This window comes from Aythya marila (genome assembly GCF_965140915.1).
Source record: "Aythya marila genome assembly, chromosome: 5".
NCBI lineage: Eukaryota > Metazoa > Chordata > Aves > Anseriformes > Anatidae > Aythya > Aythya marila.
This window is the reverse complement of record NC_139046.1, coordinates 57,847,287-57,991,465: the sequence shown is the minus strand read 5'-3', so window position 1 is coordinate 57,991,465 and position 144,179 is coordinate 57,847,287. Positions and strand designations below refer to the sequence as shown.

The following is a 144,179-nucleotide window of genomic DNA, read 5'->3' as shown; positions in this document are numbered from 1 at the left end:
GTAATTTAACATTGAGACAGAAATAGGTCTCTCTAAAATATACTCTCAACTCCCAGTTTCCTGCTTTGTAATGTCTGCATTCAGGCAGCTCCTCTTTTGTACTCAACTGTTCAAGTGCAGTCTGACTTTAAAAAATGGCAATGTAAAAATATTTCAAGAAACCTGTTCCTTTAGTTCCTTTAGTTGTATGTGGCACATTTGGCACATTTACTTACAAACAATGCATTCCCCCCCTCCCCCCCCTTTTTTTTTTAATTCCTAGAACACTTAACCCTGAGAAAATTGAATACAATTCTTTTTCGTGCTGCATGATAATAAGTATTTAATAGGTTCCAGGTGTATGATCTATAAGAAAACATTCCCATTCAGAAAACATTTGAATATCTGTGTAGTCTACACACTGCTCAGAAATGATGGATTTGCTGAAGTGCATTCCTGAATTAGAACCTGAGAGACTGAAATGAAGGTGGTGAGCTCTCACAGATGTACCAGAGCAATTATTGTCTGCTATAATGTCAAAAGTATGAAAAGTTTATCTTGCAAATATTAAGACCCAAATAAGCTTGAAAAGCTGGCAGTAGAGAAAGACAAGAACTTTCTGACACAGAGCAAGAGGCAGTCAGCATATGAATCCACAGTGGTTTTTTGTATGCCCAAATTATCCACAGTAACTAGAAACTTTGAATACTTCCATTTTTAAGTAGCCAAGCAGGGGCAACTTGAAGATGAATTGTTTTCTGAAAGGCATATGTGTAATGTTTTCTGAAAGTACTTATCTCTCCTATGAAAAAATGACAACATTTTCAAAGTATTTCATATTGAGAACCAAAATCAATGTTTCCAAATTCATAACCAGGAGCAGGAATTTTGGAGAAACCAAGTTTTACAGAGGAAATACATTTTAGATTATTCACAAGTGCTCTGAAATACCTTTACCTTAACAACATTTTAACAAGTAATTTCTTCAGAAAACTATGAATTTCTAAATATTTAGGATGTATACTAGGAACTTAATGGTCAGCATGGATCCTAAAATTCACAGTGCTTGTCAATCCAGGAAATGGGACACATATCAAAGTATTGGTATTCTAGAGACAGCAGAAGCATTAAACCCACAGGGGTTTATGAATTTTGCAGATTCCTTAGCTTCTCAGAGTTTGTAAAACATCTGTCCCCACTTGCAAAGGCATTATCTGCCAACACTTTCCCAGCTTTGTCATTTTAGAGTGTCCCCAAAGCCAAGAATACCAGTTCCAGATCTCAGTAGGTTAACAATGAGTCTAATATCTTTTGTAGAGAAAAAACATCTGTAAAAACATTATGGTCTGGGAGCAAGATTGACCAAAACACTGTCCCAAACCAAAAAGGAAAATAAAACCTTAAATGCAGTATAACATGAGATCTATCCTACTGAACACATGATAGGGTAACAACTGATGACCAGGTCATTTTCTGTGAAATAAAGGAGAATTTGTTGTTAAGGATTTACAAGAAGTCCTGAAATGATTTTTGATGCTCCAGTTAGTATTATCAAATAAATAAATAAATACATACATTTAAAAAAATCCTATCTTTTCCTTTACCTGTATCACCTAGATACTTCATACAGGTTTTCAACGTTAAAGTAAGATTTTGATTTTGATTTCAAACAAACATGAATTTTTACTGCAAGATGCTGGACACAACCCATTTCCATTCATCATTTCCCATAAGTGCTTGGGCCCTCTCAAGTTTTGCTGCTTTCGTGTGGGAATAGTATTTGCATGCAAGAAACCTTAGGATCTGCTGTTACTGTCTTTTGTATGAGCAGCAATACATGCTGACGAGGTACTTCTAAGAGATGCTCTTTACTTTTTAGTTACCCTATACCAGGACTCATTCCGAAAACTTCTTTGCTTATGAGAAATCTTTACTCACATGCATAAAGATGTCATGTCCCTGAAGACCTCACAGTGTGCATCCATGCCTGTGCTGATGTTAGGTCAGAGGGTGTACGCACAGGGGAGGGCTCAGCATGCTACAGATAATGAAAATGACTGTTACTCATCACCATACTCCTCCTGCAAGGTAAGCGTTATCTTTTCTGCTTTACGGAACCTAAACCAATAGTCTGAGCAAGTGAAACTTCTGTCTTTCCATGTGAACCATGTAAGTGTTACAGTAGTTGGGAACCTGGCAAGGATGGATGAACTATTTGTACACAGATCACCTTCCACATCTTCTCCAACATACTGCTATGTGACAAAATGGTTTATATCTTAATTTGTGAAATTTATTTTTTACTGTAAAACAAATGATAATGAGTAGCTCTTTAAGCTAATGTTTTATTTCCAGTGAGTCAAAGTTTTGGCATTAGTTTAAATGGAAAAAAACATTAATCCTCCCAATTGAAAAAGAGAGCTGTTGACTAGCTATGACCTGACAGAATTCATTTTCGAAATTGTTCACAGATTTTTCTCATCAAATTTTAAGTAATTAATTTCTCGTTATTGACGGCTAAGGACTAACAATTATGTTTTCTATTAAGGTTCAGATACTGTGTCATTTGAAACATTTACTTCCAGAACCAAGAAGAAAGGCATATTTTAGTATCTACTACAATGTTTGTATATACATATATATAAGAAACTGTCACGTGTAATAGGAACAAACATTTGTTAGTTATATTTAACCTTTGGTTAACTAATAATATCATGAGTTGTAGTTCAGAGGAGGAAGAAATGTTTGTTCCCAGCTGTGTAATACAGACAAGCCTTGAGGGCTGTTGTGAAGCTCTTTGAATTATTTTTTTCTCCTCTGTCCTGCTGGGAAATGTACAGAAATTGATACAAGACCCCGCTATCATTCATGTGGCAGCAGACTAGGAATGACTGCTAGAATGTCCGGGACATGCTTTATGTTTAGCGCTGACAATCTAAGCAAGACAAATATGATTTATGGTACAATAGTTCAGATGGGGAATGAATGGAGATGTCGTGGTGAAAATATCAGCATAAGTAGGTTATGTGAAGGAAGTAGGCTTTAAGGAGGGATATGAAGGAAATTTGGCATGTGGCAGATGGGAAGTTATTCAAATATAAGAGACAACATGGAAAAAGAAGTGAAGTTGAGAGTGGGAGAAAAATATGAAAGGGACAGTAGGACAAGAGGGACAGTGGAAAATTCTGCTGTTCCTTTCCACATATAACTAACCAAAAACATGTTCATAGCCTGAAAAGGTGACTAATGAATTTCTGGTGAATTCCGGTTTATAAGAAACTTAATAAAGTTTCACCAATTTCTCCACAAAAATTTACTTCAGCAGCTTTCTTTCCCTAGCTCATGTACAGCTTTGCTTGTCCCTTCCCAACTAATATTGCTCCTTGTCTTTTTTTCCCTGCTTCGCTCTGCCAGTAATTGAAGCTTTCTCAAATTATTTGTTTGCTTCTTCTCCGGTTAATTTTGCAGGTTATTCCATGATGATCAGAAACTGAGGAACCCTTTCCTTCAGCTGAGTGAGCCCTGTTATCCAGCCCCTCTCCCCTTGCAAGTTCTTTTTCTCCAACTTGTCAGCTAATGCTCATCCTTAGGCCAAGATGCACAGGGATAGAAATTATATATATCTGTAATGAAAAAAAAAGTTAAAATCAATTGTATGTAAGGGACTATTTACACTGTTACCACCCTTTTCGTGGTTATTTGCTTTTCTTGAGGGAGAGCTAATAACTGAATGACAGAGGTAAAGTACACAAAAGAATGACTTAATTTAACATCCACATAGATAAAATCAGAGGTGGAAACATAAAAATACAAAAGCTGAATCTACCAGAACTCCAGAAGAATAAAGTCTAACAGAATCGCCAGAAGTGTAAGCTTACCAGGATTTACATCCCACAGCAGCACACTTTGCATACAGTAAGCGCTGAGATTTAGTTTACCCTATTACTTAAATAACTCATTAAGGAATCATCTGTTTTGGGGCTAGTGTAGCCATAAAATCTTTCTCTGCACTATTCTGAGAATGAACTTTAATCCATATCTTATCTTCTGCTTGAAAATGAACATCCTTTCTATTCTTATCATGTTTCTGCCTTTCTTTTTTTTTTTTTTTTTTTTTGAATTTTTGAGCATTAGCCATATTCTTCTTGGCAGTTACATGAAGTTGTTCCTGCTCGGCTGTTTGTTGTGCTGAGTTACCTTTGAAATTCTTCCCTCTTTTTATGACTACACTCCAGAGGCCCCTTTTAATAACCTGCCCAGTGCTAATACTTCCATGAAAGCCAGGCTTGCTCTGATACACTGCTTTCTCCTCAGCTTGTACAAATCTTTCACCATGATACAACACAGTTTATAGAGAAGAAATACTCAGATAATCATGTTCTACAGATCTGCTTCATGCTGTCAGCTAAACTGGCCTTGGATCAGGGGACAGCACGGAGACTATGATGTGCCTCCTTGCCATCCACAGTGGATAACACAAGTGTCATTTTTCCTTGTAGGCTCATCTGGGATGTCAGTGCCATTTTACAAACTGGCTTCATCAAGTTGTCTCTGTTGTGGTTCGATGTAAAGTGGAGTGAAGTGTATCTGGAAACATTTTATTTTATTTACCTACCCGCCCATCACCTAGTTAGAATTTCGGCAGCCCTGAGGGCTGTGGCGGGCGTCGCCTTGCGGCTGCCAGGCCGCATGCGCGGGCAGTTGGGGGCAGGCGGTTTGCAGGCGCTTCACGGGGCGTTCCCCCGCGTGTTTGCGTTGGGCAACGAGCGCGAGGAGTCCTCAGATAAGAAAATATATTTCAATGGAATTGTAGGTGTCTTTTTTAATTTTTTTGTTTCTTTAAAAAAAAAAAAAAAAAAAGTTGGATAGATTTCTTAGCTTACTGGTGGAAAGTGGAGTTCTTGGCAAGCTGGCCCCTGTCAAGGCTTTACTTGGAACTTCCAGCAGATACTTTGGTTAAAAACCCTTAAATCTTCCCTTCTCTTAACAGCATAGTGCAGTAAGTAAAAGGGAAGAGTGTGGGTTTAAATGAGATTTTTTATTATTATTATTTTTTTTTCCCAGATGAAAATCTTCAAGTAACCTACGGAAGTAAAATAACACAGTCAGCGCTCACTTTTTATTCTGAGGGAAGAATGTAACTAATTGACCTATCTGTAATGCTTTTGGAGTGATGCCACTGAAAATACGTTCTTTTTAATTAAGCTAACCGGCTGATTTATTGGACCCGTAGCTCAGACTATGTTGTGCTGAAGGGATTTTCTTGTGTTTCCTTTAATGATGAGCGTGGTAGTCTCAGCTGGCCGAAGTAACCGCAGCGATTCTGTGGAGCCAAAAGTTGCATATAGGTGGTGTGGAGTGATTTAAAGATTGACTCTGGTGATCCTTTCAGTTTATGGAAAAAAAAATAAAATTAAAAAGGTTTTTGTTTGTTTGTTTGTTTGTTTCTCTATTGTATCTCACTTGAGTGTGAAATTTTACTGTTTTGGTGATTTTAAAAATCCATCTGGGTGGATGGTGCTCTGCTGTGTGGTGAAGAGTAAAACGAACTCCATCAAGCTTTCAGCGGATCCCATGGAAGGATTTACGCTGGCTTCTGTGGAATTTGGGTGGGGCTTTGAGCATGTGAATTTCTTTTAGAAAGTTGTCTTAAAAATGGAGGACTGTACTTGTAAGAATAAGTGCTGGATGGAGAATTTTTCTCTCTGGCATTTTTGCTTTTTAGTAGTTAAAAACAAGACTTAGATATGTTAGTAGTGGAAATTATTTTGTGAAATATATCTGTCATGTTAAAAAATTATTGATTGAAGATCTGGTTTTCAAAAGAGCTCTTACACTGCTTCATGTCTGTTGGTCTGTGTGCTAATTGTTATTTTTTATCAGGCTGTATTTGGCGCTTAAGTATGAAAGGCTATCTATTTTATCATGATAATTATTTCTGAAGTTTTTATTTGAAAGCGTTTAACTGTGGCAACAGTGATTCCTAGTCACATACAGAAGGTGTTTGTTTTTAACTGTGTTTAGTAAACATGAAACTAAAAGGATTCCCTGCCCTAAGAAGCATAATGTCTCGGGTCTTGGAGAAGGTGGTTTCCAGACAGCAGGACGGCTGTAATTGCACAGGAAGTGCTACAGCTGTATTAATCTGGGAGAACATCACAGTAAGCTGTGACAATGAACTTCAGCTGAAGATCTTTATCCAGATTTCTTCATAAAGACTGATTTTGTCACTGAAACAGCAAAGCTCATAAGGGTCAGTGATTTACAAATGCATTTTAGTGTATTTCAATGTGTACTGCAACTTACTAGTTCCCTCAAGATGGAGGAAAAGTTGATATTTGGTATGGTTTTGTACAACATTTGAAATGAGTTGATATGCAGGAGTGCATGGGGACTTCAGTGATACTCTCTGATGACTTGTAATTCACTTAATTTGCAGTGCTTCTATGTTACCAAAATTTTTAAAAATGTATAGAAGTTCCCTCCACCCACAAACGCTTGAATTTTGCAGCTGTGGTTAAAATAGTGACCAGATAGCGAATGCAATTGCTCTTGTTTTTTAGAAAAAAAAGTTGCAAACATTTCATGGGGCTGCACGGCTGCTTTCTGAAGCGTGCATGCATAGAAAGTGGTTTTAAGGAAGCCAGCTTTCATTTCGCAGTAGATGCTTGCCTGTGGGTATGTCAGTTCCTGAAGAGCAGCTGTCTGTCTGTGCAGTTGGCTAAGGCAGCCGGCGAGCAGGTTCTGTGAACTTGCATCTTAAACCTTCAGAGGTAGGGGTCGCAAGCCTCGTTAGCGTTACCCAACTGCTCCCCCTTGTGCTAGCTGCTGGGCGCTTCGTTTCCACACCTTCCTGTTCCTAGGCTTGGTCTGGAGGTATCCCTTTGTACTTCTAAAGAAGTCTGAGTAGTTGATTCAAGCAATATACTTAACTGGTTTATTTTCAGCCTCGTTGCTTTCAGGAATTTCACACGGAGGGGATGCTTAAATAAAGTTAAATGACCACGTGCATTCCTACGTACCACAAGTGTTCTTGGTGCACTTGTACATACTGAAAAAATGGTACTGAGATTACTCAGGTTAAAATGTCTGGAAAAAAAAAAAACATTTAAATTCATATTTAAAAAGAATTAAATTCATATTTAAAAGAATATGAGGGAGGATGATCTGTTATGAAAAAAATATGTAATTCAGTTAATTTTTCCCTAATTGTAGGCATTAGATGCATGCCTCTCTCTTTTACAAATATTTGATTATAATGCCTTTTAGGAGATTGGATGCTTCTTAATCCTGCATAAAATACTTATCTGTATTTTACCACAGGTTTTTGAGCTGCATGAGTTTTTTATAACATGTAACTCACAGAGCAAAATTGATTCAGACTTGGTCCTCCTGTATTTGATCTCACTAACGTTATGTTTGGATTAACATTTTTTGTGAATGTGTCAAACCATTCTAATGTGTCTGGGACTGTGTTGATCTTTTTAAAGATTAATGGTTTCTGTTATATTTAATTTGCATTATATAGGTACGAGTTCTCAATGATTGTGTTAAGTCTGCATTTGCTACTGTTAATGGGATACATGTGTATTACACTAAAACCTACGCTCTCAGTCCCTAAGTAGTTCTCTGAAAACTAGCATGTTTTTATGTAAAGCAGCAGCATTTTTGTCTATGTAAGCAGCTTTAAATATAAACATTTTCCAGCATAATTTATTATGTTCCTCTAATTCTTTGTCAATACATATTTTTTCATTAATGGTGTTCACAGTATTTGTACTTTCTGATTGAAAGTAATAAAATGTATTGCCAGTGGTTTGTTTTTTTTTTTTTCCTTACAGAAATAAGTGAAGTTTTGGGGAAATACATAAATTCATGAAATCAGATAGCATTGATAGCACTTTGCAGATAGTAGAGATGAGGAGAGATGCAAATGCAAAGGGAACAGAGCCAGTGATGCTATCAAGGGAAGGAGTATGTTTTTAGAAGTGTAGAAAAAGTATTCAAAATTATATGGCTTATCAAACATTTCTCAACTAATGATTAGTTAAAACCAAACAGAAATGGTTAACTAAATCAGCATTATATTCTCTGGATGTTCTTTATTTAAGACAGTGTGTTCATGCGGGCTACAGGCACGGCGTTGCTAAATGCTTTATGTCAGTTAACGCAAATAGTTGTACCCATTAAGCAGTAATGTTAAACAGGCAGCAGCCCAGAGGAGCACAGGTGTATCGGAACCTTTGTACAGTAGCCTTCCACAAACCAAAGCAGGTTTTCATTAATACAGTGTGGTCTGCTATCTGATGGTGTGCTGTTAAGTTTTGGGGCACGGTTTCTCACAGCTAAAGTAATTTAGTAAATGACAAGTAGAATTCTTAAATGCTTTCAATGGATTAATGCAATGGGCTTTTTTATTATTTTTTTTTTTTAAGATAAAGGGGATATTGCATCCATTTGGTGTCTTTACTGCTGGAAAAATAATGATGAGCAGAAGTTTTTTGTGTTACCTTGGTAAGAGATCCTCTGGAAGTCAAACACTATTAACTTTAACGAAGTAGCTTTGATGGCAGGGAAGAGACAGCTGATACTACACTTCCCTAACAATAAACCACTCTGACAGATAAAAACAAACACGTGTGCAATAGCATATAGCGTTTCAGAGAACGGAGCCAGAAACAAATGTAGACTGATGTGATCTTTGCATTCTTTTATGGCTTGTTACTACTTTTGAGATGGTTACTTCTGAAAAGAAGAAAAAAATAATTCTGCTTTTATGACAAATTTATATCATCTTGCTAAAGTAGGCAAAAGCGAATAGCTGGAGGTCCCTGATATATTTTTGAACTGTAATCCTTGGAAATCAGTTCTGATCTTTTGCGATCATTTTGCTTAAAATTCTACACTGCTGTGCTACTGCTGCTAACTTAGTCAGAAGGAAAATATTATTTTGTTGTGGTGATGTGCTTATTTCCTCCTATCTATATTCTGCTTTCTTTCCATGAGCTTGTTTTCTTCTTGCACTCAACTCTGGACATGCTAGAACTGGTTTTCATTATTTTCACCCAAGATACAGGAACATTTTATTTTTCACTTAAATCTCTATACTGAGGACAAACAGACATGGCACACTTGCTGAAAGTAAATAATCCAAAAAAAGGAGGAGGGAAATACTTTTTTTTTTTTTTTTTTTTAACAATAGCTTGCCGAGTGTAAGTTATCTCAGTTACAGCAAAATGTGTGTTAGTCAGATCCCAGGAGCAAAAATGCCAATTAAAGTTTGTCTTCCCAGTACAACAATTTGATACAAAACTTTTCTAAAGGCCTCAGTAAATACATATCAGTAGTAATTGCTGTTTATTTTCCCAGCTGAAGGGTTGACTTTTTTTGTTGTTTTTAAGTTTTTGTGGATCAATGGAACTAGAAAAAGACAAGCGCTTTATCAACACGGACACAGCCTTGGCTGTAGATAATGACCCCAGACATTCATGTCATGCACTGCATGGATGCTTTCTTTCATTCATGCTGCATATAAAAAGACTCGTTTCCTTTTCACCCTTGAGTTCATGGTAATTGCTCTTCTTTTATCCTGCTCTAAAAGAAGGCCAGGTAGAAGGTGCACATAAGCCAGGAACCCACTCCTGCTGTTTTGGTGAGCAGCCCTTGTGTGTGCTGGGCAGCCTGGTGTTAGGGCAGTGCAGCCTGGTGTTAGGGCACTTCCATGGAAGGTGAAAGGTGATTTGAACTTCTTCCCCTGAGGAGGTTGTACTCACAAGCTTCTTGCATTTTTGCCACTTCGATCGCTTAAAAAAAGAGTGCTTACTTGTTTTTACTGGGCTTGCTTTCAAAGAAAAGTGAGCTGGTCATCTACGTCTAACCGGATGACATGGGCATCTGAGGGGCAGCACAGGGTTTTGGGGTGTGATGCCAAGAGTGGAATTTCAGGCATGTCAGAGCCCCTACAGCCAAGCATCTTGATGCTGAATGCTGCTGTGTTTAAGTTCTGTTGTGATCTGAGCCATGCTGCCTGATGCGTCACTGATGGTAGTGACATGACGGGAATGTCTGCCCAGTCCAGTTGCTGCTTTTAAAATTTAATAGCAAAAGCAAAGTATTTATTCAGGACAAGCAGGGTTCGAAGATCAAGGATTAATAAATAAAATAAATAAATTTAAAATCTTCTAGCCAAAGCTGTTTTTAGGACTTGATGTACCCTAGTAATTAAATCTATGCTGTAACCATGGCCATGTACTCTAGTCCTCTTTAGAGCAGATTTCTGCTGCAGAGTTGGTGTCAGTCGCTATTTTCATTTGCATGTATCTCGTGAGCTGCTTTTCAGGTTACATCTTTCTCATCCAGGCATCAGAGTCAATTTCTGTAGGCTGTACCTTTCTCATGAAGACAGGCTCTTTTAAACCAAGAAGATGGAGCAATTTGCTCATATAAATTGTCAATATGCCTGAAAAGCAGAATTTGCTTGCTTTTACTGGTAACGTTACCACGTCTCGTGGAAACACTGTTCTTTGGGCAGGTGAATTCATGGACTTGGCTTCCTCTGAAGGCAGGCGTGGTGCTGTAAGGCAACTGATTCAGCGAGAGGTGCACTGCCTTGTTCAGTAAAAGGGCACAGCCTGCCTGCCGAGCACTGCTGCTCAGCGGTCATGAGCAAGGCGTTTTGCTGACAGAGACGCAGGCTGTGGTGGTACCGCACCAGCAGGGCTCTGTTGGTCTGGGCCAGGAGATGCTTGACTGAAAGATCTTCCATGCCTTGTGTGCACAGTGGTCCTGTGCAGCCAGAGGCAGGGCTTTTCAGCAGTGCAGTGGGTGGGAAGATGGCCCAACACCAAATGCTTTCAGCCTGCCTACTTCTGCACTGGGAGAAAGGCTTTGTGAAAGGTTCTGGAGCTGCGGGTGGAGGCTGCCACAGAAGTGTTAAAACCAAACTGTACTTCGTGCCACCCCCTGCCTTCTGCTGAGCTTTTTGGTGCTTGTATGTGCCTTCTGAATATGTGGGTTGCTTGCATGCAACTACACAGTTTTTTTTTTTTTTGTTTTTTTGTTGTTTTTTTTTTTTATTTAACTTAGCAAGGGCTACTTTTGTTATTGAGAATTACCTATTTTTGTAACTAATTTAAAAAAAAAATGTTTTGGATAATTGTAGAACACATAGTAATAGATTTAAGTGGAATACCCGATTTATGGTTGTAAAGCACAGAAACTAGGAAGTCTTCCTAACTCTGCCATTTTTCAGTGTTAAAAATAGACTGATAAGCTTGGCCTCAAAGATTTGATGCAGGGAAGACTCCTATATTCTCGCTTTGTTCCCTCCACTTATCAGGATGATCCTTTTCCTGAGTCGCTCTGTACTTCCCTTTCCAGGATGCTTTATATACAGGAGGTCCAGATGTTAGTTAAGTCGGTATCTGATTTCCTGAAATAGATAATTTAATGTCTATACACTACATGTTTCTTTTCAAGGCTCAGAATTACCTTTATCACATGGTAATCTTGTGTTATTTCACTTACAGTATTTTAGTTTTCACATAGTAGCTGAAGTTACATGCACTCAAGACTTTTGATCTATTGCTTTGCCTTATTTTGACTGCAAACTTTCTGGAGGGGTACGGTTTATAAGAGGGACAAACTGATTTTAGTTTGGCACATGGAGAATGCAAATACAGTTGGAGATTGCACAAGAGCTGTGCCCTCTTGTGTTCACTTAGAAAAGCAACTAGGGTAAGAAAAAGCAAGCCTTCTGAAATGAAGTTGGTAGGAGCTGTTATCACACATCTTCAGTCTGATCATACAACAGGTCTCAATCTACAGAAGTACGTGCATTCTACGTTTCCAAAATATGATGATTTCTCCTCTTCTCTGCCTCGGGCAGTACATGTTAGATCATTTTAATTTAATTTCAAAATAAAAGAAGCCAGAGTGTAAAAACACAAAATAATTGACTGCAATAATATGTAAAAAGAGTAAATATTTGCAAAATCATAATTGGGTCAATATCACTCCTCAGAAAGGTATCATACAATATGTATGATGATATGACAGTAGTAGAAGGTTTACAGATTAAACCTTACTGATATCACTTTCTAAAAAAACTGACACAATGTTTTGTTATGCTTCGTGCTTGGCTAGTGAAATTGTTTGATGATAGGAAAGCATTCTGTTAATTAAATCCACATTGTGTTGTGAGTTAACAAATATGAGCACAAAACAAAGTTGCAGTGAATTATGAGCTTGGCTTGTTTCTAGTGGGGCTCTAGGTAGTTGTAACTTGTCTCCAATAAGCTAAAATCATCAGCAAAATCTGTGATTAGGTTGTTTTCATGTTTGTCAAAATATTCAAATTCCAGTGTAGTTTATTCACAGATGTATTGGAATACAGTAATGCATGGTTTATTTGTTGTTGGTTTTCTTTCTTTCTTTTTTTTTTTTTTTTTTAATTCATTTTAAAATACTAACTTTAAATTGATTTGTCTGCTGTGCACCTCCTGCCATAGGCTTTAATTTTTTCCTGAAGAGAACTGCGATATATGTAAGTCAGGTCTTAAGCTTACCTCTTGTTTCATGAGGATAATATTTTGGTTTGTGTGAAGTACCATTATCTTTAAAACAGTACTATTATTGTTGAGTATGAAGCTCTTCACTTGCGTTTTTTTGTTTTGTTTTGTTTTGTTTTTTTTTGGTGAGAATTACCATTACAGTGGATTTTTTTTTGGTTTTGTTTTGTTTACATTCTGACATTGCTGAATATCTATGTATCAGTGCCATGTTATTTGTAATACTTAAAACTTCTCAGTAAGGATTCATTTAATGTAGATCAGACCCTTGCTTTAATGGTTATTGGTGCTGTGGGAGGGAATCAGTCTGGAAAATAAATAGTTTGCTTTCTTGGGATTATGATATGTAAAACTGGAGCGGCTCAAATGTGATTTTGGGTGTCATTAGAAATCAGAAACAGCCAATTTGGCTAGGTCTCTGTGAACCTTTTGCCAAGTCTAATCTGAGTTTCTTGTCAGTCTGACTAATTTCAGAGGTTTTCTTTTGCAGGAAATTGTATTGTTTACTCGCCGTGTGGGGACTTCGACCCAGATAGAGCATGTGCGTATGAAATGAGATCATTTGCTGGCTTGGAATGAATATTGTTTAATAGCTTAGGTTGGTACTCTGGTTTAAAAACAACAGCAACAAAAAACTGAGATGTAGGTTATGTAAAGGACAGATAAATCTTGAAGTCTGAATGAACTGTCAGATACTATGGCTTTTTAGTTTGAGTGGCAATGATTGTGAAGAACTTTCACATGTTCTTACAAGAAGTAAAAGATATATACCTACTTGAGAGGCTTAAAAGTCATGTCCAGATTGATAGTGTATTTATTTGAGCAGTCTTATATGAAAGCATTTTCCTGTTTGGAGCATAACTGATGGATCAAGGTGTAAAAAAAAAAAAAAAATTCAGAAGAATAGAAACCCAGATGGCATAAATCTGATAATTCACTTTACTAAAGATACCTGAGATAAATGGAATGGCTGGACCAAGAAAAAAATAGTTTCTTAATAAGGTTACCCATATCCCTCATCTCTGTTGGTGCTGCGTGCATGGCCAGGTCAAAACAAAGCTAACTCTTAGCTTGCTGTTTATTTTCTTTAATTGTAGGACAGCTTTGCTGTATTTCATTAAGTGAGAGTCCAGCTCTGGGAAAATCACTGTGTCTACTAGAATACTGCTCAGACTGAATCCTTACAGATGATACTTGTAGATCACGTGTGCTGTAGCAAAAACAAAAACCGAAAACTTGATGTTATTGGTGGAAACATTCACCATAGTTTAGTGCTAAGGATATGCCAAGTATAAATCATTTGTGATCTTTGCTTTTGTAACAGAAAGCAAAAGCTACTTTTAGGCATTTGTTTCCTACCAGAACCTAGCAGCAATGAGGTTTGGGCCTCATGGTATAAATGTAAGGCTTGTTATACTTTGTGTGTAACCAATGGAGTTAAATTAATCACCATTCTGAGCACTGGTCTGGGCTTTCTGTTTATATCATGGTTTGTATTATTGTTTTGTGGCCAGTTGCCTTGGAGACTCATGTGATTAGAGGCTCCAGCTTACAATTGCACTTATTTACGTACAACCTGTCTGTAAATTGTATCTCTTCAGAGAGTTCAAGGCATCCCCACTAGCTCACACTGTGGGAAGCCACATACCTCCTACAACCATCTGGGACAAGATTTCTTGGGGAGGAAGCCTGGTTCACATAGATCTGAGTATTTATGTCCTCTCCTTCCAGAGCTTAGTATTTTCTGTGGAAGCCTGGCTTACCTGTAAGGCAAGGATTTGCAGTCCATTTCAGTGTTACTGTTTTTTTAGCTTTGGGAGTATTGGACCTTAATTGTCCTACTGTGCTGGATCCACTGTAGCCACCTCCTGGGGAAATTATGGCCACCTGGCCTACTTTTGACTATATTCCTCTTCTGGGCTGCTGTTTTGAGCTGTTCAAGGCCTGCAGCTGAACAGAAGGCTATGGTACCTGCCAGAGTGAATGGTGAGTTTTTCATCTGTGCTGCCAAGATGTTTCTGTCTGAGATGCTTTCCGTAAGGAAAGACAATAAATTGCTGTAAACATGAATTCAGAAAAAAGGTGGGATAGGAGTGCCACATCGTATGAGTATGGCATGAGTATGGAATTGGAGAACTTACAGAGAAAATGTAATTTTCTGTATAAATCTGCTTCTTTGGCTGTTTGAAAGCAGTTAGATTTAGATAAGCTATTTCTCCAGATATTCCACACAATCTCTTTCAGTTACCCACGTGTAGTTAATCTGATCATATAACCCTTTGCTCTGATCCTCCTGATCCAGTAAAGTTAGAGTATTTGACATTGCTCTGTAGTTAGATGAGCATCTAAAACTTTTGAGCTTTCAAAGGACAAAAAATATTGCTGCTGAGTCCCCAAACTGTTGTTCAGTTCTAGTGCTTCTGATGAAGAACTGTTAGTCTGCAAAATGAAAGTCACTGACACTGTGGTAAGTTTAAAAAAAAAAAAAAAAAAAAAAGTTTAAAAAATTATTTCAAAGCCACCTTGTGGGACTTGAAATGTGACAAAGTTGTAAGACCTTGAGAAAGGATACAGTGGGAATGGTAGATGCGGCAGCCCATTGTTTAGTGTAGATTTTCCTGAACAGAGAAGTTTGGAGTTTTTGTGAAATCCAGAAGTAATTGAAACCAGTTCCTTATTACCTGAAAAAAACATTGAAAAATCGGTATCAATCGCCTATGGAGTATAGCCACTCAGTTAATAAGAGTATAAACAACTATTTCTAAATTAAAGTGAAAAGAAATAGTCTTATTTCTGAAATACTACTAAAGGTATGGGAAAACACTTTGTTGTTTTGGTGTCTTGAGACTGGACTAGGTGATCTATGAGTCTGTACGATTCTTAAACAATATGCATGCTTTGTGTATATAGATCACTTCAGAACTGATACTCAACATTGTTAGATGCTTTCAGTAGAAACCCCAAGGGTCCTTTTAATCTTTATCCTCTGAAACAACTTGTTCTGTGCTTTAGAATTTAGGGTTGGCTTGTTTGTTTATTGTTTTATAGAAAGAAAATTATATACTGCAACGTTGTTTTCTTCATGTTTTGAGCTTTCTCAGTATTTTGTGATATTCTCAATCTGGTCAGACTTCTTGGTCCATTTAAGCATAATTATAGCAAGTAGAAGGAGCTACAGTAAAATAATATTGTACTATACTACAGTCATTTTCAAATCAGCATTAACTATGATAGGCTTTCTTTGGTGACACAGACATGATCACTTGGAGTAAATAGAAAAAAATGCATAAAAAGAATGTTAGATGTGATCAGATGCATATCCTTGTTGCCTTCAAGTGTTTAAATGCAGGGATATAGCTGAGTAGAATCCATGTTCTCAACAATATAACTGTGATCCTGAAATGTGATATCTGCTGCTTTGAGTTCAGCTCTGTCCAGACTGCATACTCCATTTGATTTTGGAGCTCTGTAGATACTAGAATTGTGTACTTCTGCATGCTCCCCCCAAAAAATAAACAAACAAACAAAAAACAAAAACAAAAACAAACAAACAAACAAAAAAACCCTGCCCCCGACTTTTTTAGTCAGGGGCATGTTTAGGGCAAACCAGATGCAAGAGCTTTAGGTGGAGGGTCTGACAGGCTTGCTCAGGGAGCTCCTGGTCAGTGGTTGGAGGATCAGGCTCCCCACAGCATATAGGAGTTACTACTACTGTCCTTTGAAATGTGCCAGAGGAAAAGGAAAACGACAACTGTTTATCTCAGTCTGACTAGCTGGAACCAATGTCATAAAAGTGGGAGACCCTGCTTCAGTTCCCTCTGCAGCTTGGCAGGAGTGTGAGGTTTTACCCCCTGCTTTTGGGGCCAAGTGTTCTCAAGGTCAGTGCTTTAGTACGTAGCTTTTACGCCTATCTTTTATAGGACATAATTGCAATTCTGCTCCCACTGTGCTACTAGTTCGTACTCTTCTTTCATATGTAGGTCTGTAAGAAATCAAAACATGTACATTGGTGTTAGAAGCAGCTTTCCTTTTGCCTACATACCCAGATTTGATTTATAATCTGGATGTTGTCAGCATCTGACTCTAATTAACTGGATAAATGAAGTTGAGAAGATCTTGACTGAATTAGCAGTTAAGAATGCATCTTACCAGAAGCAGATGGAGAGAAAAACCAGTGTGTTTAGTTTATGGCCATTCCCCTGGTTTATGGCCATTTCCTATTTTAAGGGAAAAAGTTCTGCCAAATCAATTCTTGTCAAATGCTAATTAAATTATAGTGATGATTAATCCTGATATAAATACATTATTTCAATGTTTAGGAGAGTTATAAATAGTTTGAAGACTTAAGAGCAGTTGTGAGTACATACTTAATCTGGTGTGCATTTGGGAGAGAGAAAATGCCCATTAGATAATTCAGTGACAGTTTATATAGTTTAATTTATCCTTAGTAAATAATGTTTGTTGTTCTTAGCCTCTGTTGTAGATAGAACTCAGCTAAATCTTTTTGTTGCTGAAAAATTCCTAATAGTGACGTTTATACTGTTCTCTTTAACATGTTACTTTTCTTTCTGGAGATCTTAGAGTTGTATAAAAAACCAGCAAGCGTTGCCATTTCCAGGCTGTGTAAAAAGAAAGTGAAGCAGGAAGGTACTCCTGAGGGTCACTAAACAGGCTCAGAATAAATTTGGTGTCTGCTAGCTAGCTCCTCCATCCAGTGCCTTAAATGCTGGGAAAGGAGTATCCTTTCATTGCATTTTCTGCTATTAATACTGCATATGCTAGAAAAGCCAGCAAGTAACCCAAGTGGCTGTACTACCCAGCATATAGTCTTATTCTTACCTTTGATTAGTACATGAACAATGTGGGGGGAAAAACACTGCTGTGCATTGATTTAAAAAATAAAATCCCCAACCTTACTTTCAGAATGTTTTACCCACTGCAGGGAGAGCTTAGCCCCTTACTCATTACTAGTGAAAAGACTTCCTCAAAGAGGTAGCGTGCCTTGCTTAAGAGCTGTTAACACTGTTACTATGCTGCACAACTTGTTTTTTCCAGCCAGCCGCTCTGGTCACCAGTCAGTGCTCCTCAGGAATGTGTTTGGAGGCAACCTTTAGGGAAAGCTCCATTCGGGTTCCAGATTGATGAGGTAAAGCAACAGACCTTAGCATTTCCTTAGTCCATCACAATGGCGCCTGCAACACCTCAGTTCACCACTGTGCTGGCAGATATAGAAAACAAAGTTTAAGGTTAATTTATTGATAGTGGAGAAGAGAGATCTCTGCTCATTCATCTGCAGCATTCTATGAATTATATGCTTATGTAAGGTGAAATGTTGAATTTTTGTATGCACTGTAATTTATTATGCATTTATTGCTAATAGATGAGAAAGGTTTGCCACTTTCTAGTGGTACACACTATATGTACAATCTGGAAATAAATATTTTTGGCTTTGTAAAACAATTTTATACATTGCCAGTATCTGTAATCTTTAAAAAAAAAAAAAAAAAAAAAAAAATCTTTCTTGACAGCATAAATAAATAGTTTAACGTTAAAAGTAGAGATGTTTTCAATAAACAAAAAAACCTTGTGGTAGACTATTGCATCTGCCATAGTATGGAGACAAATAGTATGTGTGTGAAAGTGACAGCTAGTGAAAAGAACATAACAGTATCCTGTTACACATTTGCATCAATTATACGGGGCAAAACACTGTGTCACTGAGGGAGCGTTCTGTGGTGGCCACCAGTGTTTTCCTAGGTGAAAGGGTAATTATTTTGCTGTTAGTTCTTAATTTATTAATAGTCAGCACCAAATGTTAGGGTAAAGGATTATTCCAAACACAGTGACAGATCAACTGTGTGGAAGATGTAGTGATTTTGCTGCTGATAAGAAAAGCTATTAGTGTAAAGATAAAGGTCAGTTTGGAATCTGAATGCCATTGACTGGCATTTAAGAGAAAATGAAGAGTGAAATGAAACTCTGTACTGGTATAACCTGGTACAAGTATATAGAGGTAAGTGAAGCTGAAGTAGCCATTTCTGCTAGCTATTTTGGTTGTACTAGTAGTATACAAGAAACACTCAAGATCCCAGTTCAACTTGCATTTAAATTAAAGACTGAGTTTTTCAAGACACACATGTACCCAGACTATAGCAGATGTTACTAAAGAAATTATGTTCAATCTGTACTGAATGTTTTTAGTAACCTTTTTTTTTTTAATGTTGAGTTTTGAATGTGAAATGATTTTAAAACAAAAAAAATAAGCCTGGTATTTTTGTGATAAGCCTGGTATTTTTGTGTTTTGAATTCTTTGCACTGATAGTGATGTGCTGTAGATCTATGTTTCTGTAAGTAACACTCATGTATGTCCATCAGATTTTCCAAACCGCAAACTAATCAGTGGTGCTTGAGGGGAGATGGAAAGACTTAAAATACAAGTTTGTTTTTTGATGATATGTCTGAAAAACCAAATGAACTTCTGATGACTTTTTCAGCTCATATACCTCAAAATTACTAGGAAACCAAATGCTCTTAATCTTCTACTAAACTTAAACATGTCTGTGTAAAGCACACAAGTGTGTTGAGACTTGTCCAGAAGGAACACAGATTCATTGTGTTCTTGCAGAGGTGACATTTAAAAAGCGAGATTGCCCCTGAAGAACACTTAACCACTAGCTTGTTCTCATTTGAACCAAGAGTGCTCCAATGATGCAGCCTTGTCTACTGGAGTAAGTCCTTGTTATATGAACTGTTTTTGACTTTACAGATAAAGAAACCTGAAAAATTTGTTTCACATTTAGCCAAATGTCTGCAGCAATAGTTGTAGATGACTGGCATGCTGTCTAGCTGTATGCAATACGGCATTCACAGCTCATACGTACACAGTACACAGCTCTTTAAACGCTTTGGTGCATGTAGAAACAGAAAGACATCCAAGAGATTTCTTGGATGTTTTTGAACTGTAACATCTATAAAATTAACTGGGTGAAGCACAAGGAGAATTGCTTGCCTGTTTCACAAAAGCAAACTTCAGTTTTTCTTGAATGTTTGCCTTTATTACGTTGGGTGAGTTTAAGAATCTCTCCTTCATATACTATGTTTTTTGCTCAATGACAGATTTATTATTAAGGAGAGAAGCTATATGGGAGATAGTGGGAGAGGAGTGAAAGATATATAGAAATACATTATTTGATTTTTGAAACCGTGGAATTACTTCCTTGTCTAATGAAGAATGTAATGAAATGCATTAAGAAACCATTGCCTCTCCCTGTCTCCTCAAGGCCTGTGGAAGAGAGTGAAGGGGTTTTGCCTTCTTGTAAACACTCAGAGACGATCACCAGGGCAGGGGGGGTCGTTCCGCACAGGCACCACCGAATAATGGAGGAATGGGATGGGTCAGAGGGGATGGGATTAGCTGTCTGGGAGGAGGGCAGCACAGAACCAGGAATCCTGTAGGCTATGACTAAGTTTAAACACAGTTCAGTAGGTGCAACTCAAGTACACCAAAAGTCATTTCTGTTCTTTCACTGCTTTAGTGGCTTCGTTCTTCACAATAGCTCTGCAAAATAGGCAACCTTGGGAAACCTGGGTTAGATTTTAAGCATAATTTCTAGAATTTTTACATTTCTTAATTTTGAATAGATCTTAAATACCCAAATACTGTGTAGTAGGACAGGAAAAAGCATGGTTTTCTGGCTAAGTTGCATTCTGCAGAATTTGAATTGACTGAAAAAGGTGAGTTATTGGTGAGATGCTACCTTTCTTGCTATGGACTGATCTTTCTTTTGGGATCTTCTTTTGCATAAAATTGACACAGTGTTAGGTTGTTCATGGTTCTTATTTTAGTTTACTTTTATTTCAAGATGTCTGATAAGTGCTCAGCATGTTTCTGTGCTGAGGTTTGATCATGCTTAGCCATTTGCTAGCTCTGCCAATGAGAAAACCACAGGGGGTTGGCAAAGCTATTGACAATGCCTTTTGCAGTGTCTGAGCACAGTAATAATAAACTGGGCATTGCCCTTCATTCTGTCTGGTTGGAAAAATCACCTGTGTATTTACATGAAACAACAAACCAGCTGCTGTGGAATTTGAGTCCAACCTACGACCTCGCTTACCTGAAATGCTTCTGATGCTCCTAAAACAGCTGGATAAATACAGTGTTGGTGACAGCTTGAGAGGTTAAAGGAAAGAGGGTATTTTGCATATGATGAGACAATCACATAACTTTTTGTTGCAGCTACTGAAACTGATTACATGGAAAAAAAGAGTATTTAACTCGTGTTTTGCTTCATTTAGTGAGTTAAAGAGAAAATAATCACAATGTAATACCCTGTGGCCAGCAAGTCAGGGTCATCTTGATAGCTACTCGGTTCAAGGCAAAAACACAACTGAGGATTAGATGAATTGGAAATTTTTCAGTTGTGTTTTAAGTGCTGGATAAAAGCAGTAATTTATTATGTGACACTTATGCACATTGATGCAGTTCAAGAATTCCACAGAATTGATACTGCCTTCCAGACAAATATTACTGTGAGTAACAGTATATTTTGTGATAACAACTTGGCCTTCACTAAAGTTTCACTTCAGTGCAGTTGATAGCACCTCAAGGACCTTAGCTGAGATGTGGCTGACTAGTAAGAATCCTTGCAGTAGGTAGTTTTTCATTTACCAGCAAACATAAACTGCATGAACCATTAATGGTCAGAAATTATTTTTATTAGGCTGAAACAAAGTGTCAGTGGTCACAAAAAACTTGTTTTAAAACTTTGAACCCCACTAAGTATTTTTATTTTGAATGTAACAGCTGCATTTTCCTCAAAATCCATTGTTTGACCATAGTGCTGATTCATGATCATAGCATTCTCTTCCCATGAAACAAAATAGAGGGCTTTCCCACAAAACAGGTTATAATGCTTGAAAAAATATTCCTTGCTGGTAAGCAGAAATGATTTTGATGGCTCCAGGTAAGTGAGAGGAATAACAGAAACCTGCTTCAACACTACAGATACACGACCATTATTCTGATCGCTCAGCCTGATGCTTTTGCTCTTCACTTTGAGTGCATCAATGAGCATAAATAAACCACATTTTTACTGGCATTTCAATTATCAGCCTAGTGAAATGTATCAGAAGTGCCGTATTGCTAATGTTTACAGCACAAGGTGTGTTTAAATAGTGAGAAATTCAATTCTTAACTAGGGTGCCGTCATAGACGTGTGGATTTTTAAATACCAGTGGGACCCTTCTGTTCAAATGGTTTGACCTATGTTATTTGGAGCAAGCATTTCTGGCTAATAAATCATCATGGAGCTTGTAATTCCTGCTTGAGCTATTTGGGAAAAGACCTATTCTATTTCTGTTTGGGAAAAAGTCTTTCTGAAAGAAAAATTTCAAGATTTCAAGTGATGGAGAATGCTGGGTATATTGTTCCAATAAATCACCATCACTGTTAAAGTATTCTTCTCTTTTAGTCTGCTTTGGCTTCCAGCAACTGCATCTTTTTTTTTTTTTTTTTTTTTTTTTTTTTTTTTTTTTTCCTGGATTAAAGATCCGTTGCTTATCAGAAGCCTATTATACAAGTATCTGGTAGTCTTTGATGACTTCTCTTCCTCAGTGTCTGATGATAAAGCACGCTGATCAGAGCATCTTTAGTCCTTTATGGGCAGACGTCATTTGCCCAAAGTGGCTAGCTCTTTGTGAGCTGCTTCTGGACTGCTTATTTTTTAATTTTACAGTAAGCTACACTTTAGTTGGGACAGCACTGTACCAGGTTGCAGTGCTTAGCATTGATTCACTCTCATCACTGTATCTCCTCAGTATTCCTGCTATTTGTATAAAACCAGGTTTTGCTCTAGCTTTTTTTTTTTTTTTTTTTTTTTTAATTATTATTACTATTCATTGCCTCCAAGTTTCCAAGTTACATAATTATTCCAGCTTTTTAGGGTTTGGGTGAGATTGCCATCTTGAAAGTAGCATCTTTTCCTAAGCATTACCTTGTAATTGGTTACATTAGAATTCAGCTGAGATTATCTTGTGTAACTGATGTAGCCCAGCTCACTGTTAAGGATAGTGGCACTGGCTGAAAGCCAGGTCTCTGACACCACTAAAAACACGCCTCTTAAAAGATTCCACATTTATGTATTTTTTGCTCTCTCTTCTCTGGTTTTCAGTCTTTATGTAGTGAAGCTCATTATTTTTTATATAGTGACACATGTCATGTTTGCAAGTAAATGTCATGCAGTTGCATGTGTTATAGACTGTGGTTAGAGTTAACCAGTTACCTTACCAGTTGGTTTTGTAATATACGTATTTTTTAAAAGGTTGTCAAGCTCTACTTTCCATATAACTATATTGATTGTTGTTAATTATACTGCTATCCTCTAGTCCTGTTTGCATACACTGATGTGTCATAAATTATCTTGAAATTGATGTTAATTTGACTGCCTGTAGTTAATTGGGTCATCTGCTACTAAACTTCACATAATGATAAAACAGTAGGATTTTGCCAGCTCTACAATTTATTCTAAGAAGAAACACTTAGTTCTGAAAAAAAAAAAAAAAAAATCATTCAAAGAGCTGCCTGTCTGGTCCTGCATGTTTAAAAATCTTTCCTTTCAGTGTTTAGTGTTTCACGTAGTACCTAGTGAGTCGTAGTGTAGGAGGCATTTCCTTTTCACAGTGAAACAGTAATACTTCATTCTGCCTCTTTATGATGCAAAGCAGAAATCTACTATAATCTTCTAGCCTTTTGATGTCATGGTTTAAAATATTTTTATTTTGTCAAGTATCTGACCTATATTGTGTCTATTTTTTATTGTTATTTTTATTTTTTAATACCTAATAGCAAAAGCTCAGATAGTTTGATGCATACTCATTTTGGAAAGCACATCTTGTATTTCTCAAGAGTATTTTAAAAAGAATCTGCAATTGTTTTCCAATAGTTTCATAAAATGAAGGCAGAGAGTCCAAGTGCGTGATTTTGGGAACCTAAGAGTTGGGGGGGAGGTAAATGCAAAAACAGGAGCTACGGGTTTGAGATAACAACTCAGGCTATGTTTATGTTAGCAAATGTGGTGGCATGGTTTAAACGTCTCTATAGATTAGAGAAATCAGTGCTGAGGACTTGATGTCTATACTATACATGTTTTGGGGTTCTTTGAACAAGCTCTAGTTTGGTATTGCAGATGAAATGCCTGTTAGGATTTGGAGTGTAGCACGGTAGGTGAGAGTAAGCTGAAATCCACTTTGAAAGCTGATGTGTGATTCTGAACAAAATGTAAACATAGATAGACTCCAGGCTGATGCTGTTTGGGTTTTACAAGTGAGGCTGCCTGTCATGGATTCTCTTCTGTGCAAAATTGGATCACATTTCCATGCTGATAACTTTCTGTAGCGTTATCTGAATGCAGGCAGTGACCCACATTGCACTAGACCAAGAGTTCCCTAGCATTTGCCAAGGGTCTGCACAGGTTTGTTGGGATTGTTAATCCATACAGAAGGGAAGCTTTCATCTCAGAATAATGGGCAGGATAATGGGCAAAAGACATTGCATTATCAAATGTACCAAATTAAAATAAATAATTCTCTGCATTAAAGTCAAGTTCAATTTTTCTGAAAACAAAATTTGGCTTTTATCTTACTGCTAATTCTGTTCCTACATGAGAATAGCTGTGGCATGTTTTGCAGCACCCACACCAAAACAAATTCTTATGGAAGTTGAGGTACACTATGAATACTTCATGAGATGATTATTTATTTATGATAGTTATGGTTTCATTAAAAATGGCACTACCTGCTGGGCAGCACAGCTATGCTTTTAACAGTTTTTATCAGGTTGTTAAAATTACACAGATAATGAATATTTCAACAGCGAGAAAGAGCAAACCATTTAACGTTCAGTACCTCTTGCTACCAAAAATGGCAATGCCTGTTAATTTCTGTAAATAATCAAAGCTGCATGTTAAGAAAGGGAACTTCAGATTGCCCACAGCAATGTCAGTAAGTCAGAAGGGTGATTTTTCTGAAGTAGCAAATTAATATCTAGAGATAATTTTAGTCCATGCATATTACTGATTTTTAAATTACAATTTTAATTCCCCCTCCTCCCCCCAGTCAATAAAGTGATTAATATACGCTGGTAAAAAATGATAGGTTTTAGGTATGGGTAGACATTTTTGCTATTCACTATTTATAATTAGAATTGTGAGTATTATAACATGATTTTTTGTTAGTGAATTAGCTTAGTGTAGTTATAAGAATTTCCACTTGGTGGAGCTTTATGATTGAATTTTTAATACATAAAATTTTAAATATTTGTGATTCACACTTAGTAACTTGTCCACTGCGGTGAAACAAAATAATTCTAAGAAAGTAAAATGAAGAGTAAATTTCAGGCATTTAGTACTTCTTTTCACTTGATTCTTGGATCAAACAATGATTTTTCATAAGGTGTGACTATATCACTTAAATTCCTTGATTTGATTAATTTTAATCTTTTGAAATTAGGGTAGTTTAATAGCTACGATCATATGATAATGATAATGTGTAGTAGATTGATAAATGTTTATGAGTGTATATATTTATATGCATATGTATTTTAAAAAAATCCCAATTTTTTAAAGTACTTTTTAACTAAGGTAGTATATTAGTAGTGTAAAATAAACTTTTATTCTTACTGTATGGCTTTTTATTAAGTCATGTAACTTCCTAAATAATTCTGGAAATTACTTTCTCAAAATGCCGTGCCTGAAATGCTATGACTTTGTCATGGGAGAGAGTCAAAAGTAGACTGGATGAGGCCATGAGCAACAGGATTTAATGTCAAAATTAGCCCTGCTATGAGCAGAGGGCTGCACCAGGTAACTTCTTTCAATCTAAATTATTCTGATTCTGTAAGGGAAATTTTTAGCTATGGATCATGATGACAGACAGGCACATAGCCCCTAACTTGACAGTTTCGGGTTTTGGTTTGACTGATTTGTAAAGTGGAAGATTTTGGAAGAAGTAACATTTTGATAAGATTGTGGAAGAATGGAAAATTCAGTATATAAATAAGGAGAGGGCTCTCTTGAGAGCAATTGATGTGCAATATAATAGAATTGCTTTACCCATCATCAAAATACATCTACATAAGATGTAGCAACATTTCAGCACTAATAGCCGGCAATGAACATGCTCCTTCACACATTTTTGTAGCCTAGATGAGTATTGCTGTGGGAGACCTCAGTTCCCTCTTATGTATGTTACATGTAGTTTAAAGAGATTACACCACTGAAGGCTTTCCACTCTGGTGTTTCCATCAATTTTTCCTATTTTCTGAGGGATTCTGCTATCCCCCATGTCCACAGTTCAGGCTGGTCTCATTTTCCAGACTTTTGAATTGTTACATTAATTTTTCTCTGAAATTAACATTTATTTCTCAGTGTTTATTATTTATTATTATTTTCATTATTATTATTATTTTAGTAAATGATATAATATCAATTGTAAATAGCAAAAACAAAAAGTGGAGGCTCTGTAATACCTATGTATAGATGTTCTCTTTGTCTGGTTTTCTTTGCCTTGTCCGTCTCTGAGGTGGGCAGAATTTATGTATATATATCCAAAAATTTAAATTAATTAAAAAAAAAAATAGTCTGGGGTATTCTTGTCTTAGGCTTTAAAAATTAAGAAATACAATTTCTGAATATTGTTGGCTGTGGAATCTGAAGTAACACATGGGGAAAGAAGGAGGAGGGATAATCATAATAAAAAGATCGATTTTGAAAATAATAATTTCCAAATATGAGATACAAAATATCAGCTCTAAGTGTGGGAAATCCATACAGCAAGTAGTGGACCTCCCCTGAACTGGCTGAATGGAAAAATGTCTTGGAGTTTGAGAATACCTGAATGTACTTCTGACAGCAGTTGTCTGAATGCTGCACCGCGCTCGAGCACGCCAAAATAAAGGAAACCAGGGCACCTGGTGTGGGGCTGCGCTTAGTGCCACGCACAGGTGATCTGGCAGCCTTTAGAAGGAAAAGGGTTCGGATCCCTCTGGTGGAGCAGTCGTGCCGGTGTGCCAGCCTCGCCACTCTCCCTGCGTGGCACCACACCGCCCGCTCGGTCCCACACCTGAAGCTGCCTACCTTGGTAAAGTGCTCCTACTCTGCCTTTAGCTCCTGAATCAACTGGAGTGTGGTTTTTTAGTAAGGATGGATTTTAAAAATGTATAGAATGTCCTTGATGAATCTTTAATGTTTTTACTGTTACTCGGCCACCCAACTTTGCCAGACTAGGAAGCAGGAGAAGAAAAAAGCCTAAGTGGGGGAGCTGACAACAGGGATCCTGAGGAAAAACATCTGAGAAGGGAACAGCTATCCAGGCCAAACTTCTGTTTATAAAAAATACGTCTAAAGGAACCTTGTATGTGCATTTATCCAGTGCTACATATTTCCATAGATAGGCATGTAATGAAGGCAGTTCAAATACTATTAATATTGTAATTGAAAACCATTGTTAGGGCGATTTGTGGGTGATAAATTGGAGCAGACTGAGGAGTGTTTCCTTCTCTCCCCTCCTCACACCTGCCAATGTGCTTTGGAGATGTACAAGTATCGTTCTTCTTCAAGCACTGTTGACATCATTGAAGGGTGCAATGTTTTGTTGGCTGCAAAAATAGGGGCCATTCTGTCCTAAATGTCTAATATTTCAGAATTAATTTAAGTTAGTAAGTCCTGTCCAAGGGAAAAATCTAATAGGAATCCATGTATCATAGTTGCCCTAGGGCTCTTTTAAAAATGCCTTCAGTTGTTAAGTTGCAGAAGGGGAGGAGGGAACTTTGAATAACTGAAGAAAGGTGGTGTTTGTGGGGAGAGGTTTCATCTGGCTTTTCTTCATGTTTGTGTCGAGCAACTTTTTCCTGTGAAGGTGGAGTGGAATCACTGTGTCCTGGAGCCCCACCTTCTCTGCTGCCCAGAGGTGCAGCTTGCTTTTCCAGTCAAGACAGGAAAAATAGTTCAGGCAGAGCCCAGGGACCTGGGTGACCCTCACAGAGCTGGAGCCACGATCAGAGAACTTATGGCATGTGGGTTGTCCTGAACATCTTCATACACCATGCACATCTTGCCTTTCAGGGACAGTGTCTGTGGAGTTACTGCCTCCTGCTGGTTTCCCTGGCTCCGAACTTGAACCCTGAAATTGTCTTAGATGGTATTACTGTGGGGTTTGCATCTTTGTTGTTGTGTATAACAGCTTCAAAAACTGCTCAGAGTACCTGTTACAGTAGCATCTAGACTCAGATCCTGGCTTTAATACCTAGCGCTCAAATGGGATTGTGGCAGAAGGAACTCCATAGATGAGAAGTGCGCTGTGAGGTAGGTTTTGTCTGTACTTTAATGCAGGCTTATGACTCCAGTGCATAGTACACTGCAATTTGCACCAGTACTGTCTTTAAACTGAGGTTGCCTTTGCTGAAGAACTGTTGCAGGAATGGTTTTAGGTGGTTACCCAAGTAGTCTGTGTCAGAAGTAAAGCTGAAGCTGAAACCAAGTTAAATCAGAGATTGGCTGACCCATCACAGCTCTGTGAATGTGTGTGTGAGGGATGACTGCATGGAAGATTTTTTTAATTAAAAAAAAAAAGGGGGGGGGTTGGGTAAGATAGTATTAAAGGTGAGTACGTTTGCTTTGCTGCATCCAGCCTAATTCAGAGTTTCCTTAAAGGCACAGAGTAGATATACAACTCTGAGTAACGTAGCTGATATGTATGTTGGTAACTTTGGCCACTACAGAAATTGCAAAAGCGATTCCAGGATTCCAGCTAAATAAGATTTTTCAAACTCAGAAGTGTGTTTGAAAGCTTCAGAATTTAATAAATGCTATAGCTTGCTGGTTCACATATAATGTATGTGGAAGATTAACAATACTTCTAATAGTTTATTTTAAGGTGCAACCCATAGAGGGAGATGTGGGAGAAACTATCTGATGCTAATGGTCTATTAAAACCCTTCTACGTATGCGTGAGCTTTACATTTTGAAATTTGTCTAAATCTTTTTTCACTCAGCTATAGATTAGCAGAGAATGCAGTCTAGAAACATTACTATCACTTTTAAAATGGTTTTCTCTCATTTGATAAATTTTGCTTCTTAATAGTTGACTCATGTGCTGAGATTTCACCGTCTCTCTGTTGGAGATCTCATAAAATGCCTGAGCCTCGTACGCTCCATGAATAAACAGTAAAAGAGGACAGAATGATTGAAACCCATCCAGGCTGTCTGTCAGAAGGGCTTGTCTGGTCTTTTCTCCTGGGCAAAGTGTTGCCTTTAGCTGGCAGGGGGGTTGGAGAAGACAGAAGCTGGATGGTGGAGTAGAGGCAGAGCTGGGCAGCAGTGCTGGAGCCAGGGAAAGGTGTTTCATGTGTAACTTCCAGTTCTGATAGTCCGGTGCTTAGCAGAAATGTTTTCCAATATCCAGTGTAGTATTAATGCTTTCTGTAACATTTCTTCAGCATTCAACAGTGTCAGCTCAAGGCACTGCTAGACCTGTGATGTTTATGTGGTGGTTATGTTTAGAACTTAGTCTCTGCATATTATTTTTTTTAATGATAGGTACTATATAAGTGGAAGAAAATGGTTAAATGCCTGTTTAGAATATCTGTAGTGTCAGGATATAGAGACTATCCCATCTGTCTTGGTGGGTGCAGACAGGAATGTTTGTCCGTGTTAACAAATGAAGCATCGTAACATCTCTGTGAGTTCAGGAAGAGGCATTACCTGTTTTATAGGTACGAAAAGACAGACTAGTTTCTTATTTGCAGTATTATAGCCAATCTGTAACAGAATTGGGAAATTTTTATCTGCTGTTTTGCAATTCTTGCTTTTAGTGAGAGAATGCTTTCTCATTTGATTTTTTTAATTCTTTTTTCCTTTCATTCATGCCTTTCTCACATACATACAGAACATTGCAAGGCTGTATTGCAGTTGCATAGCTATGTTTGAGCAAATAACATATACCAGCATCTTATAAAAATGAGTAGGTCATTCTATTTTTTAAGTGTCAATTTTAACCTACCCATTTAAAAAGAGTAAATTTGTCTCCAAAGGACAAATAGTTTAGAGATCTCTTGCATGCTGCTGCTTTTTTTTTTTTTTTTTTTTTTTTTTCCAGCCACAGTAGCTGTGCATTAAATAACCAAAGAAGTAAAATATCTCGTGTATAAAAGGTAGCATTTCTAACTACATGAATGAACTAATGCTTACCCAGCAGAACTGCAAGGCATTTGGAAACATAGGAAGACGATTTAATGATGTAGAAATTGTATAGATGCACTGTCTGAAAAAAAAACAACAACAACAAAAAAAACCTCACTAAATAAGACACATGGCATTGGGTCTTTTTTTTGGTTTTGTTTTCTTCTTTTTTTTTTTTTTTTTTTTTTTTTTTCTTTTCACTGAAATGGAAAGAATATTAGTTTGATTTACAGATTTTGGGGCATCTGTAAGGTATTTTGTTCACTAGTTACTACTGTAGTGTTTACTTCTCAGAAAGCATCGTAAAAGTATTAGATATAATGAAAATCCTTCTTGTTCTATTAATGAAACGTTTGGTTGCATGCTGAAGGGATACCTTTAAGTGCTCCACTAAGCGCTGTGTATAATTTGTTCTTCATATGTAATTTTTTGGCTTCAAGTGAGAAGTTGTATAAGGGTAAAGGCAAACCTGTGAAACAGCTAGCACATGAACTGTTGGTGCTGTAAAAAGCCATATTATTAGCTATATAGAACGTGTTACTTTAATTTAGAATATGTAATGCAAAACTAATGTGAAAACTTAGAATAAAATGTGACATGCTGTGTCCTTGCTAGTTATGTTTTGCCTCTAGTCAATTTTTAGGCAAATGATCCTTCATTTCTATGGCTTTTAATCTTCAGATGTGAGCAGCGGAAGTTTTTTCACTTCAGCTTTTAGCTGCTATTTAATGAAACATTGATCTGATGTTTTGGTAGAAGAACAGATCTATTACTATTATTGGTGACTTATTTTCTTGTTTCCATTTTACATATTTTGGAGAAAACACTGTAACGTATCTCTCAAAGCTAACGAGAGATTGTTTATTATGGTATGAAAATCCAAAAAAGGGAAGTGTGTTTTGTTTAGAATGGAACTGCAATTTCTCAGATTGCAAGGCAGCTCACCTATGAATGTTTATTTCTTTACTGGTGTGTTCCAGCCTTTGAGTAGCTTAGATTTTCTTTATCCTGTCTAGATTCATTAATCCTATGTAAAAATGTTTTAAGAATAGTGATCTTCCTGGGACTAGGTGTGTGGGGAACATGTGTGCATCTCTTGGTAAGAGAAGAGAGATGCTTGTTTGAGGTTTTCTTCTGTTACCAAATCTGGGGAAGATTCATATCCTCCTGTGATGGACTTTGCATGCTCAGGCTGTTAGCCCGGAATGAAATCAGCTCACAGGATGATAAAACACAAGAATATTTTATTACTGAATATTACAGATGCTCAGATGAGGGAGCTATTGGTCTAGAGACATGCTAGTGCCTGAGAAAACTGGAAAAAAATATTCTATTTAGAGACTACTCTGCTTATATGTCATTTTCTGTATTTATCTGACCTTTTGCTCATTCTTTATTACTGGGGCAATTTACATAAAATAGGATCTATGCCATTTATGAGTTCATGTGCTCCTGCTGCTTATTCTTCCCTTGAAGTTCTAATCCTTTGTGGCATTTCACCCCAAAGCACTTTACAGTAATTGCTAATTGATATAAAAGGATCACTTCATCCACCCTTGACATGTAGCACCTCGGTGGTGAAACTCAGAAGCTGTTTAACAGTGAGCAGTAGGACTACATAACATTTTAGGACAGGAAGCAAAAAGCCAACCAAACAACAACAGCAACAAAACAAACAAAAAAATAGATCAACTGTAAATGGATAGGCTATTTACATAGCCAGAAATTAGCTGCAATATCCATTTCAAGATTGGGCACGGACATCGGGGTTAATATGCCCAGTCTTCAGAAAAGAGACCCATGGTCACAATAAGGGGACAGAATGACTGCCTTACATTTTATTCAGAAACCAGCATCTCCAGCAGTACATTACTCCTGAAATTCAGGATGGTTTCACAAAATTTATGAATTGGATCAGTGGAGACGTGGAGGAAAGTTTTGCTTCTAGAATCACAGTCTGTGTCCTTCTGCTTCCAGTGTGGCTTCAAGATGTAAGATAGCTTGGCTGTCTTAGCGTGTAAATAGGAACACTGTAGAGTGAGCTGAACGCCTGTTGGGATGGGTTATTTTGCATGTGAAAAGCAGCATCAAAAGGGGAATAAGCTGCAGCAAAAACCCTTCTAAAGCCCTCAGACAGTAAGGTGTTGTTCCCAAAACGCAACCTTGAAATATGGTATTCTTCAAGGCTGCAACAAGAGGTGCATCTGTCCACTAGGTACCAAGAGGATGATTTTTAATTTATAAAAAAGAGAGAGTGTAAAACTGCCTGAAAAACTAGGAGGAAAGTGCCCCAGCAAGTGCAGCATTGTTGCTAAGACATGGGTTAACACCTGAGGCTTGGGTGTATGCAGCTACCTCAAATAGGCAGGTCGCTGTCTTTCAAGGTGTTCCCAGTAGCTTCACTTATGGCTGCACGACAAGTTTCATAGAGCATTTGCCCCACTTGTTGGATTCAGTATTGTTTGTGCCTATATTCCTGCGTATCCCTGAGTGATTTCATTAATTTGCCGTATAACTATGTAGCAGTCAGTGGCACTTAATTTATTTTACTGATTTATGTCTACCATTAAAAACGAAAGCCCATACAAAGCTTTGAGTGACATGACTGTAATTAAATTTTAAATAACTATAAATTAAAATATAACTGTAAGTTAAAGTTAACTATCAGTTAAAAATAAACTTCACAAGCCAGCAAGCAGTCTTTGCTCTTCAGAGAGAGGTGGCAATTTATCAGCAGACACACTGCAAAAGCCAATTGGTTCCCAGATTGCGGGTGGACGTATGACTCCAGACTTCCTTGCAGAATGAGTGACTAAGGCAGTGTTTAAAGGTTTGCTGCTACTTTGACAACTGTGGACCCAAAGGATGCCCAAGTTCAGGGTCCTAGGCATATCCGGGATCCCCAGTTCTTAAGTAAGGATGAGTAAAGATGCATTCCAGTAAGTGCAGAAGTGGCAGTTAATTACAAGAAGAAAGGCTTTCTTTCACTTAAGGTAATTGATTTTTATAATGAATATATTGAGTTCCACCAGTAAGCAGCTCCTGCAGGTTCTAGAGCATGTGTCATATACTTGCAGTGTTTATAATGTGGAAGAGCCTTGGCAAAATCTGGACCATCCTGTAAGCTGTTTCTTATGAATGTGGAAATCTTAATCTATGCTTGGACATAAAATTAACTTCTGTGAGACTGCTAGAAAAGTTTTAATTTAGAAATACCACGTTTCTGTAGCATTTTCTAAAGAAGCTGAAGACCTGTTCATTTTGCATTTCTCAAGGACATAAAAGTCTAATAAAGACATTTTGACCTGCTCTTTAAATGAAATTTGGTTATTTAAATACTTCCAAGTTAATTCTGAATTCTTCTATCCAAAATCTAAGAGAATAGTTCCAGAGAGGAAAAAAATGTATTCAGACAGACATAGTTTCAAGAATGGCTGGGTCTGTGAAGGCAAAATGTGCTATGCTATCTTTTTCAGGGACTTCAGGATTTCTCTGCCTGATTTACCTATTGGAGATGTGCATTGTGGTACTTTTTTCTGGTTTGACTTAGACAGTACAGTAGGGCCTGTGCTCCTGTGTTAGGTGTCCAAGTGCAGTAAGGAGGATGGGACTTGGAGGAAAGAAGAGTCAGTTGGGTGGAAGTGGAGAAACCCACCAAGAAAAATCAAGAGGCTGCTCTAGTTTAATGAGAAAAGAGCAGAGGAGTAAATGCACCCTGTTATTTATGGCACTTCCACAAACAGTTAAGTTCCTTGTAAAACATCAGGCTACAAAGTCAGGCTGAATTTGAGAAGGTTTGTGAGCTTGCCATTTCATGGCTGTTTGTCCAGGACTGGGGAAACACTGCTGAAACTAGTAACCTTATCAAATATGCACAAGATTTATTTAGCCATGAGGCTAACATTGCATAAAACTACCAGGTGTTTCACTGGAATCAAGCTGCTCAGAGCTGGAGCAGAGATGATGGCATGTGGGACAGGGTGGTGGGGGCACAAAAAAGCGACAGCTGGGAGTAAGAGTAGTTTTAAGCTTATTTCTCTGCCTTGTGCCAGCATAATGCTCTGCTCAGAGCAGTGCCTCTGTGGAATCCACTGTTTGCTTTTCATCCAATATTTAGAAGGTATCTGCCTGCTTCGTTCTTTCCAAATAAAGCACTTAATGGTTACCCAGTGATGATGTGTAAGTATGTTAAATGGGAAATCTTATGTTAAAGTGGAAAAAAAATCCCTGAAACTTTTAGTAAAGTGGTATAAATCAGATAGTGTCTTTTGCAAAGATTAGTTTTTGATGTGAAAAATTTAGTCAGACTATTCAGTATGAAATTAATTTTGAGCAATGTGAAACAGTTTACCCAGTGCTGTCACTTAACGAATAGCACTGAACTTTTATTATATTTTGTCGTGGAAATATTTATTCTCTTACTGTTGTTAGTTAGTTTGTTTGTTTTTAACTTTGCTGGCAGATTGAGTTTCAGGTTACTGTTTGGCCCAAAATACCACAGGAATGCTGTGGAGTCCATATAGCATCTAGCCTCCACAGTTTCGTAAAATAATACTATCCAAAAGAAAAGAAATTCAGACTAGAAAGATGCTAATTTGCCGAAGAGCTTGGTAGTGGATCTTCCTCTTTTAGAAGGTATATCAGTTCGTAGTGTGGCTGAAGAGTCTCACTTGTTGACATTTTGAAGGCACGCACAAAATGTTGGAGCTCTTAGTTCCTTCTGAGCATATGGATGTTTCTGAATCATAAAAACTATTGCTGTGCATTCACTTTTCACCCAATGGGATAAAACAAGCTTCTCCTATTTTTTCAATCCCTACTTACGTAGGGAGTCTGGAAATGGGGTGAAGGGAGAGCTGAGCATGTTTGACTACAGCAGAGTCTGAGTTGAGACACGTTGACTTGTAGTCTGTAATAATACCCGATGGGCAGCTTCCACGTTCTCTGGCAGTGCTGCTACTTTTGCTATATTTCTTGTTTGAGCTGTACTAAACTGAATAAAAAAGGGGTCCTTGCAAGAAATCTTGGCATTTAAAAAACAAGCAAAAAAAGTGATGCAATAAACTGATGCTTAGTGTCTTTTATTCTTACAAAAGGACTGTTTTTTTCAGTATTTAACAGCAAGTGTATAGGTGGCTTTATGAGGCTTTTCTCCAAGTTCTTGAATGTATGCAGAATGCATACACACCCTCACTTTCCACTGAGTTCAGAAATCATCCAAGTTAAGTAGGAACTTGAAATGCTCCAGACTGAAAATCTTGCACTTTAGAATTAAATTTTCTGTGTAGTGTTAACTCATCCCATATATTGTGGGGTAGGTTACGTGAACAAAACTTCCCAAACAAGTTTTTGCTGTGGTGGCATTTTAGAGCTTCTTTTTTCATTCTCTCCCATCTGTATAATACGCACTGCAAACACATACACATATGAGGGATGGTTCCTCCATTCCCTTCCTTGAATGATTGACTCATTGAGGTATGTGCATTTTACTTCCAAGCTTTCAGTATCAATGGCTTACTACACCTCCAGCTGGATCCAGATAGCTACAGCTCACAAATTTTCTGTTACATACCTTCATAAAATTTAGGTTTAGCTGTAAAGCATTTTGATTTCCAAGTGTCTGAATTGCACTGCCATTGAAGTTGTTTTCGGATGTCATGTGCATGTTCAAAATGTGGAGCACTGTTTTGATTGTCATGTTGACTATGTTTTCTACTTTATATGTTTAACTTGAGGCATTCTAGAGGTGGAACTGTTAAAATAATCTGTAAATGGATTAATGAAAATAATATTAGACAACCACATTTATCATTAATGTTACTTGTTTACTTCTGGCTGAGTGATGGGAACAGAGATTGGAAATCTTGCATCCTAATTGGGCAGTGGCAACTTTATGATGTTACCTTGTCTTCCCCGAAGTTGTAAACCAGCATACTTTCACACAAAGTTTTTCCTCAGAGCATCTGCTTTCTGAATTTTCTGCTAGATTTTGATTGCTTACAGTGATTGAGATAATTTAGGTACAGTAGTAGTTGAAATCTGTTTGTGGTAGTGGTTTAGTACTCAATACGTTACTAAGGTTATGGAGAAAAAGCAGTTATATAAAAAGGCTCTGAGTGACCTCAAAAATCAGTAACAGGGAATGTCAGCCTGTCAGATTGCATTCTTACCATATGCTCATCCTTATTAAGGACATTTGAGTTCTGTAAACGATGATTCACCTCCCAGGTGGTGTAATGTCCACTCACTAGACCTCAGTAAGAGTTTTCGTTGTTATCAATTCTAGAAACTGTCACTGACTATTGCCGGAGCTCCCCATTATCCACTTCTAGTTACGGCCTCTGTGTGGAGCTTTTGGAACATGGGATTGACTTTTCTTTCTCACTTTTTCTTTCTTCCCTGTATTTGTAACTTTAATCTGGAGTGAATCCCAGAGTAAAATAAATAAATAAATGAAAACCCAAATGGGGTCAACAATGTCTGGGAAAAGTAATATTGTCCTTGCCAGCTCCTTTCCTCATACTTCTTGTATGGTGAAGGCACTTACGCTAACCTTATGTTCCCTTCCAAATGTGTAAGTGTCCACTGCTGCTTAGCAGAGCTCCAAGTGAATAAGTTATAAGTCAGCCTTAGATGCCTCATTGTTTGAGCATGTCCAAATTGAAAAGGCTTTCTTCAGCATCGTAAGACCTTTGGTTTCAGCTAGTTTGCATTTGTGTTTGGTAGCATTAAACAGCTGGACTCTGGAACTCCACAGTTAGGAATTTTGTTCATTTCTCAGTGATTTTCCAACTCTGAAAAGTCCATTTGACACTTAAATACTGGAGAAGAACTAGCTGATATTTTTATAGCAGTCAATGCATATATTTGTCATATGTTAAAGCATATTGGTGTTTGTCAGTTATATTGTTCTGTCTGGGCATTAAAATGTCTCTTTTATCTTTTAATGTAAATAAATTAATTTTCTAGCTTTGATAATGTGATGAGAGATTAGCTTGAAGCTCCACTTGCTCTCTTGAGCTGACATTTCACTTACCTTTCATGTCGGTGCTACCTCCCTGCCCTAAGGACAGACAGAGCTTCCTTTTCATGGTAAATTCTTCCATTAGCTGTTTTATTTGAATTGGTGGTTGACCTTAGATTAGCAGTATTATGTGAGCCTGTGGAAAATCTCTCTGGTCCAGCAGTGTTGTCTGAAATGGAAACTAAAGAAAAGATACTCAGATGTTACTGGTAGGATCCTGTGTTTCTCTAGCAGTTGGTAGCATCAGCTGGATAAGGTGAGACAGCTCTAACAAACTTTCCAAGTGATCTGCTCAGAATGAGATGAGAGGAAAAGAAAGGGGGACTGGGTCAAGTGTTGCATTTTCCCTCCCTTACATCTCCCAGTCTAACCCCCAGATTTCTGCTTGCTTCTGTTTAAGTGCACAATGACCTTTTTGATTGCTCCTCTTATGATCTTTTGTGCTGATCACATCCACAGAGTAATGTGTAGGGGAATATCACAGCTTTGCTTTAGTGTATACGATCGTTTAATTAATCACTAAGCAGGGATAGTGTTTCAATACCTGAGTGAAGTTAATCATTGAACTGCGATTTTTCCAGTAACAGATGAACTGGATCGCAGTTAATTTTAAATCCTCTATTTACAATAAACAATTTTCAGTTTAAAAAATAAATAAAAAGCCAACAAACACACAGACACACACACAAAAACAAACAAACAAACAAAAAAGAAATCATGAGTATATTGAAAGAATAGGCTTTTTTCATGGTTGTGGAAGCTGCGTTATCAATTCAATCTGTAATCGATTATTATTTTTTTGGGGGGGGGAGGCAAGGGAAGGTTGTGTTATTCATTTACTATTACAAAGAACTTTTTCTCTCTCCATTGCATTTGAAGAAAGTAGTATTTCTGAAAATTTCGTCACCTCATTATCAGTCCACACAGCTCACAGAAGGCAAAATTTCCATAAGAGAAAAAAGCAGAAAATATTGACGTAAGTTAAAAAGTAGAATTATCGCTTCCATGTTTTCACTGCATGAAGCAGTCCTTCTCTACATTTCTTTTAATTTTCCAGCATTTGGTCTTTTTTTTTTCTTTTTTTCTTCCTTTTTTTTTTTTTTTTTAGTAGCAACCCTACCTTTCCTTGTTCCTTAGTGTTTTGAGATTTGCAAAATTTAAATCCCACTTGGAAAGGACTACACATTCCTGAATGTAAAAACACATTGAATATATGCTGGGGGAAGAAAAAAGGTCACATGTAAATCTGTTAAAGAGAGATTTAGGCTTAATGTCTTATAAGTGTAGCTTGTGTGGGTTTTACAATATATCTGTTATATAGATGACTGCTTTTCTGTGCTTTCTTCAATATTTTGCATGCATATAACTTCACAGGGGAATATGGATAATGTTATTGTGTCTCTTAATGGCTGTCAGGTGAATTAGTCTTCCAATTAATAACATATCATTGAGAACTTGAAAATAAATTTAGGCAGCTGTAGTCTGATTAACTCATATACCATTACGAGTATGTGGTGTATTGTAGAAAATTAGTACTGCTATGAATGCAGACAGATTTTTGGTCCAAGAAATCTGCTTGTCATGAATATAACTGCATGAATCTCATTTAGACAATATTGATCTTAAAGTTTATGTTGCATTAAAATTTAATTTCCTTTTCAGATGTCTGAGTATAAACTTGATGCCTGGAACTTCTGACTTTTTTTTTTTCTTTTAAGTAGATCCTTAAACTGATGTTGTTATCGTTATCAGGGAGAAGTTGACAAAGCAAAAAATGTAAGCTACCTCTTCCAAGAATCCTTAAATCTCCCTACAAAGCAAAATCATTTGTTCACAATGAGAATTTTCCATCAAATAGAAAGTTTTCTTCCCCCTTCTTTTCCCTGCAGTGTTCTAAATCTTATTTTCATTTTATTTTGGGAAATGAAATATAGGAGTCACACAAGACATTTTTCATTTCAGGTTTAGAGGATGATAAATAGCAATTTACAAAAATGTTATGGAGGAAGAAATGAGGCTTAAAAAAAAAGAACTTAATCATATTGAGGCAGCTCAGTATGATGAGACAACGAATGACCTGCCTCCCTTTGGAAAACAAAACTGAATCATAGTAAGGAAATGAGGTTGCCAAGGCAGTGAAAAACAGAGCTCGAAACTTCTCCTCTACGTCAAGTCGCGAGTTACAAGGCATTCATAGCCTATGGGAAATGGCGAGTCCATTGCATCTTGCTCTTAATAGACAGGGTCTGTGGCCTCCCATAATTTCCTGGCAGAGAAGTCAGTGATGTCTTCTGCACAAAGGATGAAGTGTGCTCACACCCCATAGGCTTTCACTATCATGACTGAGGGGCATTTTTAATAGTTTGGAATTTTTGATCAGCACTGGGCAATGGCTGTTCTGGGGTTATAGGCAGGATTTTTATTTCTTGGGTTATAGAATCTGCTCAGTTTAAGAGTGGCACAGTTACTTTGAGGGATGTAATCCTGTATATGCAAAGTACCTGCTTTTGAAGCTCTTGGAATTAATGGGATATACTACGTCAATCACTGCTTCAACAGTACTTTCTTCTTTCCATCACTCTTAAGTGCTAATCCTGTTTAAATAAATAATAATAAAAAAATAATAAATCCTACATTATTCTTGATGTTCATTATATTCAAAAGTCCAGCTAAGTAGTCTGGTCTTTCTAGACCCTGCCAAGGAAGAGTTTCAGTACAAGAGGCAGTGAAAGAGGGCTCTGCTCTTGGGTGTGCTGCTGACCTTGCAGGGTGACAGTGGCAAGTTGCTGTCCCTTTGCATCTCAACTTCCCTGCTCACAGGACAGGAATAGTAACTAATACTTGTGTGAAAATCACAATAAGACTAGTGAATAAAAACTACTATGGATATATTTGGTAGCCAGTCATTTTTTGGCTTGTTATTTGATTTCAGAAATATTTTAGAAACTTAGGGGTACAACAGAAAAGATTATTGTTTTAGGCATCTTTCTCAAGGTGAATAGTAAAGAAAACACCATAATGCCCCAGACCTGCAAAAATAAAAAATAAAAAATAAGAACTGTTGATGCATGTGCCAACCTTTCTTGAGACATAAAAGTTAGTTCCTTTTGCACTGAACACCTCTTTGAAACCGCCTCTTCAGTGAGTGATGTGTTTAGCAATACTTGAGATCTGGAAGGCAGCAAATTCCAAAGAGTGATCCATGCGGCAGCTCTAGTTCTTGGGTCCCTCGCTTTGCCACAACTCCCATTTTTGTGACTGGGGATGCTGCCAGGCTCTGTGTCCTGGGGCTGGTCCTGTCCCACTTCTCCAGGAGCTGCAGCTAGAAAGCATGCAGCCAGAATACACAGAGGGGTGTTTGACTGCTTTATATAGGTCTTTTCACTTGTTCCCCTTTCCGTGTAGGGCTACCTTCTCCGGTCTTCTATCAGCAAGTGAACTTCATTCTCTAACTAGAAGGTAATTGGGTTTTAGACACCACTGAAGTGTGCTAACCCTTGTTTTCCTGACTCATATTGCTGCTGTCTCTGGTGGTAGAATGCCCATGGTCAGTGGTATTTTTACTATTTTGCCTTCTGATGGTAAGGTTAGGCATCCACTATGGAAATGACAGCAGCAGTGGAAAAGGTTAATGTGTACAGATAGATGAGCAGCAAGGAGAGTTAACTGAAGGGCAGTTAACTGAAAGCAGCTATATACCTCTTCAGACTTGTTTGCGGAATTATCTTTTTTTTTTTTTTCTTTTTTTCTTTTTTTTTTTTCTTCATTCATGGTCACCTAAGTTAGCCAAGGCCTCATGGTTAAACTGTCTGAATAAATACAGCTGACTCCAGGTGAATTGGGCTTAAGCTTTGGCCCCAGGAGCAGCTGTGCTGGCTGACCTTAGGGATGGGTGCCTCTCACCCTTCCCAGAGGCAGAGGGAAATACATAAGTGTGCTTAACCTTTCCTGCCACAGTTACTTCTGGAAAAAGGAGTCCGGTTAGATGCTGAAGATAACATTGGCAAGCCTGCACTGTCCTCTAGGACACCTGCTGCTGGAGTTGAACTAATAATCTCAAGTGTGAAATATCCCGAATATAAGGTGAATTAACAAGGAAATGGGGGCCCAAACAGAAGCGTGTCCATTTAGCACAACTGTAGGAGCTAAATAGGCTTGACTGAAATTATTCTTTTATTTATGCCTCAATGTAATTTTTAAGATGAAAAATGGAACATTTTAAATGAAGCAAGTACGAGATGCTGATATTGGAGACCAATAATACTTTTGTTCTCAGCACTTGTGCACGTTTTATGTTTCCTCTTTCGACTGGGATATCTTAGCATGTGTTGTTTCATTATGTTTTTCACTGTAAAAAATTGCTAGTAGTTTTGTTTTCCTTTATCCTTCACGCTTTTAAAATTTGTTTCATGTGGGCTGAGTATGTCTTTATTGGTTAAAATAAGTATGTTCTCAAGCATTAAAGTATTGCATGTCCAACATGACCCTGAATGCCTGTAACTTGTTGGCAGAAACTGTGACAATATATATTGCCTGAGGAGACAGCCTCATTAACAATTTGTTTCTTTCTTGCAAATAGATAAAATATTTTGAAATCCAATTAGATTTGATGCTTTTTTCTTTCCAACTAATTTTGTAACTGATATAAACCAGAATGAGTTATGACTTTTTGAAAATCCCATACTTTCGTAAAGTTAAAATAGGCTTTGAGAACAAATTAGTGCACTGCAAAAATTAATACATGCAAAGTAATGTAAGCACATGGCACTTTTAATTTTTCAATGGCCTGGGGGTACTGTTATCTGGTCTTTTCTGGGAAATCACTCATCATGTTGCTATCGGGGAAAGAGAGAGCTGCAGCCCCCTTTCTGGGAGCAATCCAATGCAGTATGGATATTAATTAAATTTATTAAACAAATAACACAGCGACTCAGGGAAGCAGGGGTCCATCTGCCAGCTCTGTAGATTGATCTCTGCAGAGACGCGAGCTGAATGGTAGTTAAAGCTAAGTTGCAGAGCTCAGCAGATGGGCTCTTGTCTCTAGTGGGGGGAGATTTGGTGGCGGTCCAACAGCTTTTTTCCCCCTCCAGGTTTTTGTTCCTTGCAACTGTGATTGAAGAAGCACTCCTCTGCCTTTTCTCAGCCTTGCCCCCCCTTTTGTTTATCTGAGCAATGTTTAAGTCTGAGTGATTTGTTAGAGAGGCAAGTCCCGGCTGATCTCATTTTGTGTATGTGATGTAAACCTCAAGCAGAAAATAATTAGGAAAATGTAATCCCATTGACTTTACACCCCACTTGTGTACACTGCTACATCTCTGCCTGGTGCCTTGGAAAAGGAAAAGTCTAGTAGCAGTACTTTACTTACTATTCAAAAATCGCTGCCCTTTATGCATATATTTTGGAGAAAACCTTTGTTGGAAGCATGTGTACGCAGTGTGAAATTATTTCTGTCTGTAGGTCTGGATTGTGGTGGTATTCTTTTGATTTCACGTTATTTTATTGCTTCCTGTTGTCCTCTCTGATTCTTGAGGAAAGAGAGTCCCCCTGCAATCTTGCTGTAAACTGATGTCAAGCAAATATTGATCTAATGAATTGTTTGGTCTGTGTGGGCTACCTAAAACCTATGGCGCTGTCTATTGCGGATTAAAAGCCCTTATAATTAATTACGCAATTAAGCCCTTTATTTATTATATATTTGCAGGTGGGGAAGTCTTTAATCAAGTCTGGAGTGCGATGGGTAATATCTGCTGGTGGAGACCCGTCATAATGCCACTTACATCCTTGGCACAACTCCCACAGACTGTGGTGGGAGCAAGGCTGGCCCTTAGTGCTGCAGGGAATCCCGCTGGCTGCAGTTCAGAAAGCCCTCCGAGAAGGTTTTGTAATATCTAATCAGACTTTGACTATTCCTCATCGCATGCTTGTAATGCAAAAACCGTAACCATACAAAAGTCGCCGCGCTATGACAGCAAACAATAATAAAGAGATGATGAGCTACATAAGAGGGTTCTGCTGTGTGTCAGGGAAAGATTGGATTTGTTTCTCCCGACTGAGGAAGAACTAGGCAAAATGGCTTCTGAAGTCAGTGGGAAACTTGACAAAAACAAGGCCTGTGGGATGTGGCTCTAATAGTGTGTGGTTTACAGAGTAAACAAGGGAGAAATCTTTTCTGGATAATAGTTTATGCTTTTGTAGGTCTTGTTCTTTCCTCTGCAGTGATTTTTTTTTTTTTTTTTTTTCTTGCTTGGATCAGCCTTGGTTGGAAGAACAAGATCAAAGTTTAACATGAATATTCGGTAGGCTTTATCTGGGTGGGGGGATTTGCTTTCATAAGTTTACTATTTTGCTATAGGTATGTTTTCCTTTTTAGACCATGCTGACATTAATAACATGAATGTTTCAGTTACTATGGTAAAGTATAATAATCAGTTGTTCTTTCATTAGTGCCCTACCAAGGAGTATTCTGAATTATAGAAGAGACATTACTGGTCTGCGGGTTTTTGTCAGTGGTTTAAGATGACCCATTTATTGCAAAGAGAACTTTTTTCTTCTTCAAAAAATTATTGTTTGCAAATATGTAATAGGTGATCAAGCCATTTATTTATTTTGTTTGTGGAAAGCAAAACACCTTGGGGTTACAAAACCTGTGCTTAAATTCATAGACTATTTTTCACAGTCTTTCTGCTGTTTTATACCTGGGCTAATTTTGCTGTATGATTTGAGTAGCAATTCTGTTAGTTAAGGGAAGACTGGATGTTATTCTTGGAAAGTGTGTTGTTTTGTTGTTGGTTTGTGTTTTGGGGTATCTTCTTTTTTGTATTTCTTTGAATCCCATCTTGTGTTTAAGCCGAGGTGTTTTTAAAATAAGAGTGATCTCAGTGCATTCTTTAGGGTAGAAATGAAGTAGCTAAAATTGTATAAACTCATACAAATTAGGAGGAGGAGAAATTTAAGGAAGACGCATGACTTGCTTGCTGGGCTTAATACCATGGTGCTTAAAATCATGTGTCTTTGAAATGAATTTTGCATGTTTTACAAGCAAGCAGACTAACAGAGGTACACGGTAGGGGTCATGTTAAATGAAAATGTTTTGCCCAAAGTATTTAATGTCACTACTTCTAGTAGTGGTGCTTAACTCCAGTATTCCTCAGTGAATTGAGCTTCCATCAGTGCTACTGAGAGCTCTGACAGAGACCAAAGTATCTGCTACTCACGTTAAATTTGCTCTTGAACAGGATCTGTGGGGTGCTGTTAATTTGGATGGAATTGTAGAGATGGAAGCAAGAGGCTAATGAAAGGAAGCAGATATACAGCACTTGTGTATAACAAGCATTAAAAACAATGCTTGTGATTTTAGTGAGTTGTTCCTCAGGCCTAGTTACTTCTAGATACATTCGTACTTCCATTTAGCTCTTTTTTTTTTTCTTTTTTCTTTTTTTTTTTTTTTTTTTTTTTTTTTCTCCCACAAATCTAGTGTGTATTTACAGGAGGGAAGGCAAGTAGCCTCTACTACTGTGCAGGGGCTTTCCTAGGAGTCTTCCAGTGTTTCTTGTTAAAAACCTGTAATAATTACACAGGTCATTTATTCAAGGTTAAAAAAAATAAATTACAGCATCTAGACACTGCAGTTGCAAATGAAATAGAACAACATATTGGTGAACACTTGTACATGTTGCATCACTTCTTATTTTGAAGCTTTACCTGGAAGCAGTTGGTTTGGGACGGGAAACTAATATATTCATTTGCTACAGTAAAATCTTTATTTTTGTCCTACTTGAAACAGTATTGATTCATTTAAGTAATTACCAGTAAGCCTAGGAGAGACTGAGGAACTCTTTAGCCTGGAAATAGCCTAGACATGTCTTGTAAAATAAATTAAGAATGATGATTTTTGCATTAATGTGAATTGTCTCTAATAACATGATGTATGTTTAAAGAGGGCTTTGGCTTTATAATGCCAAGTGAAGTACACTTAGCTCTTTAATAGCACTTTCAAGTTGCATGCTTTTAATGTTGACAGCTATATTTAGTACATTTGATATTCCATAGGGTGTTCTTAGGAGAAACGAGCACATCTGATGGAACAAACCCATTCTCCATGTTCAATTAGCAACTGCACTGCTCTGTTGAGGTTAGAACAGATAAGTTTGTAGATGTTACTGTGAATATGTGTATCAGTGCTTGGGGATGGCAGATCATTCTATTTAACTTTGAACTATCTGACTTTTACTAGTTACTGTCCTTTAATATTAATAGGACATTCCATTTTGTCATTGTATATTTCAAAAAAGATAAAGAATTTCAGCCTTAAGTTGGAAATCATTTCATTAGATTAATGTAGGTACCAGATCTTTGATTCTTCTAGCAGAGAAGTTGAGTGTGTGTCTTAAGTCTATTGAGGTAATTCATATTTTAATGTAGATATTATCATTTTGGAAAAGTATACAGCTAATAAGATAAACAAAGATTTGAGAAAAACACATGCTGGCCATTGGCAGGGATATCTTTGTAAATCACTTTTGCTCTTAATTGTTCTTAATTTCACAGTTCTGTTTCCACATGTAATCCAGATCTATTTTGATTTGCATGTCTGCAGTGGCATTTATCAAAACTATCAACACGTTTGTGGCATTGCTCGTTTTTGGAGGCTCGGTTTCTGATTTTTGGACCACTTTGATCTGTCAGAAGCATACAATGTTGGCTGACACAAGGCTTTAGTACCCCGGGAATTGCTCAGTGATTCCCTTTGCCCCTGAAGCGGGGATGCAGCTCCTGTGGGCTGTTGGAAGTTCATTGTTTTGCCTGGCAGCTTGCATTGCAGCCCTCTTCTCCAATCCTCTGCAGACTGCCAAGCTGTGCTCTGCAGCTGGGAGGCTCCCAAAGCTTAGTCTCGACGTTTAGGTCACTCTGAATGCTCCCTTGCCTTTCTGCTACTCCACTGTCTCTGTGAAAGCATTGCATCCTAAATTTACCACTTTTATCTCAGCAACAGAGAGATTTTAAATATAACTTTACTCTGTTTTACCAGCAGGGCTCAATGTAATGATTTCAGTATTTATAGTTAAAAATTAACGTACAAAAATAAGATACAAAGAGTTTGAAACTGTGTTTGAATGTACTTCCAGTGAATGTCAGTTCATGTCTTCAGTCTTTGGTGTGTTGCACAGCTTGTGATGGAGATAAGCAATGGGATTTGATCCATTTTTCATGTAGCCACCTTATATTCTTTAAATAACCAGGTAAGTTCTAGGTACCGCTTTCACTGCTTGTCCTTCTTATACTAAATTTTGGCTTCTGTACAATGCAAATGCAATCCTAATTACTTGTAACACCTCTTTTTTAGTATACTCTAGCCAACTGGAAATGGCAGTAACATCCATGAGGAATCACATCTAAGAGTGTTGGCATCCTAAATCAAGAGTAATACTTCATATCTCAGTCTCTGTGGACTGGATTAGCAAACCGTGTGTGCACCTTCAGTCAAAGGGACCTGAGTGGTGGCTCTGAACTCCTCCAGTATGTTTTCCTTGCCCTTCCATGATTCAGCTTCAGCTGGCTGTCCTGCGCAAACCTCATGCAAGCCTTATGCTGTGCACAGCTGATGTAGAGCTCTGTTGCATCTTTGTTTTTCCTGGTCCTTGTTATGTTTTCATGACCTGGGGGACTGTCTTCCAACATGATGTGGTTACAGTTAGGTAATCCTGGGGCATATCATTAACCATGTCCTTGAAGGGGTAGGGAAAGCTTCCTTTTCTGAAGAGAATTTTGGATGGGCACAGGCATCAAGTTGGTGATTCTGGTGTCAGGTTCACCAGTCCTGATTCCTGGGTTCTTGTCAGTCTCTGCAGTTTCACTTATCAAGCACGTAGTGTGCAAGCAGAGCTCAGATTTGGGTATTTTAGTGTCCCAACCCAGCTTCAGGACTAAAGGTGTAGAAAGAGTGATAGCGGTGGTAAGTAACAGACTGGGGAAGAAAAATTACAACTTTTTTTTTTTTTTTTCCAATTTTTGTGTAAAAATAGACATTTTGCAGTTAGATGTTGGGGGGGAATTACTTCTGAAAGTTCACACTGTTATAGTTGATAGTTTCCTATTTTCTTTAACTTTTTTTTGTTTGTTTGTTTTGTTTTTTTTTGTTAAAACCCTTACTATAACTTGTTCAGTGTCTCATATAGACTGGGTCTTATAAGGACTGAGTCTTGTGCAGAGTAATGGAGATAATCTTTTTGGATTCTTTTTGAGCCACTTTTTCCACTTTTTTGGACTTTGTATTCATTTGTATTGCACATATCTGCTGCAGGAATACTTCCTGCCCAGTGCAGTGTGCTTCTACTGCCTTTACTGGCATCAGACTGAACAACAATCTGCATTTGAAGATGCTGAGCAGTAGAGTTGTATCCACATAGGCCAAACTACCTCTTCCTACTTCTGGAATGAAGTCTTTAGTACAAATTCCTTTTGCTTTTGTTTCTTTTATTTAATGAGGCTTTACCTTCAGGGAAAAATCCATCTGCCACAATTTTTGTCTGACTTTCATATATTGTTCGTTTGAAGAAAATGGAAAATGTTATGGTAGTTGTTTCTGAGATGTAGCACTTCAGATATGCAGGCCCTTTTCTGCAAACACAGTCCATGTGTTGCTCAACTTTTGGGGAAAAATATAAAAGCTGTAAATGGAATAACTCAAACCAGATTTGCATGTTAATCTGTTTTTAAATGAGTTTTCTCATGTTATAGATGTATTCATAATTCTCTGGAGGTTTCAAGCGAGACTGAACTGGGTCAGATTGGCTTGTATATTTTCTGAAAGTAAGATGGAAATAAAATCTAGTGCTGGATTTCTTATATTAATCATATGACTACTGATTTGGAGCTATTATGGGGCTCTTGAAAGCCTGTAAAGTAATTCATAGCTTTCTGTAGGATCAGCTGTGCCAATGTACCCACACAAAGACATTAACTTATGGTTTTGAAGTCCTTCACAACCTCTCTTCCATTATGAAAGTCCATGGTATTCCTGTACTTGGTGAAAAGTGGGAAATGTATTTTTAAAACCATTTTAATTTAAAGGTATTCAATTGAGGACCTTTTATATATCTTTATGCCTAAACCTTATTTTTCTTTGTTCTACTTAAAAAAGTATATCTGAACCCATACGTTTTCTACTTTAGCTATATTTAAATACAAATGCTATATGTGAAATGTTTTACTTGGTTGGTGAACCTTACCCCTGGACTTAGCTGATCAGTGGGAAGCCTTGGCTGCTACTTTGCAGAAAGTACTGCATATCATGGTTAATGTGTGGTTACCGATTTCCGAGAAGCTCAATTGAACACTTTTCCTATTGGGAAGGCTAATGTGCAGGCATGTTAGCTAGCCCGTGCTCTGGCACCCTCCTGAGCACTTTGGAGAAAGTGCTTGATTTTACTCTCTTACTCTTACTCTTTGCTGTTTCTCCCCATTCTAATGGCAACGTATCAGCCCTGCGGAGCTCCAGATCTGCCCACCTCTCTGTCAGTTACTAAGATAGTTAAAAGTTTAGCAGCCACATATTTATCTTAAAGCATGAGATATTTGGGGGATTGCACCTAACTTCTTAAAATTGTGGGTGCAGAGAAGTTTTAAAACATTAATATTCAATATCTGTGTAAATTACAGAAATCTCTCTTTGTAACAGCTGCTCAACTTTTATTTGTCTTCAAGACTAATTCAGAATGGATTTGGTAAAACTGAAATGAAGGTTCATTTATGTGATCATGAGTTAAGTTTCAGAGATGTTCAGGCTCTTTTCCTTCGCAAAAGAAACACTTCATATAAGAAACTTCACTGCTTTGGTTTTGTGTTTTGAGTCATTGCAGTGTGATTAACACAATACTCAGTTAAATGCTGCATAGGTACATCTTTCTTTTCTGTTTATGACAGAATAATGGTTAATTATCACCTATCAAAAAGATGAATACTTTTTCATTAAATTAAAAAAATAAAACATTTTTAAAATGCACTATTTCAGCTTGTGAATAAATTTATCTAAGTAAATGTACATTTGCAGCTTCCTGAAACTTCTGTTTTCTTGCTAGATTTCTTTTTTTAAAAGTGGAACATAATTCTCTCAGCAAAGGCAAGAACCAGAGCCATGGATCTGTTTCCCAGGCTCTATTTCTAGTTACTTTGAGAGCTGCATAACAGTTTTTTCCTCTAATGGAAGGAAAAGATCAAACTGTGCTAGCATGCAGTGCTACAGTCCAACAACTTCTATCAGCTCGAGTCTTTTCAGCTACTTTTTATTAAGTAGTCCCATTGCCCGTGCAGCATGTCTGTCAAAACTGCCTACTACTCTTCAGACACATGCAGTTTTTCTTTCTTTAGTACTGTGATGTGTCCACATGGGTGGACATTAGTGTATATGTAACCTGCAAGAAGAAATGATGGATGTAAATTGCTTTAAAATGGTTATGGTAAATATGCTAATTTTTAAATATTGCCTATTTTAACATCCCACCCGGAGTCCAAATCTATTCTAAATGACAAATAATAAAACGAAATTTCTGTCCTTGTAGATGAACTTAATTACTTGTGTATTCTGTGAAAAGAAAAAAGAGAATAATAATAATAAAAAAAAAGATCAACAAACAAACTGCACAAAAAGTTCCTGATGAAGAAACCACATGCACTGGAGATACCATGGACTTCAAGGTGTTGATCTAGAGTTGAACTTCAAAATCTGGGGACATTTAGATAAAGATTTGTGTCTCACCTCTACCTCGCCTGATGTTAGAATTCACCTCTTGTCCCTCAGTTGTGTTGGATTTAGTGAATATAAATAGTTGTTGTCAATCTGAAATCTCTCCATTGAAGAAGCTTTCAAATTCATTGGTCAGAGCTTGGTCTTTAGTTTTCATCTCTATTGATGACCTGGTTTGTATGTCTTTTTTTCCTTTTTTTTTTTTTTTTTTGAACCCACATCAAAACTGGGTGCCCTGTGCTCACCTCAAAGTGTACGGTGTGCTTCACAAAAGGTAAATGTGCCAGACAAAGGAATTTCTGCCCTGAAGCATGTCAGCTCTAAAGAGGCATGAGCAGTCGCACAGAACAATTGCAGCATGGCCAGTAGGCATTGCATCTGGAGTGCTTTGTGGAGCAGATGTGGTTTTCAGGTTTTATTTTTTTTCTTTGTTTGGCTGAGGTTGTCTGTTTTGATTGGAGGCTGAAAAGGAAAATGGGACACTGGTTTGCATTGTATGCCTCTGCTCTAATCAAGAAGATGAATGGAAGACAGCAGTAGGTGAAGGACATGAAGTAAAACAGATTAGAAAGGCACAAGGAGATTAGGGAAACAAAGTCCAAATATGGAAGAGGTAATATAAGGCTGAATCTTTGGCCTTCTTGTTTCTGCTTATATATTTATATTTTGTGCATTATATGAGTTGTTATCCCACATGCAATATGAGACATGAGGGTGGCAAAACAAACATTGTCCCTCCTCAGCCAAAATGAGAGTGGGGATGGACAGTGCCAGCGTGCAGGTGGTGTGTATGGGGGAGTGGGAAGAAGAGAGGAACGCAAAAATCCTTTGCATGGGAGCTGCCGTGTTAGAGGTGTGAACCTAAAACCATCTGACAGTGAGTGTTCATGGGCTCAGATTGTTCTGACAGCAGTAAAAGACTGAAGGTTTGTTGCTTTTTATAATTACAGAAATGTGTTCCTAAACCTTGTTTCTGTATACAATATAAAGGACTTTCATCAACAAATATTTATCATTTATGTAGCTGAGGCCTATGATTATTTCTCCATAAATTACCAACAGTGTGATGCCCAGGGTAGTACATCTTTATTTTTTTTTCTTTCTTTCTTTTTTTTTTTTTTAATTTTATTTTATTTTGATATAGCATTATGTTGATGTGATTTACATCATGATTTCTGGGACAAGTGCACAGAAACATCTGTTATCTAGCTACTCTGTGAAATCGGGGACCGTGGATTTTATTGACAACATACTCCCTGTGTTTACTTTACAAAAATACAAATGAGACAGAGGGATAATGATAAACATGGGCATGCAAACCATGTTGTCAATTACAGCTGCTTTGATTTTATAATCAACCATTACCTGATCAGGTATGTGTGTGTCTCCACAGGGAGTAGTTTGTATATTTATTTACATAGTTGATTTCAAAGTTATATTGTACATCTGTCTTGCACTTCTGTGTTAGGTTACACTTCACTGGTAGGACCTGAAGAGTGCTAGAACGGTGAGTTGAATCCTCAGGCAGACTGAACGGGTCTGTCCATGAAGTGCTGAGGCTCTTCTCTGAGCTCTGAGGTGACAGAGGCTCCCTTCTTTCCTCTTGCTGCTGCTTTGTTGCTCTTGACTAGCAGTTGCATGCAAACAATGTTGCCACCACCTATAAACCAGAATAATCCCTGTTCCAAAAAACTCTCTTCATTTCCTTCCTTATGTGAATCATTTTTAGCGGTGGGTTTGTACTGTTACCCCACAGACAGCTCTACCGGCAGCACTTTAAGGGCTAACAGCTCTGCATGCTTGGGAACAGGCGTTCAGAGAAACTGTCCAGGTTGCTTTGCTGCCATGCCAGTGTACCATGAAATGGTGTTTTGGTGGTGTGACAGCCCTGTTACAGTTTCTGCAGTGGCTGCAGTGTAAGGGGTCCTTTTCCTCTTTTCACTTTTTGGCTTTTTCCCCCTGCTGTGCCTGCCAGTGCAAGAATCGTCTTGTGCCAGCTCAGCTGTCTGTGTGGCCACAGTCTAAGCAGGTCTATTAAATAATTTGCTTTAAAAATAACCCAGAAAGAGACACAGCAAAATGTTTTGTGTGGTATTTGTTGTGTCATATGCTAGATCTGTCTGAAGTATTGCTGCAAGCACTTGAATGATCATAGTCAAGGGTGGATCTTTTACTACATTTGTAACTAATACAGTAGTGTGTAGGGATTATTAAAAAGGTATCTGTGGCATACGGCCCACAGTGCAGACAAGCCAGCCAGTGTTTACTCAGAATAGAGGAAACAAAGGTGAGATAAGTTTGCAAATCAGCTGTGGAGCAGTGCTGGTTTTTGTGTAGCTGTGGGTTAACCCTGGTAGGTGACAAAGCGCTGCGCGGCCACTTGCTTACTCCCCTCTGCAGTGGGACTGGGTAGAGGAGAAGAGTTAAATCAAGAAACATGGGTCTTATGTTTGATAATGTGATAGTCCACAAAGAAATACCAGAGTGCATCCCGTTTCTTCCTATACATTTGTGTTCAGAAAGCCAAGCCTGCTGAAGCCCCTCAGTGACTGCCCAGCACAATGACAAGTACAGTGTGGATGCCTGCTGCCTCCTACCCTGCCCTGACACTACTGGTGAGGTCAGCGACTGATGTGAGATAATGTGGTGAGCTTGAGCTGCAAGTGGATTTTTAATTACCTTTTTTGACCTTGGGGTTCTCTTTAGCTGGGGTTCTCTTGAACCTTGAGGTTCTCTTGGACTGAACCTCTTCTGAAAAGGTAACTCGTGGTTTGTTGCTTAAGAGATTAGCCACCAGGGTTGAAAGATGGGAAGCTGTCATCTTCCCTTCCCTCCCCATCATCTCTCCTCCCTCCTCCTGCCCTGCTTACTGTCCGTCTCCCTTCTCAAGCCTAAGTTTGCAGTAACATAGCTCTGTATCTAAGCCTCTTTGTTTTGTCCTGAGTTTTGGGGTAAGGCTGCCATTGTTCTAAGTGATGAGAGGCAATGGTCAAGTGGAATAACGTCAGTTTTGCTATGCTTTCTCTCTTTCAGCCCAATATCAGAGCTTCAACAAGCTTCTACTTGTTTCAGGGGACATGTAGAATAGCGAGGTTATGTCATTTTCGGGGATACAAAGAAAATCTGAGGAAACTAACTGTATACTCTGCAGTAGTCACTTCAGGCTAAAGATAAAACCTTTCTTTCAGTGGTCTTGCTGACAGAAACTAGCTGTGCGAACTATGTACAAATTATCAGCATTTGGGGAAATGGCTGGTGCATTTGCATGGGGTAGTGAAGCCAAGTCCTTGCTGTGTACCAACCCAACAACACGTATTCTGTTTCCCTAAGCACATTGAGGACCCCGGTGGTAATGGCAGAAAAAATTGTTTAGGTCTCGCCTGCATGTCATGAGTGGAATTTGGCTTTGGTTTTGGTTGATTGTAGCTCAGAAGAGTAAGTAGACAGTTGGAGAAGCTGTGAGTCCAAGCGAATAATTAAGTGGTTTTGGCCTTCCAGATATAACACAAGATAGAAATTCAAAAAATGACAAGAAATTGAGGATAGATGCAGAGATTTTGGTTGAAACAAACAAAAAAAAATGTTTATCATGGGAAAAATCTGTTGGACAGATTAAAATTGTGAAGAGGCTGTTAATTACATTTATAGGAGTAAATAAAATGGAAAATAAGTGAATAATGATTCGTTAACTACAGGATTTCAAGTAGGTAGCACTTACTGTACTTCATTTGGCTATATCTGTGGAATGACTCATTTGTCCAGAAATTTAAAATGAATGATTAGAAAACAAGGAAAAAAGTGTGTAGAAAATTAAGTTCTTCATGATTTCTCCTGAATTAATTATACTGCAGCCTACTCAGTTTTTAGGCTAATGGTTCCAAAGGGCTTGTTATTTTGAGCATCCCAGCAATGGGAGCTGTTTGCTCCACAGCACAGAGAAATGTTTCATTTTTTTTCTATATGTCATTACCCATGGAAGTGGAATATATTATGTGTTGCTAAAGAAGGTTGGAGCAAAGAGATGAACATTGATTATTTTGAAGAAATCCAATGCCTTTATCTGAGACTATTTATAAGAAAGAAGTAGATTTGTGCATAAACGTTTACATAAAAATTGGCAGTGCTCATCAGTTTCCAAGAAGTGTTCGTTCTCTTTGCTGACCTGGTCCCTGTAAGGGACATATGATTATTATAATTATGGGACTACAGTCTTCCCTGGCATTCTGTCCAGTTTAATGTTTAATGCTTTTTTGCCTTTTTTTTTTTTTTTTTCATAATAATGTGGTATGCTAAAATCCTGCCTTATTTTGGGAAACTGGTAGGACTTGGGGAACAGGCTCATAAGATGTAGCCTTGCCAGAAATCCTACAGCTGGATGGACACATTGTGCTAACTGAACTGGTCAAACACCACGTAGGCTGTGCACTACAGGTACCAAGGGTCAGTGCTGGGTAAGGTGTGCTTCAGAAGCATCCTGTGTATAATTGTAATGATGGTTGGTCTGGGAAAGAGAATTATGCTTGTCTGCACCTTAGTTTTAGGTCTGTTTTCGTCTGCACCTTTCTTAAGATAACCAGAAAGTGTGTGTGTGTGATGGGAGGGGAGAAAATGTGAAAAGATACTCAGTCAAATTATAGCAGAGGCCATATGCTATCATTTAAACCCATCTTAATTTAATCTTTGACTTTTTCTTCAGGGAAGCCAATGTTAATATTCTGGTTATAATGGGTTAAGTACAGTAATGTACTTAGGTCGTCTATCATGATCAGTGCCCACTTCTCATACATGTATGTGTATTGCTTATCATGTGCCATCTTCAGGATGACGATATACCCTGCCTCTCTCACCTTTTTTCATCATTTCACCTGAAAAAGCTTTAGATGTCAGAAGATATTTTTTAATAAATTAAGTGCTGGTCAGACACAAAACTTTGGTTTTGTCAGATGTAAACATGAAAATATTCCTGCAAAGAGAGATGTACATGTAGTTACAGCATGGAGAGTTCACTGACTCAGGGGAGTGTCAGGCAGGAGCCCAAAGACGATAATTTATTTTATACATGTGCGTGGCCAGACTGTGATAGGAGATAGGAATGGAGCCTTGGGGCTGCAAGAGGACACGTGCCAGCCTTGCAGGTAGCCTTGTGGTAGTCTCTGTTTGCAAGGAAGGTAGAACCAGGCTCCTGGTCCAAGGGCTGGTGTACGTGGTCCTGGCTTGAGAAAGAGGCTGGGCTGAAAAGGAGGAATGTATGGAGAGAACGTAAGTACTGGGATCCTTACGCTATTCGTGAGTAGGGTGTGTTCCCTGAAAATCAGGCTTCATTTTCTCCCTTCTTTCAGAGGGATTAGCTTGTCTCATTTCTACTATTCTTTGACACCATTGTAATTTTTCAAGCTGTAGCAACCTTGCTACAACCTTTAATACAAGAAATTATGATCCTGATAGGGACAGAGAGAAGTAAAAGAAAGTTAATGTTTAGGGTCTGTACCTTTGAGGGGTTCCCAGCTACATCCCTAGGTCTGTTTGGCATCTTATCTGGTAAGTGTTTCAAATGCATCTGCTGCCCCTTGCACCTTTGGAGCAGGCTCTTGCCTCCAGATCCCAACTGGTTTAGGAGGAAGCCTTGGCTCTGTGTTGCCTGGCTTTGATAAGATCAGGGTAATTGAGAGCATCCTTGGGAAACCTTTGCAGGGAGCTGTAGGTGCCTCAGGGTTGGGTGGCAGCTGCAATGGAATTTCTGAGATGGCAATTTTGGGCTTAGCTGCAGTTCTGCCTAAATGTCGTACTGAAGCTGGTCCTGAATGCTGTAGCATGCTATCAATTTTAACAAGTTTTTGAATGAGATTTAAAGAACATATCAATAATTCACCTTGCCAGGTAGAATCTTTTCTTAAAAATGGAGATTCCTAACCTTTCATACTGACTGCAGCTTGTGCCTAAAGTGGAAAGATATATATGAAGTTCCAATCATTTTGACATGTGTAAGGGGTTAAGTCATTCTTGAACAGTTTATCGCTCATCAATTGTAATTAAATATGTTTATATTAAATTATGTGCTGTAATTAATGTAAAATCTTTTAGCCTGTGCTGTTATTAGAACCAGATGCTGAAGTATCAACAATATTTCAACATGACTGTGCTGCCTTGCCAGCTGTCTAACTGTAATTACTTTAATCTCAGCTTGTTATCTAATTATCACCTTTGTAAAGGGAAAAGTACTCTCTAATGCGTACTGATTGTTTCAGATGATGATGAAGAGCGTGAAACAGCTGTCAGATATCTTAGCCCTACTTATCTGGATTAGAAAACTTATTGGGAGGCCTACTTTGCTTCAAACCTTCCTGACAGAAAATGGGACAGTGGGAGAGAGACTTTTTTTCACCTTGTTTACCCTAGAAATATGATTCCAGTAATCAGTGGAGACAATAGAAATGGATGAAACAAGGTAAACAATTACTGTTCTAAGGTAAAAATAGCAAGATTGTAACACAGCACAAAACGTCTATGAAAAGAGTTTCTGTAGTGGACACTATTTTTGTCTTTTTAAAGCCTAGTCCTGCATTTCCATTGCAATCGTGGAGGACTATTTTTAATTTAGTTATATGGTTTCTGCTGAAATGTGGCCACGTTAGTTATGTAGTTAGTGAGATTTGTATAGCATCTATGTGGGAAACTTCTTCCTGGAGTATCTTCAGTGCCTTAAACACCAAACAGATAAGACTAAGAATTGTATGACTGATAATGAAAAATTGTATGATTGGCCTCTTAGGAGACCTAGTGTTGTAGTCATTTCACAGAACACCTTACTATTGTATAGCTTTTAAGGAAGTGACAAGACCTCTGCATCTAAATAAAATTCAACAGAAAATTTGATGTTAAAGTAGAAATCTTAGTAGATTTTGATTAGTTAAATTTATGTAAGGATGATTTTTGCCTAAAATTCTGAGTTTGCAGTTATTTGTCTTCCCCCTTCAAACAGTACTGACAGTGGCGTTCGTTCAAGACTTCTTGAACAGTCTGGATATATTTTTTTTTTTAAATATTTTATTTAGTGGTGGTAATATAATAGATAAGAAATAATGCAATTTTATAATCATGTCTTCATAGCAGTTGTAGCTTTTAAAAATGAAGCTTTAGTACAGTTTCTTGTGATTGAAGTATATCATTGTTAATGCTGGCATGGTTTGAATGTTGCTGAAATACGTGAAAGTAGATGTCTTCTCTTTCCCTGACATTCTCTATACCATAGCAATTTGTCACTCTATTAAACTGTACTAAGAATAAAGTATTTTTTATTTTTTTTTAGAGGAGGGGAGATGGTTTTTGTGTGCTCTTTTAGTTTGATATCAGGACAAAATTTATACAAAAAAATATAATTTTCTGGTATTGATTTAAAATACTTTGTATGCATTTTCAGGGTCCAGGGACAAGCTCCAATGAGGCAGTGAAACATCATTTGGAAACTGTTCAGTACCTTCAACTTTTATGAAGGTGCAATGATATAAGGAGCTCTTTCAAACTTGAGTGTAGGGGCTATGGGATTAGCCAGGTTTCACAATGTGTTTTATTGGCCAAACATCGAAAGAGCTGTGCTTTTTTTTCCTTCTTCCACCTCACATTGTAACAGGGTGCAGCCCAGCAGAAGGCTTCAGTGCTTGTCTTCCTAATTAAAAAAAAAAAAAAAAAAAAAAAAAAAAAAAAAGATGGGCTGTAGACTGGGGCTCTTATCACTTGTTTTCCAAGTAAAATAACTGATCTTCGTAGAGTTGCTCTATCCTTTGACTTTTTCTCAAAAGTGTAGGAAATGAAGTGCTATTGAGGAGGAAGGATCATGAGCAGAAGCAGGGGAACCTGGGCAGTTGTTACTTCTGCTGTATGCATACAATGATGAATATTTGTCCATGCAAATGAATGGATATGCGTATGATTATAGATAAAATTTCAACTTTGTGCATTTTAGCACTAAATGCTTAAATTAGGTGTATTCCTTAACACTAGAATTTTTGGAAAATTAGGATCTTAAAATAGAAACAGGTCTACAGCATCCTCCCTTTTGAGGACATCAAATTACTTTGTAAAGGAGAGTTTTTGATACTTTGAGTGAAGACTCATCCAAAGTATGGATGAATACTGAGGTGTGTGTTGACTTCTGGTGGCAGAGGCAGAAATAGAGCAGAATCCAGTGCTATCCATTGTTGGTTCTGCTAAGTACATTAGCATAGTAACAATAATGCATTTGCTTTGGATTTGTCTTACTAAACAAGGTAGGCTTACTGTGTGAAATATTCTTAATTCTTACACCTTTTGGACAAACACTTCACAGGAGTTTATCTACAAGCACTGAAAGGAGTTCAGTTACTTGTTTCCTTTGACCAAGTAGAATATTTTGGCAAATCTTAAGATAACCTTAAATAAATCTTAAGATGAAGACACTACGGAATATTTATTATTTTAGAACTACTTTTGATCAATACTGTCTTGTCTCTGAAAATATATTTAAAATTAAGGTTTGTAATATGCATCCAAAAGTAGAAAACAGCCCTTCATCGTCTCTAGTATAGAGCCTTTACTTCCTGTATGTGAGCTCTGCCTTGGTCCATTAAGCTGTAACGGCTTCTTCGTTTTATCAGGTCAATGAACCATGAATTAAAGAGTCTCCTAAATAGGTCCTGACAAGACTGCTACTTCTGTAAAAGAGCCATTACCATCCTTCAGGTTAGCAACTTGCTAACAACGAATCCCCAAGGAAGTGGCCTGACATGGCTGCAAGTGCAAGGCTTGGTGAAGAATGCAAAAATACAAATGACCATTACTGAATAATGATAAGGTGAGAAATAGAGTGAAATAAAGATTGAGGTGGGCTATTCTTATGCTGCTTTTCTCTCCCTCCATGTTTAAAATATCCATCTATGCAAAATCTTAATCTTCAATATGCATTTTTTGTGAGCTTGTTCTTTAAAGAAAAGGTCTTTAGGGACCTATAGAAATAGCAGTTAATTGTGTTTTGTTTTTAATTTATTTTAAAAGCAATGACGTATCTCTCATTAAAAAAAGGTGATACTTGCAGAATAATTTATTGAAAAGAATTACTTCTGTATGAAGTTTAATGTTTTACGTGTCGAGGCATAAATACTATATTTTCCTCTGTGTTCCAGTGTAAATATTGAGGTTCCTTTTTCAGAGGACCAGTGCACATACTTCTGTTAAATTATGCTTTATTATGTTGAAATAAAGAACAGGCTAATACTTAAGTGTGTGCATATATATATATATACATGTGTATATACAGTAAGTATCTCTCTATATATTTACTTGACATTGTGTATTGATTATTTGTGTGTAGCTATAAAATTTTATGTCAAATTGTGATGCTTTTGAAGTTAGTGGAAACTCTGTATACAGAATTTTATTTTGTTGGAAAAGGAAAGGCTGTGAGTGATATCTTCAGAGCCTCACTTGATTTGTTTGTTAGTCTGGGACAAAGAAGCCTGCAAGTTAATATAACTTATGTGCTGCCTTTAAATCACCTTTAAATCAAATATTTATATATCAAATACTAAGAAGAAATGAAATGACAGAGCAAATTGTTTGGTTTGGTTTGCAAAGCCTTTTTGACTTCTGTTAACTCTTAAGATTAAAGGCTAAGCTGTTGAGGTTGGAGATGCTCACTAATCACAGGGAAATAATTTCAAAGGTCTGTAGGATGAAGGCTTCTGGTATTTAAGGATATCATCCTTTGTAAAGACAAGGATCAGCGGAGGAATGTGCAACTGCAGGGACGCTGCCGCAGGTATGACAAGGAGGCTTAGGTTACAGCAGCTGCAGTCCATACGTAGCTGAAGGAAAAAGCCTTTTGAGAGCTGGATCGGTCTATGCCAGAAAGGTGTTATAGGGATGCAGGGAAGGAGTATTTCAACTCTCATGAAACAGGGACAGACATAGAAAGAAAAGTGTTGGTATGCAATAACTGACAGTGAAGAAATGGAGGGTTTTGTAGGTTAACCAGCCAGATAGTCCATACTGCTTGTCAGCTGCAGTGAGCAGTGAACACTAGAGGAACCCAGGTTTTTGGTTCATCAATACGATATAGATTTGATTCACTTTGCCAACAGTGTAGAAGCTGCATACTTAACTCTTGCATATTTGATTCCAGAAAATTGTAGGGGAAAAAATATTTTTTTTTTCTTTCAATACTTCTGAAAGTGTAGGTGTTGATTAAGTCAACGTTGTATAAGTTTGAAGTTGCCTTGTAATGCAGAGCCTGAAAATCGAGAATTTAGTTGCTGGCATTACATGGCAGATTAATAACAGTGCTGCACTTCCAGCTACTGAGTGATGTCCTGGATTATTTTTCTATAATGCAAATAAAATAGTATAGTTTCCTTTAATAGTGGGATTTTGGGGCAGAACCACCTCATTCAGTGGTGCTGTCTGCAGCATGTAGCTCTGCACAAGTGGTGAAGAGCCGGTGCAGCAGGGCTTGGAAGTAAGGCTGTCAGCTTAATACATTGTGTGAAAATTGGGGCCGAAGGTCAGCAATCTCCTGGTACACAAATCTCCCTCTGAGAATCTCATTTCATTCAGACTATCAGTTAGATTAGAAATACCCTAATTATCCCACTGAAATTAAATTACTTTATGTAAGGGTGATATAATGAACAACCATAAAGAAGCTATACAACCAATCATCCTATTAGTCACAGCAAGACTAGACTATACACTAAATGGCTCTGGTTTGATTATTGCGGGCTGGTCTGTGCCACATAAACTGGGGGGAAGGGAAGGTCCTAAGGGAAGATTAGTTCTGATTTCTTTTTCTGTTTTACTGAAAGGGGAAAAAATCAAAACAAAACCCACCAAAACAGTTTAACTTTCAGTGCTTGACTTCTGAGTGAAAAAGGTGTAAGCTTGACTGTCATAGGAGGTATAACGTAGTAGCCTTCAGGAATTACAAAGGGGCGATCAGGTTCTTTCTGATGTCACGGTGAGTTAGGTGGGTGCAGAAAGCAGGAGGAGAGCTGTGTTGCAGCTGGACTTCAGCTAGCAAGCTTTGTCACAGTGTCCTTCATTTCCAGGTACACCTGTGGTCATCTCTGCTGGGGGAAGATGGGGGGCTAGCAGAATTTGAATGTGGAAGAGCAGAGTGCTTCAATGGGTGGAGGAGGTCAACTGTTACAAGTAAGCTGAAACGCCTATCTTGGATTTTTAGTTAGCTCAGGACTGATAGCCCATCCTATTTTAACAGGTGTTGTACTGTCTTTACAGGCAGTGGGAGCAATGACCAGGCCATATTTCTGTCACAAGAACCAGTCAAGTGGTGAGTTGTCATTTTCACCTTAAGTGGAAATTTCCATAGAGAGATCAAAAGATTCAGGGAGCGCAAACCAGCTGCTTGTCTCCACTGGCTGACTTTCTTGGTCAGAATTTAAGAAGTTTTTACTGAGTAACCATTTAGGAGAGCACAGGTGCTCCTATGAGGATAGGCAACTGTTTTGAAAGGGCAGAAGATCTCCAGAAACCTGCGTAAACTAGATTGGCTTATTTTAATAGTTATACTTCAGAGGCTCTATTTCATAATAAGGATGGATTATTAACTGATGACTTAAAATCCTAAAGATCTTAATGAAATGGATACGGTGAGCTGCTAATGTGCTACAACTAGCTGGATATATAACAAGGGGTATTTATAGTTAGAATTAATTCAGATGTAAATGTCAAATGACTATTTTAAAACATGGACATGAACAAAATCTAGGTATATAGAGAAGTATCCTAGGAAACAGAAGAAAAGCAGGGATATCTCACTGCTTTGATCCTGCAGTCTGTCTTTATTTGGCTAATTTTATAATGTGCTGTGGGGCAGTGCTGCTTTACTGGAGTTTGCTCCAGCAGAGACACAGACTGGGTGTTGAAATCACTGCGTGGTTTTCTAAATCTGTTTTAGGATTGTTTCATGTGATCTTTGTCGCCTGGAATATGATGTACTGTAAAGGAAGATGCTAACTTCAAGTTTTGTTTTCTTCTTCTTTCAGTCATCTTATGTCATTTGTTGATAGTGTAACATACCACGTGGCAGTGCTGACCTGGGTAATATTTCACTGAGTCGTGTATCTTCTTTTCTGGAGCTCACGCTGTAAAATAGGTAAATAAAATTTCACATACACTGTAATTTGTTCAGGGTTTACCTTTTAATAGTCATGCAATGGAATAGTATTTTGGAAAAGCAGCAAATCGTCTGAATATGATAAATATCACATGGAAATGTTTCTTTAAAAGGAAAGAAGATACTAAAATTTTGAAGTTCAATGTTGTATTACTAGATGTCCTATTCGAGTGCTTTCAGGATGAAAGTATGAAGTGTATTTCTATTGATCAGAATTGAAAAGTGTAATTTGAATCACCAGACAATATTCAACTTAGTTTCTATTACATAGGTACAGAATACCTACGAAAATAATTTTTCTTTTTTGAGACAACACCTAGGAAAAAAAGTGAAGTATTTTGCTTATTGTGCCATTTTGGGAGGAATAACATTTTCAATGAAAACAGTAAAGTGGAAAGATGAAATAAATCAATGTAGGATTGATGCTAGGGGACAGTGACGCAGAATTCAGCTTGTGTAGCATCTTTGAAGGAATTTTAAGCCTGCTATAGCTGGACACAGATGATTTGCATTCAAATCTGAGGATAGTTAGAAATAATGGCACTTCACAAAAAGTGATGAAACTTTGTTATGTCAGGATTTTCAATTTAAGAAAATTGACTTAGCTGGAACTAACGTGCAGGATTTCAATCCTGGTGTCTGGAGAAAGTGAAGTTTCCCTGATTGCTTTAAGCAGAAATTCATGTTTTTTCATAAATTGTTTACCTGAACACTTATTGAAAATCTAATTTTTTTTTCTATATTCACTTCTACATATTCTATAATTTTTACATAACTAGGAGGGAGGAAATGAGAAATTAAAATTGAGCCAAATAGTGAATGGCAATACCCTTAAAAGATTTTTTTTTTTTTTTTTTTTTTATTGCTGTGTGGGATCTTGAAAGTTTTAGTGGGCATCCACTGAATATCAACATGCTAGTGTGTGAGAGTGATCAGAGGCCTTTTAAGATCTCAAGCTTTTTAACAAAACAAAATAAAAAGCATCTCCTTGTTTGTGTGAAATTTTGTGCAATGATCTATTTAGCATAGATGCCCTGTCTGAGCCTCTGGAGAAGGGTGGGGTGTGGGGAGATCTGTGCCTGGAGCAGTGTGTGCAGTACACCTGTGCATGATTTATCACAGTGTGGCAAAGCCAGATCAAGGCAACAGAGTACAATAATTAAATGGATGACTGATAAGCAGCAGCTGGGTAGATGAGATTTTTTAGAAAAACAGAAGTATTTAATGGTGCAGCTTAAAATCTTTCATTAGTGCATATGTTTATGTAATAAGCTATTGGGGTGGGGGGTGGGAGGTGGAGGAGTTCTGCTCTGTAAGAGCTTCTAGGAGATGCATCTCTCCAGCAGGTAACTAGTATTGATCTCTCTACTACTCTCCACAGGAAAAAGTGTGTGCAGGATTTGATCTGGCTCAAATTAAATATTGTTAGCAACAGTTATGTCAGCAACTATATATCACAAATGGAGAACTCGGAGCTGGCTTGTTAAACTCGGACTGGGTGTGCCTCTGGAGTGGGACCATCTACTTTTGCAGATTGGTACAGCTCAGGAGGGATGTACATCTTTATGCAGGGCTAGGGCTTTTAGCTGCTACCTCAGCAGAAAGTCAGAGACGGAATAGGTTCCCAGTTGCTTCATTTAGTGTTTTCCCAGTAATACAACAAATATCCAGTAAGGCAAACAGACTGGGATGTTGCGATGGTCCCAGTTTACACTGTAAAACTTAAGCTATACCAAAACTGCACTTAAAATGTCTGGGATAGTTGTGAGAAAAGTTCTAAGTGACACGTTGATTATCACATTTGAGCACAGATCTGAAGTTTTGATTTGTCTCGTGGTGGTGTTTAGGATGGCTTGTGTTTGTACCTTCAGACTTTGTATAGGTTTAAATCACATGAGCTCTCCTGTGCAGATCATTATTGAAAAGTATAGGTTGTATTTAAACAAAATTAGATCAAGGTGTAATTGTTCCTGTGCGTCTGTGACAATGTGTCTTGCTTGTAGTGTAGCGGGAACATGAGTTCCTTTATGCTTCAGCATCCAAGCAGAGATTTCTATTTAATTTGTGTGCTAGAGGCTTTTCATTGCAGAGCAAAACAATTACATGTTTCTCTGCCTGCTTTTCTAGACTTAGGCTTTTTATGTAGTTTGTTGCTTTGTATTCTGGCTGTGGTTTACATCTTGTCTTTCTGATTTTTTGGAGAGAAAACGTTTAACTTGTTTTTTGTTTTTTTTTTGGGGGGGTGGGGGTTAGTTACGTTTGCGGCATGATTTCTGATCACAGAGCTTTTCTAGTAGCAGGGTCACATACTTACTGTCACGGAGTTCTGTATGTGTGACACGTACCACAGTTAGCCCAGGTATGATGCAAGTTTGTGGGGTTCAAGAGTGATTCTGGGGCTAGGCTTACATTTCAGGAGTGGTAGAAGAAAAGGAGATTATCCAAATCTGAAAAATCTGAAGACTGAGATTTACAGGAAGTGAGCAAAAGAATTTGCACAAATACTGTGATTCATAGTTACAAGAAGAGAAGTCCACCCTAAATGTTTTAATGTGAAGAGACAATAGTGCATAAATATCTCATACAAATACTATATTCTAATATTAGTATCTAGAAGAAAATTTGTCAGAGCTTAATATTCACACAAACCTGTCAATTTTGGCCCAATCAGAAGTTACCTTCCATTCACTAGAAGCTGGTTCTGCACATTTACAGTGTTTTTATTTTAATTTGTCATGTCATTTCCATGCAACTTGCAATACATCAAGTAAGTTAGCTTCTTTATGCCAGGTGGTAAACCTGGGATATTTAAAATCCCACTAAGGAAGTAAGGAAATGGCATCCTCTTTAATTTCAGTAAAAACATTCCTACAAGTAGGACAAGGTGTTTACACCTCAGCAAGAATTATTCCTTTTCTCTTCTCAAATCCCCCTGTGATTTATACTGAACTTCTCATCTTTCTTACTAACCAGTATCTACTGCTGGGATCTACTTGTGACAGCACCAGAGCAGGGAAAGGGATGCTTTGTTGAAATAATATGAGAACTTCTAAAAACAAACAAAACCCTGAAGACAAGCAAGCAGAGAGTGTATTTATGCAGTGGGTAGTAGAACTAAAAGCAATTGCTACAAAATGCTGTAGAGATGCAATATATGCAGGTTCAAAGAAGGAGTAGACAACTTTGTGGACAACAGGTCTATAAACAGATGCTGAAGGGTTTAAGCAGGGGTATTCCCTAAAAAATATGCCTAAAATGACAGTTTTGGAAGCTGGGAGATGGTAAAGAAAACAAACCACAGCAAGTGATCAAGGCTGCATGCTCTTACAAAACAGCATCTCTTTCCTTCTGTGAGAGGCAGGGTGATGCCCAGGATTTGTCTGAGCCAGCAGCACATTTTGTGTGTTCAGAATAGAAAAAGCTGCGTAACGTGAACTGTTCCTATGAGCCCTGTCCTTGCTGTATGACCACTGGCACTGTTTAAGTAAGTACTGCTTTTCTCTGTCCTCTTGTTCTTCAGAGGCAGGAGAGTTGCTGAAGTAGCTTCCTCAGTTTATGCATGTGCATTTGAACTTTCCCTTCTAATGAGAGCAAAAGAGCCTCCTGAGGACATGGAAACTGATCTCCTTGTTTTATCTGGGCTCTCTGGAGCAAACCTAAAAGGGAGAACATGCCACAGCTCTGCAAACAAGAGGAGGAGTGGGAACTACATGAAGTTTATTACGTCCCATCAAGTCTGCCAAGTTTAATCTGCCATTACAGAGAGAAAGCTGGCTGTGAAATGGTTAGGATTGACTGACAACATTTAACTCACCACCGAGAATGATTTTGTCTTTGTAGTACAATTCATGTCTTTCCATCATGTCCATGTGTGTAGAGTTCTCAAATGAATTTAATTATGAGCAATGAGCACTAGCTTTATGGACGTGCCTCTCTCTGTAATACTCTGAATTTGTTTCACCTGGACTTGCCACCAGTGTTAGCAACTGTCCCAGGTTTGCACCCAGCTGCAATGTGTTAAACTGGGGATGGGGAGATGGAGGGGCAAGCAGCAAGACCAAAATGTGCTTTTTTTTTTTTTTTTTTTTTTTTTTTGTAAAAACTCCATTTGCTGATCTTTGTGAAGGTATTGTTCTGTGCATGTGCTACAGGTGTACATGAGAAATCAAGATTGTGAAGTCTCCTGCTGAAGCAGCAATTGATGTTCATTCTGGGTGAGGCAAACTTCTAAATATCCACGGGAGGTGGATAACAAGTTCAAGTGAGATACAAGTTTCCCTTTGCCAACAGCTTTTAGATTGTGGAGTTTTCTTCCATCAATGGGAAGAAAAGTAGAAGACAGTTGCAAATTATGTAGAAAGTTAGGTGATAAATATACGGAAATTATTGCTATTACTATATTATTGTGCTGTCACGTGTTGTTATATTCTTTGTGCGCTCAAAAGAAAGCGACGACTCCTCTTCCCTCCAGTCTCTGCATGTTGGCATTTGCTTGCCTTTGATTACATTCCTGATTCTAATTTTATACTGAAGCTGAGGTGACCTTTATGCGTACTGCTCTTCCAGGTGTTGTCTAACTTTTGCCTACATGATAATCACTGTCTTCGTTCCTAATGAAGGAAAGCACAAGGGATTAACTTCTGTTACCTTTTCTACCAAGTTTTGCTTTGAAAATTCTGCTCATCTAAAAGGAAACTATTTGTTGGACACTTCTGTAATAAGTAGAATCAACTTCAAAAACAACCTTGAATTGGCTAGTAAAAGCACAAGAAGGCGGCAGCTGGACTGTGGACTTGAAGTCCAAGGCAGTGGACTGAGGTTTTTTTGTTTACACCACCACTGAATAATTTCACACTAAAAAATAATTTTTATAATTTTTACGCTGTTTGTCTGCAGTTATAGTTGTGCATATAAGAATTTTTGTCACAGTTTACAAAAGTGACAGAGCTTTACCTGATGGGACTTTGCTAGTCTGCCCAGCCAGGTGAGTAAGGCACAATTATTGTCATAACTCATGAATGTAAGAGCATCTGAATCAGAATTCTTGCTGTTGGGAAAGGTCTTCATAAAAATGCAAGCCAAAAATAATAATTAAAATTGGAGAAGAAATACATCTGACAGCACGTGGGAGTATGACATACAGGGATGAGTTGTCACTGTGGTATGGCTCACATGGCCATCTTTGAGTCCAGCAGTGTGCTCCCTTTCTTATGCAATGTGCTGATGACATTTGTAATCTTAATTAGGGGAGGAGATGTAGGAGCAGTATTAATAACCAGACACTTGGGCCTCCTGCCTTTGATCTCAACCATTTGAATTAAATGGTTAAATACATTTGTTGCATTGCCAGTGCCGTCCCTGTTAAAAGACCTGAGGCTTTTTGCTTTTTTTTTTTTTGTGAACAGAACAGCTCATTTTAGCTGCTGAAAGATGGTGCAGGTCAAAGGAAGAGCTGCTGAGACTGCCAGCCCAATTACAAACGTGGGCATCTGCAGAGAGCTCGTGAGGCCTCTGTCCGCAGGTCAAAGTGCCAAACTGCTCTCTGTGGCCCGCTCCCTCATGGATTTGTCTTGGCATGCATTTAGTTCCTTTTAAGTGGAGAGCTGCTGAAAGTCCATGTCAGATAGTTACGGGAGGCATCATAAGGCTTTGAGTCTAATTGGTGTTTGTGTTTTCGTATTAAAAGCCAAGGCATGACAGTGGTTTTTCTGTACAGCTCCAAAATGTAGTATGCAATACTCAGTGATAGAAGATGAGTCCTAAAAAAAAAAAAAAGGGAGGGGGGGATTTTGTTTCAAGTCTTGTCCATTCATCAATCCTTGTCCATCCTTCTGTTCCCTTCCCAAACCAGCCCCGTCCTCTCCCTGCCCACCTGGCACCAGCTGTGCTGTCAGGCACTGCTGTGTGTCCCAAGTCCTCCGAGTGGCAGAATGCAAAATCTCAGGTGACATTCACCTGGAAGCGCTTAGCCCTCAACAGCTGCAGCCCCTTGATTACCTTACCCGCCTCGGCGGCTCCGTGCCGCTACCATATCAATTGCTTGTCAATTCGGCTTAGCTCTGACTTTGACTGACTGGAATGAGGGAAGTAGGAGTGGGGTGTAGGCGAATGGTTAAAATTAATTGCTACATAAGAAAAAATTGAAAGATAATTATTCCTGCTTTCCTGTCAGTGCTCGAGGGTAGATGACCTCATTAACTTGCAGCTTGTACACAATTCAATTACTAGGAGATGGAAAATACATTTTTAATTACCTCGGTGGCTTGTGCTCCATTCATCTCCATTTGCATGGCTTTTTTACTGTTGTGTTCTGAAGAACTAGCATGGTCTTACTAAGGCTACCATAAGAGCCTGCTCCTCGCTACAATTATTCTCGTTTGAGGTAGGATATTAAATGTGGGGGATTAACCCTTTGGTGCTGAGAGAACTGGGAGGTCCTGTGGTAGCACTGACGTATTCTCAGTTAGCTTGGCACGTCGGAAAATCTGAAACTGATGCTGTCAAATAATTAAGCAGGGTAACTTTGTTCCTTTGTGCTTTTTGTTGCCACATATTTTAAGAAAGCATTAAATTGGTGCATAATAAGCAGATCACCTAGTTAGACAAATATCATATCGATGTATGTCGTGGGAAAGGATTCTTCTGTAATTTCCAAAAGCCTATTATGGCGTTTACCGAATTACTGATGACTTAATTGTTTTAAATACATAGCTAGACAATGATTTTAATGCATGAGTTTTTAAAACTGTCAGTGGTGTGTTGAAGTGTACAATACACGTGGAAAGAATTTTTGTTCATCACTAGTCATTTAATTTAAAGCTGCTGTGGTGTTGAGAAGCTCAGAGCTAAGGGCTGAGGAACCCTGCACTGCAGCTCAGGATGGAGTGATCGTTAGGGCAGCATCCAGCAACCACCCCAAAAGGACAGGTCCAGGGCACGATCCTGCATGTTTCAACCTTTTGCAGCATGGCAGGCAGTGCTCTGACAGCGCACACCATGGTGATGGGGCATGAGCCACAGAGACGGGCTGGCTGTTGGGTCACTGGGTAGTGCCGAGACAAGCCGTGATGCTTAGCAATGGGAACTGAGCATGGTTTGTATGACCTGCATGTGGTTACCAGCCAAAAAAAAAAAAACTGAGAGCCGTAAGGCAGGTGTTCCTGAACTATTCGTATAAACTTTGTCGTGAAGGTATTAGTCCTATTTAATTCTTCTGTAAAGAGCAAGATAAAGCACTTATGGGTTTCTTGGCAGTGAGCCTTAAAACGATAATCTAAGAACTTGCACTGAGAGCAGAGTTAATCCTGGAGATCCAAGGGACAGTGAAATACACATGCCTTCTTGCTATACAGTAGTATTTAGGATGTTTATTCTGCTCAATTCCAGCTTGAAAAAAAAAAATAAGACTGGACTAACACACCTTCTTAGTCTAGCAAACTTATTTTGATATTTTTGTTCACAGGTATCCCACTAAAGGAACCTGCTCTGAAGAGTTCCTTCACTGTGCAGTCTTTCAGGACCAAGTAAGCATTTGAGTCGTTTTATTAAAACGAAAGGTAGAATGTAAATATGTTTAATGATCTATGCTGAGGACTTTTTTATGTTTGCTTGCTACATTTCATAACACAAGAAAACATCTAAATGACCAGCTTCAGCAAGTTTTGCTTTTCAGCTTTGAATGAAGACGTACAAAATGCAGTGTTAAGGACTCAGTTGGTTGCAGACCTGGAGGAAAATTAACTTTGGATTTTGCTTATGCCTTATGAAATGTATCTGCAATTTATCGTGTCCATTTTTTATTTTATAATCTTTAATGATTTAGGGTTAGGTTTGTAGACATGATGCTGGTAAAATCTTCAGTGCAGCCAAAATTCATGGCATTTGTGTGAGTTGTTATGCCCATTACTAGGTGGATTTTTTACTTTGTGTAGCAATATTTCTGTCCTCCTTTAAGAAATGAGCAATAATGTAGTCTTGAATTCTCCATTTCTTAAAACTGTCAAGTCAACAGATGTTACAGAAGGTACAGAAACATTTTAGAAATATAACCTGTATGTGAATGTAACTTGAATATCACAGTTGGAGGAAATCAACACCAACTTAATTCACTTGGAATATACTTAATTCACTTGGAATATACTTGGAATATACTTAATTCACTTGGAATATACTGTCACTTTCTCCTCTGCCTCCCTCTATTATTTTATCACATCAGCATCTGTTGGTCAAAAAAAAAAAAAAAAAAAGGTTATCTGAAATATTTATAGTGTTTCTGTGGCTGGCTGACCTGTCAAGTCTTGGAGATGTATGTGACCACAGCAGAATTTTTTATAGTGCTCTAACAGTGCTCCCATTAAGGGAAAATGAATATAAATGGTAAGATAATAATTGGAAACTGACTTAAACATGACATTTGGGCCAACATCAGTGATTCTGTAGTGTTAATATATTTTCAGATGACACATAAGCAAAACCCTTTAGTATCTGATCAGAGAGGCTGGTTCAACATAAATTTCTTAGTGAATTTCTTGTTGTGTTAAGCAATGGTTTCCCTCACCATTGAGCAGCAGGGATAAACTATCTTTCTGAACTTTATTTCTGTCCTCTACCACCTACAAACAATGAGAGCTGTAGTGTTTGCAAAATATGGACCTCTAGGTCTGGATTTTTCTTGTTTCTGTTTGAGAGGGAGTTTTTCCCAACAGTGAAGTTTTTGTTAAAGTGAGTTTGTGTTGGACGAGCGCAGTTTCAGATGTCTGCTCAGGTATGCATGTGTAGACATCCCAGTTCACCAGTACTTTGTTCTGTGGGCTTACATGTGCTGGTGTTACAGTGTTGTTCTGTGTTACACAGTGCAGCATTGGGCTGAAAATGGTGGTGAGAAAAGGTTCTATTTTTAGTTTACAGTATGGGTATGAGAAGAAGCAGAACCTAAGCAACAAACCCCGTGTATACGAAGTTGACTTCTTTTGGCTGAATTCAGTAATAGGAGCGTAGCAGTGGGGTGGGTACTTCTGGAAGCCGTGCATCTATAGCTGAAAAGGATGTTCTGACAATACTTCCTTTCCCCACCTACAAATACACAGGGTGTTCTGGGAGGCTGAAGATGCAAGCATGGATTCCCAGCTAAATGCAGAACATGCCAGGAGTCCCGGCAGGGTCCTGGAAATCTAGCTTGGAAGGCTGAAATCTAGCTTGGATCTGCTGAAAGGTGCTGACCCCTGCTATTGAAAACTCAGGCAAAAAAATACAATGGATTTCTCATTTTAGTAAGGAAAAAAAAAAGTGTAAGGTAAAGTTTAGACTGAAATAATACTCCAGGACTGTTGCAAAACATTCTGTTGAAGACATCATGGAAGAGATTTTAAGTTCAGCGTTCTGTTTCTCTGTCCACACAGTAGCATCAGCTTGTAGAAAGCAAACAAAAACTTGCTTTCTTGCAAAAATCCATGTTGATTTAGCTTGTTTGCCCATTTCCAAGAGAGAATTGCACATGCTGATTGGTAGGTGCTTTCTTTTAACTCTCCTCTGCCACCTAGTTGGAGAACTATTGGAGGTCTTTTCCTTTTTTTCCCTCCCTTTTTAGTTGTAACCAAAAATATAGCAGTACTCACAAAGTAATATAGTATTCAATTCTGATATCAAATACACAGTACTAAACAATTATAATGTTTCATTGTAGTAAGTAGATTGTAGTATCACAAAATGCACAATTTAAGGTTCTCAAAAGCTTCAGAAAGTCAAGGTTGATATAAATTATGTTTTGCTCAAACTGCAAAGCCCAGTTATTTCTTACAACCACCAAAAATGATTCATTAGAAGGATTAAAAAAAAAAAAAAAAAAAAAAAAAAAAGAAGTAAAGGGAAAGACTCATTGTAAAATGTTTCACACATAATCTAACTAATTAACATAATAAATTGCTGGGCAGCCTATTGGAATATCATATAATTAAATAAATTCCATACAGGCCACATAAGTTAATGTTTTCTTTTTGGAAAATTGTATGTCTTGGCAAATAAAATATTCAGAGGATTAACTATAAAGGGAAAAAAAAAAAGGGCTTTGTGTAATTATTCTCTCTTGTAATTTGAATTAGACATAATTACATTTCCTAAATATGAAAGGAAAATAAGTGTGATCTATAGAGAACAGACAACACCACTGAGACAAGTCTGTCTTTGTTTCCTGACCCATTAAGTGACAATTATGATACTTGTGTTAAACATCTTAGAAGTGGCATGAACTTGCCATAACTCTTCACTTTTTCTGCTTGAAAAGAACATAATAGGAAAAGCTTTTGCTCTTCTGTTTTTAAATGGAGTTCAGACTATCGCTTGTGCTATACAAAAAGTTCATAGAAAAATGTCAGTACATCAAGTACTATTTTCATCATGTATGTGAAATAAAGGAGTGCTCTTTTTGCAACTCCGAAGCAGCATAGCCAGCTGGAATAGGCTATTGTAAGCCTCTATAGGATGTAAGCATGCTCCACTGGTAAGTGCCTGTGCTGTTTCAGTGGAAAGCATGCACGTAGTTCGTAGCTGTCAAGTGTCTTTATGCACTTCAAGTTGAATTTGCATTACTGTTGCAAGTTGTGAAGGTACTTCTTAGTTTCTATATATTTTTTTAAAGCTAAATAATTGCCAGCTGTGTAAGCTGAAATAATTTATCTATTTTTATCATCTAGCAAAAGATGTTTCATAACTTTTTGTATACTTGCAGAGTTACATTCCCAAGTTCACACACATTCCATATATTGGTGTATATGTAATTTGGAGTACTTTGGAGTACTTCTAAGCATACTAGCAGCTTGATGATACATGCACAGAATTTACAGAATTCTCTTACTGGTTGTGTTGCTCATTCTGTGTTAGAGACCAGATCATTTATGCTTTTGAAAAATATACCTACTCACTTATTTTTAGATAGAAACTGTACATTTTGGAACTTGCCTGTAAATCACCTATGTATAGCTTGTTTTGTTTTGATAAGCAAATTATGGAGGTAAAATATAATTATGTGGCTTAACTAAATAATAGTTGCTGAGGTAATTTTATCATTATTTATCTTTTTTTTTTTTTTTTTTTTTTTTTGATAGGAAGTAGTTTTATGTTGGGACGGATTTATTTTGCTGAAATTCTTCAGTGAGGCATGGTGGTTCATATACTCCCTCAGCTTGCTCTGCCAGTGATACTGGAGACTTCATGAGTGACACATCTCAGTACATATCTCTTGATGAAAGCTTAAGTTTTTGCTTCTGTGATAGGGAATTTGTTGTTTGCTATAAATGTTTTCTAGAAGGATAGTTTGAAGCAATTTTTCCTTTTTTAACTTAGTTTTGGTTCAGTGGTACTATTTAATACTGAAGATAAACAAGAAGGGCCTGTGTATAGAGACTTATGTGTCTTGCAGTGTTGCTTTCTTATTTCTTCTTTGGTATTTTGGGTCATGGATTCTGAGAGGCCAGTGGAAAATTCTCCTGCTGTTTGTCTATCTCCTGTTACTTAAAGAATTTTTCTTTTTTTTTTCTTTCTTTTTTTTTTTTTTTTTTTTCATGGAAAGAAATTAGCAAAAATAGGACTATATATATATCTCCATCCATAAAATGTTATGGGATCTTTTGATGTGCAGCAAAGCTTAAAAAATAATAATAGTGTTATTTTTATTTCTTGCTTTCCTGGAGAGCCTTTTTGTTGTATGGCTGCTTTTCATTTACAGTGCTTTTAGAGTGGGAAGATGTCATCCACATGTTTGGATTCCCTGAGCACAAGCCATGGACTTAGAATCAGACTTAGAATCCAGTGTTATAGGCAATGATAGTAGTTTAATGGATGTTGTCAGAATTTCCTCTCCTCTTTGCAAAGTTGCATCGCTTCGTGAGAGTAGAGACTTCTACCACCTATACAATGTCTGTGCCCACCTTTTTCACGTATTTAAAAATAATACACAAATCAGTCTGGAGGCAGCATTTAGTTTCCTTCCATGTTGACACCTCTTCCTGCACGTTTGCTGAGCCTTACCTGGCATTCAGCCCTTCCCTGGGTGCTGTCACCCAGCTGGTTCTCCTCCAGTTTTGACAGCATCTTCACCCTCCCCATTCTCAACACCCATCCTGACACATTTACAGACAACTTGGATGATGTCATTAGTAGATCCTTAGAAGACATTTCTATCAAACGACTTTTCAGTGCTGCCTAAATGATAACCATGTGTGTTTAGGCGGTTTTGACAATTCCTACACGTAGGACAGGAGGCTTTCACTCATCTTTACAGGAACTGTACTTGTTTTGTCTCCCACTGCACTGGGAGAAGAGCTGATGTGTGTGTAACTACTCTGCTTGATACTGATGTAAAGAAGACTCCGCCACAGCCAGACTTTGAGCTCCTCCGTCTCTCTGCTGTTTTGCCCTGCTCAGTTGACAGAACACATCCAGATCTTTCTCATAGACTCAGATCCAGTGAAATGGGCTGTGATGCACAATTTCCAAGCCCATCCATAACACCTGTCTTTTAAGCTGATTTTAAGTACGATCATCCTTTGGCTTTTGCTGCTGCTCTCAAATATATGACTTTATTCTAACAGTAACATTTATTTTAATAGCTGCAATATCTGCTTCTCTTAGAAAACTGTCATCCTTGTCTGGTCCTAATGTTCAGAGCAAAACCATTGAAAACAATGAGCCCCTTCCTTAGCTGTCTCTGTTCGTGGGATATTCTTCTGAAACTGAATAGGATCTTTGGCATGCTATGCCTTCAGTATCTGAAACAGCAATATTCTTTTTGTGCTGAATCCAGCTAAATGTAATGTTTTGCTTCTCTGTAGCCTGCTAATGCTTCTTGTCTCTTTTTATGTATTGCTGGTTAAACAGATTAAGTAACGAGAAGTCTTCTGAGAGTTAGTTAACCTCCTTGTTTCTTCAGCTGTCTGTTTCGCACATTGTTCTTCTTGCTCTCTAACATCATAATCCTGACTTGTCTTGCTTCCCCACATTTCAAAATCATTTTTAACCCCACACCCACTTTAAGTATATTTGTACTTCTTTGAAGTTATTTTTAAGTTTACAAACTTTTCCCATTATGTGCTATTTCTGACTCTTGTCTTTGCAATAAATAAATCACTTCCCTTTCTTAAAATATTACTATGGTTTACTATGACATGATACCATGTTCTACAATATTCTTCAGCTATAATCGTTGCTAAATTGTGCTCATTCTTTTTGCAGTTCCTCAGTGTTTGAGTAAGGGCTGAATCCAAGATACTACCATGTTTACATGCTTTATCATAGTTATTGGGCAAACCATCTGATGATAAATATTATTTTCCTAACCTGTTTTGTCATGAGATATTCAACCATTTTCCCCTATCACCTTCTGCTCCCCCAACCCTAGTTTTTCACCTTAATGCTGTTTTCTGATCTAGGCTCCATGCCTTTCCAATTCTTTAGTTTTTAAAATTTTCATTGTAGAAAACAACAAATGTCAGATATAGAATGGAGATCATGTGCAAGTCATCCACTGTTTTCCTTGTGTCTTGTTCCAAATATGGATATTTAAGTCTAAATTACTAATTGTTGTTACCATTAATAATTAAGCTAGGTGTTAAATGGAGATCAATATAAAGATGCCTAGGCACTTGAAACTGCACACCCATATACTAAACTGTGGAAGCAGAACTGTGAGTCTAGACTTTGTATATGGATTTAGAGATTCCTGGATCATTACAGTCCTGAATTTAAGTTGTCTTTGTGGATTATGTAAAAGGACAGCATTTTAATATGCTATTTTTGGGCGCATTTTGTGAAGAATAGTGCTCTTGGCTTTTGCTGAGTTCCAGATTCACTACAAGCTATGGTCCAAGCCCTGCTCTCTTTGCTGTGGTTAGGTGCTGTTGGTCCACAACATCTTGGTGCTGTGTGAGGTATGTATGGCTTCTGACTTCTCAGCATCAGCAGGCACTCTGCTGCAACGCTTCATTTAAATAACAGAGGTGGAAAAGGTTCACCAGAAGCCATCTAGTCCAATCTCTTGCTGAAGGCTGAGCTAACTCAAAAGTTGCGTCTGGTTGCACAACGATCTGTGCAATTCAGTTTTGAAAAACCAGCAAGGATGGAGACTGTACAGTTGCCCTGGGGACCTGTTTCATCCTGGCTGTCTCATGAAAGATCACCAGGTTGTGCTCCAGGCCCTCCCCATGACTGTGAATGTTGTTGATATTGATGGGTGCTCTGCAGACCTGAGACTTGCTCTGTGGGACCTTGAGTTTGCTGTCTCAAGTATAGTAGATGAATGGAGTAGCTAGAGTCCTAACCATCTTCATGCATGGTCACCTGCATTTATGACAAAAATTCCATGTTTCTCTCATTTTATAATCGGAAAACAATTAAACCTAGAAAGCCAGGGAATCACTTGCGAGTCATGAGACCTTTTATTGTTCTGTGATTAGTTTGATCGTTTAGAATCATAGAATTGTTAAGGTTGGGAAAGACCTCCAAGATCATCTGGTCCAACCATCACCCTGCTTGCAGTGTCACCCACTAAACCACGTCACTAAGCACCGCGTCTACCCTTTCATTGACCACCCCCAGGGACGGTGATGCCACCATTTCCCTGGGCAACCTGTTCCAATCCCTGACTACTCTTTCTGAGAAGAAATGTCTCCTAATTTCCAACCTAAAGGTTCCATGGCACAACTTGAGGCCATTCCCTCTAGTCCTATTGCTAGTTATCTGTGAGAAGAGGCCAACCCCCAGCTCCCCACACCTTCCTTTCAGGTAGCTGTAGAGAGCAATGTCTCCCCTGAGCCTTCTCTTCGCCAGACCAAACCACTCCCGTTTCCTCAGCCGCTCCTCACAGGACTTGTGTTCTAGGCCCTTCACCAGCTTCACAGCCCTTCTCTGGACACACTCTAGGGTCGTCTTGTACTGAAGGGCCCAAAGCTGAACACAGTACTTGAGGTGCGGCCTCACCAGAGCAGAGTTCTTTCTCCTCAAGAAACTGGCTGCTCTTGGCTTGGACTGGCGCACGCTTCGTTGGGTTAGAAACTGGCTGGATAGCCGGGCCCAAAGAGTCGTGGTAAATGGAGTCAAGTCCAGTTGGAGGCCAGTCACTAGTGGCGTCCCCCAGGGCTCGGTGCTGGGGCCGGTCCTCTTTAATATCTTCATCGATGATCTGGATGAGGGCATCGAGTGCACCCTCAGTAAGTTTGCAGATGACACCAAGCTATGCGCGTGTGTCGATCTGCTCGAGGGCAGGAAAGCTCTGCAGGAGGATCTGGATAGGCTGCACCGATGGGCTGAGGTCAACTGCATGAAGTTCAACAAGGCCAAGTGCCGGGTCCTGCACCTGGGGCGCAATAACCCCAAGCAGAGCTACAGGCTGGGAGAGGAATGGTTGGAGAGCTGCCAGGCAGAGAAGGACCTGGGAGTGATGGTGGATAGTCGGCTGAATATGAGCCAGCAGTGTGCTCAGGTGGCCAAGAAGGCCAATGGCATCCTGGCTTGTATCAGAAACAGTGTGGCCAGCAGGGCTAGGGAGGTGATCGTCCCCCTGTACTCGGCTCTGGTGAGGCCGCACCTCGAGTACTGTGTTCAGTTTTGGGCCCCTCGCTACAAGAAGGACATGGAGGTGCTTGAGCGGGTGCAGAGAAGGGCGACGACGCTGGTGAGGGGCCTGGAGAACAAGTCCTACGAGGAGCGGCTGAGGGAGCTGGGCTTGTTCAGCCTGGAGAAGAGGAGGCTCAGGGGCGACCTTATCGCACTCTAGAGGTACCTCAAGGGAGGCTGTAGCGAGGTGGGGGTTGGCCTGTTCTCCCACGTGCCTGGTGACAGGACGACGAGGAATGGGCTTAAGTTGCGCCAGGGGAGTTTTAGGTTGGATGTTAGGAAGAACTTCTTCACTGAAAGGGTTGTGAGGCATTGGAACAGGCTGCCCAGGGAAGTGGTGGAGTCACCATCCCTGGAAGTCTTCAAAAGACGTTTAGATGTAGAGCTTAGGGATATGGTTTAGTGGGGACTGCTAGCGTTAGGTCAGAGGTTGGACTCGATGATCTTGAGGTCTCTTCCAACCTAGAAATTCTGTGATTCTGTGATTCTGTGAGTACAGGGGGATGATCACCTCCCTGCTCCTGCTGGCCACACTATTCCTGATACAAGTCAGGATGCCATTGGCCTTCTTGGCCACCTGGGCACACTACTGGCTTGTGTTTATTTGGCTTTAAGAAGACTTTGGCTATATTATTCAGATGTGAGGGAGAAAGTTGGGTTTCTTTTTATTTTAAACTCAAAATGGTTGAACTGAACCCTATCTGACTGTGTTTGTTTGCTTTTTACCCACTGAACAAGACACATGAACAAGGCCTAAGTTTAATGATACAAGAAATCAGATGCTGGGTACTGTGCTTTCCTGCTCTGTGGTTGACTTTGAGGCTTTGGTGTCTCTGAGTGGCCTCCCCACATAGCCAAGTGCCTCATCGCCCTCCCAAGGCCCCTGTCCTGGAAGTGCTGATCTGCCCTGTGAGCCGGGCACTCCACCTCCGTGGTGTTCCACACAGATGCCATGGCCCCATTCAAGAACCACCGAGGTCACTGAGGATTTCGGGTTGTGTTTCAGTACTACTCAAGCCAAGCCCTTGGGGCTGTGATTTCTGCTTGGCCTGCCAGTTGTACATTTTTTAGAAGTATCACCTCTTTTATTCACCTTTCCTTTGTTGGTTTGGCACCCTTCCTAATCCTCTCATTTCTGAGAAGTAAGCAGCATGTACAGCTTTTTGAGGCAGGGGAAGAAGCTTTGAGCTGCGTCTTCCCTTATGAAAACAAATGATACAATGGAAAAATAGCACAGCGACACGAAAGGCGGCAGAGGAAGGAGGAGAGGGGAAGGCTCTGGAGGGCAAGGGGAAGGATGCTGGGGACAGCGGCAGTGCCTGCCTGTGGCCTCGGCCCAGCCCTGCCCCATGGCAGGGGGACGCTCGCTCCCCTCCGGTTTTCCTCCGTCGCCAGCCCCTTGGCTCGCGCTGTCTCCTGTCTTCTCTATATTTCAAAGCTTTGTGGTAAATAATCAATTCAAAGCAGCACCGAGCCTCTCTTTCTGTAATTCTGAAAACCCATTAAATTATATTGTTGGGGGAAAACAATGGTTGTGCTAATCATGCTCTGTGCATGTGCATCTTAATTTCCCCGGAGACCTGAATATGAATTTTTACTAACATGTTAATTTTGTGTGTTAATCAGTAGCTGTAGGCCGAATGAATGGATTGACGATGTAAAACTGTTTGATATTGAAACAACTCCTTTTGACCCCCTCAAATTGGCTTCATTCCCCTAAAGACGGTTAAAGTTAATTAAGCACTCAATAGGTTTATGGTGTTTAAATTAAAATATATCGCTCCTCATTGTGGAGGCATCAAGCGAGGACGGCGCCCGGCCCGCCCCGGCCCCGGCCCCTCTCCCCCGCCATTGGCCGCCGCCAGGGGGCGCCGTGGCGCTGCGCTGCGACGGGTTGGGCTTGTGGCGGCTCCCCGCGCCTCGTGGCGGAGCCATTTTGGAGGCTCAGTGGCAAGGCCTCGGGACGCGTGTTTGCTGAGAAACGGCTGGAACTAGGCGTTAAATAAATAAATAAAGTGTAAAATAACGCACAACTCGTCCTTCCGAAAAGGCACGTTGAGAGCAGTAATGATCGTCGCGCTGGCTTTCCGCTCTGGGCTCTGCTGAAGGGCTGGTGGTGGCTGGGGGCAGCGGTTGCTGCTTTCAGAAGCCATGATACTCCCAATAAGATCCCTCAGCAGAACTGTTTAATAGCTACAGTGCAAAAAAAAAAAGGAGATAATGGTAATTCTCAAAGGAGTACATGATTTAAATTAAAAAGCCACAGTACTGCTGATGCAAATGTACGCCGATGCCCGTATGACACAATCCTCAAAGCTCCGTCGCCTTCCTTCCCTGTGTGCTGCACTCAAGTTGTGCTGGGGCAGGTTTAGGCTGGAAATTAGGAGACACTTTTTTCTCAGAAAGAGTAGTCAGGCGTTGGATCGGGTTGCCCAGGGAAATGGTGGAGGCACCGTCCCTGGGGGTGTTCAAGGAAAGGTTGGACGGTGGTGCTTAGGGACATGGTTTAGTGGTTGACATTGGTAGGAGAGTGATGTTTTGACCAGGTGATCTTGAAGGTCTTTTCCAACCTTAGTGATTCTGTGAGGGTTGGGCAGTGCCCTGGCAAGGCTGGTGAAAGGCAATGGCAATTCCTGGCCTACTCCATGTAGAAAAAGGAGCTGCAGAGCACCTTTGGCTGGTACAGGTGGTGGCCAGGGTGTTCACAGTCAAATAGAGCTATTCTTCCTGCTTTAATAACAAGCAACACACAAATAATAAAATAAACATCCCCTACTCTATAATTATAGCAATGTGCACTTGCTTTTACAAGTTTAGAGGTAGGAGCAGTATGTGGGTTTTAACTTAAGTTACAGCTGCCTTATTACATGTATGTGTCAAGAACATTATTTGTTTTCAAAACATACCTTGGCTGTAGAGGACCCTTGCATATCTGTATTTTATAAATGATAAAAATAGGCATGAAAACCTATGATCTACCTCTAATAATTCAGGTTAATTCATCAGTCTTACTTGAGGCTCATGTTCTTCAGTTTACCTTTCCAAAGCAGAGTTAACATTGTACTTCCTGTGCACATGGGTGTGAGAGAGACTTCCTGGTCTCGGATGGGTTGCCTGCAAATGGTTTTACAAGATGAGCAGAGTTACTTGTGCCTGAGCTACAGATTAGGGATGTATTTGCCCTAAATCCGTCCTCTTCTGTGCAGAATGCAGAGGAGAGCATTGTGTTTGAGGGAATGTCAAAGCCTGCCTTTGCGAGGCCATAGATAAGTACTGTCTCTCTTACAGCACAATTTTCCTTTCTGCAGCAAACCGTTTCCTGGTGCTTTTTAAATGTATTTATTGTTTCCCCACATGTGCAAGCTGGGTCTGCTCCTTGGCAGATGACCCAGAGGCCAGGGCTATTGCATCCACAGTGGAAGCTGTGAGATGACTTCTTGCCTTCAGGAGCCATTTACAGAACAGCCCTCTCCAGTGAACACTGCTAGTGTTTACGTTGGCTGGTGGCAGGAGAGGAGGAGGCTTGGGCATGCTGTGAAACACTACCTCCCGGTGAAACTTGTAGTGTACATTGACAGCTGTCACCACAAAAGGCAAACAAGGCTTTTACGTGGTCAGCTTGCATGGAAGTGCTCAGAGGGCTGATAAACATCATTTACAGCTCTGGGTAAGGTTCGACAGACTGACTGCACAGGAGGGATCGAGTGTAGTAGACTGATGAGATGCCTTTATATCTTAAATAACTTCGGATGTGATTGTATCTATGGTGAGGTTTTTATCCAACGGAATAACTACACAAGTGATGCAAGCAACTAATAAGTAGTGATAGATACTACTACAAAATATGTTTGCATGTCATTCCCTGCTGGCTCTGCTCGACAAACCGGCCTGCTCCTGGTGCATGGCCTTGCTAAGAAGCGTACGCACGTTTTATGAAGTGTGCACAATATGCTAGCAGGACTGTGTCTGCTTCAGGAATCAAATGTGAAAACTTTAATAGCAGTGTCCATTCTTTTAATAGTGGGTTAGCTAATATAGAAAAAAAAAAAAAAAAAATCTTTATTCCTAGCACATTGTGCAATGTTTTGGGAGGCACAGCAAGCATGCTGTCAATTCTATTCAGATTTTGTGCAAAGGTGTTCTACGTGAGATGGATCAGCATTAAAGGTGGCAGGAAAGCAGGCCTGTATTTTCTGCCTAAGAATTTTAGGTGCTTCCCATCAGAAGTACAGGTTTCAAAGCCAGTGGAAGTCTAGCATGTGGCATACAAAATATGTCAAAATGCATGCATAATGACTTTGGAGTGCTACCGTTCCACCCAATAAATGTTTTTAAGCTTGTTTTCTCTTCAGAATTATTTTCCAGATTTGTTTGATGTATGAGATACTTTCCAGATTTGGAATATTCTGGGGCCCCACTCTGTGTTTCCACACATTTGTCAAGGAACAATAATAAATTTGATGGATACTGGATGTTAACATGTGTTGTGGGAGATTTTCCTCTAGCCAGAACACTTGGAATCCAGTGGTCATCATTCTGTTCCTGCTGGATTGATGTTAATCTTCTGTGATGCTGCTAGGGCTAGAAGTGGACTCAACAACTTTCAGTTCAGACGTTCTTCAGTGCAGCAAGTGAAGGAAACAAGCTTTCTTATTTCAAGAATTAAGTTGTGCTGTATTCTTCTAGGCAGTTAGGAACAATCCTAGCTCTTCAAGTCTTACTAACTTTTATTTTCCATGTAATTTGGATATTCTTTTAAAATCTTGAGAAAGAACAGAAGATGATTGGCAGCACCCCCCCTTCCCCAGGGAAAGGAGGCACGTGTAAATCAATAGCAGATTAAACATGTGCTTGTAAATGTATGTATTTCTTCTCTAACCTGTCTGTATTATAAGTTTTTAGCCCATTGGGGTTTGAATGTTATGCTTCTAGCACATAGCTTCCTTATGTCCCCTGGCTTACTCTGGTCTGATAAAACATGACTTGTAATTTAGAAGAAAATTATGTAAATGAATATATTAAGTTCTTACCAGGGCATTGTGAACTTCAATTTTAAAGGTCAACTTAAAGAAAACATAATTTTTTTGATGTTCTACTTTTGGGGTGATTTCAATTGGCAGAATGGGCAAGAGGGCACGTTGATGATGATGATGATATTTAGCAGATAATAGCAGCATCAGCTACACTGAGGAAAACTGGATCATAAGTTCTTTGAATACCATTAGTTTCTACTCTAAATTTAATCTCAGAATAAAACAATTTAGCATGGCCTGAAACTAATCAGTTTAGTGTCTGTTATTATAGGTACATTGCTATCAATACTGTTTGACATCAGGTGTAGGCTGGAGTGAGCTATGGGCAGCAAGGAAGATGTGCTACTTCAGTCCTGTGGCAAAATGTGTTCGCTCAGTGATCTGTGTGAGCACTTTTTTTTTCCTTTTGCTGTGAGTTTCATATCAGTGCAGATGATCAGGCTGGCTGCTGCTTTTGATATCCAGAGAGAGACAAAAAATACACTGGTGTTGTGGCTGTCTCTTTCTACTGCATCTCTGCTGGTAGTACCTGTGTCATAATCTGCATTGATGTACCTTTACTTTTAACAAAAATAGTTATGTTACATCTTTACCTTCTTTTTTATTTTTCTTTTTTGTTTATTTATTTATTTATTTTTCCAGAGGATCAGAATTTTCTTTGCTAGGATGTTAAGGATTTTTCAGATAGCTGGGGGCTTACTTGAAAGCTGTGTGGAATTGCGATTTTTGGATTGAGTTGCCTTGAAAGATCGTTTCCAACACCACTCTTTGCTGCCTGCCATCTGCTCTGAGGGCTGTTTCTTTTTTCAGCTCAGAAATGCAGCCAACTTGGCCCCTCTCCCTCTGGGTGCTGGGCAGAAGAGCTTCTCCCCAGCTGTTGCCGAAGGGAATTCCCTGCAACTCTTAGATGTCCCAGGGAGAGGTGAAAGCAGAACGAAGCCTGACAACAGACATTGGCGGGCAGAAGGGTGCTCAGTGAACTCAGTCCAGTTCAGGTCAGACTGTCCATCATTCTGGGCTGAGCCACACAGCTGAAGGAGTTGTTCCTGAGCATGTGTGAGAGGCAGAACTTGGAGCACTGTGCCTACTCCTCTCCTTCCCTGGTTCTGGCAGAGCAAGGTGCAGGACGTGTACGTCCTAGGGGCTGAGTCTTGGGTTAGATTTGAATGCTTGGAGCTGGCTGTGGTCACTCAATGTTATACATTAATTCTCTCAGATCTGTGCCAAAAGTGACAGCAAAACCTCTTAAATGAAGTATCTTTTCTTCTGACTCATCAGCTCAGTGTGTTAAATACGAAAATAGACAGCACCCAGATTTCCTAAACTTTATTTTCAGGCAGCTACGGAATATACGAATGGTTTTGATCTTATAATTTTGCGCATAACAAATTTAAGATTACTTTGCGTTACACAAAAAAAAAAAAAAAAAAAAAAAAAAAAAAGGGAAGAAATTTAAATTAGGAAAGTTGTCTAAAGTAAGTTTAGATTGGTAGTGTAGTAAAAACAGTGCTTGCTGCATTGTGTATTGTATCACAGGGTGAAAGTAAAAGATGTACTTGCCAATGTACTCTGCATTTTGCAGTTTAGATTATTTCTCCCTCTCTCCTTTTCCCAATTAAAAAAATAATAATAATAAAAGTTGTGAGATATAACTGTTAATGGGCATAGAAAGAAGCAGAGTATCGACATCAAGAGTAACAGGCCTGACGGGCCCCTTGGATGCTGCAGCAGTGCCCATGATTAATACAAATGCTTCCGGGAGATCATTGCAGCAAAGGCTGCAGCAGATTACAGAGAGAAGTGCAGTAATAGCATCCAGGAACTCATGAGCTTTCAGCTCAGCTCAGAGCAGCTACTGACTCTCTCCTCAAGTAAATTGCTTCACATCTTGCTGCTCTTATCCTTGTTACTTAGAGAAAATAATACTTTCTCTGTATGGTATAAGATGGTGGTAGGCAATAGAGAACCTCTATAAACCTGTAAAGGGAAAAAGGTATTTGTTATGAAAGCTTTTTTTAATTTATTATTATAACACATATCAACACTTTCAATCTTATTTTTGGGGGGGGAGGGGGGAGAACACAACACATTATTTGAATAATTACACTCATTGTCTTTTGCAAGTGTTAGAGCAGCATTATTTTAGCATTAAACTGACAGTAATAGCCTGGAGCATGGGTTATAGATGTGAGCTATTGCACACAGTGTGGGTATAAGGAGTAGTGGAAACAGAGCAATCCCAGGATCAACAGATAACCAGGGGCTGGAGAACAGTGCATCCCAAATAGTCCACCCAGTATTTGGCCCATATGGAAAACAGTAAATGACACATGTTCTGATCAGCTGTAGAGCAGCACAAATATCCTCTCCCAATTTGCTTTCCCTCTGCCCTCAAAATGATTTTCCACTACTACCAGACTGGGCATTTTGAATTTGAACAAATACGTAAATACATACTATTCTTTTGCAAAGAACTCTCGTGTACAGTCATCTAATTAAATGACTGTAATCACTCTGCTTCAATCAACCTTCATAAACATCAAATATCAAAAAGGAAGCTATGTTCCTGCAGTCCTTCACTGCCTCCACAGAATTGTTCTCAGCAATATAGCTGATGTTTGTTCTCCTGTTACGGCATCTCCAGATAATGAGCAGTTTTATTATAGCTGAAGCATTATCCCAGCATGTATTTGCAAGGAGCATATGACAATGAAGGAGTACTTTTTCATTATTTTTCTTAATATCTTTAGACAACCTATGCATCTGATTAATATTTATACTCAGCATTGTATAGGAATATATTTCTTTTATTATTATTATTATTATTTATACTTCACTGCAGTAACTTTATATGACTTTTTTTTTTTCCTTTTATCCATCCTAAAGCTATTTTTGAGATCATCTCAATATTTTGTAGTAACACATTGTTCTCTATATTTATTGGGAATGTGGTAAGGAAGCATTATTTAGTTAAATAATAAAAATAAATAAATAAATAAATAAATAAAAACTTAAAGTAATTTTAAGTTTTACTTTGGATCTATTACAGACTGCTACAAAGTATTTGATTTTCTTTTAATATAAATCTTTTTTACCGGTAAAATGATAATGGATGTGTTCAGAAACACTACTTAATGATCTTATTTTTCAGATAGAATACTTGAATATTTCATGTTACTCCTTTTTATGGTAAAATCTATTTCTGACAAAATTTGTCCCTGTTTTAATTTGAATGTCCCCCTGGCATACAAGGTTCATTACTCATTGTAGAAAGTCTTTGAAAGCCTACTGCATTTGAACTTGGATTTATGATCACGCTCCCCCCAAAAAAAAATTGGGGAAGGGGGGAAAGAGACCTGTGTGGATGAGCAAGGAGTTAATCGACAAGATCAAAAGGAAGCAGAAGGACTATGAAATGTGGAAAAAGGGCCTGTCCCCTTGGGAGGAGCATAGGAGTGTGGTCAGGGCCTGCAGGGACGTGATGAGGAAGGCTAAAGCCCGCCTTGAGATGAAGCTGGCAAAGGAGATAAAGGATAATAAGAAGCTTTATTTTTTTTATAAGTATATAAACAGCAAAAGCAAGACTAGGGATTATATGGGTTCCCTGCTGAACAAAGTGGGTGTGCAGGTAACGGAGGACGCTGAGAAGGCAGAGATACTGAATGCTTTCTTTGCTTCAGTCTTTGCTTCAAAGACTCCCCCCAGGACTCCTGGATCCTGGAGGGAGAGAAAAAGTTTGGGAAATGGAGGGCTTCTGTCTGGTTGAGGAGAGACTGGTTCGGGAACATCTGAGTGGGCCCAATGCATACAAATCTGTGGGCCCTGATGGGATGCATCTATGTGTGCCGAGGGATCTGGCAGAGGCAATTGCTGAACCGCTCTTTATCATCTTTGAAAGGTCCTGGAGAACAGGAGAGGGGCCTGAGGACTGGAGGATAGCCAATGTCACTCCGGTCTTCAAGAATTGCAAGGAGGAGGATCCAGGAAACTACAGGCCAGTCAGTCTCACCTGTGTCCCTGGAAAGGTGTTGGAACAGCTTGTTCTGGAGGCCATCTCCAAGCAATTGGGGAAGAAGGTTATGAGGAGTGGTCAGCATGGATTCACCAAGGGGAAGTGGTGCTCGACCAACCTCGTTGCCTTCTGTGATGGCATCAGCAGCTGGGTAGATGGGGGAGAGCAGTGGGTGTCATCTGCCTTGACTTCAGCAAGGCTTTTGGTGCTGTCTCCCATGACATCCTGCTAGCAAAGCTGAGAAAGTGTGGGATAGAGGAGTGGACGGCAAGGTGGGTTGGGAACTGGCTGACTGGCCAAGCTCAGAGGGTGGTGATCAGCGGAGCAGAGTCTGGCTGGAGGCCTGTGACTGGCAGTGTTCCCCAGGGGTCGGTGCTGGGTCCAGTCTTGTTCAACATCTTTATTGACGACCTTGATGAGGGAATAGTGTCTGCCCTCTGCAAGTACACCGATGACACAAAGCTGGGAGGAGTGGTTGACACGCCAGGAGGCTGTGCTGCCATTCAGTGAGACCTGGACAGGCCGGAGAGCTGGGCAGGAAGAAACCAGAGGAGTTTTAATAAGAGCAAGTGTAGAGTCCTGCACCTGGGAAGGAACAACCCGAAGTATCAGTACAGGCTGGGGGCGACCTGCAGGAGAGGAGCTCTGAGGAGAAGGACCTGGGGGTCCTGGTGGACGACAGGTTGACCATGAGCCAGCACTGTGCCCTTGTGGCCAAGAGGGTTAATGGGATCCTGGCATGCATTAAAAGGAGCGTGGCCAGCAGGTCAGGAGAGGTGATCCTCCCCATCTATTCTGCCCTGGTCAGGCCTCACCTGGAGTCCTGTGTCCAGTTCTGGGCTCCCCGGTACAAGAAAGACAGGAATCTGCTGGAAAGAGTCCAGCGGAGGGCCACAAAGCTGATACAGGGCCTGGAGCATCTTCCCTATGAGGAAAGGCTGAGAGACCTGGGGCTGTTCAGCCTGGAGAAGAGAAGATTGAGAGGGGATCTCCTCAGTGTATATAAATATCTGAGGGGTGGGGGACAGAAGGATGTAGCCAACCTCTTCTCAGTGGTTTGTGGGGATAGGACAAGGGGCAATGGCCACAAGTTAGAGCACAGGAAGCTCCGCACCAACATGTGAAAGAACTTCTTCACAGTGAGGGTGACAGAGCACTGGGACAGGCTGCCTAGGGAGGTTGTGGAGTCTCCTCTGGAGATATTCAAGGCCTGCCTGGACGCCTACCTGGGCAGCCTGCTCTAAGGAACCTACTTTGGCAGGGGGATTGGAGTCACAGAATCACAGAATCACAGAATTTCTAGGTTGGAAGAGACCTCAAGATCATCGAGTCCAACCTCTGACCTAACGCTAACAGTCCCCACTAAACCATATCCCTAAGCTCTACATCTAAACGTCTTTTAAAGACTTCCAGGGATGGTGACTCCACCACTTCCCTGGGCAGCCTGTTCCAATGCCTAACAACCCTTTCAGTGAAGAAGTTCTTCCTAACATCTAACCTAAAACTCCCCTGGCGCAACTTAAGCCCATTCCCCCTCGTCCTGTCACCAGGCACGTGGGAGAACAGACCAACCCCCACCTCGCTACAGCCTCCCTTGAGGTACCTGTAGAGAGCAATGAGGTCTGCCCTGAGCCTCCTCTTCTCCAGGCTGAACAAGCCCAGCTCCCTCAGCCGCTCCTCGTAGGACTTGTTCTCCAGGCCCCTCACCAGCTTCGTCGCCCTTCTCTGCACCCACTCAAGCACCTCGATGTCCTTCTTGTAGCGAGGGGCCCAAAACTGAACACAGTACTCGAGGTGCGGCCTCACCAGAGCTGAGTACAGGGGGACGATCACCTCCCTAGCCCTGCTGGCCACACTGTTTCTGATACAAGCCAGGATGCCGTTGGCCTTCTTGGCCACCTGAGCACACTGCTGGCTCATATTCAGCCGACTATCCACCATCACTCCCAGGTCCTTCTCTGCCTGGCAGCTCTCCAACCATTCCTCTCCCAGCCTGTAGCTCTGCTTGGGGTTATTGCGCCCCAGGTGCAGGACCCGGCACTTGGCCTTGTTGAACTTCATGCAGTTGACCTCAGCCCATCGGTGCAGCCTATCCAGATCCTCCTGCAGAGCTTTCCTGCCCTCGAGCAGATCGACACACGCGCATAGCTTGGTGTCATCTGCAAACTTACTGAGGGTGCACTCAATGCCCTCATCCAGATCATCGATGAAGATATTAAAGAGGACCGGCCCCAGCACCGAGCCCTGGGGGACGCCACTAGTGACTGGCCTCCAACTGGACTTGGCTCCATTCACCACAATTCTTTGGGCCCGGCTACCCAGCCAGTTTCTAACCCAACGAAGCGTGTGCCAGTCCAAGCCAAGAGCAGCCAGTTTCTTGAGGAGAATGCTGTGGGAGACGGTGTCAAAAGCCTTGCTGAAGTCAAGGTAGACCACATCCACAGCCTTTCCCTCGTCCACCCAGCGCGTCACTTTGTCATAGAAGGAGATCAGGTTCGTCAGGCATGACCTGCCTTTCATAAACCCATGCTGACTGGGCCTGATCGCCTGCTTGCCCTGCAAGTGCTGCGTGATGACTGTCAAGAGGATCTGCTCCATGAGCTTCCCTGGTACTGAGGTCAAACTGACAGGCCTGTAATTTCCTGGGTCTGCCCTCCGGCCCTTCTTGTAGATGGGCGTCACATTTGCTAGCCGCCAGTCGATTGGGACCTCCCCCGATAGCCAGGACTGCTGATAAATGATGGATAGTGGCTTGGCCAGCTCCTCTGCCAGTTCTCTCAGTAAAAGAGTTGATCATCTCTTGAGGTCCCTTCTAACCCATATAGTTCTGTGATTCTGTAATTCACAGGAAACGCAATCTCCCCGTTTTAGTTTCAGCGTCAGCTGAAAATAAAGATTGTAATAGCTGAAGAGCATAATGGAATGGTATGCAGAAAGGAAATAACAAGTAGCAAGTGAAAGACCAGCTATATTATGACCAAAAAAGTCTTCTAAGTAGCACTTAGCAATAATTGAGGAAATAAAGATGTTGCCCTCTAAAATCTTGCCAGCCAAAATCCAGCTGCTCATTGCTACATCTAATCCTTTTTGCTTTAAAGATTTCTGCCATGATCACATTTTAATCAGTGTTTAGTGAATTTATTTTCTGAAATGTGAATCTCCCTGTCAGAGCTCTTGTGAACGTAGATTCAGTGTGGTGAGTGTTGCAGTGGCAGGAGGGGCACACTGGCGCGTGTTGCTTGGTTGTCCCTTGTTCCATCCCAGGGCACGGGTGTCAGCAACCTGGGAGATGCAGAAAGCACACATGGAATGGCTATGTTGTCATTCTAATTTAAGAAAGTTGTCTGTCACCTTCTCTGATATTTTCAAGCAATTTAAGCTTCAAGGAAGATGTGTGCATTTTATGTTTTATGTATATTTTGATAGCTTTTTTGATATATATTTTTTTAATGTTTAGGTAGCTTTCATATATTATCTGTACTTCTCAAGTGGGTGTTGAACATGGCCTTGCATAACTCTTGGTACACTTAAAGGTACTTGGCTGCATTATTGGTATTTGCAGGCATACCTTGTGTCACAGGATCATGTTATGATGATTCACTTTTCATGTAATCATCCTTTTTCCTCTGCCAGTGTAAAGTTGACTCCACTAATCACTAGATGAGAACTTGGCCCTAAATTTCATTGCCAGGGATGTCAGACTTGATGTGAATGAATGACTGTGAATCACTTTCTCCAGTAAGTATCCAAATAAAATATATAGTACAGAGTAAACCACCTGTTTTCATGGTCTTATGGTACTGAGAAAAATGTGTTATAATACAGTAAGATGCTGTGAAGCATATAGGACCCTTGAGAGTTTGATGCAGTTGGCAAGTGTAAGGATGGACACAGAAATGTGTTAGAAGAAGCCACAATTGTACAGCAGATTTGATTTTTGCTGTTTTCAAATATTTTGTGCTTTTAACAGCACCCTGGTCCTGCCAGGAGAAATTATAAGCTTTGTGCATGTGGTCAGTGTTCCCTAACATGGTGGAAGGCAGCTTAGTCCTCCTGTAGGGCTCTGCACAACCATCTTGGAACTCTGTAGTGACACACATGCAGTTAATAACAACAGACCAAACTGTAGTGACACACATGCAATTAATCACAAAAGACCAAACCCTGGATTTAAAATGTGCAGCAGCTGGAACAGAGCTTGCTGCATTTGCCAGAATATTTCAAAATCCAAGAGTAAGGCTCGTTAGCTACCATTAACTTTACTCTGCATCATCTAGTGATGAAGAAAACCCACTCACTGGTATTTTCAAATGGAAGAACAGTTAATTATTTAAGAAAAATCAGTAGTTGCTAGCCAGGAGAACAGTTCAGCAGTGTGTCAAGGAAGGAAATCATGGTAAAAGAAAGATGGTAGGATAACTTAGCACATATATGAATGACAGTGTGAGTTTTGCATGTGTTATATAAAGCCTTTAACAAATCAATGATTTCCTTGTTTACCAAAGCATATATTTTGAGTTTGCTTCAGTGATACATTACAATGTTGGAGTGGTAATGATGCAGTGTGGTAATAGCCGTAGTTTAGCTTGGTTTAAAAGAATGACTTTCTGTAGAATTCTGCTGTATCAGAAATTTGGAGATGTTGAGCCGATGTTTTGTATGCCATGAAACTGATTTCTCTTAGAAGAAAGATTTCGTTTACAGTTGTTTAAAGTCCTAATTATAACCTGATCTTTTCATGCAGTTATATTTTGCCTGTAAATTAATGTTACAAAAAGTTATGCCTAAAAGAGAGATTTCTGGATTTATTTTTTCAAAATGTGTTCAGCTTCCAATTTGTACGTAAAGGATTTTGAAAGTGCCCACTTTTTTTTTTTTTTTTTTTTTTACAAGGTGTATTTTTATTTGTGCTTTTACTTTCACATATAAGGTAGACTGGCAGATTCAAGGAAAAATACAAAGGCTGCATTCATCCAGCATTTTGATCGCAGTGTATAAGCTTATAGACTTCAAAGTCTGAAGCAGGGATCATAGATACTGTTGAATAATTCTGTGCTGAAATGGCACTGTTGCACTAATATTATATCCCTTTCCTCTATGTGTGTGTAGAAAACTTTCTGAAGAGCTGCTTATACTTTTGATGCACTACTGCTGAACTGTTTGGCATCTTGTGACTTTTATTGTCATGTGTTAATGTTAGCCTTTGCTTTATCCAGTTGTCTCTACTCAACTCTTTTGGGTCAAGGTGTACAACTCTAGAGTAAATACTTAAGATCTGCATTCAGTTGTAGTGATGAATGTTTCTCTCTTTCCTCAATAATTCTCAACTTTGAAAACAAAACAAAAAAGCAGCTCCCAAAGGAGATTGAAACTTATAATTTCTTCTTGCTCAACATGAAGTTATATAATCCTTCAGCACATTACATGGTTGTCCTGTGGCATTAGGGTATTAGCACTAATGGAAAGACATAGTTATTACAAACAATTCCAAATTTCACGGTGTGTATCTTAATAGCAAAAAGGGATTTTGTCATGATTATAAAGAAAAATGGGTGGCAAAACAAGGAAGAAATGCTTGTTACATAGGACGATCCCCTGGAGGCTTAATTACTGGAAAAACAAATAGGAGGTAAATGTTATAGATGTTTAGAAGTTAAACATTCCATAACTATCTTTTAAATAAGAGTGTCTGCAGCCTGGGAGCAGCTAATTGCTCAAGAATCACAGCCATTTATGCTGCCTCGTTTTCCCCTGGGATCGACACTCACAACAGGATAATTCTTACCCTGATACAAGTGTCACAGTAGGAACTCAGTGTAATTTGCTGATATGATATCAAAAATAGCATTAAGATAATTACATTTTGCACTTCTGGTGTTTCACAGGCACTAATACAGCTGAAAATTACTCTTTTTTTGGTTGTCATAACCTGGCCATTCCCCACCACCACTGTTTTGGTTTCTTGTTATTTTTTTCATTTAAGCTACAGCAGTGAAGTCAAGTTACTTGAAAGTTTTGGACTTTTTGAGTGTCTTAAACACAGAAGTGTATCCAATAACCTGAATTAAAGAACAAACTGTAGGAAGTATTTCAGTGTTTGACCTGTGGGATATTCCGTAGACTAAGCTGATCTCCAGCATAATTTCTCTTCAGTACTGCTCTGCAGCACTGTCAATTGAACTCTCATTTTCTGGAGGAAAGCTAAAATGAGTACATTCTTTTTTAGTTGCTTGGATGTTTCTGTTGAGAAAATTAAGTCTTTGTGTTGAAAAATGAAATTCTCTGTAACACTAAATTCTGAATCATGCGGCCTATGTAAGGAAGCTCAGCATTTGCAGTTGTTAGGATTACCTGATCATACTGCTGCTATTAGAGCCCAGGCTCACGAGCGTGCAGTGTAAAGCAACGACTCTTGCTGTAAAGCCAGACAGTGGTTTGATTGAAATTGCCATTGAACTCTGGATTTAAATTGACCTTTGCTAGTTTACACCAGGTGAGAAGAAGACCCAGAGTGCTCCTCACTTGGGTCACGAAGGACAAAGGAGAAGGGTCTGATTGTCACTTAGACTCAGCATGGCCAGAGACTTTGCAAGGCCTTGTAAGTTGGTGTTTCTTTCAAATATTTTATCACTCTCTGGGAAATATCCAACAAGTTCTTGCAGGAAACAAATTTTTTCATTGTTCTTGTTGGCATTTGCTTTGAAAGACTTGCTGAACATACTGCCCATGATTGACTGCTTTCTTTCAAAGACTGGTCAAGAAACTGAGGAGAGGAGTTGTGTTGGACTGAATATTTTTTTCTGCAGCTGTTTTTATATAAAGAAACAACTGTTTATAAAGAAGTTGCACATCATTACAAGAGGCACTGTGAGTAACTTAGAGTTAAGGCTTAGAAATGAATGCCAGTTGATATGATAAATTTGAGGGCTCTCCTGCAATGGGCTGTTTCATGGGAGAAAAATAAGGCTCATCTGAACGGCATTTTTATTTTACCATTGAACAGTATTGGGGACCTTTTTTGCAGACAGACAAATGCTTGCCATTACTGTATGCTCAAAGGCAACATTGAAAGTGACCTGGAACAGGCAGGAACTGACTTTTTTCTACTAATATGATATGAAAGTTTTATCGTATTAGGAATTTTCTGTCATGGTGGATTAGTATCAGGCCATATTAACGTTCATTTTTACTAACTCACAATGAAATGTGCTAACGTGGCTACACTTCACTATCACATGAGGGAAAAAACCCGAACGATATGATATTAATGTGATACCATAGAAGGGTTTCAATGCCTCTGTCCCATGGCAAGTAGGAAAAAGTTTAAAAATAAAATAAAACACAGTGACTTGGAACAAGGATTTCATGATTTTTCCCAAGGATAAAACTGGTTTTAATTTTTTTTTTTGTCCTTTTTTCCCACCCAGACATCATGTCCATATTTGCATAATCAATTCTGGGTTTTTGGATTGATGAATTTTGAATCAACTTGTGCCTGATTTTGTAATTATGGTTGCTCTCACATTTCTAGTTAAAAGTCATCATGAGCTGCAAATACTGAGTACCTGAACAAAGCAACCCAAGGTGCTCCTGGCTGATTATCTTTTGACTTTCAGTAAAGCAAGTGCTGACTCCTGGAAATAATGACCTAGACGCATTTTTTTCTTTTTTCTTTTTTCTTTTTTTTTTTTCCTTTTTCTTTTTTAATTGAAAAAAAAAAAAAAAAAAAAAAGACATAATTTTGAGTCCATGATCCATTATGTGCAGAATGCTGTGGCCAGAAATAATTAATAGGCACAAAGGGTGGCAGTTAGTCATTTGGCTGTATGATTGGACCTGCAAGGTTTCTTTTATCTGGAGCCAAAATCTGATAAAAATGGCTAACATCAGAAGAGTTCAGTCTTACCTAAAATATGACCAGAAAAAGGCTCATCTTAATCATGGCTCCAAACATCCTACAGAACAAAGCAGATGAGTTTGTCTCCTACACAGAAATTCAAGCCATCTCTAATTCTGTGCTACGGCTTTCAATTTTTTTCCTTTTGACACAGCTAATATTCCTTAAAGCTTTGGTCTAAAGTTAAAAAGGACAAAACCTTTTAAAAACTCCAACCAGGCCATGAATTGAAATACACTTATTTTCCAAATTGCAAGATTTCATCCACATTTCATTTACATCTCAGTTGTTCTGACTTCTTTCAGGAGGAGGTTGTGCTGTTGTTCAGCTGATCAGCACTCACAGATATAAAAAGAAAAAGGTGGTTTTTACCCCCGGGGGATTTTGAACCGGAGATGGTCTGTGTCATTCAAAATGCTGACCTGGGATACTAACCCAAGCAAATCCAATCCATGGCTCAGCACGGGGCTAATAGCCAGCTGGAAAATGCTACTGGAGAGGAGGCTTGGGAAGCCCAGCTGAAATTGGGGTTGATCAGTCTTTCTGAGGGGTATAACAGAACACTGTATGAGAGAAATGTTCTGAAGTTTTTATGTCAGTGTATTGGCAAACATTTATGTTAATCACATGTAGTCATTAAAAGTGCCCTGGGTGAGATGCCCTAGCCTCTTCATCCCAGTGCTGTCCCCGTGAGGTTCAGAAGCCTCTCATCAGAACGGCCCCGATTAAAATGGCAGCGCCGCTATCTGTAGATTACTGCTTCCCATCATTAATACTGTTATCTCTCTCTTCAGACTGATTTTTAATTTTTATGTTTGCAATTATAAGTGATTTATAGGAAGATTCATTGCACAACCTGTCCAGAATCATTAAATTCACCTAGGTTGAATAACCTGATGTTCACCTGGAAATAACCAAATCAGTGACATTATCTTACTGAATTTTCAGCTGCCTTAGAAGTACAGAGCTTATCCTTCTCATTATTTTTTTTTTTTTATATTTTTCTCTCAAGTGTAGGGCTTGGGGGAGGGAAGCAAGACCAATCTTAATTCATAAGAGGTAATTAGCCAAGTCTGAAAGGTGCACACTAATTACAGAATGCTGTATATCTTGTGTAGCTGATTGCAGCACAGGTTTCTGAATGGTAGCTATGATTTTTCCAAACACTCTTCAGTAATTTGAAATGTTATTAGGGGATTAACTTTCCATACGAAAAACTAAACTAATACTTATTATACAGATTATAACAGCGAGTGGGCCTAGAAAGCTGTTGAGGCCATTATTTTGCAGGCTGTAGCCACTGCCAAAGACGGAGGAGAGTGTAGGATAACCAGCCCAGAGAGGGGAATGGGCAGGGCACCATCCTCCGCTGGACATCCTCCCTCGTCCCGCCAACATCTGTCATCTGAGGCAAGCAGATGGGCTCTGCTCATGAGCTGGACTCTTAAACGAAGAGAAGTAGTGTAGGGATTGTGTATTGTATCATTTTGCTACAGCTGGAAATCAGTCAAGCAGTTCTCAAACACATTGATTTTTGTTGTTGTTGTTATCTTGGAATGTGGCTGACATTTTATTTTGAAGCCAGTCTTCAGGAAAAGAGCACATGTGGGTTTACTATTTTGAGAAAATACCTGAGTATTACACCTTTATTTATTGCACAATTTTGTTGACATGGCATAAAGCCATTTTGTGTGGTCAGTGTTTTTAAACCACATTAAATGGCATATAATTGTTTGATTTTTGTATTGGTGTTGGCTGTTGTTTATTTTCTCTCCTTCCTCCCCAGGTTTCATGCTCTTACAGATGCATGCATTCTTTGTGACCTCTGATATTTGTTCAGCACATGGGAAATCTGACTGGATTCCTCCCAGCTGAAAACCTGAGGCTGCAGCTAGAGCTAAAAGCTTGTAGTTACAGTAAAACCAGCCATTCCCCATGAATGAGGCAACAGCAAATGCAGACCTAATTTTAAATGAGCGCCATGCAGCTATGGCCATGCAGAATGGATGGATGTGGGAGTAGGTGGTGCAGTTGTGCCAGTGGTGACAGAGAAGAAAGTGAGATTTCTCTGCTGAATATGTCAGCACTTACATGTGAGGCTCCAAATGGTGGCTCCAAAATACATGTTAATTGGTAGATAGTTAATTGGTAGATAGATAATACCCATGTGCTACTTGAGCTTCTAGGGGAAACGAAGTTCTTTTGGAAAAGAAGGGTCTAAATGATACTTCGCATTTTTTTCCCCCCCCCCCCCAACCTGTATCCTGGTTTATTATTAAATTAAAAAATAAAAATAAAAATAAAGGAGTAAAAGGGGCTGCTATCCTTGTTAAAAGAAAAGATTTTTAATGAAAAAAAAAATACTAATTTAATCATATTATTTACACTGAATTGTATGTATTCTTTGTCTTGGAAAGTGCTTGGGCTGTCCAAGTATAATTCTCGACTAGTAACTTAGATTGGCTTTCCTTAAGATTTTTGTCTCTACCTTTTCACCTTCATTCTGGATTCTTTGATAGAATCTAGCAGATGGAAACCAGCGAATTTCTTCCAAAAAGGACTTGCATCTTCTCTTTAATGAATGTCCTAAGCATTTTATGGAAAAGTAAATGATCTCTTCTCCCCTTGCCCACTGTATTAATCAAAGCTTACTTTTCTTTGCACTTTAGTGCTGTTTCTAAGATTATTAGCCTAGCCCACTGTTTGTACTGATACATGACTAAACAGCCTATCAGATGTACACATTTCTGGAATATATTTGCTGTTCTAATTTTTTTCTTAATGCATTTAGCTTCCAATATGAAACTTGGGGAAACGATTCAGAGCATCTCCACATCAGTTTCCCATCGCCCCCTCTTTGTCTATCCTAGGGATAATAGATAATATCCTTGGAGATTTTCTCCTGTGGGCATCTCTGAAACCATTAATTGAACCACTAGTGTGCTCATTTAAAGTGTTTGCCCTCACTTTCTTTTCTAAAATGTTTTTTAAGCTTTCCCTACATACATTTTTAGTTTCCCTAGGCTTTCCCTTAACTAATGGCATTATGATGGTGTTTCTTGTCTTCCGGGATTTCTCTTGAACTATGTGAACTTGTAAAGTGTCAGTGAAGTCTTCTCTCAATTTCTGTTCCCACTTTTTTTTTTTGCTCTCTCAGATATCTGGTGTCTAGTCTGTGGGCTTCCTTGGGGCTCAGCTCTGCAAGAAAATAAAGGGGCATAAGTCATTCTCTTATTCCCTTGCATGGGTCATTCAGGTACGGCTCAATGAGAAGGAACAGTTGTTACCCCAGGTGGGAAAAATACATCATACCAGGAAAGCATGGGCATGGATTACATTACCAGTGGGTCGAGGAGTAAATTCTTTTGATTGGTTACATCAGGATATGCCAGTACGGTGCATGCATCTTTAGTTCTCTTGTCCCATCAAAGTTAGAAAGCTCGGACTAAAATAGCACCGAAGTCTTTTAGGATATAGCTGATTTAGATGTAAAGTCAAAGTTATGGGAAGCTTTGCAGGAAACATTGAAGATCTGCATATGGGTATATATGGCTGCATGGGTGTAGCTCCCAGTCACCACCCACCAATAATTAAAGAGTTTGTGAGAAGAAAGGCTGTTACCCTTGCTCCTTCCGAGTGAAGATGTGGTGCAACAACTGCTAAGACCAAGGGAGGGAACTGCCCCTCAGAAACGCCTACTAGTGCAGGGGAGAGGTTCATTGTGCTCTGATGGCACTTTCCACAGTGATTGCCTTGACTGGTTATTCTCTTTTTCTGAACGTGTGCCCACAGTACTTGCCCTTGGTAAGTGGCATCACTGCATGGTTTGCATTGATACAAGAAAGCAGTAAAGGTGGGAAAAAAGTCTTAAAACTCCCTCATATAGGAGTATTCAGGTGGGTTGCACCAGATATATCTTAAGACAGTAGCAAATTAAATCTTTAAATATATTTCCTTTTTATTTTTTAGTTTGTGTGAAAAGTATTATTCTGGAAAGCAGATTCTTGGTGCTTTTTTTTCTTCTATTTAAACAAACAAAACAAAATATATATCTATAAAACAAAAGAGACCCTTCTTACATTGAGAGATTGTTAGCTGTATGATTCACTTTTGTTTTTGTTTCATTTGGTTTAGCCTTTTTCTTTTAATACTTAATCAAATCTTTCACTTCTCATATTCTGTGGATGGGTTCAAAAGCTCTTTTGTTTATCTTACATACTGTTCCATATATCTGTCTTGAGCCATGTTGGCTTCTCTTGTCATTTTGACACTGATTTACTGGAATGAACTTATATTTTAAACTCTGCTACAGTTCTTTAAACGGCTCCCATTCCACATTAACATTTCTCAACAATAGTTGGTTCTAATTAGTATTTTTTTTCCAGCCTATTTGCAAATCTAGCACAAAGCCTTCTGAAAATAAAAACATACTTAAAATTATCAAATATTTTGAGAGAATAGGCAATCAAGTGGCTTTGCTGGTAGTTCATCCATGTTCTGCTTATGCTCATATCCAGTTACATATGTATGAAATAGTCATTTAATTCCCAAAGAACAAAGTTTTATCCTATTAGAAGATTTGTTCCAGAAACTACTTTGTTTCAGTGACCTGTTGTAGGCATTACAAAGGCTTTTGTGTAGGACGTAGATTTACATTTTGGTGTTCCAAAGATCTCTTCTATTCCTATTGACGTATTTTGATGGCTTTCTCACTACCCTCTTATGTGTGTGTTGATCTCTTTGTCTTGATCTTCAATAGGTTTTCAATTCTTTTAGAGAGAATAGAAAGCTGCAGCATTACCAGGATATCTCTACAGTCCTTGATGAAAGAAATCGGCATATATGTGTGCCTTTTTTATTCAGTTTTAATCCAAACAGCAGAATTTTCTTCCTTATTCGTCTTTCATATGCTGGTATACACACATCCATTATATGTCCTCTATAGCAGGAAAAAATAGATAGGGGTGCTTTACTCAGTGTTCCTTTTTATCTACAAGGATTGCTTACAACCAAATTTACTTTAAACTGTGCTTGTCAATGTAAATGAGCACAGGCACATTGAAAGATAGAAAAAATATATATATATTGTGGAGCCATTAATACTAGCTGAGGGTTGATGCATTTACAGTATGTCATTCTGATCAGTGTGATTATTTTCTCTTTCCCTTATATGCTATTTCTTCATGGTTTGGTAGTCTTGAGGTATGAATTTTAGTAAAATAGAATTAGAACTGTGGTTGTTTTATTACATGTATTACTGTAACTCTTAGGAATCCAAGTTGTGAGGCACAATTTCACTGTGCTGAGCACTGTACCACCACTGAACCAGAAGACATTGTCAAAGAATGTAATAAATTAACTGCTTGTCTTGCGGGTCAAAGATAGGAATAAAACTCCAAAAACATCCAGGTGAGAGATCATGAATATCAGGGACTGAAGGCTGCGAAGAGGTTGGAAGGTGATGAAGACAGCTGGAGTGGAGGGAGTGGAGTATTGGCTCTGCTTTGCAGTAGGGCTTTGATCTGAACATATGCAGGGCAAGTTTGCTGCTAGGAGAGAGATAACTGCGGTAATATCGCTATGAGTAATGAGGACAGGCTGTGTGTGGATCGGCAGGAGAAGCCTTGCATAAAAAGAACCTGCAAGTCTTCGAAGATTGCCTTTCAGAAGCTGGTTTCGGGTGGACGTCTTGAGAGCAGCATAAGCGCAACTTCCATCAAAACAAACTGCTACACCTTTCACAAGTAGATATTTACAGCAAATTTGGCACTAGTATTTTTCATCTCAAATTTTCAAACGGGGCAGAGCATCAGAAGTGAAATAGCTTTGCTTTGTACAAGGCTAGATTTTTAGTTTTGATTGGAAAGCAGTGAGAAAGGTAAAATTCACTTCTTCCTTAGCAACAGTGCTGCTGCCTGCATATCCTCAGCGTCGTGCCTGCTAGTTCTACCCTAATTTTCAGTGCCTGTTTCACGGCACTTAGGTGCCCCTGTAACTCCAGTGTTTGGCTTGTTTCCTACATGCCAGAAGCTGAGAGATTCAAGGATGACAATGAATGAGCACAGACTTGAGAGAAGAAGATTTTTTGGCTAAAAGAGCTGTGGCAATCTCAGCAAGAAAAATCTGTCTTCCTTGATCTTTCTGTCTGGTATGAAAGAAACGCTTGACAATATTGTCAAGGTACCTTTATTCCCAAACAATCCACAGGACCTGCAATTTAGACAAAACACTCAGATTTCAGAAGGAAACAAGGTACCACATGGTGCTCCTTACCACTGAAGTGAGTTTGTGGCTTCGTTTTGCTCTTTTGTGGCTGCAAGAGATGAGAGAGGCTCCTTGGATAACTGCCTGTGCTGTGCGGATCCGGAGAGGCAGCTCTATGTATCCCTCGTGAATTTAAAAAATAATAATAACATTTAAAAAGCCATAATAGGAAAAGGACGAGTGGGGTTCTAGTAATGCAGGACTTTCTTGTATCTGAAATTGTTCCAAGTTTTATTAGGAGCAAAGTGAGTAAGAGATTTAAGGCTCTGCTTGCCCTCCTCTGCTTGCCTATGTTGCAGTTAGATTATGACTCACCTCTTTGACTAAACTGCAAGGTACCAGGCTTTGCTCACAAAGTCTATAATCTTTTCCCTTAAAAACATTTTTTTTCATTTAATTTGAAAACGTACGTTTGAAGATATTGTGACCCTGTCCATAAACCACATCTGCAAATTTGGCGTGCAAAAAAATGTAGGACACTTGATTTTTATTTTATTTTTTTTTCCTGTACTAATAAATGCTTGTTTACAGTGTAGCAATGGGTAAAGAAAATAGAAAAGGTAGGCGTAATGCAAAAGGGTATTTTGGATTCTGTTCTAAGAATGTAGCAAAAAAAACAGTCCAATGTTAAATATTATTTGAATATCATTTCTTAATGTGTCTGATACACTTGTTCTTTATGTAAGTCCCCTTGTGTCTTGCTTATGTTGCAAAAATTAAAAAATATCTATTTTATTTTGCCTCTAGGTGTGCTGAATTTGTGTCTGGGTTTCATTCTCAACTCTTTATGGTTTTGCAATGACTGATTGATGGTCTTCTTATTGTCTTGTTGAGAATTTGATAGTTCTAACTTAATAGGTCAGTATACTTTTTACAAAATCTGGTATATCTGATGGGGAATTATTCCTATACAGTTTCACTTCTTGCTGTTACCATCTTCACAAACTGAGTGGTGAAAGCTGTAATAAATTTTAACACCGTTATGTCTGGTCTGTTATCTGCATGCCTACACAATACTAGAAGAAATAGCAGTAAGAAAGCTGCTTAGAAGACTTCTCTGTAAACCCTGCCAGACTCTGCAGGGGTAAAGGCAATACCATGTGTGGTTGAATTATTCTTGACTATCAGTGTGCAGTAATAACAAGGCAAGCAGGCAAATAGGAGAAAAAGGCATTAAATGTGCTGCATATATTAAAATGAAAAGCATTCATAGATAAATTAGTTGATCTGTACGTTGTAGTAGAGCCATCTCGCTGTGTTGTCTATAACCTTTAGCCACATCTCAGCTAGCAGACTCGAGTTCTGTACTGACAATAACCACGCCACTTTGCTGACTTATTTTGACAGTTTACGTCCGGTTACTTTCAGTGATTTGCAAAGCTGACATTTCCCTTTACTGAACCTGAAACTCTTTGCTATTGTATTGCCCAGATATTTTTAACATACCAGACGGTAATGAAAAGCAGAAAAAAGGGAAGAAGGCTTCCTCCTGATTCAACTCATAGAGACGTGGGTCCTATAGGACTACCCCTATAGGGGTACCTCTATAAGGGGTAAAAGGAGCCATACTGTAAATGAGGATTGCACCTGAGATAGGTACATCTGTGGTCAGAGACACATTTCTATGAATTCCTTATGCTGTAAATGCCACACTATTATTTGCTTCTTAGCAGATATTTTTCTGTTTCACAAACTGACACTGCACTAATACCTTTCCTTTTTGGTAAAGTGTATCTGATTGAGTCAATTTATACTGACAGCTTTGCTAAGTTAACTTCTCTCTGAATTCCCAGTTCATTTAATATTTTTCTTCCTCCTTCCCACTTCTGAGCTACCTTTGTTCTGTGTATGAAGGATAGGAAGCTGATAGTTATTTTATATTTATATTTCAAGGCTGCTTAATGTTTAATGAGGCTGAATATGTTGTAAAAAGCTTCAGAACACTCAGACTGGTTAATATTTCATGCCGATCTACAGAGACAACTATATTGATCTTCTAAGCATCTGCTAAACAAGACAAGGAATAAATTAGATTTTGGTCAGTTCAATTTGGCTGGTGAGTTAAATAGCTTTTTGAGCATTATCACCTTTTAAAGTGTTTTGTTTCCACTTGAATAAAGTAGATTTTAAAGGCAGTATTTCAACATGTCATTTCTCACTGCTCTTCATCTCACCACTTTTATTTCAATTGTGTTTCTATATGTTACAAAGGGATGCAGAATAAATTCTTCACCGTAAGGGTAGTGAGGCCCTGGAGCACGTTGCCCGGAGAAGCTGTGGATGCCTCATTCCTGGAGGTGTTCAAGGCCAGGCAGGATGGGACCTTGGCCAACCTGACCTAGTGCATGGCATCCCTGCCTATGGCAGTGGGGTTGGAACTAAGTGATCTTTAAGGTCCCTTCCAACCCAAGCCATTCTATGGCCTTCTAAATGGAGAGGAGAACCTTTTGGTTTGTTTGATTGCAGGAAATCTCTCCAGCTGCTCTTTACTACTGCCTATGGAATTAACCTGTGGTCAACTTAATAATAATAATAAAAAGAATCCTTTCTATGATTTTAAGATGTTTGCTCTACATTACTGGTTATCAACTGAAGGTTTCAAAGTTTTAACTATCTAAAACTATTTAACTGTCTCTACAACTTCTTCATTTGAGCGATTCTCAACCAGCATTCCTTTCTTCTCTGTATCCCAGCATCCAAGGCCCTGGGAGAAGCAGTGTGAAAGCCATGTTAGCAGAATTTCAGTGCAGCTGAACTTAAAGTGGATGGTTGAATGGGTGAACAGGGCAGTGGGAATAACTACATTCACTGGCTTTCGCCCAAACACAGATGCTAGTTCTGAGCTCCGTTCTCTGGGAGTTTAGTAATTGACAATTAGAATGATATTTATTTTTCGTCCCTTCCTAGGTGTTGTGGACTTGATACCAATTTGCTAACTTCATCAGTGGTGGGATTCATGGTGACCACACAGAGTTTGTATCATGCTTCTCAGCCTTCGTCAGAATCAAATGGTCTTAGTGGAGAGAAGATGGTTCACGCTGGAGTGGGCTATTGAGTGACTATTTTTACACTCTATTTTTACCTAAATCTTGGCCATCTATTGGTTATCAATGTAGCATCTTCAGGGATGAAGCATCTTGATGCGTAAGTTATTTTTTGTTGATATGATGAAACGTCATTTCTAATGTATGTGTCTAAAGTATGTGTCACCCTTAATTACCATTCAGATTCAGTACTATGACATGACTTGTTCTGTATACCTTTTCTGGAATTGCAGATACGTGGTGGTTTCAGACCTCACAAATGAGGCCAACCATGAAACACAAGCAAATAATAAAACTGCAAATGCTAGCCATCCAGATCATATTTGAATACTTTATGAAACATTTTTTTTTCCACTAGCGCATGCAATCTTCAGCATTTTCTTTATGTAGCAAGTTCTGAAGCTAGTTTGGACAAGGAAAAATGACACGTGCAGTACCTGAAACTGAGCTCCAGAGCTCTGCTGCCCTAATACTTGTGCTGAAGATAGATATCCCTTAATAGTCAACAGGAACAGCAATGCACATACATAATGATTGTACTCTTGTGACTGGCACAGGGAGGAGATGCTCCCATCTGGGGAATAGATTTTATCTCATCCTATGGAAAGACAAAATGCAGGTGTGAAGCTGCCTATGCTGTCACATGTGCATGTGCGTCCCTTGTATACTTTCACACTATGGGAAAGCTGATACCTTTTGTTTCTGAGGCTGCTTTGAAAGATTTGGAATCTGCACAGCTCTTGGGTTTGAAGGATGTCAGCCTCACTGGTCCCTGAAAACTCAGGGGAGAATAGTCCTAATGTTTTTCTTTGTTATTTAGCAACTTTGGTTAATGTGCTCCTTGCTGGCATATTAAATGGAACATAGCACAGTAAATTAGAGTGATGAAGAGTACTGCTTATTAGTGGTGGGTAGTTCTGAGTGTTTCACTACAAGCCATGCCAGGTTTTGCAAGATCTTTGGCCTTGAAACGTTTTCTGTGGCCCCTTCTGCCACCTTGCAAAATGAATTACGTTTGCTAATGGTCACATTTGCTAATGGCAACTTTCTGTCTAGGAGTGACACCAACATCACTCAGTAAAAGGATAAGTTTATTTGAACAGAGCAGTGATATATTAGATGGTGGACTTCCCTGAGTTAGACTTATGCCCTATATAGCTTACATGTGTATGAATTGATCTAAACTCCTAGAAGTTACTGCTTGGTAGTAAAAAGATCAGGATCTGATGGTCACACAGTTACTTCTAACCTCAAGCCTCACCATCCTATTGTTATTTTGCTTGCTTTTATGTGGCTAAGGCCTTAATCCCTCTAGACAGGGGCAAGGAGTTCTGCCATTAAGTTCACTGGGATCAAGGTTGATTTCTGTACTGCAATGGTAAAGCACTATAGCACTATTTTAAGATATATGTGTAAATGTAATTAGGTAAGGACAGGCAGCATTCTGCTTTCCTCAGGGAGTTATGTACAGTACCTTGATTGGAACAGGAGACGGATTTAGCCTGATTGAATCATTAAATGGAATTATAAGACAATGAACATTAGCCACTTAGTTCATTTCATAAATTCTAAGAATTAAAACTGCATGTGCAATAGTAATGGCTATTCCAGATATATAAGTAGGAAAAATGCACCTTTGACGTATTGTGGCACAGGCATAATGAAAACGTGTAGTTAATGGACGATTTATGTAATAAGAGTTACCATACAGAACCTGCAGTTGGAAATATATAAACACATTTCCCAACAGGATTTCACTACGTCACTATTCATTAAGAAAATCCGCAGTAACTGACAAGATAGGCACAAAATGAATTTTCATGTTGCTGGAATGAAGTATGGCTCCCAGCAATTAATGGTTTTAGTCATATTAAGCAGATAAATAATGCTATCTGACATTACAGTATTTCACATTACACTAAAATTTTGTAACATTTGCTCATAATATGACTTGAAATATGTTACCTAGGAAAAAAAATGTTATCTCTGGAACAGTCAAACCCCATTAGAAACCTTAGGCTTGAAAAATCACGATGTTAACAGTTATATCCCCTAGCAAAGGTTTGCTTTCCTTAAATAGTGTTAAATTTAAACCCAGAAGCTCTAGTCTCTTTTGGAGTTACTCTTCCTTGGTGCATTGAGCTTGAAAGGAAAATTTAGTGCACAAAATGTACTGTGAATTGCTCAATGTTGGTAAGTGAAACACTATAGAGCTACAGAAACAGGGTAGCCTTTAGTGTGAAATCACATCAATGATAGTCATGTTTCTGTATAATGCTTTATAAAAATGCTCCTAATCTTAATATGACCCCATTACAGTGATTGACACTTTATTATCTAAAATCTCATATTAACTGGCACGTTTACCTTTCTCATAGCTGAGCATACTCTGAGTACCATTTCTTTCTTTTTTTCTTTTTTAAACTGAAAAATACAGGTGGTCTAAATTTCCAGTTCCTGTTTGCATGCGCAACTCCTACAATTTCAGCACTATTGCTTATATAAGTATAGTTTTATACTAGAAACTGCCCAATGTGTTCCAAGCTTTAATAGAAACTGAGAACAAATACAGGATCATGATTTCTCTCTCATTTGATGCTAATTTCATTCCAAGTTTATTGAGTAATGTGGAAGAAGATGTGATTGCTTGTCAAAGCTCAGATGCAATTTTTTGTTGGGACAGAATGCAGTGGATTTGGAAGTGTCATGTTTAGCTGAAGGCAATGATGCTTAGTGTCTCAGCACCCAACTCCCACTGAATTTCAACAAGAGTTAGCAAACAACCTTCCCTTGGGCGCCAGTGAAAATCCTTCCCATCTAGTCTGGGCTGCAGTTTCACTTGCAGGAAACAATTTTTTGGTTTTTGTTTTTTTATTTTTCTGAGGTCTTTTAAGGTATTGTTTCCTGAAACAATGGAAGATGATGATCCAAGTGCAGAGAGAGCACAGAAGTTCTGTTACTAAAATATACAAATGTCAAACTTTAGTATGAAAGGACTGCTTAAAAAAACAAACAGAAAACCCACCTTCTCAAGATTGCTATGATTATGGAATATACTAAGACTTTCCAAATCCAAACAATAAACAAAACAGATAATGTTTTACATGTGCCAAAATACAATTTTATTGCTTCTTAGATAACACTGCATTTAGGTATTACTTTGACATTAAAGTACTGGAAAAGCCAAAACAGTTTATATCTTATGACATCTGTCCTACTGTATGTTAGTGGAAGAGGTAGGGACTTTTAGGAGACATTGCTGGCAATGTCATAAGTGCACACCAAAGGCTTAATAATTATGCTAGCAAGAACATGTAATCTCTGCCAGAGTGTATAATCTAGAATTTAATTATCTTCAATTGAAAATAAAATATTTAACCACAGTTCTTATGTGACCTTAGTGTTCCGAACAGATTCTAGTAATAGTGATAGCAACTATATATATTGGACTTATTTCTTTTCTTTTTTTTTAATGAGGTGAAGAAGAAACAGTTGGTGCCATATGCCCAGCTGCTGTTCGTAGATGGCCAGCCAGTGCTGCAGGACCTGTCCATGATCCAGTGCTTGAGGAACTACTGGCTTTAAAATGCTTGGTTCCTGATTTCACATCATCTCTACCCTAGTCTGTATTAGTGTTATTGCACCTTCATAGTATCAAAAAGAAGTAATGGTTTTATCATGCATCTTTTAAAACCAGTACATTTAAAAACAACCAAACTCATCTGAGTTAGGTATATAAAAATATATATGTAACAGCTCACATTATACAGTAAAAAAAGAAAGCACCTGTGTGGAAAGCTTGCTCCCTTCTTTGGAAGGAAAGATGTCTCCATGTAGTTGCTTCAGTATCACGTCCTGATACGTACATACATACAGAATAGAACTGTAGCCACACGAATCTGTCCCCTGATGTGGTACAGAAGACAGAAGGCCCAGAGGGGTGATATGTCTCATTCTTTCTCCATCACAGAACTGCTGCCATTCACACTGTGTGAACAAGAGTATGGCTTGGGTAAAGTGCGAAAAGCGTGAGATAAATTATGCTCCATGTGGCATAATTCCTCCCAGGAAACAGCAGAACTAGCAGCCCACAAACAATTGTATGTTGTTCCGTTGTCAGAAGGAACAGTTGTCACTATGAACTCTACAACCCTTGCCGAGGAATGCCAGCATGGGTGCTAGGCCACGTGTGCTGCCTCTGCGCTGTGATGGGGGCTAGAGGGAAGGGCCGGTTTTATACATTGCCCTTGTAAAGATACAGCCCACAGGGCTGCTGGTTACCTCCGGCCCATTTAGGAGAGAAAAATGGGAGTGTGGAGAAAAAGGCCGGGCAACTTGGTAAATCTTTTCTCTGTACAGAAGACTGAACCTAAATTCTACATTGTTAAATTGTTATATGCTATTAAAAAAAGATAGCTAAACAACCTCATCTATTTCAAAAGCTAGGTTTCTTTCTAATCCCTATGGTAAAAATAGGGCATTTCCCTATGGTAAAAATGGGTATTTGAAGAAAATGTATTATTATTAAAGGTCCTTGGAGTTGTTTTAAGTGTCTTTTCCAGGTTAGGCTCGAATATACTACGTTTTTTCCAAAAATAGAACTATAGTAATTAGATATTGTATTTAACCATGTGAAGAGACTAAAATGCTATTTCTATGCAGTTTCTGAGGTAATAAGCTGGCTTGTTAAAAATATATTAATGCAAGTCGTTCAGTTGTGAGTGTGTCCCTTGCCCATCTTCCCCTAAAAGAGAGGATGGACACGATGACTTCAGTAAAGTGGAGAAAAGGTCTGTGGCACGTTGCTTGGTATACTGTATCATAGCTCATCATGGTTTCTTGTGAGGTCTTCCCCATAATTAGTAGCTTGACTTCCAACAAACATATTCCAGTTGTCTAGAACTTCCTCTTTTGTTAGTTTTTGATCCTGGTGGGAGGAAAATAAAATCTCTGTAAGAACCTTTTCAAAGCTAAGTAAAAGACACACCAGCACAGACATACAAGAGCTCTACAAAGCAGCAGACTAAAGATTCAGGAATCATTTTAGCTGTCATGGCAAGTGAGATTTTGATCCGAGTAGAAATCACAAGTTCCACTGGCTTCAATTGGGTCAAACTGCTCATTGAAATGTTAGAGGAAGTGGATGTATTGAGCCAGTCTTTAAGCCAAAGATGTATGTTTGAGTATAGAAACCTGGGCTTTTTCCTACCTCCTAGGTAACATATCTCTTTTTTTTCCCTCTTGCAGTCTAAATTAATATACAAAACCCATGACCATTCTTAAAAAGTAAAAATATTTCTACTGTGTTAAAACTTGCAGGTTTAAGAAAATTTTATGTAACCTAATGAAATCCAACTTCTAGAGTTAAATTGTGTTTTACTCATTTGTGGTTTTGACCCTACCAACTGAAATTTGCATTAATACATTAAGGCACTAGCACGTCTAGCCTCTAAAACTCCATTTAAAATGTACTAATAAGGAAAAGTATTATGAATCACTTCTTGCTAATTGAAGTTATGTTTAAGTGGTTTTAAGTTGTGGGGTTTTTTTAATGTTACTTTTTTTTCTTAATACACTAGAACTCTAAGTACCTTATCTACATCCGATTCATAGACTAAATGCCTGGCTTCAGCTAGTGCGTGATCATAGTCTTGTGGGAGAATCCAGTGCTGAATCTCTTCCTTGTCCATCTTTCCGTCCTTGTTGAGGTCACGAAAATCTGAAAACTGCTCACGCTCTGTAATCACCCAGTCAGGCTCTGGTCCACCCTCTTCATTTGCAAACATATCAGCTGGAAAGGAAATAAAAGTCTCACTCAAGTCGTACTTGATTTGAAAATTACGCATAAACTAAAGACATTTGCATGGTGTTCCTCAGAGGAAGACTGTCTCCATGTAGTTGCTTTAATTCTTTGACTTTGCTTTAACCTTTTGCTTTAACCTTTAACTCTTTGCACAGCATTTCTTTGTACAGAATATGAAATGTGGGGTGTAGAGTAGCTGTTCATATCTTCTTTCAGGCCTACTTCTTCTCTGCTGGTGACTGTTCTTCCATTTTCCTAGTATATTAGCCTCATAAGCAGTGCACTTTTATGAAAGGTGAACCTGTCCAAAGGCCTTCAGCCACTTAAATTTGAGTGAAAAAAAAATCTTTAAGGATCTATTGTTAAATTGCAGTCATGAGCTTTAGGGCTGAGCTCTATCACATGAGAAGAAAGGGATGTAGCAATTTTATCTTGTCCCTGCCAGCAAATGTCTCCGTGGATAAAATCAGACTTCAGCCAGCAGAGTGGCTGAGAGAATAAAAGGCACAGGGGAAACTCAGGAAAACAAAAATTGCTAAATAGAAGTGAATGCTTTTACCCTGCTTTCAGAGAGGTCTGTTTAAGAGAAAGCCATCTTAGAAAAGGAGTCCTTTTTAACCATACAGTTCTGCAGCAAACTCCACTAGAAGGTATTCTTCTACAAAGGAAAACCTGGAAAGAATGTCCTGCATCAGTGGTATGCTCTGTCCATGAGAAACTATACACAGTGCAATTGCCATAGCTTGGTACCTTGGGAGGAAGTACCATTTGTGACACAGGATGCACAGATTATGTACGTGAGCTGCTCTGTACATTGTACAGTAGTCCCGCGTTATATTTAAGAAGCATCAGTAGGAAAACACCACCATGACAGCTGCTATCTGTACAAACAGGGTTGGGAAAGTAGCAGTGATCATTACGAACAAGTATTGATTTGTATCTGTCCTTTACGTCATAAACCTTCCAAATTACTAGTAGCAAAAGTCCTTCCAGACTTATAAGTGTGTTCACTTTATCCTTCTGATCACTGTGGCTGATCAACTGTTTTCTGCTCATCAAGGCTGCTTATTCCTCAAGCCTTCCATTTTTCTATTGGTATTAAAGCTCGTTTTGTAGATGGTACTCCTATGCCTTGTGGGTCTGGCTTTCAAGAATAAGGCAAGGAAAAGTGCACCCCACATGGACAGTCTTAGGGTCACAGGCTTGCTGGTATCCATAGGAAGTGAAAATGTAGATCTCAAATCTAAGACTTGCCCTGCAGGAGGATGTGCGCTACGCTGAAGATCTGTTGGTAGAACTGTCCACAGTGTCCCTGAAATACACCGCACGCTGGCACAGTGAGAACTTAGTTCTCTATGCCTAACATGACTAGGGATATTCTGCTTAGCTGCTTTTATAAAATCTAAACCAAATTTTGTAGAAGTCAAAATGGGACAGAGAAGTGGGGAGGGAGTAATCATTCTACAACCTTCCGCAGATTTCCCCATCAAATACCTGATCCAGAGGCTGCAGTTTCTGGACTTTTTGATTGCTCCTTATGAGCTACCAAAGAAGAGATTTAGCTTTCTGTTTTTAACCCCAATTTGATCAAAAAGAAAAGAATTATATCTGAAAATGGGAAGTAGGAATATTTTAAGCAGTTTTCCTCTACTCATAAAGAAACTTCAGACAACACATTCACTTTCTTTTTTGCATTTTTAAAGTGCAAATTATATTGTTTATTTGAAGCATCTGACATGTCCTGTCAATTTGATTTTTATCATCCTTGCCAATGTGGGGTGATCGTGATGAGAACATTCTATGTTCCTATCTATAGAAGACAAGAAAAAACAGCATTCACATGGTAACAAATGTTGACAATTACCTTATAATTATATGTAGGTAATGTCACTGAATGAACTGAAATTACTGTGGAAATTATGCTGCTCTGTTATTTCAGTCATAAATGAATAGCATTCACATTCTGAGGCTAAATATAATTTACAAGGAAAAGAAACCCCCTGCCATTAATTAACATGTGTATATTGTTCCTGATTATATGAGAAGTGATCTTTATAGCACCACTAGAAACAGAAAGATTCATCTGAGTTTGGTCTAATGCTTTCCTGGTGATACTTTCTTGATTAAAAACCCATCAAAGTGAGTGCAGTGGGAGATGTTAGCTTTTGGTATCAGCATAATGATTCAAAAGGGTGAAACGTATTATGTGCAGCTGATCTCTAGTCTTGTTTCCATTTCGTTTTCATATGTCTAAGTGCAAGACAGTAGCTGGCTGCCTAGAGTGACTGAAAGTTGTGTAACTGTGACAGATCCCCTGTTGACGTTTCCCATTCTGATCTCTTTCTGACATTTCAGTAACGCACAGCTACTTTTCATACACTTGACAACTTTTTTGAGAAGCTTAAATCTTGCTCCTGTTTTTACATAGCTAATTTTTTTTAATGCATCATCTTATATTTCTATAAAAAAACATAAGGCATCACTGCAAAATTCTTTACAAAAACATGGGATTTTACCCACTAATTAATCTAGGAAAATAACTAGTAGAAAATAGGCAACTTTGAAACACAATATTAACAAACCTTTGGTTTGTTAATACATTTGGTTTGTTCATTTGGTTTGTTAATACAAATTTTGGTTTGTTAATACATTTGGTTTGTTAATACAAACCTTTGGTTTGTTAATACTGCTGCAGACTTGAGAGGATGGACATATTGAGATTTTATAAGAAACAAACTTTAAGACTTACCAATATACTCATCCTGATCCACAAAACCATCCTCATTTTTGTCAATGTCTTCTAAGGTTTCCTGGAAAATAGTTTTACATTGAAGTAATCAAGAGAGAACTGACAATTCTGGCTATTCCCCTCTTCAGTCATTTCACATTTGAGGCCTGACCTGCCCTTGTACACAAGCAAATCTACTCTCACAGACTATGATGCAATTGCTGCTTGAACAAAAAAATATACAAGTCTCACACTGAAAAAATTCCCTGCACATAAATGAAAAGTGGACATCATGCTGGAGTTTGAAGTTAGGGGCAGATAGAAGCTGGCATCACACACTTTGCAGCCTCATGTCAGCATACCTTTCCTTTTATTTTGGTGCAAGTCCATAGCAAGACTGTTTCCACTGAGGAGTAGTCTGAGGGTGTTTAACAAGTCTTCCTTGTACTGAGAACTCTAAATCAAGTACTTTCAAGAAGTGTATCCCTTTTTGTTCCCCCTGCTGGCTATTAAGTATGTGTCTGAGTGCCTCTTTCTCAACTCTGCCTGGAAAGGTTAGAGAAGCTTTTCAAAGCTTAGCCGAAAAGTAAAAATAATGTTACTTGTTTTGCTCTGCTTACTAAGACAACGATGTTTTTCATATGCTCAAACTCCTCTGGGTGAAGGAAAGCTGTGAATTCTTCACGAGTGGCAGCTAGGTCTCCATCCTGATCTGCAGTTTTGAATCGTCTTTCGTCTCTGGGCAGCATTTTTTTAAAACTGTGCCGATCAGTTGCATCTTGGAATTCTTCTGGATTTTCTGCAAATTAATCAAGGCAATCTCAAAATTTTGTTCCTTTTCAAGTGTGCTAATGTGATAAAGCCCCTTAATTTGCTGATATATACTCTGTTAAGAGTCTAGAAATACAAAGGCTTATTGCTGTGTTGAACAGGAACTTCTCTTTCCTATGAAGCTCAAAATTAATTCAAGGGTCAAACACTTTGGGTCATTTATAAAGGTGACTTAGTAGTAAAAGTAAATGGCTGAGTAGATTCCCTGTTGGAATCCAAGGTTTTGCAGTATCATATACTATACTTCACAGATTTATTTATTTTTAATCTGCTTTTATAAGCACTGCTTAGGCAGTATTTGGAGTAGATTTCATTCACAGAAGTTGTATGCTTCTTAGGAATCGGTATGACCTACACAACTCCCCAGTTTCAAAAAGCAAGCGAACCAAGGAAAAGTGGTTTCAGAAGCTGGCAGACTGACTGAAATTACTGAACTGCTACGCCTCTGCTACAGGGAACCTATCAATTATTTTCACTTTAAAACAAAGACATTTTTTCAGGGTGTTTAGCGACATACAATGAACAGTATTTGATATAATTTTTAGAATAGGAAAACTAAACTGATTTCAAAGATATTAATTGTGAAATTGTTATGAGTATTTTCTCATGTTGGGAGATAAACATTTGAAAAAGACTAGGCTGGGAATCACAGATGTGAATTTTAAGTGTGTATTAACACAGGATCACAATACAGTAGCTGTCCTCCAGCTCTTGGCGATTACAAAGAGGGCTGTGAAAGGCTCCCAGGGATACTGTTACAGGGATGTGAGACAAAATATTACCTTTAAAAACGCAGTAAGCCCCATTTTAATCTAGGGTAGAACTTCTACTTAATACTGCTGCTGGAATCTTGCTCCAAAAACTGCCTGTGAGGTAGATAGACACGGTCTTCTCGTTGCCAGGAGAAATGTACTCATGGTCAGTTACTAGCAATTAGTGGTCTGTAAGCATTGCCCCTTAGCTTAAGTAATCTCTTCTCTTTCTTTCCCTTCATTAACTTAGAAAAAGTAAAGCGAATGCAAGTTGAAGGAAAAAAAAAAAAAAACAAAAAAAAACAGGTATAGTTTTAATACATGTTTCTTTTGTCTCATTTCTAAGGATTTTCATTTACAGCTGATCCCAACCTGAGGCATGTTACTCCACAAGAACTATTTTATTCAATAATTTTGCTATAGCTTATACCCAGCTGAAATTTTTAGTATCTAGACTCTAAAGAATTTGAGACTGAATTGACAAACATTGGTTAATTATGCAAAATAGTTTTTGAATGAAAATACTAATATTAATGACAAAAAATCATCTATTTGTTAATTAGAGTAGAAGACCTTAATTAATCTTCATCAGTACATCGAACAAGCCCTCTGTAAAACCTTCCGTGTAGTGGCAACCCATGTGGAAATGGCTGAAATATAGAAATAATGCAATAAAGAAGTGCTTTTGACCTCTGAGTGTCTATAAAATTTAATGCTATTTCCAAAAGTCCTAAATGTGACACCAAACTCCTGTTGGCTATAAGGCATGAAATCATGCCTTATAACCCCAATCGTCATTGAGCATATCATCTGAAGACGTTATCTTACCTAGATAATAACCATATGTGGCTTGTTTATATTCTTCCCAGGCGATTTTATTGTCCTTGTTTAGATCATAGTCTTTCCAAACTTTAGCAACATTTTCGTAGATGTAGCGTTTCTGTACCCGTTTAATCCAGTTTTTCAGTTCCTCTGTTGTGAGATAGCCATCTTTGTTTTCATCTATTCTATCCACAATCTTCCTGTAAAAAGAGAGTGGCATCCGTAAGAGTAAAAAGAAAACCAAACTGCATGTCAGTCCAATTCTAGTAGTCTTTATCTGGCCCTTATTTTCCACAAAAATGTAACGCCCGAAGTTTAGAAAGCTGTTCTTCAGGCTAAAACTTTCTTCAATTTTGCATGTTATCTTAAGGAACATTATGCATTATTCAATATTGCTACGAATAATTCAATTGGAATTTGCACCATCAAAGTTAGTGAACAAACTACCTCAGAGGATACTCAATTTCCTAGATACTAACTACAGGGCACCTGTTCAGTGTCCGTAGTGGGTAGCTATGCTGGACTCAGAAGAGGAAGCTGACTTCACCTCAGGAGAAAGCCTGTACTGATGTTTACCAGAGGCAATCAGAGGAGAAAGCTAGGATTTTGCAGACACCTGCAGTTCCTCTTGTGGCCCTCCAGCAGACCGATGCTAGGCTGGAGTGAGTTGTGTGTGTGCAACTTTGTGTGCAATGTTGAGCATGTGCACCATTTATAGTCTTCCCTTCCATTCCCGTCCCTCCGCTTTTCTTTTCTAGATTAAAAAAAAAATATTGCTTGTATTGCCAGGAATGCCTGGTACTCATTAATGCCTACGACCACTCACGAGGCCACAGGAGCAAACTGTCAGTAGCTGCACTGTACCCAGCCGTTTGGTGACCGCCCTGTCCCACACTCAAGAAAATCAAAATGACCATTATCCATAGGCTCAGTCACCATCCCTTTGGCCTAGTTACATGTCATTTGTAAGAATGGGTAAGAGCAGAAGCCGTCTTGTCTAAATCCTGACTTGAAATTCAACAGGTGAGCTCCCTACATCTCCAGGCAGACAAAGGAGATAGTGAAAAGTTCTGAACTGCTAACTATTCCTTGCAGTTCAACAGCTTGGAAAGCTGGCACTGGCTGATGGGAAGCGCTCAGCGAGTAAATCAGTGTCCCTTCTTGAGCCTGTCAAGCAACAGCAGCAGGTCCTGCTGAATCTGCAGCAGTGTCATGTGAACCTGATAGTATCAGGTTTGTAGCATGTTTCATCTACTGCAAGTCAGAGCTTAATGGATATTGGTTTGGGGTCCAGCGGTTGAATTCATAAACGTGGTATTTCTGAGTGATAGGGAAAAAAAGGGGGTCACAGAATTTGCTTTCTAAAGTAGGTAAGTATGAATTAACTGACTGGAAAACCTTTCTCTTTTGTGTAAATCTCATGGGGAATTCGCTGCTGGGGTCCCTTTCACTGCATGATGGACTGTATTTGTCAATGAATGTGCTCCACCACAAATTTGACTTAACTACTTTAGCTGATATTTCTGTTTTATTAAATGAAGTTGCAAAAAGTGATTGTGCTAGCAGCTCTTTGGTATTTTTAACACCAAAGCAGTCAAGAATCTTTACCATAAAATGTCCTGTGCCTTATCTTTCTCATCTATGCTCTTGTTTTTATAGCTCCATTGTGTTCATATGCACTCTTTTACTCTGCTTCCCAGATGAGGATGGGGACAAAGAAATAGTCTTGCCTACAGGCTCCCAGAATGGACTGCAAACCTCACGTTTTATACTGGTAATTACCTACAACAGGGCTCGGGGTCATTCTGAGTTTTGTAGTGGAACTGCTGTATATTGTCTGAAAGGCATTAGTGCCTTCGTTTTAAATAGCTAATTCTTGAATATATCAAAAATTCACAGAGCATGTTAAGACATGCAGTGCCAAGTCATACCCAGGAAGTTACATGTAGAAGTGTGTAACACCTGAAACCTTACGTTCTCCCTTTAACTGAGGTGAGATAACAGTATTGAGGTGAGAAACTAATAGAGTAGCTAAAGGACACACACAACAGGTACGTACAGCCTGCTGTTAGGCAGATTAGATCTGCCTAAATGCATCTGGTGATGAAACAAAGGTGGGGTAAGGAAATCATTACTTAAAGTGGCTGAAAGCAGAAGGCTTCCCCTCTGCATGTGATGCTCAGCACAACTGTGTGTGGATAAACTCAGAACAAATAACAATTGTTTATGTTGGTAGGATGTGCAACCATCTTGTGTGTTTGCCGAAAATGGCAGGCCCAACACAAATGGCACGGAGAAGGTTCAAAGGACCGGGGTCTGACTCATCTTCTTAGCCCATCTGCACTCCCTTCATGCAGCCCTTGGCTGCTGCACTAGGACTGTGCCGTGCTTCTCCAAAACCAAGTGAGTTGTGGTACTGCACACAGGTAGGAAATCTGTGATTCTTCCCTTATCCAGTGGCTCAGTGTGGGAGGACAGGGATGCTTCTGCCACGGAACCTGTCCTAAGGGCAGGTGCACTCCACAGTTATGATAAAATTATGGGCTGGTATGTGCCATGATCACAAACCAAGATTTTACTGCTCAGCTGCTCCTCCACAAAGGATGTGAGTAGTTGCTTGCAGGGCTTTTTCTGTGTACTAGCTAGTTCCTTTTTGTTTACTAGAAGATGAGAGTAGATTTGTGTTATCACTGTCTAGCCCTGCAACTCCACAGGATGATACTCTGCCATCCTTCTTAAGGAAGGTACAGTAACAGCAGCACACGCTTTGGTTACAGCAGTAAGTAGACTATATGTTTCCATTTTCTCCCAGAAAGCATTTATAAAACATCTCTGATGTTTTGCTGCACAATGCTCACCCCGGAACGTGGGCTTTGGTTCTCTGAGGAAGTCTTTTTTAAGTCACGTCCACATAAGAGGTGTTTGGCTGTGGCTGTAGCTTAACGTGCCTCTGTCACCTCTCTGAGGTGCACTCAGTGAGATTGCTAAAAGCTTCTTCCCTTGCCAAGCTGGTGTTTGTAAAAGCTGCTTAAGGACAATCCAGCTATTTCATCAAATCCTATCCCCAGCTGAAAAAGTCTGCTCTGCTGCAAGAATAGATGTAGACAATTTAAGGGCTGTCCTTGTTAGCGATATACTTTTATTGGAAACTAAGTCACAGATAGAGCGTACTGAGATGGTTTCTTCTGCTCCTTTTTCAGTGTGTAAGAAACTGGTCATTTCTGATAACTGTTTCATCCGTTTACTTACTGAGATACAGGTAAACAGCAGGGACAGCTTCCAGAAGGACCAACAGCTCACTCATAGACAACCCTGGCACTACAACATGAGCTTGTGGTGGAACTACAGCCATACAATGAGCAAGCCCCACTCCCTGTAGAAGGGGAGTAACTGAAGAGCTAGTCTTAGTGACACTGTACAGACACTTTAAACTACTTTCTGTTCATTCAGTGTTTTCTGCTTATTTAATATTAAAAAATATATATATATATATTTTTTTTTTAACTGTTAGACTTAGTCCTAATTAGCAATCTGACTTCTGGTAAGCGCACAGGAGGGAGAGGCGCTGACAGGAGGCAACTGTCTCGGTGCAAAGAGCAGCGTGGAAGGAAGCACGGCGCTATCAGAGCGGACAAAGCTGCCACAAGTGGAAAACCTGCAGGGAGACGGCTTCGACTGGAAGAGCTGCGGTGAAGGGCAGGGGGACGCGGCCTCGGCTCCAGCCCAACCCCGCGGAGGGACGGAAAGCGACAAGGCAGGGAAGCGACGCTGCCGGCCAGCAGGTCCCGAGCGAGGAGGAGGAGGAGGAGAAAAGCACCCAGGAGGAAAAAAGCACCCGAGAGGAAAGCACCCAGGGGTCGGGACCTGGGCAGCCGGAGCGAGGGGGCGCCCCCCGTGGCGTCCCGCCCCGCTCCCTCCCCTGCCACGTTCCCAGCGCCCCGCCGGGGCCTCTCCGCCTCACCCCAGCCTCTCGCGGCTCTCCTCGGGGCTGAGCTGGTCGAAGCTCCGCGCCTCCTCCTTGCCCAGGAAGGCCTCGTGGTCGTACTGGAAGCCCGGGCCGTCCTCGTGGTGCTGCTGCTGCTGCTGCGCGGCGCCGGGACGGGCCCGCTCCTGCCGTGCTGTCGGCTTGCCCAGGCCGCCCGGCACCAGCACCAGCACCAGCAGCAGGGGCAGCAGCAGGGGCAGCAGGCGCCATCCCACCCCGCCGGCCATGCCCCGCGGCCGCCCCGCAGCCCCGCTCATCGCGCCCGGCCCGGCCCCGCCTCTCCCCGGCCCCGGCCCCGGCCCCGGCACGGCCCCGCCGGCGCCACGTCTGCAGGGCAGGGCGGAGCAGCGCGGAGGGGACAGACCGGGGCCGGCAGCTCCCCGACGATCTCCCTTAGGAATGCACAAAACCGCTTTGCTTTTTTTAGTTATCTCCCCAAAATGGGCAACGGAAAAGCTACAAGTTTTTTTAAAAAAAAAAAAACGTGAAAACGTGGCTATGTCGTGAGTGCACAAGTCTAACACCAAGTTAATTCCCTAACAATGTACAGTAGGGGAAAAAAAAAAAGAAAAGATTGCCAGCGGCCTCCTAGAGGATGCCAGTCGTAACAGCGGCACCAGCACTGTCAGAGCAGCAAACTCGGGATCCTGGAAATTGAAGGAGAAAACCCAAGTTGTGTGGCGTAGAAAAAAAGCATTTGCTTTTTTTTTCCATCGATTGCAATTCATATTGCTCAAGATTGTAGAAGCAGAGACTTCGGGTTGCAGTGACTGACATTTTCACCTAGTAAATTTCCTTTTCCTACACTGTAGCCTGAAATTCACAACCAGGGAGAATTGCTTGTTGCTTGTTAATGACCTTGTATGCTGTCTGACCCAACGTGGCAGATGAGCGTTGCTACCAGAGCCTGGCCATTCTTCGGTACGCAGACCTGAGAGAATTACTGGTTGCAACATGAGATTTGTTAGACCAGTCCACTGGACAGAAAAATCGTACTTATGACGGGCCATTGGCTGTGCCACGGCTATGCAAGTTGCTGAACCAGGCTGTGGCCTCCCTGCCACTGTTGTTACCCCGGTGGACATCCTTTTGACCTACAGGTAGGGTGTAGCTGAACTCTGCTTGGCAGGGGGCTTGACCATATTGACAGCAAAAAGCTGATGTCAAAGCCTTATGTATTCTGCCTACTCTTCCGTGTTCTTCTGTGTTCTGCCTTTTCACACAGACACAGAATCACACAGAATTTCTAGGTTGGAAGAGACCTCAAGATCATCGAGTCCAACCTCTGACCTAACACTAACAGTCCCCACTAAACCATTTCCCTAAGCTCTGCATCTAAACGTCTTTTAAAGACTTCCAGGGGTGGTGACTCCACCACTTCCCTGGGCAGCCTGTTCCAATGCCTCACAACCCTTTCAGTGAAGAAGTTCTTCCTAACATCTAACCTAAAACTCCCCTGGCGCAACTTAAGCCCATTCCCCCTCGTCCTGTCACCAGGCACGTGGGAGAACAGACCAACCCCCACCTCGCTACAGCCTCCCTTGAGGTACCTATAGAGAGTGATAAGGTCGCCCCTGAGCCTCCTTTTCTCCAGGCTGAACAAGCCCAGCTCCCTCAGCCGCTCCTCGTAGGACTTGTTCTCCAGGCCCCTCACCAGCTTCGTCGCCCTTCTCTGCACCCGCTCAAGCACCTCCATGTCCTTCTTGTAGCGAGGGGCCCAAAACTGAACACAGTACTTGAGGTGCAGCCTCACCAGAGCTGAGTACAGGGGGACGATCACCTCCCTAGCCCTGCTGGCCACACTGTTTCTGATACAAGCCAGGATGCTGTTGGCCTTCTTGGCCACCTGAGCACACTGCTGGCTCATATTCAGCCGACTATCCACCATCACTCCCAGGTCCTTCTCTGCCTGGCAGCTCTCCAACCACTCATCTCCCAGCCTGTAGCTCTGCTTGGGGTTATTGCGCCCCAGGTGCAGGACCCGGCACTTGGCCTTGTTGAACTTCATGCAGTTGACCTCAGCCCATCGGTGCAGCCTATCCAGATCCTCCTGCAGAGCTTTCCTACCCTCAAGCAGATACCACATGCACCTAACTTGGTGTCATCTGCGAACTTACTGAGGGTGCACTCAATGCCCTCATCCAGATCATCGATGAAGATATTAAAGAGGACCGGCCCCAGCACCGAGCCCTGATGGATCAGAGAGCAACATGTAGATCTAGCTGTATGTTTGCCTCAGAATGTTTGCATTTGTGGCAGGAGCAAGTTTCAAACATTTAAACAGTCAGATACTTTGTCACTTAAGTCTAGACAGAGAACAAAACACTAACACCCTGCTCTAGGCCTGGTTGTGGCCTCTTGATGGGTTTGAACAGCCACAGCCTGAGCACTGCTTCAGTGAGAGCTGGGGTGTATGTGGCAGCTTGAAAATGGTTCTGCTGATTGTATCACCTGCGTTTGCATCCACAAAGCCACCATGATGCAGTGTTTATATTGTTTTTCTTGCACTAAGCAAATACCAGTTAAATAGTTGTCATTAACATCTTCAGGAATTTCATACTTGGGCAATAATACAGATATGTCTCCGCTTTTCTTTTTGATCTTCTAGTGTTCTTCTCCCCAGTTCCTATGTCTATAAAGTTGTTTCTAATGTTGTTCCAGGTGTGAGGCTGTGATGAGGTGCTCGGTTTTTACCTTCTTGATCCACATGGCGCTAGAGTATGCAGCTAGTCAAGAGGGAAATCAATTGCATGGATAACAGGTATGTTTTACTGCTCATTCATCAGTCAGTGATAGAACATTGTAGATTGATGTTTGATCTTTGCAGGGGTATGTGAAGTTATTTGAGGGAGGAGAGAAATGAATTTGTATGTTCTGTTTGTCAGAACAATTTGGAGCTACTTCTGTGAGAAGAGCTACAGCAGTGGCAATGCAGAATGAGCTCAGTATGTATGTGGTCATTCATTTAAAAGCCTCCAGGCATCAGGCGGGCTTGCCTTGGGGATTTGGGTTCAGGCCATTGGACCATTTTAATTTTGCCCTGTGTTTGGATTCATGTCTGGGCCCTGATATGCCGTGATCTTATGAAGGACAGGAAATCATGAATGTTCTGATCCTGCTCAGACTTGGTTTGGGACCGTTGGTAATAACAATGAAAACTTGATTGATCCAATATGACTTTTTGTGGAAAAGGAAAGGCATTGCAATTACTTGTCCTTAAAGGGCTGAAGTCTAGTCTTCGATTTTAATGCTGAGAAATAGACTTCATGTTCAGTCAAAGCAATTGTTGATCCAGTCAGTTTCAGTGTTGCTGGATTTTTGTACCACGCAGTTTAATGTTTACAGATTTTGCTCTTGGGCTGTCGTGACCTCATCAAACACCTTAAACTCTCAGTCATCTCTGAAAGGTCGTGCCTTCTACTCATATTATTCAAGTCACAAAATGATAGAAGTTTTCCCTTACATTCTTTATCCACAAAACTTGTTTCTTAAAATACTGAATATTTTTACCTGTGATGCTGGTATTTTCTGTTTTAATAGTGTTACTACGAACATCTCTGCTGAGAGAAACCTGCTGCTGCTGAGTGATCAGCATTAATTAGGTTTAGCGTTAAAGGTGCTATTTTCATAATCCACACTTCTTTAGGTAATGTGTCTGAGTTTTATACACACAAGGTTTCTTTGAAACATTGCAGAATACCAGGTCTGCAACATCGACAATGTTTTTTAGCAATACATTTATGCAGCAGTAGGCATGCTGGGTAGTTTATAAGCTTTTAATGAAATGCTGGCAGATATTAGGGTTTTATGGGCTGGAAAACAGTGCAAATCAAAGAGCTTTGCTTACTGTTTATAACATTTTTCCCCTGAATCTAACAATATTTATCTCACTGTTTCCATCTTGCATTTCACTCTTCACATATTTACTTTTTCTTTCACTGATATATTCACAGTCAACAAACTATTCTGTATGAAGTATGCTCAGAGCTACGCTGTGCCTGTCATGTGAGTCCTGTTACCCAGATAAAGCCAAAGATGGCTTGTTCCATATCCTATTATTTCTTCAGTCTGCATTTATCCTAATAAGGGTACACTTACATCTTGAGTCGGTATTTCTGGACATCACTAATTGTGCCTTTCCTGGGGCAATGTAAATGACACCAAAGGGATGCCATGTTTTCTGACTGCCTGCTGGCTAATACCTGCTCTTGTGCTTTCAGGTCCAGGCGCAGGGCCTGTTTCAGCACTGGAAAGCATATTCTGTAGCTCAGTTAGGGAAAATGGTGATCTTTGATGATAATTCTGCTGATATTAATAGTAGGTAATGATAAATGTCTGTAAGAAATGTGTTTTCGAAGGTATGCAAAAGAACATCTTTTTCTGAGAAGTTAGAAAATTAAAATACAGCGTTTTTTTCTCATCAACTCTACTACTCTCTGTAAATTCAGACTAACTAAATTATAGTATTCCTCTGTACACAGAACATATGATTGGTTTGGATAGATATGAGTCAGTGACGTATGCCACCTTAGATTAAATTATAGAAATGTATTTTGTGATTCATATTTTACATTGCAGTTAGCCTAAGATGCTTTGCCTGAACTCAGATCATAGCAGCAAAATTATTTTTTAAAACCTCGTATTTTCCTTAGGGCACAGAACACATTCATCGAAGCTGTTGAAAAATGTCCATTGACACCAATAGACTGCAGCTCAAGCTGTTTGTGTACAGTGGTGCTATATTTTATTGGAGATGTAATTGCAGCAGCATTTCAGAATAAGTTTATGTCTCATTTATTTTAGGTGATCTAGAATTAGATAACCTGCATTTGGACTTTCAGCCAAATTCTGTTAGGTACTGATTGCTCTCTTTGGTTTGGAATGTACAACTCTAGGTAGCCTGTAAAATTTGTCTCAGTCCATGTGGGAAGCTAGAGTTTAGGAGATCAGAGCAGAATGAGATACCAGCCTGCAAATAACAGTGGAAATTTTGGAGGCGAACTGGGGGAACTTTCAGAGAAACACTTTGATTAGACTTCCTTTGGCCTGTCATGACCTGCTGCTAGTTCAGACCTTCTTCATCACACCACCACATCCCCTTACTTTTCTATTTTTTGCATTGGTGTAGTCTGCATCACTCCCTTCTCTTTCTCTTCTTTTCATCTGTTGGTGCCTAGCTTACCAAACTCAAGTTTCTTGACACAATACACCCAAAATAATCATGCCAGTACCATGATGTTGACAAGCTTGTTTGTTCTGTGTGATGCCCTACTTCTCTTGTTCATTACCTGTCTCATGTAATTGCAGTGTAAACAATTTGGAAGGGGATTTTCTAGTATTTCTACTGATTAATTTCTGGTTATTACTACTGTTACTACTACTACCCGTTACTGTTCCTACTGTTTTTACTGTTTCTATTGATCTTCTACTGTGTCTGTGCAGTGTCTGGCTCACTTGGGCATGGTCTGAGTTGGTCCTTAAGGTACCATTGCCAATAAGCATGGTTAACAACCATTTTAGATCATCTGGGAACAGTCTTGAAATTTCCCCTCTTCTCAGGAATCTGTGTGATTAGTGTTTCTTCAAACATTTACATTTTCAAGTGTATAAAAAGATCCTTTGCTTCTGACAGCATGAATCGGTGCGCTGTATGTGCAATTTGCCCTGGTAATTACTTATGTATGGTGATAACCATAGCAACATCCCAGGTAGATAATGTCATGCAAATTACTGCAGCTCCAGGGATGGAAGATGTTAATACAAGTATGTACTCACACCCCTGGTCTTCAACATTTTGCAGCGACTCTCCCCTCCCCCAGACATGTTGTTTTTAAATCTCCTTTCCTCCCGGTGATCGGAAGGAAAAGAAAACCTCTCGCTATTTTTCTCATTGGTATTCACGCAGAGGGAGGGGGAGGGTGGTCCTTCAATGTTTCTGTCATGAATAATTTTGTACACAGGGTGGAAATTCCACAGTGTATGTAGGGCATAAAAGTCCAGAGACTTGGATACACTGCAGGGCCACGTTGTGCTTAAACCCAAGTTCTTGCATTTGTAAACACGGAGCGTGAGTACATGTATGTGGGGGTGGGATTGTAACCACAGATGTTTAGACTGAGGTGTAAACCTCCTCAAATCATTTACAGAGGAGATGGGAGAGCAGCTTTGTTTTTCAGAGCAGACATGCTGTGGCTGAATACTTATCAGGGGTAGTGCATTGTCACTGCAATGAAGAAACAGCAGAGAGGAAATAACTGGTAACAGTTATCCCTTGTTTGGTCACAAGCAAGAGAAACAAAAAAAATCTATGTAAGTGCTAATCTGCATATATATGCAAGTCCTTTTGTACCCTAGAGGTGGCTGGAATCTTTTATTAAAATCATTTTAAAAGAAAGAAGGAAAGGAAATTGGTTAAGTAGAAGTTTAGCTTTTCTGATGCAGAATGAAATTCTTGCTGAACTTTTGGCTGTGTGGTTAAATACTGGGAATGCGGGTGTTAGCCCTACAATCTGCGCCGAAGCTGCTGATTACTGAAAGCTGAACTGCTCCAGCCATTAAACCAGGAAATACCTTGATTAAAGAGAATGGAGATTTGCAGAGTCAGAAAGACTGTGCAGGCAGCTGGAGTATGTAGTCAGATCCCAATGTGTAGGGAAAATATTCCCAAAGCGAGCTACACTATTCACTAGGCCAGCATCAAACTGTCTTCATCATAAAAACAAGGTCTCAAATACAAGCATGTTGAGGAGTGGAAAAAAAAAGAAAATTGAAGCCACTGAACAACTTCATTTTGGTGATGGAGGTAGTAGATGTTCAGAGTGTTAATTGGAGATTTTAAACACTGCCGTTCTGTATCCCCTGGGGTCTGTACAGGGATGTTTGCCACTCTTACAAGTCTGTCTACAAATCCCAGACTGTAAAGTTTAATCTTTTTCCCTCTTATTCTTCTGTGAATTAGTAATTCAATACTTCGGCTATCATTAGCATGGATAGCACTGTTCAGCTGTGCCAGCCTGTCCAGAATAACTATTGGTGACAGCAGAATCTGAAAGATGCTCATGTCCAGGTAATCCAGTTTGTTGTTAAATTTAGCATCAGTGCTAGGGGCTACAAAGATCCCTGACTTGCAGTGGAGTTGCTTTGTGTGTTTGTTTGTTTGTTAGCTGGTTGGTTATACTTGGGTTTGTTTGGTTTTGTTTGTTTATTTGTTTTTAAATCTGCTAGGATGCCTACCTAATGAAAACAAGCAGCACCACAAAGAAATATATAAACTCGGGCTTTGTACCGTCTGACAGAAACTATTGAGACTAATTGTCTGCTTGAGCTTTTGCCTGTCTGCCTACTTTACATAAAGTGGACATTTCTTTCTTATTTCTATATTCAGCATGTGCCTGCCTGAAGATGGGCTCTCCCTATACTCCGTATCACATCAAAGGGAATAGTAGATGCCTGGGAATTATAGGGATAGCTGGAATGTGGTTCTGCCTAGTTTAATGCTCTCTCTCTTCAGAATAAAATTACTAATATCAATTGTGCCAAACATCCTGAAACCCTGTGTGTAGGCTAGTTTCTTTGGCCAGTACCACAGCCAGACAAAACACTTGACTATAATTATCCAGTCCTCTGCTTTCCATGGCTAGGATGACTCTTTCAGTCAGGAACTGACCTCTTCCTAAATTCAGTGGGAATCAGGACCGGCATAGTTTGTTGTTCCTATGCTGTCTTGTTATTAATGCAAGTCTGTAGTTTTGATTTACTGTTTTTATTCACGGAGTGAGGTATCATTAACACTGAATTAAAAACAAAAAGGCAGAAAGTAACCTAGGAATGCCTGATAAGTGGTGTCAGTTGTTCAAGAAATTCATAGCAGCACAGATAACTCAGTTAAGATCTTAAAGTTTATCACGGAATTTGTTGAGATTGCAAAGCTTCCGTCAGAGCTGCAGCATTATTCAAACACAGGGGAAAAAGGTGGGCATGGGAGATTTGCCTAATGTCACATGTGGGGTTAACATTGGGTTTGATAATTCTGGGTCCCCACTCTAGCTAGCAATGGTTTTGCCTTCCTCCCTGCGCTATGTAGTCTCCCCATTTGTTTTTGTTTCTGGTTAGTATAACTAAGGGAGCCTGCTGGCATATTGAAAAGCACTACGTTGGCCAGCTGTACAGTTTGTATTTAGCAAGTGGGTATCTTTTATCAGAAGGCAAAGGAAATAATAACACCAAAATCACATGTCAAATAAGTATGTATGTTTAATAAATAATATTCCACGTGCGTGATTTTATTTACTGTCTCTTCTCCTCACTTTTTCCGCCTCACCAGTTGCTCACCTTTGCTAGTTTATGACAAGATGTTGAAGGAAACACTGCATTATCGTATGCAGCAGGCATCAAGGGAGAGAAATTGGCTTGTCATTAATAGTAATTGTAAAACCAACCCTACAATAAAGGCTACTTTTGGTCACAACCTGCAGTTGTGAAACAAAATCCAGAGCTCTCATCTGTTGACCATTTTTAGCTCAGGGTCAAAATCTCCATGTGCAAAGGTCAAGTGTAGACGGACGGTGCTCATCACAGGACTGAGAGATGCATACAGGTTCTAGCTGGAGTGCAGCCTGGAGTGCAGGTATCCAGGGGAACAGGGGAACTCAGCTTTCCTAGCTGTTTCTTAGGGTATCACTAAATGGCAAACTTCGGGTTAAGACTGAACATTTTGTGTCTGTTATGCCAGGGGAGAGATGGCACCAAAAGCCCTGATAAGAGTTCACCTCCTGAAACATCTGTGATTCCTCCATCACTGCTCTAGAGGTTTCTGAAATGCTGGTACAACCACAAGCAGCTGTGGCAGTGTTCCCGTGGCTGCCTCCTGGTCCCTCCAAGCAGTTGGTGTTTCCCACCTCTTAAACTTCAGACATAGCCATGATTTCCCTGCCTGAATTAATGTTCTCATGTTGACAGATACTAAGGGCTGATAAAATGGCTTGAAGTTCTCAAGCAAACAGCTGTACCAAATGTTGCAAGGAGCTATGGCAGAGGTGCTGCAGGCTCCATCCCTGTGGTTCGGGGTGTAAGTGGGAAGAAACATGAACACTCAGCCCTGAGTAGACAGCCTGACTTTCTAGGAGAAGAAGAATAGGGCTGGCTTGGAAACTAGAGCAGGAAGCTGCCTTCAGGCTTAGATTTTATTTATTTATTTATTTATTTTAAGTACAGCACAATTAAGCTACCTTGGAGTAGAGGCACACCAACTGCAAAAGAGTCTGTCCAATGTCCTCTTAAATCAGCTGAAGGTGTTTTAGTAACTTCAGTGACCTTGTTTTAATTCTCAACAGTGCAAAGTAATTCTGCGTCTTTTAGGACAGGAAATGCAGTATGCTGTAAGCAATATGAATCCCTTTTACTCTTTCTGGATCGCTAATTTTTACTTAGGTTTATCACACAACTTGTAAACTGCATGCAGCCTTAAATGCAGACATAATGTACATTAATGTGATAATGGAGAAGTTGTGCTCTTTTAACCAGACAGACGAAACAGAAATAGAATAGAGAACAGTAGAATATTCAAAGTAGAATATTCAAAGTCTTTATTTTTCCAAATCTTTACATTCTGGTTTGTCTACTAAGGATACAAAGTGTAATTATAGTAAAAGATGCTCACAGAGGACAACACATCAAATTGCTTTAGACAGCAATAAAAATGTCCAAAGACTTGGTTGAAAGTCTTTTACAGGGCCACACATTCAGTACCTTTTCCGAGTTTTTTTGTGGATTGGCAGTTTAGAATTTACAATTCAAACAGAAATCACAACAATTGCAGTTTTGAGTGTATATAAACAGTATTCATATAAGAAAGTTTAGTTCCTTAAATGTATTAATTCGGGGAAGTCAACGTTTCCAATTTTTGTTTTGTTTTGTAGCCATCAAGGGCTCAGCATGCCAGTTTGTAATTGATCACAGGTATAGCAAACTGGGTAGATAGTGCCAAAGCATCAATAGAAAAGCATATTAACTACTCCCAGAGTTGTGTAGTCACTAGGAGATTATTTAGATAAACTGGGTTACGAACTGAAACTAGCTATAGCACACAGTTGTAAATGTCAGTGAACCAGACAAGCTAATTCCTTGCCTGTGAAGTAACGTTGGAATGCAGAGTATATGCAGTTTACGTTTAAATATAAATATGGGATTACCTTTTAGGCTGTGAAATGGAATCATATACGCAACAAACATTACATCTAGGGCCTTCTGTGAGTGAAAACCGTTGTGTCAAATATGGTTAGTTTAGTATTGTTGATGGGCTTTATTCAAGGTTCCTAGAATTTATCTGCCAAGCATAAATAATTATTTAACAACTAATAGGGCAAGGCCAGAAATATAATAGCTTTTATGTTGAAATTAACATCAAGTGATCTGTAGACATCTGCTAAGCAAGCCAAATGTGGTCTATGTGCTGTATGCTTTGCCTCACTGCCTCAAAATAACAAGCACTGCTTATATTTGGAGGGGCAGTTTTCCTTGTTAAAATGGGAAAAAAATGCTCTGATAGAAATCACTTGCACTGTTAGGATCAAGTGTGTGATGAACATTAAATAGCCCTACAAATTTAAATAATGCTCGATACTGAGATTTCAGCCTTGCAAATGCTCTTGGTTCCTGATGTGTGCTTAGTGTGGTTCAGAGGGGAATTAAAGTCCTCTCTTTATTTCCTTTAAAAAAAAAAAAAAAAAAAAAAAAAAAAGAAGCATCAGCTAGGATATTCCAGCCTTTAGCAACTGCAGCTTTCTGGGGTTCAGTAAGTGTGAGAGCCGGAGCCTCAGCACATTTATTTTTCCAAAATGACCAGAAGGGTGAAGGAATTGTAAGAGCTATAGCATCAAGAAAGCCTGAAAAAGCTCCAAGCAGCAAAGATCTCTTCCAAGCAGATACTCACTGTTGCCTTGCAGTGATCTGCATTCTGTGCATAAGTGTTCAGCTTATATGGGTGCCAGAACTGAAACTGTACTTCCTTTGCTTTAGAGCACCGCAGTTGGCATGGGATGTTTGCTCTACTAGCTGTTGTAGTTCATCTGCTTTCAGGACCATCCATTCGATCTTTGGCATCTTCTCTAGGGGTCTTGGCCTTTTCTCTGTTTTAAAAGTATTAGAAGGAGGTTGAATTGCTGAGTGGGGAACGTAATCTTTGTGAGGCAAAGTCTAAAGATGTTAGTAAGCTGAAAGGACTGCACTGGCAATTTACCAGGTACTATGCTGGAATGAATGAGAAACTCATATTCATTGTGCTTATGTATGCTCAAGTTCTTTATGTCCATATTTAGATCTATTAACACGATAAGCTTAAGCCAACTTGACTTTCTTGAATGAACAAAGCTGTAAATGGCAGAGCCTCAACAACAAACCCCATAAATGTGTACGGCCACCAGCAGAGTGAATAACACCGGACCTGAGATTCTGTGGGGTTTGGCAGTGGTACAGAAGATGCTGTTCTGAACAAGCTGGATTCCCTTTCGTACAGGAGGCTTGGCACCAACCTTACTGTGAGCTGGCTCGGGCTTTTACGGGGGCAATGAAGCCTGGGCTCTGTGCTGGTCTTGGTGTCTCTGCCCCAGCCTTCCCCTTGAGTATTGGAGTGTGGCCTCAGGCTGCTCTGGTTTGCACTGACAGGAGTCCCTGGGGATCTCTCTGCCAGCTGGGTTAGCCAGAACACACAGTGCCCTAGCCAAAGTCAACTTTTCCCTGTGAGGGCAACCACAGCGAGGAAATGTCCAGATGCTGGCTATGCCAATTCTCAAACCACAGCTCACCCTTCACAGCAGCGATTTCCCCAGCAGCTAAATGGCAGGTAGAGGAACTGGACAGAGTGCCTGGGGGAAGAGAGCTGCTACATTGGCAAATCCAGACTTCTTCACAAAAGACCAGGTTTTGACTGTGACATTTTTCTCTACTGCTTCAAGGTACACATGATGAGAAGGAAGAAAGGCCCTTTGCAAAAAGGCTTCTTCTGGGATTCCCGTGCTGGAGCAATGCCCAAAGGAGTTAGGAGTGTCCTGAGGCAGGAATGCTACATATTTGTTTGTGGATAAGGGTCCTTGCAGTCCAGCACAGCTAAAGAGTAATATCCAAGCTGGATGGAGAGAGCAGCCCACGAGTTCTGGTTTTTGGCTATTGCAGCCTTGACTGCTGCAGCAACTAAGCACAGGACGTTATTCTGGGAGGTATAATTGGGCTTCTCTGCAGGCAGTCATCTGACACAAGTGAGGGAGTTCCTCTGTGCCACTGGGTCTTGGCTTCCTGTGAGAAATGTGAATTGCAGATTTCAACCCACAACATGTAAGAGCTGCTGGACTGTGCTGAGGGTGCAAACAGCCCGTTCAGCTGCACTCCGATGATTAGGTTACTGCTTTTAGTACAAAACAACCAGCAAAGCAGTCATTTCTATGTGTGTTCTGGAGTGGTACATTATTGCATTTTAGCACTCGACATCAGAGTAATTTCCACACAGTCACTGCTTTGACTAAGCCTGCTGAAGAAATTGGTCTGGTATAAAAGTGGATTTGGGGCGGAATCGGGCCCTTTGATTTCAAAGGCTTCTTTTCAGCACTGCTGTAATCGAGGTCAGTGGGAAAACAGGCGTGTGCTGGAAGGGGGCACCTTTGCTGTACTGCAGCACTGGGAAGTTCATCTTCCAGGGAGACTCCTTGGAACATATGACCCATAAGGGCACCTCGCTTCAGATGCTGCGAGCCTTACCTCAGACCTCAGGGCTAAGCAGAGCTAGCCAGTTGTTTTAGGTTGTGATGCCAGCCGTGGAAGTATGCCTGTGGTGTGGGCTTAGAGTAGAGGTAAGCCATGCCTCCTCCAGCCAGAGGAGGGTGTATGCAGATCTGAGGCTCTGCCTCAGACAGCAACGTGTTCCTCTTTTCCCGGTGGGGTGCCTCTGCTGGAGCAAGGCATTTTACAGGGAGTGCAAAAATTGCTGGGTAAAGAACAGGGCTTTTTTTGGCGTGTTTCACCTCTGGAGGTGACTCCAACTGCTTGTTTCCTCATTTGGCTGTCCCTTGTGTTTCCACCTGCTCATTTCTTTCTACAAGAGTGGGAAACCATGCTGTGTCTCACAGCCCAGACACTGTGGTGGCCCTACACAAAGGGGCATCCTAGGGGTGGTGGGAAGGTATCCTAGAGTCATAGAATATCTGAGTTGGAAGGGACCCACAAGGATCATTGAGACCAACTCCTTGGTTCCCAAAGGACCACCAAAAAAAATAAAACAAAATAGTAGTATCACTCAATAGAAAAACAGTCACGAAAGTCCTTACCTTGCCACCAAACCCCCTTATTGCTCCTGTTCCCCATACCCCCTTGCTGTCCTGCTCTGGCTGGCTGGCAAGGAACCTGGGCCGCATGCTGTGCATTTGTTAGAAACTCCCTCAGTGGTGTCTGAGTCATGGGCAGCCCCGTGCTCGGTTTAGCATCTTTTGGTTCTGCATGCTGCTCTTCAAAGAGTGGAATTATTATGTTCACTAGAAAAATTACAGTTTGGCCTGTCTCTTATGCATTTGTCCCTCACTGTGATCAGGGACTCTCCTTTGATTGGAGACTGTCTTTATCTCCATAGGTCTGCTCAGCACAATGAAGGTGTGGTTGTAGCATCTTGGCCTGTCTTAATTTAACTGGCAGAAGTAATCGCAGCAGTGAGGATGCAGCAGCACTGGCTAGCAACCAAGTTACAAAGTCTCTAGAGACCTTGTGTACATACCTCCAGGTATGTTGACACTGCAGCAGCTGCTGCTTGCAGGGATAGTCTGAGATAGCTGTTTGCTATTGTGCAGTGAGTCCATTGTTACTCAGCAATGAGCAGGCTACCTGCCACAGGGCTTGTTCCTCTTCTTGGGTGGGTTTTGCAGCTTGTCCTGAGTTCCCAGCTGCCGTGGATGGGATGTACCTGTCTTAGGTAATGGAAAATAGTGGCAGCGGTGTAAATATTCATCCAGACATGTGCCCAGCACACGTGGAGGCAATGCCAAGAAACTAGAGATGGGAAGTGAGGAAAACAAAGAACACACTGCCTCCTGCACAGGGCAACTTTATGGCTGGCATAGCAGTGGAGGAGTGGGGGTAAAGTGATGTTTCCACTCTAGTGCTGGAAGTATGAGCTCTGGCCACAAAAATGATGACCAGTTCTGTTAATAGCCTCCCATCGTGCCCGACTGGAGAAGCAAGCACTGTCTGAGACTTTGTCATGCTGCAGAACAACGTGCCGCTGACTCAGAAGTAGTAGAAATAGAGCATGAAAACTGGGCCTCAACCCCCAAACCGATGATATACGGATGTTGCCTGTCACAGGCTGATCCCTGGGGCTCTTCTGTTTTACCCTGTGGCAAGGCTTATGTAAGCTGTCAGACTAATGAAGGTCCACAGAGCTGAGCTGAGCACCTGGGACAACACAGGTGGCTCTGCAGCCCCAGTACCTCTCACTGAACTGTGCCTGCTTGGTGGAGTCTGGGACTTGTACCTATCATCCTTGCAGGCATTTTTGGGGATGCTAAACCCAATACCACCTTTCTGTGCCCATTCCCTCTCCTGAAAGAGTGCTCAGCTTCCCGTTCAATCCCACAGAATTGGACATTTGGACTCAAAAATAATTTCAGCCTTTGGCCAACAGTTTTTCTTCAAGACTTTTTCTTGCATCCAGATCCGAGAAGGGTGACTTTTGAACACCATTTCTACACGCTGTTAACTTGGATAAGCTAATGTGAACAAACTGCATGTGAAGCTGACCCGTGTGTTATAAATAGCTAGTTTTGATCTGCAGTATCTATTCTGAGGCCCCTGTGAGGCCGAAGCGCCGATGCAGATCGCATCCGTCCCCTAGCAGAGGTTGGTACTGCAGTAGCCCCACCTGCTGTTGGATAGGGAAGAAGCGGCTTTGTCCTGTAACGCAGCCTGATGATGCGGGTTACTTTAGATTACCTGATCCTTTACCACACTGCTATCCTTGCATTCTCCCCCTTAAACCACATTCCTTGTGGTCCTTGTGTTTGTCAGATCTTATGTTGATTCTAAGCTCTTCGGGGTAGGAAGCATATCTTATCTCTGCTTGTAAAGCACTGTGTAAATTTACACACAGTGGAAGTGCTTGATAATAATAATCAGGATCTCTTGCTTTTGATAGCATTTGATTTCAAGAGCTCTCTGCGAATCTGAATGAGGAAAGGTACAAAGGTGAAGGTGTAATTAGGGTTCTGAGACGTTTTTAAAGTAATCTGAGTGACTTTATATAGTTGTCTGTTTGTTTTTTTTTCCCTTTAGAATTGAGAACACCATTAACAGCCTAAAATAGGAAAGAAAATTGGTATGAGACGTTTATTGACCAATACTTGTAAAAAGGATAGGCTGTTAAATGATGGATTAAGAGACTTTTTCTTAAATTGAACCATGGCTTTTATAAGTATGGGATGAGTACAACAATCAAGAATAAGACTTATTTACACAGGAGAATTCATATGAAATCAGGATGCTTTCAGAGAAGAAAAAGGCTTTCAAGTCTAAAGGCTTTTTTTTCTTTATATGATTTATATCTTCTTGGGACAAATTCTGCAAGATACTTCAGCTCATTCCTGTTTTCACAAATAGTCCTATTTTGGTTAATATATTGTTGCTGAGTCAGGATCTAGCCCATCAGTCTTTCTTCCCCTAGGAAAAAAAAAAAAAAAAAAAAAAAAGTGGTTACAGTAGTCATCACCTTCTAAAGTACCTTATTTTAGAACAACGTGCTAGCCTATAGTGTGACATGTCACGTTGAATTTGGGATTAGAGAGGAACTCAAAACGGCAAAAATTGTGTCTAGAATGAGATTCCAAACGCTTTATTTGTGAGGGTTCCTTAGGCTCATCTTTTAGAAATATGAAGTTCAGGGTGCATGAATGTATGTGTTGTCATACCTGCTTATAGGATATGATACATACAGATAGGAGTGGAGTGAAAAGATGTTATTTAGTTTGGGGTAGTGTGGAGGCTCAGGATAGTTAATTTGTTACTAAATTTTAATATGTTTTCCCTCAAAAGATAGCTCAGACCTTAATTTTTAGGAGGCTGTTTGGATTTCTTAGATGAGCAAATGTGTTCGTTTGTGTCTCTGCCTCATCTGTTTTGTGCCTGTGTAACCCAGCAGGGAGAGCACAGCACTTTTGATATTCTCAGAAGGGGTGAATATGTCTTGCTTTGAAGATGAGGGAGGCATGACAGTGGTTCATATACCATGTGCTTGCTCTCCATAGAGGTTACACCTTGCCCTGCAAGAACTTAAAATGTCATGACTGTCAAAAATTGCAGTGATTCCAGAAACACAATGCATGATGTACAAAGTAAAGGAGATGACAATGTAGCTGCTGCATTTCTTGATTCCTTTTGAAATATCACCATAGATATTTTAGATATATATTAGGTTTCTCTGCAAGGTTTGAAAGAGCTGGAGTTTGCCTTGTTTGTTTTCTTTAGAGTAAAACATCCTTGTAGGTACCTCTGATGTCAGTCATTGCAGTGGCATGTAACAAGTAAGGATGTGCCCTTGCTTTACTGTACAGATGTGACAGTCCTTCCCTTTCTAGGAATATTAGTACTCATTTATCTTGGAATCCAGCAGCACCCAGGCTGAGACATCTGGTGATGACATCTGTGTGGCAACTAAGTGTTCTGGTGTCTGTAATATTCATATCTGACTGCAAAGTAGACTCAGATGTTTGGGAAGTTAAAACAAGAATGAATGTATATTTTGCTTGAAGAATTCTGTTAGCAAATGAATCGTCTTTAGCAGTGGGTCTCTGTTTGTAAATAATGGGTCTTTGTCTGCTAATAATGGGTCTCTGTTCCCAAATAATGAAGTAAAGACTGATGAACAGGAATCTGGACCTCAGAAGGCTATAAGCATCCTAAGAGTCCATGGAAAGTTTTGTTTATGACTTAGGTACAGGTCATAAAGAAATAGGAGACTCCAGAATGATCAATTAATCATTTTTTAAAATACTTGTGAAAAAGTGACAAATCTTCATGAACTATTTAAAGATATGATTTTTATAGCAGTTTAACAGATGTGTGATCTTGTCTTTGCACAGGCTCCTGTCAGTGCGCTACTCACTCAAGAACAGGGCAAAGAAATTATACAGGGGTGCTTTATTCTTTACTCAGGAGATTACTGAGCATATAAGAAAGATCTGAGTTAGACAGCACTCCGAACATGCCCAGAGTACTTGGGTGAGGTAAAGTTTGTAAGGGAGTGATCAGTTTATTAAATTCACTAGAGTTGGCAAAAAAATACACAACATTCTGGGCATACGAACCATCTTTAGGGCACTTCAGAAGGATTGATGGCAGCATTTGCCACGTTGAAAGCTCAGTGGATATGAACTTACGTCTGTTTGGCTCAATTACTGTGCTCTGAGCAGTGTAATTTAAATATTGTGTGTTTCCGGAAGGTTAACATTGCTGGTGCACTTCATGCTCTTCACTGTAAAAAGCAAGCACTTTAAAAACAAGTGACAATCTTCCACTTACTGCTATGCAATCAGCAAGACCATTCTGTTAAGACAGAAATTTCCAAGACTAAAGTCAATTAGAGTGGGATTTTGTTAGACTCCTGCCTCAGTCTACATGAAGCGAACGCAGAAATGATGCTGTAAAACTGGTGACAAGGGGTAGGCAACACCTTATCTCTGTAAGGGAAAACACAAACACGGACAAGTCACTGTGCAGCTAGCTGGTCAACGCAGTGTGACCTAATGTCACCTGAGCTATCCTTGCAGTTACACATTTAAAGTAAAGCTCCTTTTGTGCTATTTGGTTTTAGATATTATTACAGGCTTCATATCAAACTTTTTGGGAGTCCAGCTACAATGTAGCAGACTTCAGAGAACAGCCATATATATTTAGATTATCTTCTTGACTTCCAATCACTTCAATTAAGTGACTGATGATTTCTATGGTACAGGACATTGCAAAAGATGCACCTGCCAGTTTTATTTCTCTTTTTATATTGTTGGAAGAGGTTTGGAAGTTTGATCTAAGTATATTCCTGGAAGTTGAGATGCTCCTCTGAATCTTCACAATTTGCTGGAGGAGTATTTTGGTGTTTGTTTTGCTGGAGGGTAGCCCAGGGTCTCAAAGGTCCTTTTGAGACTTATAACCCCTGATTCCTGGAATCTAAATGTAGAGCCCAAGTTATGAGCACCTATATGGGGATTTCTCGTGAACTCAGTGAAAATCTTACAAGAAATGTGTGCTGTCAGATGCTGTATTGTCTTCTGGGCAGATCAAAAATACCATATATCAACATTTCAAATGGAATAGCTCTATTTTTGACTCAGTAGCATGTGAGTAGAAGCTGGACATGACATAGAATGCAAAAGAAAATCAAATACGAACAAGAAAAAACCTTTCTTTACCCCTTTGCAGACTGGCCATTTGTCAGCATCTGGTAAGTACATATCTATTTTAAGGAGTAGAAGAACATTTGAAATGTGGCAATTGTATGTGATTTGAGTCCTAAATGTAGCTTGTGGTTATAAGTCTGTCTTTAGCATATTGCAGTGTGCTGCCCCAAAGCTTTTAGATCACATAAACTTATCTTAGATTTAATTTTCTTTCAGTGGTAGTATTAATTCAGGGGTTGTTACAGTTTGTTTGCTTAAAAAAATCTATGTGATTTTTCTTTGCATTTTGCAAACCTCATCATTTTGGAATCCTAAATGAACTGTTAAAAGAACTATTTATTATAATCCTATTATATTGATATATTTTGACAAAGAATGTGCATGAGCTTGATGGTGCATCAAAGCAAAAACAAAAAAAAATAGGTTTTTGACTTTAAGGAAAAGACTTGAACCACTGTCAGGATCAAAGCATATATCGTGTGCTAGAGTCCTGATTCAGCAACGCATGCAAAAAAGAATTTCAGATACACTGAGCTTTGGTGGCAGCCATGAACATGGTTGCATTTCCTGCTGTGATTCTTGCTTCTCAAAAATCTGGACAAAACAAAACACTTCCCCACAAACAAGTCATCAGGAGTATTGTAATCTTTCTCCTTTTCCACATCTTCTCTCAGTATTTCTCACACAGTTTGCATTATTCATAATGATTAGCCTTAATCTGAAGGACTTAAAGTTTTAAAGTTCTATATTTGCATATCTGTTTCTCCTGGTAAATGTGCTTCGCTGACAATGAGACATGGCTTGTATGCTTTTCCATGTCCTGGTAATCTTTTATTCACAGATGCTTTATGCAATAGACATGCTCTCTACTTTTCCTCCTTCTTCATCACCTAGAGTCTAAGAATATGTATGCTGACACCAAATAAATTAAAGCAGTACTTTTTTTTTTTTTTTCTTAATGGAAAATGCCTGGTAAGACACTCTGATTCCCTACATCCCTCTTTGTTTTTCAAGCAGACCACTGTTATAAGAGAGCTTTCAGCCAGACAAATGTTTTATGGCAATAGCGCTTTATGTTTTCGTAACACCCTTCTTCTAAGGGTGTCAAACGCTTTACAGCTGTAATAAATTAAGCCTTACAACGTCCTATGTGGTAGGTAACTATTATACCCATTTTATGGGTGCCAGACTTCATGGAATAAGCTGCATTCAACATGCCAGCGCACTATGAACAGCCATTCGGGGTTTCATCCTAGAATGATCATGTGAATGCTGCCTACAATGGAGTCTGTAAAAGAGGTACCTACAAGGCAAAGAATTAGGACATTTAGGAGCCGTGTTTGTCTTTGGGCCTTGTGCAGAAACCTTTAAAAAAGGTTTGTGAAGAAAGCTTTGATTAGACACTAAGAAAACCTTGGTAAGAATTCAAGATAGAAAACCTAATAAGTGATGGACTGGAGATTCAGGAGTCTGGAAGGAAAGCTAGTGTGGAAGAGGGTTTGGGGGAATGAAAGGAAAGGTTTTAGAGTAGAGGAGACATGACCAGATTTTCTTGGCTGCAATCCAAAATGTACAGAGGAGCTTGGTCTCCCTGTAATACTTCAGCTGAGATGCACAAAGTCCTGCCTGTTAACAACACTCATTCCCAACCTGTAACCTAAAAAACTGTATGCAGCTGTCCTCGTTCAGTTTTTAAATCAGCTGAAGAGCAGAGTTGCATCTCTGGGTGGTTAAAAAACAAACCAGAGATCAGCAATATATTTGTATCTGAAATGGGTGTACTAAGCACACCATGCAGGTGTGCGAAGCTTCTGATGATCTCTTTTGCTCAAGCGTTTGAAGTCTTTTCAGGCTGCAATGATAAGGGCCACTTTGTATTGAGGAAGCACCAAATCATGAAAGAAACTATGAAACCAAACATACAAACCTACAATCTTGTGACCTGCAGCCACAGCATAGGCAGTCCAACTTTGTTGGACTGGAAAGCTAGCTGGAGATTTCAGGGGGAAAGGCCACATTAATTTGAGAAAACAAAGCTACTACTTTGCAAAAGTCCTCCTTACGTCTGAAAGCAGAGCACAGAGGCGAAAGGGAATAGAAAAACCTAAACTAGCTTTGCTATGAGTCTCAATCATTGTATGACTTAACATGTAGGCTATGATTGTCTGGACTAGCAAGGGTCAAGGCATATATATCGAGGAGGACCTCTTCCAAGACAAATTATCATCATACAGTAAGTCAGTGCTTCATGGCATGCTTTTTTTCAAGTTGTTAAAATAACATATCATACAGGAATAAACCTCATTATTCTGTTGAAATGAAACAAGGAATACAGACACCAAGGAATATCTTCTGTTCTGAAATATTCATAAGTTTTTTTGTTTTCTTTATCTACTGACACAAACAGTCAAAAAGCAGCCTGGAGGAAATGTCCTTCGCTTTTGGAAAATGAGTTGGTAATTTATTCACATAAGGCCATGTAGTCATTTTGAATTAGCACATTGTGAAATCTACTAATAAAATGAAGTCAGTTTACATTTTAAACAACCTTTAATATTTGTAAAAGTAAATATCCCTTAATTTCTCAGCAATTTAGATGTAATGGAAATTGTCAGAAATTTTAATTTCTCTCCGTTTAGCTCACTCACAATGGCTGTCAAACAGTCAAGTGATATGACGTAAAGTACTGCTAATCGTTTCAGCACAAGACAGTACTTCAAAGGTAAGGCAAAGGATGTGCAGACACTAATGAAATTTTATTATCAGAACATAGAATTAGAATTGTGACAAGAGACAATGGTGGCAGTGACATGCAGCTAGAATGTTAAGCTTCTGAAATCTCTGAGCTGAGTCTCACAGACAAAAATAGCTAGAGCTACAGACTTCTTAAATGGAAATTGAATGGGCTCAATTAATCAAATGAACAAACTATAGGGAATTACAAAAAAGGCACATTCTATATTTTCAGGCTATTAACCTGCATGGCCATTATGTCCCGGTATAATTGTGTAGTTTGCAATCCATGTGTTGCTTCTCCGAGAGTGTGTGCTTTTGTAATTTGTAGGGAAACATGTAAAGCTCGTAAGACAGTGCGCCATGCAGATTTGTAAGCACATACTTGGGCAGACCCCACGGAAAGCAGGTCTTGTTTCACATGAGCAAGCCAATTCTGTTTGTGAAACAGCATTGCATATTTCTGAATGGGCGAGCACAAGAAATGTGCTTGAGAGCAGGTAACTGGTCCCAGCATATCCAAGGGTAAAGGATGAATTTAACTGACCTGTAGGCATCCGTTGGTATTTTGGAATTCGCTAAAATAGTATTTACTTCACTGAAACCTATGAGAACGTGTTAGGTGTTGAGCAGTGGCTTTGATGTCAGAAGGTTCACTTGAATTTAGTCCTCGAATATTTGTAAAATAACTGTTCCTGTTCTCAGTGGACTTTCTCTAGACCTTGAACTGTGGTAGCTGTCCTGTTGCTTTGTGAATCTCACTGGCTGCAATGCAAAGTGGAAAGTGCTACCTGGAATTTATTAAATTCACTTCTTTATGAGTTTCAGTTAAACTGGGGGAAGAGTGATAAAAGTCTGGAAGATTCTCTCGTCTGTAGAGGGGACCTGTCCTCTGCTATTAGGAAATTGGTCTCTGACTATCAGATTAGTCCCAGCTACAATGGCATCCAGACTAGAGAAGTATTTGAGAAGGGTTGGAGGCAAACACTATGGACTACAAGTCGATAGTGTACAAGTGCACTTTAGGCTCTTTTAGAGAATGACTGTTCCCTGTGGGTGCTATGCAAATATAAGGGCTTTTATGAAAACACACCTGGCATAGTTGTTGTAGCAAGAGGCTCTTCTGCAACTTCCACTGGTCATGATTCGGGAGGAAGTCTGCACATCAGGCACTGGCTTTCCTTCCTTGATCTGCAGAGCAGCTATAGGCTTTGGGGAAGGAAACAAAAGCATTCAGAGTGGAGAACTGAGACTGGAAAATTGTTAGAAAAGTCCTTCAGTGCACAGGATTAGTGCACATTACTAGTATAATTCCTAGCTTCATTTTATATGGGGATGAGAGGTGCTTTTTTTTTTTTTTTTTTTGCAAGAGGTAATCCTGCACTCTGACTCTCAGCAAGAGCGGAGGCTTTCTTCAGGGTAGTAAAAAGGTCACAAAAATCATTTAATTTTTTACACCTGTGTTATAATTCCAGGAACCTGGCAATAGCACCGGTTTCTAAATAAACAGGTAACCACAATCTATATCACTAAATTGTTGCTTTGGCCTTACAGGGTATTTTAGATTTTCAGTCCTTGTCAGGACAGTCTATGCCTACTGCTGCTGGCTCAGAGCTGCTGCATTTTTGTTCCAGGGAAGGTGGCTGATGCCCACCCTCCCTTTCCAAATTCGTCATCTACAGTGGCTGCATTTTGTCTTTCCCATTTTCCTCCAAGCTCTTCCATTTGTCTGTCTTTCTTGCCTTTTCCTTCTCTGTAGTTTTTATTCCAGCAGAGGCCATCCCCAGAGAGTCCTAAAATAGATAATTCATGTTCCCTTGTGCTATTTCCTGTGCCACAGTGCCACTCCCCTGCCAGCACTGAGTGTAAATATGTAAGGATTCAAGCTATGCTTGTACAGATATTTGCCAAGGGCAAACTGAAACCCAGAGTGCTTGATCATTAGCTGAAAGCAAACTGCACATTGTACATGCACATATGTTGTCTGTTTACAGTTTTGGTTCCATTGCTAAGTTATGCGAGCCTACCAGTCAAGGAACAAAATCAACACCACATATGTTGGGTGACTAACTGAAAACATGATTTTCCTCACAATAACGTATATCTATATAAAAGTAAAAAAAAAAAATGTGTTCCGTTTAGTAACACAATTTGGAACAGATGTAACACATGGGTTGAAAATATTTTGGGTGTTATGTTAATAGTAAATCCAGAACAAATTCTGAATGGGCAATACTCAGCTGTTACTTCAGGGAGAGGAGACATTGCCACATGGCTTATTGGTGCAGCCAGATGCATTACTACTACTCAGATGCATTAAAGCCCCAATCAGTGATGTAAGTGAAGCTTTGTGTAAATGCAGGAGCCTCACTACAAGGCCAAAGAAATATGACTGCCTGGTAGAAAACTTTTTATCGCCATGTGTAGTTCTTGGACAACAAAGCTTCCCGTGGTCTGCAAAACCTCTTGCTTGTAACATTCACACACACTTTGGAAGAACTGTTAATCGCACAGAATGGGATGCAAGGAAAAATCAGATTGAAAATGTTCTTATTGGGAGCAAGAAATTGTTGTCCTGGCAACAGTAAGCATATGCTTTCTTCCCCACCCCTCTTTTTTTTTTTTTTTTTTTTGTTTGTTTGTTTGTTTGTTTGTTTGTTTTTGGTTTGGTTTGTTTTGGTTTGGTTTGGTTTGGTTTGGTTTGGTTTTTTTTTGGCCTTGCATTGGATTTGCAGTGCCCTGCAAGAGTCCTTTCAGACTTTTTCCAAATTATAATGGCCGGGTTTGTCCTTCAAATAGTATTTCATGCAGTACTCTGCAGGGGAGTTCTTGATGCTGGTTATTCTCTTACTGGACTCAGATTTGTGCAAAAGTGATTTGGTGGAATCAAGTCCATTCCCGGATGAGAAGGTCTGTTTTAGACCATGAGCTGCTATTCAAATTTTAGTTAAAATACATTTCTGCACTTCACAGAAACAACAGTTATTGGAAGTGAAAAGCTTTACATGCAGAGGGAAAATATATGGAACTTATTTTTCTTCAAAGGAAGGCGGTTATTGGCAGATTAACAGAAAACCTGGAAGCTTCTAACTGGCTCTTTTTAGTGTATGGGTACTGATATTGTGTATTGGACTGGGGTAAATCAACAATTATTAATCTGTACCTCTTTGAATAGAGCTGAAAATGCAAGCACAATATTTTGGTAAGGGGGAAAAACCTCGAAATTGTCATAAACCTCTTCTCTTCACCTTTAATACAACCTCTTGGTTTTTAATTACTCCTGTAAAGTGGAGCAATCACAGGATCCTCCTGTGACATTTTCAAGTTTTCTGTCTGCTCCACTTACGAGAAACAAATGGGTCTGCTCAGCTCCATCTAGATTGAGTTTTTCATGAAGTCATTACTTCTGTCACAGGGACTATTTTCAAATTGAAAAATCTGAAACAATAAATGATGGTGAAGCAGTTAATAACTGTTAAGAAATCACATTTGGAAAATTGCATTTAAGCAATAACCTTTCTCCCTGTAATTAAATGACAGAAAGGTCCTGGTTTTAATTAAGTCAGCAATTTATAGTTATGAAGCTATACTTCACTATGCAGATTAGAAGATGATAGGTCACAGAACACCCTGAGTGCATTTTTAGCGGAGCTGATCTGGTAATTACTCCACTGTTCAGTGGTGACCACAGTGAACCGTATCTCTAGATTAAACAATTTTCTTTTCCCTGCTCCATGATGTATAACCAGGATGAGTAAATGTACCACTAGGACTGCATCGAACATCTTTAAATTAAAATGGATTTTAAATGAGGGGGCATGAGCGAAGAAAGTAATGTTTGAAGAACAGCGGTAGAAATGAATGGGCCACTAGGCAAGTCTTGCAAGCAGAGAATATATCATTGTTTTACAGGGCTTTCTATCTTGCGCCTGAATGTTTGGTGCAGATTTATGAGGAAGTAAAATGCTAATGTTAGTGTATTTATAAACATATGATGGGGGTTTCATCTATAATTTATTCCCAGGCCCTGCATTATGCAGCCTATGAAAGAAAATGAAATGCTGTGTTGGACAGCGAAAGGGTTCATTAATACAGCTTTCACATTTTATTTAACTAACCCCTAGCTCATATTACACATTGATTATTACATTGTGAGATGTTTTTGAACGTTTATTGTGTTCTGTTCCTCAGGCCTTTTGCTAGCTACTTCAGTGAGATTTCAGCAGCGTTCAACTGTCTTATTTCAACTAACACTAAGTATATTCACTTGGCCTTTAGGCATATCAACAATGTATGTATATTTATGTGTTTCTTGTGTTTTTTTTTTTTTTTGAAAGAGGTGGATGAACAGAGGTAGTATTCACTATTACCATTTATTAGTAAATTTATTTGAGTACAGGTTATTTAATGAGTATCTAAGTTGTGCCACAGAATCAGTTCTAATCAAATATATCTGCAGTGTAAGTCTTGCTAAACCAGAGTTTGTAAATAAGGAATATTCAAATAGCACTTTCGTTCACAGTTACTACTGCCTTTTACTCG

The 144,179-nt window shown here is 39.5% G+C and overlaps 1 protein-coding gene and 1 long non-coding RNA gene across 2 annotated transcripts; one reads left to right on the top strand and one right to left on the bottom strand.

Moving 5' to 3' along the window:
* Positions 1–60,826: 60,826 nt before the first annotated feature.
* On the top strand, positions 60,827–121,244 carry LOC309878395. The gene is made up of 6 exons (XR_014317535.1): positions 60,827–60,862; positions 61,578–61,687; positions 69,171–69,231; positions 116,157–116,271; positions 116,734–116,900; positions 121,144–121,244. It is a non-coding gene; the product is annotated as an uncharacterized lncRNA (long non-coding RNA).
* RCN1 (reticulocalbin 1) lies at positions 106,454–118,761 on the bottom strand. Its single transcript, XM_082760825.1, has 6 exons — positions 118,459–118,761; positions 114,504–114,697; positions 112,713–112,891; positions 112,114–112,174; positions 109,153–109,352; positions 106,454–108,488 (listed from the first exon to the last, which is right to left on the bottom strand). Exons 1-6 carry the CDS (start codon positions 118,737–118,739, stop codon positions 108,381–108,383), a joined length of 1,023 nt encoding a protein of 340 aa, XP_082616951.1. The 5' UTR covers positions 118,740–118,761; the 3' UTR covers positions 106,454–108,380.
* Positions 121,245–144,179: the final 22,935 nt, after the last annotated feature.

Excerpts from the sequence above, each read along its gene's own strand:
- RCN1 (XM_082760825.1), bottom strand. The coding sequence starts at position 118,739 with ATGAGCGGGGCTGCGGGGCGGCCGCGGGGCATGGCCGGCGGGGTGGGA. Across the intron at positions 114,698-118,458 it reads GAGAGCCGCGAGAGGCTGGG|GAAGATTGTGGATAGAATAG; the intron begins GTGAGGCGGAGA and ends CTCTTTTTACAG. Across the intron at positions 108,489-109,152 it reads ATGAATCGGATGTAGATAAG|GATCAAAAACTAACAAAAGA; the intron begins GTACTTAGAGTT and ends TCCTCCCACCAG.